The sequence below is a fragment of the Simochromis diagramma genome, unplaced genomic scaffold (assembly GCF_900408965.1).
Source record: "Simochromis diagramma unplaced genomic scaffold, fSimDia1.1 OVJJ01000107.1, whole genome shotgun sequence".
Lineage (NCBI taxonomy): Eukaryota > Metazoa > Chordata > Actinopteri > Cichliformes > Cichlidae > Simochromis > Simochromis diagramma.
This window is the reverse complement of record NW_024387209.1, coordinates 7,418,390-7,562,568: the sequence shown is the minus strand read 5'-3', so window position 1 is coordinate 7,562,568 and position 144,179 is coordinate 7,418,390. Positions and strand designations below refer to the sequence as shown.

At 42.1% G+C, this 144,179-nt stretch overlaps 1 protein-coding gene and 1 long non-coding RNA gene across 7 annotated transcripts; one reads left to right on the top strand and one right to left on the bottom strand.

Moving 5' to 3' along the window:
- Positions 1–35,440: 35,440 nt before the first annotated feature.
- Positions 35,441–38,081, bottom strand: LOC120746221. The gene is made up of 3 exons (XR_005698801.1): positions 37,962–38,081; positions 37,492–37,735; positions 35,441–36,041 (listed from the first exon to the last, which is right to left on the bottom strand). It is a non-coding gene; the product is annotated as an uncharacterized LOC120746221 (long non-coding RNA).
- A 134-nt stretch (positions 38,082–38,215) lies between these two features.
- On the top strand, positions 38,216–135,943 carry zeb2b (zinc finger E-box binding homeobox 2b). 6 transcript variants are annotated; one of them, XM_040051571.1, is made up of 10 exons: positions 38,216–38,330; positions 39,517–39,657; positions 110,589–110,843; positions 117,329–117,397; positions 120,545–120,733; positions 122,131–122,345; positions 126,147–126,255; positions 127,301–129,303; positions 132,019–132,199; positions 133,744–134,318. In XM_040051571.1, the coding sequence occupies exons 2-10, from the start codon at positions 39,585–39,587 to the stop codon at positions 134,316–134,318; spliced, it is 3,669 nt and encodes a 1,222-aa protein (XP_039907505.1). In that variant the 5' UTR covers positions 38,216–38,330; positions 39,517–39,584. The 6 variants fall into 6 exon arrangements, with proteins under 6 accessions (XP_039907505.1, XP_039907506.1, XP_039907508.1 ...); XM_040051572.1 differs by lacking the exon at positions 38,216–38,330 and adding an exon at positions 38,468–38,574; XM_040051574.1 differs by lacking the exon at positions 38,216–38,330 and having other exon boundaries at positions 39,536–39,657; positions 110,592–110,843.
- The last annotated feature ends 8,236 nt before the right edge of the window (positions 135,944–144,179 follow it).

Here is a 144,179-nt window from a genome sequence, read left to right as displayed (position 1 = left end):
CAGGTGAGCGACTGAAGCTATGATCAATGAGGATAACGAATATCGCTGATTGACGTATGACCTAGTAGTAAAGAAATTAGAAGGTTACCTAGGCAACCAAAGCCTAGCATGTCCACGAGCAACCGGCTTCAAATTCCAGTGTGGATGCAGCTTTATATTGTCTACAGGTGGATCCCTACTGGATATTTAAAGCTATAGTTGCCTAGGTAACCCTCATATTTATTTACCACATCATTACCACATTATTAACATTCATCGGTCCCTGATCACCATGCTAGTTGCTTCCTCTGTCGATGCCTCTTTTACTCTTAATCCAAATAACAATTAAGATCCAACTATGTATTAATAAAGCTTCCACATGAATTTGTTAACCTAATAAAAGACAGTCACATATTCTGAATCTCGCTATAGCATAAAAAAAGTCCTGAACCCAAATATAGACATATGTAAAAATACCTCACATTATCTATTTTTATGTGTTTACTGAAAACATCAGATAAATAGTTTTCTGTTAATCAAGCTGCCACTGAGATAACATTTCACTTGTGTGTTAAAAAACAAAGGACTATAGCTTCAGTATTGAATGCAGTTTATTTTTTATAGTGTACCCATAACTTGCACATTCACACAAAAACACAACAAATCCCAGGCAGGAAAGAACCGGACAACCTCAGTCCTTTTGGCTGGATATCTGGGGGCCTCTGTGACAACTCACGCCCCCTCCATCGCCTATACTGCCTATCAACCTCCGACAGGTCAGGTCCTCATGCACACGTTCGCCGAAGGTCCCCAACACACGACCTCTCCCCTGTCACAACTGTCACTTGACTTTAGCAAGCAGAAACCCCTTTTATCAGAAAACCTGAAGCTCGGCCCTGACAAAGCCGGGGAACTGCCAGAGACTGACCCTAGTGTATATTTAGCAGCAGCTTGGCAGTCGCCCATCCCAACTGTCGAGGCTGTCAGAGCCTCACATGCAGAGCAGCCTGCCCTCTTCCCCCACCTCACTTTGATTATGTTGAGAGGGAGTCACACAGAGTGGGCTCATTGTTCATTCAGTGGCACATAATCAGGTAAAGGCACATTTGTGGCATAATTATCCTGTTTAGCCCTGTTGAGACTCTTTGAAGTGTTGATATCTGAAAGTATGACGCAGGCTTCTCAAGGTTTGCTGGCAGTTTCAACATCTTGCAAAATTTGGTGTCCAACAAAGAGGTTTTGGGCTTCCTCCAGAGGAAAATCACTTGCTTAATCAGCTTTCTTTAAGTTCTGATTAATTTATTCAAGCATAAAATACATTTTATATCAGACAGCTAGAAAATTGACAGACTTCTGTTAAGTAGGGTCACACTGATGCTTTGCCTACACTATATGCATACCAATTGTACTTAGGTTGGCTGACACCCCCCCCCCCCAAAAAAAAAAGAAAAGGCATATTGTTGCCCAGGGAAACCCCTGTTTCAATCCTTGTTAACAAAGATTCCCAGATGTGACAAAGTTTGAAAGGCCCAGCTCAGTTTTCAATCCAGGCAACGATTTTGAAATCTTGCATCACTCGTTTAAAGATTTATCTGCTTTTAAATTTAAACTAAATGTTAATGCTAGATGAGTAAAACTCCTTCTCATGTACATTTGCAGATTCTCACTAACTTACAGACTCAACCTGTATTCAAGATTACAGTCATCACATTGGGTTTCTGTTAGTATTCACTCCTACCTACAGATGTTCACCATTCACTTGCCAGATCATCTTGTTTCCTTGTTATTCAAGTCAAGTCAAGTCTTTACGGCTTTCATGAACTTTTGGACTAGTTTTTGTTTTGCTGTCTATAATTTATTGCCTTTATTTTATTTCTCTTTTATGAGCTCTGCCTGATTCAGATTAAAGACCAGATTTTAATTCCCTTTTGCTCTAGTAGGAAGCTCAGACCAGAATTTTTTTTAGGATATTCCTAAATGCGGCCTCTATAACTCTCGAGATATTTCACTTTAGATCTGAGTACCAGAACCAGCCACCAGACCAACATGTATGATATTTTGCTAGCTATAACTAATGGCATCTGATCAAAAGTGATGATGTTTGGTCTAAAATGGCTTTAAAAGTCATGAGCTGACTGATTCATTTGATATATAAGGTCAACTGCCATCAGAGCTATCTCTTTGTGCACGTCTGGATGACTTGCAGCTTGGTGGATATTTTTAGCTCGGCTCCTGGAAGTGCTGTGTAACCATACTTACCTATGCATTTGTAGTGGATCTCCCTTCTTGTGTCAAAATGACAAACATTCAACTTGAATTTCATTTTGGGGGAAGAGGACAAAGTCAACTATGGCGAACAGAGCAGGTGTAAGGATTGTGTCGGTCTAGCCAAAAAAACTTCAGTGTGAGCAGATGGACAATGTTTCCTCTGAGGTATCAGGATATTCACAGAACTTGAGCACAGTCCTGTGAATGTCCAAAAACAGCACTTCCCATTCACGCCCTTGACGTGTTGCACCGTCTTCGGACCGGGACACTGTGGGTTCTTCCACTGAAAATTGCTTTTTTTTCCCTCTGGTTTTGGGAAGAAGAACACGCTCTAATCCGCAGTTTTGCTCCTAAATGTGAAGGTTAGGTCAGTATGAAACAGAACTAGACGTCTGCTCTCTGTCCAAGTTTGAGGTCCATGGGGAAATCACAGAACACGAACGTGGAAGCACAAGACCTCCAGGGAGTGATCTAAAAATAAAATAGTGCTGGAAAAAGTCCAGACTTGCACAACAAGTATAAAAGCACCCGAGTTTTAATCTGGAAAGTTTGTTTGCTTATCTGTATTTGTTTATTAGTTTTTTCCTGCTGTAAAAGTGTTTATAGAGAGATTTAAAGAGATTATTAATGACTGAGAGATACATAAAGTGGAAGATACACAATATAGTATTTGGCCACACCTCTTAAAGTTTGAAGTGTTTTTACTGTCATGGATATATAAAATCAAGCACCTAGCTATTCTTTTCTTCCTCCTAGATATTCCACCATCAACTTAATTGATTTATTGCAAAGTGGAAGTGCTAGCAAGCTTCTAAATTTGCTCAACCTCTAAAGTAGGGATGTTTTATAAAAGCACGGCACGTCTTTTATAACCGAAATCTGAGGGTTATAAAAGATGAAACCGTCAGATTTCTGACGGTTTCATCTTTTATAACCCTCAAAACCCCATAACCCTGCAGTCTTCTGATGAAGTGGGCCAAAGGAAGTTATCTAAATTAGACATTCAGCATCAATGCAAAATGAAGCAGGGCCCCATCACCTTTCGAAGCTTTGAGTGACTTGCAAAAAACAAAGTGTGCTATCACATGAAGTTTGCTACCACTTAGGGATTACCATGGGTGGGTTGTACTTTTTTTTTCATGCTTCATAATGTACTTTATAACATCATAATGATATGCCCTTGTTATGCCCTGCTAATACCTTTGCTTCCCTTAAACCCCAAGTCAGCTCAGCTTCAGCGTGATCTCCCCAGCATTCAGGACTGTGTCATCTGCAGCTTGTTTTCTACAGTAAGAGTGAAAAAGGTTCCAGTGTTATTAACATACAGGCTTACCTTTGTTCCCATGCATGCTTGCATTATTCCGTGTCAAATCGATGCAATGTGATGTGTGGTTATTGTGGCGAGAGGAAACGCATGAGGTCTCCTTTGCTTACCTTCATCTCTGTAGCTGTAATACAATGAGCAGCAGTGCAGTGGTGCAAACTTTGAGCTTTAGATGATGTTCGTAGACACACATCTTTTAGCAAGAGGGGACGGTGTGAATTATTCAGCAGCGCAAGATGTCGTCTCTTCTTCCACTTTGCTTTTTTCTCTTCTTCCTCTGCTGTGCATTCTTTCCTATTTTTCCTCCTGATCTTTTTTCTTTCATGTCTGAGGTCTCCCTAAACTTCAAATAAACTGATTAATTTAATCTAGAAATATATTTGTTATAATTCTTCTAACAATAAAATCTTAATTTGTGTCGTAAAGTTGGACGTCAGGCATTAAATTGGCACTAAATAATATAGCTATTTCCAAAACAAATGCTGCTTTTAAGGTGCATTAGATAAGCTGCATGTAGTAATAAACTAGAGGAAGTAATCTTTTATGAAGTGGAAGGTAGAAGCACTGCCTTCGTCTTTTTCGGTGTGTTCACAGTCTTCCCGTTGAGTTACCTTGCAGGCCTCAGGGAAGTTAACACACACTGACTTTCACTGTATCCGAGCGCTCGCTCTGGCTGAGCGCCACACATTGCTTAGCGAGAATCTCAAATTGAACCTAATCGGTTCTCCAGTCACCGTGTTTAAATGGTCTTTCTGCCAGGTTAATGGGATTTCTGCTGAAAGGTCTGCGCTCGACGTCTAAAGTGGTCCAGACAATCGCAATGAGCTCCGAGTCAAGTGTGATTAACCCGCTGACCCGCCTGTAGCCATCGCGCCTCTGCTCCCTCTCAGCTCCACTGGAACTGTGTTCGAGTCAAGTCCGATTTACTTATTAGGATGTAAACAAGGACGCAATGAAACAAAGAGCAATGAGTAGAGCGGACAGGAGAACTTTATCCCAAGCTACGGGGCCTGCAATTTTTCTTTTTTTTTTTTCTCTCCCCTAACACCTTCAGTTCAGAAAAACAAATTCTGAATCCAAGTCTTGACACTCAACAGCCATCTTGGCAATGCCTAGTTATTCTGAAGCCCCTACAGTATCTCAGTGATTGTGGACAGATGGTTAACTTTAATTTAAAAGGTCTTAAAATCAGATCTGAAATCTGTGATGAAAATTTAAAGTTTTCTAGCATTTGCCTAAAATAAGGCCAAAAATGGATAAGGCTTTAACTATTTCATGAGTTCCTCCTCAAAACACTTTGGCTGGCAATTAATTATCAGTTATTATTGCTTCTTCAGCAGATCATCTACCTCCATCTCACCCTCCCACGCCTCACTTTCTGCCCAGCAGCTCCATCATCACCTTCTTTGTCCAGTATAGCTACTATCCCTCCTCTGCACATGTCCAAACCACCTCATTCTTGCCTCTCTAAACTTTGTCTCCAATCTGCTTGACCTGAGCTGTCCGTCTGATGTACTCACTTCTGATCCTGTCCATCACTCACAGTGAAAATCATAACATCTTCAGTTTGGCCTCCTGTCTTTTTGTCAGAGCCATCATCTCCAAACTGTACACCATAACAGGCCTCACTACCATCTGGTAAACCTTCCCTTTCACTCATACTTCTTGCCTTCTGTCACACATCCACCTGTTTTTGTTTCTGCTGACATTCATTCCTCTTCTCTGCAGAACATACTCCACCTCTTCAGGCCATTTTCTACCAACTCTCTACACTCACTACATCTCATTCTTGATGATCTGCATGCTTGATTAGGCAAAGATTTTATATTAGATACCCTTAGTAACGCAACCCTCCCAGTTTGTCCAGGCATGTTCACTGCCTTGTGGTGCCAGTGGATGTGTTACCAGTTATTATTGCTTACTGTTCTTAAAATAGTTAAAGCAGACAAACCTCTAGCTTCAACCAGATTGCCTTCAGTTTTTAAAAATTTGCGTGTGCCAGGCTAATAAAAAGGTAGGTTCTGTCAAGTATTGGCCAATGAAATCAAATGTTTAAACACTCTCAAGTGCACAATTTGGCTCAGGTAAAATTCTGTCCCTGTAAATAAAAATCCAAGATATTCTTGTGTTACTGGTGTCTTTACACCTTCTACCTGTGGTTTTGCTAATAGTACCTGGAGATATAAATGCACTAATTAGTAACTAGTCTTACTATCAAGGTTGTGCAACTGACTTCCTGTCCAGTGGAAGACAGAGTTACAGAGACAAGCTACATGAGGCAAGCACTATAAAGATAAAGCCCATTTAAAATGAGTTTTCCATCTCTTCCAGTGGTGCATGTTGATATCACTATGAGATTATGTACAAGTAATTCCTGCGAGCCAAAGGCTCTCTTGGATCAGGTCAAAGAGAGGAAATGCCCTTTATATGATCACCTCAGGTAGGTGGAGTCCCTCCCACCTCCTGTTTGTGAGGGACAGCCAGTCAGAGGAATCAGAAAATGGCTTCTTGTGAATCATGCAAAGCTACTGGAAAAGAGCTAATAAGGCCCCATTTAAACAAATGTGCTGTACTTTCGTAAGCTAATGATTAATTTGAGTGGTATAATGGGAATTATCAACAACTTTGCAGGTGCTTTTAGGTTTTGGTGGTTGCAGTGGTATAGCCAGCGCTCACCTCACCAATGTCAGTTTTGTGGTCAGTACCACAAACACAACTTTAACTTGTGATAAACTTGAAAAATGGAAATTTTCAGGGAGGCAGAAATGAACAGTGTTATCATCACCTCTGACGGCATCCCCTGAACTTGAGTTGTCCTCTAAAAGTCTCATTCAGAGGACATATGGGACCATTTCCAATTCCCTTTTGCTTTTATGTTCCGGTATTTTATCATCTTATTTCTGGTAAACTTTTGTTGCTTAACGTATCGTCTAGTCTGTTGTCTAGCTATCCAGCCCTGATAATGGAGATTTTTCCGCATTGATCCACACAGAGCTTTTATGGCGGTAATCAACCGTTTGTGTGGGTCAGTGTCTGTAATGATTTCTCTCGTCTTCTGCCCCCTGACCTTCATGTAGTATAAATCTTAGTGTGTGAGTGTGTGTGGTGTATTATTGCTCAGAATTAGCCAGTGAACCGTCGTCGTACATGTCAGGGAGGCAGAAATGAACAGTGTTATCACCTCCGACGGCATCCCCTGAATGAGTATTCACTTCTTTCTGATTCAGTATGTGAATCAGTGAAGCATTGCTGCTCCTGCATGTGTGTGAGCACATGTTTATTTTACCTTTATTTAACAAGTGAAGTCTGACTAAATGTGACAGCTTTGTTTTCTGTTTTCTACCAAGAGAAGCCATCAATATCAGTCTTGACGCAGGCTACATAAATGTCTGACATTTGAGCTCTACCTTAGGCAATTTCAGTGCCTTTATTAAGTCCTGCAACTGTATTTCATGTTAAAGATTAGCTGAAGATTAGTCAGGGTGTTCCCGAGTAGCACAGTGGTTAACACTGTAGTATCACAGCAGGAAGGTCCTGGGTTTAAATCCACCATCTGGCTGGCTTCCTCCCTCTGTCCAAAGACATGCAGTTAGTGGGGTTAGGTTAACTGGTGATTGTAAATTATCTGTATATGTTAATATGAGTTTGAATGGTTATCTCTCTGTTTTAGCTGTGTGATAGACTGGCGACCTGTCCAGGGTGTACACTACCTCTTATTCTATGACAGCTGGATAGGCTCCAGCCCCTCTGCAACGCTGAATTACATAAGTACAAGAAAACAGATGAAAGGCTGGATAGTCCGTGTAGCAGGTGCGAAGTCAAAGTCAAAATGGAACTTGTTTGATAACTTTACTGCTGCACTTTAAAATAAATTTCCGTTCCAGGATTTTGCTTTTGTCAGCAATATAAGAATTTTTTTTTTATGGAGCCACATGATCCATAGTAGTAACTCCTAAAGAGAGCAGGCGGAAGAAGAAGGTCCATTGGGCCGTTTTGTGTAGATTTCGCAGCTGGCCAGGCCTGGGACTAAACCTAAGCAACGAGAAGAAATTATTGAATTAATTAAAAATTATTTATTAACAGCTCAAATTAAGCTACATGATAGAGTAGAGTGCCAACAATGGTAAGAAGTAAGAGAGGATCCTTGGAGTGTAGATGCTGGTGGCGGTGGCTTGTCACGTGACCAGGATGAGGTGGGTCACATTAATGAGGGTCTGAAAGGCAGAATGACAAAGATCACTGAAAGTGGGATTATGGTGTCTACGTCAGTGTGTCCGCTATGGTCCAGTCGGGTCTGAGTGATGTCAATCTTGTCATCAGATGATGACAGTGAGGATCCGTGATGATGTTCACATACCTGCTTGTTTTTTGTGACCATACACCTAAATTGTTTTCCATGAAAGTAAGACTCTGTTGTCCATGGAGAACTAACATGACAATGGACCAACTCCACTCTGGTAGCACAAGTCTACTGTACTACAGCAATAACCGCAACCAGTCATGTCAAAACTGTCCAAAAATACAAAAAATACTAAGGAGGTTATGGGATTGGCCATGTTTTGTTGGTTTGCTTGTTTATTAGTAGCAATAAACTTTTTAAGCTGATCTAGACCTGAATCCATTAATTAAAGGAAGGATTCTTTTTCAAATTAACAAAACTGAGAGAAATCATGTTAATAATCTCTAGTAAATATGACAGACTAATGGACTAATGACGATCCAGTTATCTTGGGCTTCTGAATTGCACATTAACAACACTACCTGGACCAAAGAGTAGAAAAGCTTCTTTTCCATCCATAACTGCAGAGGTTCAGGCCCTGACAGCTGACGGTGGAGTCCTTCCCATTTGAGGCTCTAATTGGGAGCTTTAATAATGAGATTTTTTCAGCATTAACCTGCCTAATATCTATTCCACCAAGAGTTAAAGAGATCAGGTAATATCCCAGCTCAAAGCCTATAAACCACTTTGTCAACCGGAAAGCTAAGACACACCTACTGTCCATGGAAAATTGCCATCATTTGTTTTAATTGAGCACTTTTTGATGTCGCAGTCACTTGTCAGTGGATATCTCGTTTGGGAGGAAATCTTCACATGTTCACTTCAAACGCTCCAGGCAAAGGATTTCCCCTCCCTTTTTGTCAAAAGGAGCTTGCTTTCAGAAATTGGGGTTGATTCTGTGACAGCTACAGTACATGTGTGAGAACTAGGTCACACAGTATTTAGAATACTTACTTATCAGCACTTAAAGAGGTTACTCGTGCCCACCTAGTGTGATTGGAAAGTGTTATTCCATCAACTTCTGTAAGTGAAGGGCTTATTTCAAATATTTTTGACCAGCTTAATAAGATGGTGAAAAAAATTAAACATGACGATAATTTTTTCTCGAAGTTCTTGGTGATGATAATAGGTGACATAAAATTGTATTCCTTCCTTAATCAAAGAATGCTCACTTCCACACACATATTTTAATCTTGGACTCTTCTAAAGTACCAAGCTTTGGTGCAGCCCCTCAATTCATCCACTCTCTTAAACAACCAGTTTTAACCCCTCCTTGACTTGATCCATGACTATGTTTGGAATCCCTGCTGTCTCTGACATGCATGCAGAGGCAAGAAAAAAACAAACAGTCAAAAAAGCAATCTGATACGTGGGCTTTTGGCTATCAGGGATTATTTGAACATATAAAGTCATCTTTTGAAATCTGAAACCATCACCTTGAGGGTGCAAGCAATAAGACAAAAGTTAGCCAAGTAGTTGGCTAGCAAAAAGTTTGGCTAGCATTTTTGCTAGCCAAGTAGTTGGCGCTTTGCATGTTTTTAAATTATGGCATATTTAAATGAATAACTTTCGCATTTAAGAAAATCTGTGACGTGTATGACTTGAACTTGGATCCACAGCTGACCCATTCAACCTCCAAATCTGTTGGAAGTGAGGTCTTTTTGCATTTTAAAAAAAAAGTGTAAAATATTACTTTAGTGTGCACAGACATGACTCCTGTGTTCGTGAGAACACACAGATCAAAATTTGTGTTCAGTAAATGAATCAGGAACACAATAAATGGCAGTTTATGACTAGTTAATGAACTGCTGTGTTGGTGAAACACTCATAAACTGCTGTGATGCTGCATTGTGTAGTAAACCAGACAGGAAACAAATAATATTGACAACTATTAACAAAAAGTTCCATTAATATTAAATTGAAACAAATATTTCAGAGCCTGAAATTGTGACAATACATACTCGGTAGACATTCTTGCTTTAAACATACAAGTTGATGTGTTGGAAAAAGCATAGGCCTGATTTATTTGTGCATATCCTTTCTAAACCCAGCTCCAGGATTCCCCATTTAAAGCATTAGGATGTTTCTGCTCCGCTGTAGTCCTGGACTGAAGCTGTTTTAATTCTCCACAGCTGAACTCCGCAGCTTCAGTATTAAAAGGGATTTCAAATAAAACTCACGAGCCAAGTCTGCTGTATTCACTTACTAATGTTAACGGTCGTGCCTCGGGAGTGGCTGACATAATATTTGACGTGAGATGCCAAGTGTGAGAAAGTGTGTTTTGTTCTCCTCAGGGTGTGGAGGTATTAAACCAACTGGCTGGATTGGACTGGAGAACCTGTTGACTGACGGGCCAGAACAGATGCACAGGTACACACACACACACACACACACACACACATTATGTACAGTGCATGATGATACTGTGTTTGCCTTTCATGCCTCATTTTTAGATTGGCAAACCAACAACCATACACAATGTGGATTTTTTTTTAAATATTCTTCCTGTGTAGGAATATTAGAGGCTTAAGCAATAAAAATTTTTATTAATGAGTTTTGCTCAATATTACCTTCCTTACATCATATTTGACCACAGCCACATTCTTCCTATACACCCCATGAGGCATGAAGCAATCATTTTTAAGTGAATTGTAAATGAAATGTAGAAAATCAGTGGTTGTTTGAACATCAATCAGTAAATAATCATAATTAAGGTACAAACATTCGGTGCAAACTCAATGTATACCAGTCAAGTAAATTTCATTAAACCAGATCCCATTCAATTTAACATTTCACACAGAGAGTGAAAAAATGTGAGTGAACGCTCAGTGCATCATGGGAAACACTCATCATAGGGATATTGCCTTACCAAAAAGGAAAGTTTTAAGTCTAACCAAAAAAGTAGAGAGGGTGGGATATGTGACTGACCAGGTTGGAACATGAATATTTTTCCCTGGTGACCAAAAGTTTTGTTAACATCCTCTAGGCCTGTGTGACTGGGCCTAAATTAGCTATAGAGAACAAACCAGTTTTTGTACCAGCTTACTTACTTATTTTTGTTTATTTCTGCTGTACAGCATATTTTAGCACAGGTGTCTATGTACATCTACAACTGTGGCTGAAATACTATATCCATGAATATCTAAATTGCTCGCTTCAGCCCTGAAGTTTTATCCTGAACTAAGAATGAGCCAAAATGTCATCACTAACTGCGATTACCCGTAAAATTCCTGTGCACAAAACCGACACGCACAGACAGACACGCTATTTCCCAACAGGTGCAGAAGAAGATCAAGTTGCAGCACTTTTTCTTCCTCCCTCCTCCTCTTGTCCTTCCCGCCTCTCTCTTTCTCAAATTAATGCCAGCGAGAGCGGCTTTAGAAACATTTCTGACGTGCTTGTGTATGTGTGCGAGGGGGTGAGGAGGAAGGAGGGGGGGTTGCTAATAACCAGGCAAGGTACACTAATCTCCGATGGCAACATTTGGTTTACCTTAAGCTGGAGGGACAGCTGTATTAAAAGCAGGAATTATCCTAATCAGTTCAAACTCCATCCTCCTCCCTCCCCACCTCCCTGCTTCACCTCTTTGCATATAAAACTTCCACATTAGGCTTAAGAGTACAACGGCTTAGCTGCTGTTCGCCCTACATCTGTCTTCCCTCTGTGACGACCAATCAGAAAGGTGGATAGAGGGATGAAGGGAGGGAGGAGAGACGGGGGGAGGGAGAAGGTGGATCAAAAAAAATGAAAGATGGAGAAGAGTGGAGGGGAAGACAGTATAGGAAACAGGAGAAGTAAAGGGGGAAGAGGGAAGGAAGGGAAAACTGAGAGTCGAGGATACAAACGTGGAGAGCTTAGTGGTAGTTTTGAATATCTAGTTGTATCTTCTACTCGTTTTATAGTTTGTGTGTTGAGTTGTTGCAAATAAAGGCATGTAAAGCCATGATATTTTCTAAAGAGAACCGGACAGTCTCGGTCGTTGTGTCTTTGGGCAAGACACTTCACCCGTTGCCTACTGGTAGTGGTCAGAGGGCCCGGTGGCGCCAGTGTCCTACAGTTGTGTTACATTGTGCTTTATTTACCTCTGCGTCAAACAATGAATACTGCACCCATGGCACTAATAATGCATTGTGTTGATGGATTAATCAGACACGTGTGAAATTTAAGTGTTTCGCTCATCTCACTCAATTCTCTAAAGAGGAACAGAAATATAATATGGCAAATAAATCACCACATGCAAGAATCACATGCCTGAAAAATGCAGAAATTGAATGCATGAAACAAATATAAAGACCATATTTCCTGTACTGTGCTTGCCACTATTTTAGGTTGGGCTGTTGCTCTTTTAATTGCACAAGCTCTTCCTTTGCAATGCTTTAAAGGCACATGACTCAGAGTAGCACAATAACTTGTCCTAATATGCTGGATTATAACAGGAATAAATGCAAAAGCACATTAGTTTGTATTTTATTTAGCAGACTGTCTGAAAAGAATGCCGTGCATTTGAATTGAAACTCATGCATATTTTACAACTATTAATGGGTCAATTTTTTTCTTTACTACAGCATCCTTTGGTGGTTGAATTGACGCCCTGGCATTGGCGTAGGCACTGAAAAAGGAGCATTTTGCTTGTGCTTCTCAACTCTACATTAATGGAGAACACTGGTGCATAATTACATCATTAAAGTGACATGTACTCATACCATGACTCTTAAAATATGAAAGTATTGAAATAATCCATTTAAAATTCTAAGGAATTTATAAATCTTTACCTTCAATACTTTTGTATTTTATCTTCTATTCTGACCTACCTTTAGGTTCAAATGTTCACAAATGGTTTTAGGTGTAATTAATTTATATACGTATTAAAAACTTCCCATTTTAGTAATTTTTTTTGGGGGGGGGAGTGGGCACTGTGATTAGTTCAGGTGCAGTAGGAAGCAAGATAAACTCGGCCCTTAAACTGTTTTTCTGCGTATGAGGTATGTGTATTTCAGACCTGCTCTGCAAACAGCTTCTATCTGGCTTTTTTTTTTTTTTTTGCCTCTCTCCGAGGCCCTCGGCACCATAAATCCGACTGATTACTCCGCACCCCTTTTGCTTGACTGAACCTTCACAATCAGCCGTGGCCGCCAACAATGAGGCCCTGATGAATCAAACATCCATGGCATTAGTTTCACCTTGCTGCCCCTTTCCCATGCGCCACCGCCTCTTTGTCAGGCCCCGGTTTGATGAGAAGGACTACTGACACTGGCTGCACCTATTGATAGACAATTCTGTAAAGACAGACCTCAACAGCCCTACCAATCCGCAAATGCTCCTCCCTCTTCTGCACACACCACAATTCTTTTACCCCCCAAAATAGGCAACAAAACTTGACTGGTACACCAAAACCCCTGATGTCTGTTTTGCAGGAGGCCTTGTGTTAAGGTTTGAGCTTTTGGGGTGCTTGATTGCACTGTCCGAGTATTTGCCAGACTTTTATGAACTGCCCCTACAGTGCACACAGGCAGCATTAAACACATTAAAACTTAATAGATAATGATAATGGACTCAGAAAATTAGTTTGGCAGTGAGGCATTGCTTTATATAAAGGCTAAACAATTCAGCCATTAATAAGTCTTAAACCCAGATTTCTTTTCCAACTCTAAGAAAACCAACCTGTACTTGCCCTAAAAAATAAAGCAAAGTAAAAGATCAAATCTTACTCCATTAAAAGAAAATGCAACATTCAAAATTGTACCACAAACCATAGATGTACACTCACATCTTTATCCTTTATAAAGTTCAACAGTTTCTTAGTGTAAATATCAGCCAATCACATGGCAACAACTCACTGTGTTTAGGCATGGGGACATGGGTGAGCACGAAGTTCAAAGTGAGCATCAGAGTGGGAAAGAAAGGATTGTTAACAAACTGACTTTAAATGACTGAATGTAGCATGGTTGTTGGTGCCAGGTGGGCTAGTGTGAGTTAGTGGCACTTCTAAAAAATAGCAGTAAATGCCTTGGTGACGCCAGAAGTAAATTCATACAGGCTCACCTGAAATGGACAAGAGAAGATTGAAAAAATATTGTCTGGTCTAATGAGTCTTGATTTCTACTGCAACATTGAGATGGTAGGGCCGAAATTTGGTGTAAACAGCATGAAAACATGGATTCATTCTGCCTTGTATCAAAAGTTCAGGTTGCTGCTTGCTAGATTTACACCAAATTTTGTTATATGTTATAATTTCAGTACCGTACATGGACATGCAGTGTCAGAACCAGTTTATGCCTTTATCCCATTATCCCCTAATGGTGCCCATATTCCAACACTTTAACTGTTTCTGGCTATGGTTATGCTGGGGTAAAACCAAAAGTGCAAAGGTTAAGCTGGGAGCTTCTCTCAGTTCATGGACCTCTTTTGTTTGAACCTCCAGCCCCATTTCCCTCTGATAAAAAGCAGAACTTTGAATGTGAATATAACGTATATTTAATACTTGTGTGGTTTTAGTCAAATTTGGCACCGAGCTTCCTCAATGAGCTTCTTAGGTTACACGCTCCTGTCCAGAGATGGGCAGTAACGCGTTGCAAGTAATTGGATTACAGTAACGCGTTACTTGTAACGCGTTACTGTAATCCAATTACTTTTTTCCAAGTAACGAGTGAAGTAAGGGATTACTATTGTAAAAAAGGTAATTTGATTACTGTTACTTTCCCGTAAGCACGCTGCGTTACTGCGTTACTAAAACCGTGATTTTTTTGCGAGAGTGTCTCATGCCAATGATGTAAGCGAGTGCGACGTTCGTGGCAACAGCTGTGTGCAGATCAACAATGGATAATATAACGAGTGCGGAGAGAGTATGAGCGTGCAGCGTTTAAGCGTGGAAGTACTGACCTTACTTTGAGTTTGATTCTGTAAAAAGTGACAAAAACATTAGCGTCTGCTGTTCACTGCGTGGGAAGAAAACTTATTTTTACAGCGAAAAAAACCCCTAAACTTCCGAGCAAGCACTGACAGTACGCTGTCAGTGAAACTCCCGGATCCTTCCACTGACCGCTACGACACACCTGCACCAGGGCAAACCTCCGCCTGCCCCACTCCTGCTGTACAGGTGAAAATAGAGCAACAGGACCGCTGAGTCTTTGATTTTATTTATTTTCTGCTGTGTTTCACTTGCATTTATTTGAAAGACTGAGTGTAAACACAAAAAACTATTTTATTTCATATGCTGGAATGTGCAGAAAATAGGTTTAAATGTTAAACAAATTTATTCCAGTCAGAGAATGTTGCATGTAATTTAATGCTTGCTTGATGCATGAAGTTAAAAGATTAAAACTAATAAAACAAGTTTTAAAATGAGACTTTTTCATTTGATTACGTTTTATATGATGGATTATGCAGAAAAAATAGAATTGGGCTGAAAGATCTATTGTTTTATTACCTATTCAGGTTGTAAATCTTTTTTTTTTAAAGTAACTAAGTACTTTTGAAATTAAGTAATCAATAAAGTAACGGGATTACTTTTTGGGGGAAGTAATTAGTAATTAGTTAGTGATTACTTTTTTCAAGTAACTTGACCAACACTGCTCCTGTCAGAGCACTTAGATCTGCTACCCAACTTCTTCTGGAGCAACCTCGTTCTTGGCTGAAGCCTCGGGGCGACCGTGCATTTGCTGTAGCTGCCTCAGTCTTATGGAACAATCTTCCTGCTGCTATCCGGGCGTCTGACTCTATGCCATTGTTTAAATCACAGTTAAAGACTTATTTATTTAATCTTGCTTTTCCATCTAGCTAATATTTGGTGTGCGTTGATACATTTTTATCCGTTATGCTTTGTTAAGTACTTTTATGTATTATGATTGTCATGGTTTTATAATTGCTACGTGCTAGCTCCTTTCTCTTTTCCCTCCCATCTCCTTTTTCCTATCTTATTTTGTCAAGCACCTTGGTTTTTAGTGTGCTTTATAAATAAAGTTTATTAAACACCTACAATAAGTAGCAACACTGATGGGTTGATAGATAGAGCTAAGTACTGCAACAGTTACAACCTTGGCTAAATTTTTTACTGCTATTTTTTTTTTTTTTTTAACTTATTTCATACTTCCTGTTCATAATCGTTTTCTCCTTAGACTAATTTCAGCTAATGTTGTCTTTAGTTTGGTGAACTTTGTCACCACTCAGTTTATACTGCCTGACAAATTTAAATATTTATCACCCGCATTTTCTTAACCATTTCATTTGGTTATTCATATTATTAGCTATCAGTTTCAGGTGGTAGCCTGTAGTTCTAGAGAGCTATTTTCACAATTTGTTTATTTTTTGACTGTTTTTTAATCAGTTTGAAAGTATTCCTTTTGCCTGTATATTTCCACAGCTTTTCTGTTATGTGTAGCTTTCTCAAAAGCTTTTATGTCTGCTCAAGTCCAGTTAAATATGTTGTCTATAACACAGGTGTTTTTTCTACCTGGGTTTCCTCCTCAGGGAAAATGAAGTCTTCGCTTGGTGAAAACCTGATTTCAAACAGCAAGTCCTTATTATCCTCTGCAGCCGGCACAGAGGTGAGTTTCTATACGGGTTTAAGTGGTCCTCTGCCTGTTTCTATGGATTGCCTATACCCTGTGCAGCAGGCAGCTTGGCCATGCTGCGCCATCGTATCACTAGCAGAAGATCAAACTCTAAATGTACTGTGAAACTGTTTGGGGCCACTAACAGCTAGCACACAGCCTGGTGGAAATGTGTGTGTGCGGGGAAGCGACGAGAGCGAGAGAGAGGGAGTTGCTATAATGCTCAAGGCTGGTTCTAATGAGAGAGAAAGAGAAATGGCGTTCACTGTGAGCAGCGAAAGCTCATCCAACGTGCTACCCACAATGTTTTATTCATTGAGATATATTTGATTATATTTGAATTTAATTGACATTTGGAGATAAATGAAGAGTTTCGTTCCAAAACGAGACATCCACTATTTAACAAAATTAACACCTCTTCTTAGAAAGTGATGACTGGCATGGAAGTGAAATCATATTTAAAGCCTATTGTTAATTGTATTTATTACCTGAGGATACATTTTCTGAATAACAGTGAATATCGCGATTGTTGAGAATTGGTTAGTCTTTTTAAAATCTGTTATAGAAAGCAGCAGTATATTTAAAATAAATTCATCCAACTTTGCTAACAGATACAGCAATACAAAGAGCCATTCTGCATACTCTTTTTTACTACTTTTGGTAGCTGTAATGTACACCTATGTACCTACTCAAAGATCTTTAAAATGTACTCACAGCCAGTGAGCTATTATTTCAGTCTTTTAAGAAATACATGAAACATTTTTACGTAACATGACTTTTCCATATGTTATTACTCCCCGTACTGAAAGTAGTAGCGCTGATGATATAATAGGTTGTTGATCAAATTGTGCCTAAACCCAAGTTTATGGTTAATAAATTGCAGGAAAGAAAGACGCTGTATATGGGACATTCAACATAACTGTGAAAGTTAGTTTGGTATTGAAATAAAACACAATTTATCCAAGAGAATGATAAACTGAACTGACTAATTAAAGTTGGTGCCTTAATCTAACACATAGTTGAGTTTTGGCCCCTACACCTAGCTCCCAAAGAAGTAGAGTTGTTGGTGCTTAAACCTCATTGATTGGTTCAGATTAAATGTCTAAACCTAACTAAGTGTTTTAGTTTTGGTGCTTCAACCTCATCGAGTAGTTTGGTTTTTGTCGCTAAAATTAACCGACTAGTGTGGCTTTTGGTTCATAAACATAACCTAGCAGTTTTGGTGCATAAACCTCAGTGATTGGTTTGGTTTTAGTGTCTAAACCTCACTGAGTAGTTTTGTTTTTGTGCCTAAAGTGAACTAGTTTAGCTTTGGTTCATAAAGATAACCTAGTACTTCCTGGCTAGGTTTGAAAACCAGTTTTGGTGACTAATCTATCCGAGTGGTCTAGTTTAGATGCTTAAGATGTGGCTCTTGATGCTTTGTAGTGTGGTCCAGTTTGGTTTTGTGGTAGACGAGCTGGTTCAGGATATCTACATCACAAAGTTCTGCTTAACAAGTCCTCTAAAGCTTCAGAGGTCTAAAATTATTGTATAAGTAGTAAAACAACTAGTATACGAGATACTCGCACTATTTTGACCCATAGTTTGTCCCTTGCAACATGATACTTGGAAAAGCTTCAGGGTATTTTCTCTTTAGAGAGAACTAGGCTTGCTTTTTGCACCTATTTCCAGATTTTATGCTAAGCTAGGCTGAACAAGTCTTGGCTCCAGCTATGAACAGATATATTGAGCTTTAAATATTAACAAAGTAATTTGTTAGAAATATTGAGGTTTGACCCTTTTAGTCAGAGGTTCAGTCATATTTCTTATGACAAATTGTATCTGGCATCTTATGTGAAAGAAAGGTCAGCAGGTACATTCATGGGAGGCTAAACTAGACAGATATTTCAGGACATCTAAAGCCACCTTTGTGCTATTATAAAATGATGCCCAGTCTACATTTTTTATATATTTTCCAGTGTTCCATAATGTATTCGGCAATTCATCCACTATTTTCTGTGCTGCAGTTTGAAGGTTTCAGAAACAGCACAGGAAACATTTAACAATGTTGCTTTCATTTGATTTCATTTTTTTTCCAACCATAGAAATGCTGTCTCTTCCTCTTTCTTTACTGCACCTCTCTAATTTCTGTATGTGTGGGATAAATCAGTCATGTTTCTCTCTTTCTCTCTCTGTCTGTCTCTCAGTAATTTCTGTTTCCTTTCCTCCTGTGGAGGCGCTCAGCAGGTCGCTTCACATCTCCACCGTTCCAGATGGAAAGGAGATAAAACACAGGTAAATATGCAGGGACGTGTTCAGTTAACCAGGCGGTGTGTGCTTGGGGGTCGGCAACTAGCTAGGAGGTAATCTAAGTGTGTGTGCATGTAGACTGGACTTTGCCGAGTTTGTGCACAGCAGTCTGTGCTTTTTTCTCCATCTACAGTATAAAGAAGAGTTAAGCTTTGTTAGTAAAACTACTACTAAAATCAGAAATAATGCTAGTGTAATGCAATATATTTGTTTTTAGTGTTCTTGTAGTCCAAGTTTTACCTGTTTATCGACTCTTTCAGCTGAACCAACAGAGGAAAAGAGTGGTACCTAAGACACCAAAGATGATTTAGGTTAGAAACGTGTTAAATAGTCATAAAAATGTAATCTATTCTTGTACAATGACAGAAATTGTCTATTTTTTCCATTACATTCAGCATGACCTTCAAAGTATTTCTACTGGAGGAATGTGATGTAAAACACATTGTTTCCATTGTGCTTTTCTGCTCTTACTGATTATTAAAGACTGATAACAGTAGGGATGTCTAATTGAGCGGGCTTAGTATCTAAACGCAAGCAAATGGTTGTGGTGTTTTTACCTAACTTCCATACCTAAACCTAACCAAGTAGTTTAGTTTGGTGGATAAACCTTAACCTGTAGTTTTGGTGTATAAAGCTAATGTATTAGTTTACTTCAAGATATTAAACCTAACCAATGTTTTCTACTCAAACATCTACACCTAAGTGATTGGTTTCTGTTAATAAAGTTAACAACGCACTTTGGTTTTGGTGCCTAAACCAAATGCATTTGTTTTCTGTTGGTGAGTAAACCTAACACAGTAGCTTTGGTGAAAAAACATAACCAAGTGTTTTGGCTTTGGTACCCAAACCTAATTAATAACTTCACTAGTCCCTAAACCTGACCGAGTGGTTTTGTTGAATAAACCCTGTGTGAGCAACAAAATGACTTCCTCTTCCACCAACCGCTCCAGCATCCAAATTTGGACTTTTTGACCCTGAAAGCATAAAAAAATCACTTCCTGTTAAGATACACAAATCATATAAGACTTGGCAAAAAATGATAGTTATGAAAAAAAGAGGCAAATACCTATGCAGGAACATGAACCTGTTAAACTTTTTCATAGAATTCATAGAAAGTGTTAGAAGTAGTAGTAGTAGTGGTTAAAAGCTGCACCATTATCAGAAGCTGAAGAAACGTTTAAAGCGCCCGTGTAGCCCATCAGAACTTCATGTTTAATTATTGTTTTGCCACTGTAAACTTTTGACAGTGGTAAGTTCAGTGTGTCACCTTTGAGCATGGTGCCATGAATGAAGACTGCAGTTCAAACAATAGCCATTGAAAAACAATGTGACCGGGCTCCTTTATGGAGAGCCTTTCATGTGTTTAAACACCATAAAGGTCCTGTGTGGAACCCTGTGAAATGGTACTTGGCAGCAGCAAATGGATTGTTGAGGCTTACATTCGGAGCGCTGTTTTGAACAGTTTCTGTTGCACGTACGCAGACATTTGGAGTTTATCCATGGAATGAAAAAAAAAAAATCCCTCTTTGTTCGGGATGATGGCTTCCCTTCAGTCTCAACATGTGTCCAGCCCAGTGAGGTTTAAATCTGCCCACCTGTCCACACACTAATCCTCCCAGCCTTATTACAAAACTGTGCAATTAATTAAAGGCTCAATCGCCAGGATTAGTAACCTACATTCAACCTGATACTCATATCAGTATCTACAGAAATGATGTTTGCAGGGATTTAGGGAGGGAGAAAACGCTGAATTCAAATGTCTCGAATAACATAAAATCCACAAAATGAGTGAACAAAAACAAACCAGAGGTGGGTTTCATGCAGCAGCACTGCTGTTCTCGTTTACAGTGGCATTACAGAGATTAAGATTATCTGTGCTGTATGTTTACAGCATAATGAAGCAGGTCTGATATAATGACCATCAAATCTGGATTAGGTCATTCACAGCAGAGGAGGGAATTTATTCCGGTGATTATTGTGAGCGGGCTGAGCTCCACGACAATCCCAGGCCAGGCTGACGTATGCCTGAACACCACACACACACACACACACACACACACACACACCTTTGGATACACTTATTGACTTTGTAACTAGATTGTTAGATTTTCTCAGGAGTGATGAAGAAGATTCCCACCTTGGATTTCTTCCTGTTTAACTCGTTCACATGTAGAAAATCACACACACACATTCACACGGAAGAGGTGAAGCGTGCGTGTATGTGTGTGTCTGTGTGTGTGTGTGTGTGTGTGTGTGCAGTGCCGTTACAAAAGCAGGTTATGGCGGCACAGAAATGACACGGTGCAACAGATGATGGGCATTATCCCATCAACCTGCTGTTTCTGTACACTCTCTGTCCCCTCTGTGTTCTCTTTGAAAGGACAGCAGGAGTGTGTGTTTGTGCATGTGTGTGTGTGTGTGTGTGTGTGTGTGTGTGTGTGTGTGTGTGTGTGTGTGTGTGTGTGTGTGTGTGTGTGTGTGAGAGAGAGAGACATGGATGAAGGGAGGGAGTCCTTTCACACACACATTTTCATGCACACACACACACACAGACAGACACACACTCTGCACCTGTCACAAACAGCCTGTCAGAGGAGAAGAAAAGAAAGTTCAACCATGAGGAAGAACTGAGGGAAAAGGGGTGTTTGTTTGAGCCGATCTGGGGTTTATAAGGCCATAACTGACTGCATGTGTTGCTAAAATTAAAAAGGTTTTTGAATTCATAATTCAGTAGGTGTGGGCAATCAATCAGATGTGATTTTCAGTTAAAGAAACATTTCATTGTCTTCCAGGAATGATCAAAACAGGATAATCGACATAAAAAAAAAGGATAATTCTGTGTTATTAATCCAGCACATCCCTTTTCAGTACAGTGGTGACTTTGTTCCCTTAATGTGTATTTATTCATTTATTTTTAGTTGACATCATCCAAGTGTGAATTTTTAAAAATCTAAACGGCATATCTCATATAGGACGTGCTGTTGAAGCTACTTCAGCCTGCCTGCAGTTGTGACACGTCTGCTGCTTTGCCATTCATGCCAGCTCTTGCTTTTATTACAAAGCGTAAACTACATTTGTTGTATGGAAATTGGAATTTTCTCTTGAATGTAGGGTCTTGATTGAGTTACCGAGTTGTTTTTCCAACTAGTTATAAATAAAGGCTTGAATTGTTTTGGCAACAAAAAATTTCAACTAGTATTGTTCAGATATAGTAATGTGTTCTAGCGTCATGATGGATCCTTTGGCGTTGCTGCCTTAAAGTGGTCGCTGTTGCATTGTTGAACAACCACAGATAACAGTGCTCTTTTAAAGAGTTGCAAAGATTTGTTGAGTAGAGTAACTCAGTAGGAACCAGTACGGAAACAGCAATTTGCTTCCTGTTTGGGAGATTTTTGTTTGTGCTCATTTTCCATTGCCTGATTTATACTTGACCTACTATACTTTCCTTTTCTTTCCGTTTAGCTTGCTGGTTACAATCAAAGGCAGAGTTCAAAATTAGTCTTTGGCTTGGTAAATTTGTACTACCTTACTTGACAGAAATCTGTGCTACTTCCAGTCTCTTAATCTTGGGTAAATAATACTCTAGTTAACAAAACTGGATAAGTAGTGGGGTGGCTGTGGCTCAGATGGTAGTGTAGATTGTCTACTAATTAGAAGGTGGGTGGTTTGATCCTACCCATGGTTCTTCCTTCCCTTAGAAAAAAGGGGGTTGCTTTGAAATGGCAACCCCGGCTGGTGTCCATAGACTTTGTCTCAATCTTTTAAACAACCATTTTAAAAAGAATGAGATTGCAATTTTATTCCACACAATCACAATAATTTAAGTCTTGCTGCTTAGATCTTATATCATTGACACTGCCATGTTATTGTCATTACGAAGACGAGAATGTTAAGCTTTTGGCAAAAGATTCTGATTTGGGTTCAAAATTCGCCTCTTCACACCATGTTAAAAAACAAGAATGTGACCCTGGCAATAATCATCAAATTTTACAAGCTGTCCCACTGTTTCCAGGGAGTCCTGAGTGTCACCAACGCCAAGGGACACCTCAAGGGTATCTTAAAGTTGCCAGTGGCTTGGAAAAACGTCAGCATTTGACTCCATGTGAATGGAGATGGAAAGGCATGAGGACAGTTGAATTAAGGATCTCTCACAGCAGGAGGAGCGACGAGGATCCTGACTGATGGACATCCTGGTCTTGATAAAAGAACAGTATCAGCCCAGCATATCAGCAAACACGAGAAGATCTGCATGCATACGAGTATAAATGTACCTCACCAGAAGGTTAAGTTCACTGCCTGTAAATTGCCCCCCCGCTACCCCCTCTGTCACCCCCCCGCCACTACCACCACCACCGGACAATAGGCTCAGCAGTGGCCTGGTGATTGCCTCTTTTCAAATGGAAATGCCGGTTGCCTCTCTTCTGCCTGGTTCCCCTAAGCAGTGTACAAATTACAGTTTACAAGGCATGCAGGAATAAAAAAAAAAGATGGAGTAGATAGACTGAAAAAAGAAGAAGGTGGGAGGGAGGGTGAGCAAAAGCAGAATATCTTTTCTCCCGCTATGTTTTTTTCTTTTTTTAATTCGGCAAAGTGACATGTAAATTAGCCTTTAAGTGCTCCACTTGGGGACTGCGATCGTGCCCTAATTGTCACAGTCAATTGTGGCCAACAGTCTCTTCAATCCAGGCAGCTTTTGACAACAAGCACGCTAGGATCAAAAGACGAATCATCGACTCCCCTCCTAACACATACGCCAACACACGCACACATACAAAGAGAAATAGAAGCGAGAGGTGCGAGTGATGGTTTTACTCGGCGAGGACCAAACGTGGAAGGAAGTGTTGAACACAACAGCAATTTGCTTCCTAAGCCAGTTTATATTCCCCCAAATCCTTTGAGTGTCAAGATAACAAACGCCATGGATGACAATGTTGGAAGGATAGTGCGTCTAAAATGAGCAGTGGAGGTATACAGTGCATCCAGCAGAGCGTGAACTGACTTTCTACGAGTTCCTACAGGGCCATAAACTTTAGCAGAGGATGAAACAGATCTGTTTGTCTGAGGCAGCTCTGAAAAATAATGCAAACATCTGAAAGCCCAAATGAGCAAACTGGGAACTCTGTGAAGTCTTATCGAAGAGGCCAAGGGTTCAAAGCTGACTTCTCTGCAAAGTTACCCCACAGTTGATGGCAAAAAAAAAAAAAAAATCATTTGCTGCAGTCTGGTTTAAAGTTAGTGATCCTTTGGGAAGACACACATAAACACACTCAAACCAGTTGTAGTCATGTGGTCCTAGGCAATAAATTAACTGATAGTGAGTTTGGACAGTTGTAGGTGATATTCTGGGAATCAGTTTGTTTTACTGAATTACTTCTGTGGTATAATGTGCTTGTTTTACGCTTTACTTCATCGATAACACCAACACCCTAAACTCTAACCCTTTGCTATCATAATATGTGGCTTTTAACTAACACACATCAAACATATTTTCCAAATAAAGTAATTTTCCTTCCCTCCAGACCTTTTGGGGTTAAAACTAGGGGTTCAACCATCCAACGCACCAGACTCACTCACCGTGAAACTAGAAAAAGTGCAATGCAAACTGACTGCCTTCAAAGAAAAATTGCACCTCACCACCAAGTTTTACTTACACCAATCAGGCATAATATTATGACGACCTACCTAATATTGTGTTGGTCCACCTTTTGCTCCTAAAACAGCTCTGCCCCATCGAGACATGGACCCTACTAGACCGCTGAAGGTGTGCCTGGGTATCTGTCACAAGGTATTTGGAGTCCAAGTCAACACCCAAACTTGGTGTTGTGCTACTCAAACCGTTTCTAAACCACGTTTGCTTTGTGGCAGAACATTATCCTCCTGAAAGAGGCTACAGCCATCAGGGAATACATTTTCCATGAAATGGTGTACATGGTCTGCAGCGATGATTAGGTAGGTGGTACGTGATAAGGTAACATCAGACCAGGCCACATTCTTCCATTGCTCCATGGTCCAGTTTTGATGCTCATGTGCCCATTGTTGGTGCTTTCGGCAGTGGACAGAGGTCAGCATAGGAACCCTGACCGCCTGTCACTGGTTTACCACTGATCTTTCCTTGAACCCCTTTTGATTGATACTGACTACTGCAGGCTGGGGACACCCACAAGAGCAGTAGTTTCGGAGAGGCTCTGATGCAGTCTCATAGTTTAGCCCTTGTCAAACTCACTAAATTCCTTACACTTGCCCATTTTCCTGGCTTCTAACACATCAACCTTGATGACAAAATGTTCGCTTGCTCTCTAATATATCCCACCCACCAACAGGTGCCATAATGAAGAGATTATCAGTGTTAGTCAAATGGTGTCCATTTCTGGTTTGCATCACACATGTTGCAGTTTCACCACCACTTTGGCGAGCAGTTTGTGACTCCCTTGCGTCTTCTATGCAAACTACAGGTGACTGTGGCTACGTCCACACTAATGCGTTTCCGTCCACACTGAGATGGCGTTTTCGCTGATGGAAAACGCATTTTGAAAACGCTCTCAAAAGCGCATATATTTGGAAACTGTGCTTTCGTGTTGCAGTGTGGACAGCAAAAACGCAGACTTTCTAAAACGATGACGCATGTTAGTCATATGATGCAGTCATGTGACCTATTAAACTAAGGCTACGTCCACACGTACCCGGATATTTTTGAAAACGCAAATTTTTCTATGCGTTTGCACCTTTCGTCCACACGTAAACGGCATTTTCGGTCACTGAAAACGGAGATTTTTAAAAACGCCTGCCAGGATGGATATTTTCAAAAACTCAGCGTTTTCATTTACGTGTGGACGAGAAAAACTGAGAAAATGCAGCGTCAAAGGTGTGCGCCTTTTTTGACGTCACACTGTGCGCCACGTTATTGTTTCGGTGAAATGAATTTTTACAATACTGTTACTGTTAATTGTACTCTCTGCAGTGTTTAAATGCTTACATATACACACACAGTTTCTGTCCCTCCACACATACGACTCGGTTCTGCTTCTATGCCCCAGCTTTGTTTACTTTTTCCCACCGAGGCTTCTAGACTTCTGATTGGCCAACATTTCTGCACGGTTAGGAATATATCGCCACCTGTTGCTTTGGCATGTTCCTAGCAGCGTTTTCCTTCATTTCTGCGTTTACGTGTGGACGGGATTATTTTTTAAAACGAAAACGGAAAATCTCTGTTTTCAAAAATACCCGTGTACGTGTGGACGTAGCCTAAGAATAGCGGAGGGCATTATACAGCAGTTGTTTTGTTTGCTCTCAATTTTGACAGCCCTATTAAAGATTAATATCAGTCGGTACATGCTCCAGATAGCTTTTCTTCAAATTCTTTAACTCTCACTCGCTTTTGCGACTTTGTACTTTTGTGTTACTCGCAGCAACAACTCCACCTCATTGTTAGTCCATTTAAAAAAAACTCTGTGCTTTTCCTCGACCTTTTGGTGCGACGTTTCAAAGAGTTTCAATGAGGCAGGTCGAATTTGCGTTTCACGTATGCGCAGTACTGGAACGTAAGCGTTTTTGGCCGTTTCAATGTGGACGCACAACTCTGTAAAAACGACTGAAAACGCTAGTGTGGACGCGGAGCGTTTTCAGACAAAAAAGCCGTTTTCAAATCTATTTGGGCTAGTGTGGACGTAGCCTGTGTCAGACTGCCAATGTCTAAAGCAATCCACAGGAGGTTTTTGGTCCAGTGCAATCTACCTCATTTTAATAAGTTTCCCCTAGCAACCGTTTGGGGAATATAGAGGGCCTGAGTCTCTTTCCCTCTGAGTCTTTTTCTTTTTCTGTGAGTTGGCTAAATCACAAATTTCCATTCCTGGAGGCAACACCAGTTCTTAAAAAGTGGCCAGCATCCAACCCTGGTTGAGAGGATGGTTAGCTACTGTGCCAATCTGAAGAGAGTACAACGGCCCTCCAAACAGTTAGTGACAGAGCAAACTGGTTAAAAAGAACTCATGTCTATGTATTTATAATCTGTCAACTTGGCCTATTTAATGGAAGCTAAAATGTTATAGCACCTAAAAGTAAGACTTTAAAGAGAATAAAAACTGAATGTTGCTCTAAAAGCAAGTAAATGCCCCATAGACCATTGAAAATAATAAAACAGAGCATGTTATTTATTGCTAAAAATGTTTGCCCCCAAAACCCACCCAGTGTTTGGTTCGAAATTGATTGGTTTGATTTCAGCCAAATGTGTTTACTTTTTAAGATATCTTGCTAACAAGCAGACAGGGGAAAAGCTTTAAAGGCTGATATTATTCCACCCAAGACTCATCCACTTCATACCCAACAAACTTTTAATACAGCTAATCATTTCAGCCTTTTTAATCAGTCCACATATATTTTACCTATTCTTGAAAAAGAAACGATACTAAGGAAAATTTTTAGCTGCAGTTGCATGTATTTGCATTCCTAGGTGTTGCAATATTACGTGGGATTGCAGGTCTTATTTCTCGCCTTTATCCATATGTTTAGAAACTCTTTTCCTCTCTGAGCAGTGCTTCTTTCCTCTCTGAGTGAGAACTCGTCGAGAGCCGGACAAGGTTTCTGCAGATGTAAGTTAGATCTTTTAATTCTATCCGTGCGTCCTGAGAGGATGTAAACTCATATACGGAGGCAGATATTAAGAGCACACCGATATGCAAATGTCTGTCGAGATTAGAGCTACAACAATTATTCAAATGTTTGATTAATTATTCATCGGAGACGCCGTCAATTATTCATTTTGGTGAGCGATAAGTCGTCTCTCTTTTTCTCCCCCTTCATCTTGGAGTGAAAAGTTTTCTTGAGGGATCTATCAGAATCCCAATCAAAACCATTTTATTTGCGAAGTGCAATAAACGTGCAGGATTTGTTTTGGTGGCAGCAGACAGACGCTACACTTTAAATACTGTCTCTTTGTGCTCGTTCAAACATGCTCAGAGCGTTTCTGATAATGGTTTTTACAAGAAATAACTGATTTCTCTATATCTCTGTTCTCTATATCTATATTCCTTAGATCTCCATATTTCTATTTTCTCTGTGATCTGCATCTTTCTGTCTATTCTTTATTTTTCCATCTCTGCTTTCTATATCATTATCTCTATGTGTCTATTCTCTGTATTTATATTCTCCATATCTCTCTATATTCTTTCTATGTAGTTATCACTCCATTTCCTGTATCTCCTTTAAGGTCTGCCTCAACATAGCTGTTCTCTATTGAAATCAATCTGTTTTCTAATGCTACACTGCGGTTCAATTATCTTAAGCCACCCCTCCTTTCTTTACATTTTGCTAGGATAATGGAAAACAGATGGGCTGGTTTATTGACATGTGCAAATATACGTGTAAATGCAGCATATAAGGGAAAATCCAGAGTTTGTACAATTCTAACAAGCTTGAAATTCAATATTTGTTGTGACCACCTTTATTCTTCAGCACAGTCTGAACTCTCTTTGGCAGCTTTCTTGTCATTTCTTTAAGTCGTCTTCAGGAATAGTTCTCCAGGCTTCTTGAAGGACATTCAAAGCTCTTCTTTGGATGTTTCTGCCTTTTGTTCTGTTCTCTGTTCAAGATGACCCAACATTGCTTCAATAATGTTGAGGTCCGGGCTCAGGTGAGGCCGATCCATGACTGATAGTGCTCCACTGTGTGTTTTTCTGTCCAGGTATGATTTTACTGCATTGGCAGTGTGTTTGTGATCATTGACATGATAAAAAATAATGCTGTTGACAAGATTGACCAGATTGTATTGCATGGCGAATCAAACCTGATGGTACTTTCTGTGTTCATAATTAATTAATTTTGACAAGATCGCCAACACCACAGACCCAAATGTAGCTCAAACCATGACAGAGCCTCCATTGCGTTTTACAGATGGCTGTAGCCACACACTGTTGTTCCTTCCTGCTCATCTTTGTACATACTGATGATGATTTGAACCCCAAAATGTCAAATTTGGATTCATCACTCCATCAAACCTACTTCCACTGATTTTCAGTTTAGTGCAATCTGCAGTCTTGTAATTTGGCATACCTCAGCCTTTTCTCCGTGTCAAGAATGGCTTCTTGACAACCATCCTTCCACAGAGACCATTTCTGATGAGGCTTCAGTACAGATGAATCAGTTGAGGGTTCAGATGGATCTCTTAGGTCCTGTGTCAGGCCTTTGCTGGATTTGTTCCTGTTTCTTAAGGTCATGACTTTCAGATACAGTTCACCTGCTGTAAATAGTAGTTTTAGTAGATAGTAGTTACTGTAGTTTTTTTTCTTCTTTTGTCTTCCACATTTCCAGTTTCCTCAATTTTTTAAGGACACACTGCACACCATGAGAAGTTTTATATGACAAGTTATGACAAGTTTTCAGCCAATAGCTCTTTGGTAATCACAAAAATTGTATTTTAAATTTGTCAAACTGTGTTATCTTTGACATTTTTCATAGATTTAACTGAAAAATGATCTGCTTTTGAGACAGGCTGCTAGTAACAAAATGTCAAATAATTCATAGGTCACTGCTTAACAAACTAGAATTCCTCTGAAAATGGTGAATACAAGAACTGATCCAAAGAAAAACTTTGAAATACCTCGAGGAAGCCTGGAGAACTATTGCTCAAGACCACATTAAAAAAATGACAATGAGGGGTGGCTCAAGACTTTTGCATAGTACTATACATCTACTCTAAATGTCAGTTACGTCCAAGAAAATAATACATACATACATACAGTTATGTACTTGTACACTGAATATGACATATTTAAAAAGCTCACGTTTGACTTTCCTAAATTACAGTTTAACAAAAATTAAATAGTCCCGATCTGCTGGGGTTTCTTTACGCTGTTGCTGGTTAACCTTTGTGTCACGTGAATATGACAAAAGATGTCAACGTGTGTCTGGCTAAAATAAAAGTTTTCATTCAGTTTTCTTTCCGACATGGTTGCTTTTCCCCCTCTTTTTTGAAGACTGTCCACAGGAGAAAAGGGCACACGATGTGTTTGTCTTTCTTTTTTTTAAAGTGGCTCAGTCGTGGTCATTTGTAGAAGACTCTGCTCGGGTTTTCAGCTAACAAGAACAACATGAAAAATCAATACTTTTTTTTAGTGCGAGCATTTGTTTCTGCACCAATCAGCTATGCAGCGATCTTGTTCTCTCTGCGAGCTTTCTTGTCCAACTGAGAGAGATCAGAAATGCTCAGAAAAAGAGCAGTTTTTCCTCCTCTCGCCCTTTTTCTTCCTCACGGCCAATGTAAACTAAATTCATTTTGCATGTTTGAAGAGTCCTCGCAGATCACACGCTCCAGCCTTCGCCTCTCGCTCTTTAATTGTCCGTCAATCTCTGGAGTTGTTGTGGTGCCGGGGCTCTTGCGGTGGCTATCACAGAGCCAAACCCCGTCGAGAGATTTCCAGTTTGATGTTGCAGAGCTGGAAGAGCCACAAACGAGTGCAGAGAGGAGCCAGAAAAGGAGATGTGATCTGGGATACTTCTGTCGTGCATTCAAACCCTCTGAACGCCAACAACAACCGTTATTTTAATTGAAAAGAGGCGAAGCTCGCTTTCGGGGCTAAAGCACAAACTGTATGCTGAGGCTTTAACACTCGAGGGGCTGAGCTGCAGCCACTTGACAGCTGTTTTGAATTGTAGAAGTGCATTTTCAAAAATGTCCCTCCTCTTTTTTTTCTAGACCCACTTTCTGGTCAAACCAGCTTTGTTTGATTTTCTACATGAAGTGGTTATAATTGTATTTACACCAGCTCCCTCCACTGCAGGCATGTTGTTCAAACTCTGTCCATCCTCATAACTTTGTCTAACCTCTGTCTTTCTCCATATCTCCATAAAACAGGAGTAGAGCAGATTTGAAGTTTCTAGCAGTTTAACTCGACACCTAGATTTCCACCCTGTGGGCAAATCTGAATCATTGTGATGATCGCCCAAAGATAATAAAAAAAATCCCCTCTTACTTAATGTCTAAGAGATGTCATATGCCCTTGACACATGAGCAAAGCGACACCACCCATCACATGAGGTGGAGCTGGTGTATATTACTGTCAGACTTTGTGGTTATATCACAACTGAACATTGAGCAGTTGTTGATTGAAACTCTGCAAGTGCCCCTTAAAGTCTCCATGCTCATAAAGGAGGGTAGTTTTTAAGAACAAATGCTGCTTAATGCTACAATCACACAGGCAGCGGCACGACCACAATTATGGCGGCCGAGTGCAATGAACTTGTGATCCTGACAAGTCCTGCAATGACTTGTGGTCAGTTGACGTCCTCAGAGCAACCCTGGTACATCAACTCAGTCGTAAAATACGATGGAGTCAGCGTGCTGTCAGTTTGTGATTGAATCTGATCAAATTGGTATTTAAATGTAATTGTCACACACACACACACACACACATATTCTTTGAGTCGCTCTTTTTCATGATTCACACCACTCAGTGCCTAGTTGCCAAGAAGTCAGTATTTTCTATGCAAACAATGTTCAACAGAAAAAATCTGCTGTCATCAAAGCAGTCACGTGAGGTTTTTGGTGCGACATCCTCCTTGCAACTGATTCGATTCCCAGGAACTGCTTACCAACTAGTTGAGGAATGGGCGGTTTTCCCTAGTGACCAGAGATAAATGGTAAGTGGACTGGTGGATGGATGCAGCTGACATTTGACATCCAATTAGAGGATGACCTGCACAATCACCTGAGCTACAGCCACCCCAGGGGTTGCAAAGAGGCCCTGGTATGTAGTTGCACATATTATACATAAAGCACGTATTCTCACACATGGTTAGAAAGTAGGATTAGGGTTAGTCCTAACCCTACCCTCTGGTTTACCCGAGTTCTAGATTGATCAGCAGCCTGGCTCACTCTACTATCATTCATCGATCATTGATCAGTGCTTCAAATGTATCTTATTGGCGAAGAATTCGCGAAGAATTCGTGGCAAAGCCAGGTGTAGCTATGGCCTCGCAATCATTAACAAGGAACAGCAAAGCCGACCCTAACAGCACTTTCGGATTAGGTAGGATTATGATGGAAACCATGTTTATCAAATGTACAATGATTCTGTGTAGTTAGACAACTGTTTTATGGCACGTTTTAAAATTCAGATTTTTTGCATAGCCGGTATAAAAAAGGTGGCGATCACCTCTTCGTTTGAAGAGTGAAACCAGTGCACAAATGTGCAAAAAGCAGGAGGGTGACTCCTCTGGTTGTAGAGAAGCCTGAAAAAAACAGGCTTACTTCTCACTTACTTACTTTCCTAATTAGTTTTTAGGGTAATTTGCTACTTTCTAGTCTAATTGACTACAACATTATAATAATTTTTATAAATTATGGTTTAAAAAAATAAATAAAAAAAGAATGTTTTAGGTCAAAAGTTGCAAATGTGTGTGATGTGTTTGCAAACCAATATGGTGATAGAGAAAAAACTAAATAGTCTGTAAACCAATGAGAAACGTTACAGTTGCCATTCTTTATATACAGTCTATAATTTTTTAGTTATGTGTATTGTCACTCGTTTTCAAAACGGTAGTTTTTATAGGAGTGGGGGATTTTCTGTACAGAACTGAACAGTAGTTATGTTACTGGGACATTTGTACTAATGCTACTTCCCGATTACCCTGAATTTCATCTGAATCTCTCATTTCTCCCTGGGGAGTTTCGGCCTCCCATGTCGGACAGAATTCTTTGTAAGGCTATTTTCTGCTTTGATGTCATGAACCAAACTGAGAGGGAAACGCTGAATCATTGTTTTGCTTGGAAAAGTGTCAGATTTGTTTTTGCCAATAATTAAACTATTAACTGTTGGCACGAAACAGCAGTTTCAGCAGCTTCAAGCCAAATGCATCAGCGTCGGGATCGTCCTCCGTCTTGACCTTTGACCTCCATCATGTCAGTTGTGCATAACTGCAGATAGCGTTGAAAGTTTCGCCCAAATCTGGGCATTGGCGTCGACTGACAGCGTTTTCTCGGCATCAGCTCCACTCCTTAATGGATGGATGTCGGGTGTGTCGTGACACTTGCAATTCCCCGACTGAGGCGTTGGTGCCAAAACGTGCTCAGCTTTGGCCCGAATGTGTCTGCTGTCTGGCATCTTTAACCTGATCTGTAGTCACATAAAACCTTTCCTCTCTCTTCCTCTCTCTTTGATGTGTCATCAGCAGTGAAACTCCTCTCGGCGACCCAAAATGAGGTGTATCACCCCCTCACCGTCATCCTCCACGAGGCTGATTCTACAGCTCTCGCGGTGCAGATCTGAGTGGCACAGGTCAGTTTTAGATAACAGACACACCCGAATGCATCACTGTCATGCAACACTCTTTTATTTCTCCCTGAAATTAAACCATAAGAGAACAGCACGCACAAACGACCACAATGAGTATTCCCCTCATATTGTAACAGGTTTGGTCGAGCTGCTTCTGCTACTGATGATGCTGCTGCTGCCGGACTGGGCATAGATTCATCACCGCTGCGTCACGTGACGCTCACAGATCTAAATTAGGCCAATAATCAGGGACGCCTGGCGGCTGAGTTGTTGAATGCACAGCATGTACATGCAACAGTCCCGAGGCGTGTTCTGCAATGGCATCCTTCTCTCTCGCTCCCTTCTTGCCTTATTTCAGCGTGCAGCAAAAACTAGAGACGCACACAGACACGTTGATCCCTGCAAATATATCCCTAGCACATTGTGGGCCTCGTTAATAACCACACGCACACACCGGCGGTGTCAGATGGCCAGTGATGTCGGCCACGGAGAGGGGAGAGCGGGCACGGCTGTAACACAAGTGACCGCACCAATCAGGGAGGAGACGGGAGTTGTTTGGTCATTTAAGGTTGGAAACAGGTCGACGTAGATCCTGGAGGGTTTTTCTTAGTTATTTACACTATTCCAGATTAATTGATGTGATTTACACCAGAGCAAAGCGTGCAATTTGCAGGCAAAAGCGGGGATGGAGCGGGTTGTAGCACACCTGTAAACCTCAATGTGTGACCCTAATCCCAACCATGTCTGAGACAAATGGCAGCTGATTTTTTTTTTTAGGGGGTGTAAATGTAAAAATAATATAAATAATAATTTGTTTTAGTTCCCTGATTGCAAAGACTGAGAAGAATAATTTTCAAAAGCCCCCTCCCCCCAAAAATCACCTTTTTTGTGAGGGTTAGGGTTTGTATTTTATTCAGTTAGTGCAGATTATAATATTATATTTTTATTATATTTGGCACATTAAGACTTTATTTTTTGCTTCCTCCTTGTCCGTTTAGCGTGAGTGCACACCGTTACACTGAGAGACCGGAGAACACCACCCGACACGAAATCAGGAAGCTTCCAGGACGAAGATCTAGCCGTCTTCTAATCAAGAGGTCGGAGCGTCCCCGGGCATAAATACTGAACCTCAGACTGCTGCTGACAGATCCCTCATCGTGTGTGTGGGGTGTGTGAGCTCCGAGTAGAAATTAATATAAGTACAAACACATTTACACTGACAGAGGTATGCAAATTAATATTTTCAAAGGACAAAATCACATGCAAATTTTTACAAACCTAAAAAAAAAACCTTGATTGATTGAACAATTGGAAGCCAGAGGAGAAGTAAATATTAGCACATATATATATGTGTGTGTGTGTGTGTGTGTGTGTGTGTGTATAGTCTCTGTTTTCTTTCAGAGAGATTGCAGATTAAATTTTCACAAGGTAAAAAAAGAGAAAAAGATTCCATGTTTGTAAAAGCTTTTGAGAATAAGGGTGGGGTTTAAAAGTAAGCTGTAAGAGGATCACTTCTCAAAGGATACCTGCACGGACAGAAGTTAAGCCGCAAGTGCACGAACGTGTCTAACAGGTCAGATTGTTACAGACGGACTCCCTGCACGCTTCTTCTAGAGCAGGAAGTTCGCAGCATCGGGTGAAAGTAACACCGAACAGCGTCTATCACAGATTCTTCTCTAAGAATCTTCTTCTCTCCAGCAAAGCGCTTTTTTTAAATTATTATTTTATTTATTTAGAATTTTTTTGCTTGAAGCACAGCACGCATCTCTGCCTCTGATTCGGCTTCTTATTGCTGATTTTTTCTCCTGCCCCATTAGCGGTAAATACGCCGCCTTTTGTAGGTTTGATTTGTGGTCGTTTACGTGAAATCTTCTGAGGACTCAGTCGCTGTGGGCAAAAACGATCTGCAGAAAACCCACTAAAAGTCAGCTGCTTTGACCTCTGACCTCTCCCGTTCGCCGCCTGTGATCTCAAAGTTGCATCCTATGAGTGACGTTTGTTATTATTAACACGGAGGGTTTTTTCTCTCTCTTTTTTTTTGTAACAGCAGCTGACAGCGAGCGTAACCCGACTGCTCAGCAGTCGCACAAACAGAAGCCGTAATTAGACCGACAGATCCTCCAAATACTGTGAGACGTTCCTGCAGAAGCCTCTGCGCTGCTGTCTTTGTGTGTTTACACCGTCGAAAAAAACTATAAGTGGGCCTCCTCTCTCTCCCCCACACACACACACACACACACACTCTCACTCACACACACACTAAGGCTGGGAGAGAAAATTAGGATTATAATCTCGGTAATCAGCAGTCACGCCTGAGGCGGGCAGCTGCAGAACTGCAGAGCTCCAATTTAGGCGTCGGACATTAAAAACCATTAAAACCCAAGTGAATTTCCCACTTATTGATTTTTCTGGGGCAACAATTCAACTTCAGGAAGGAGGAACAACAGAAAAAAGAAAGAAAGCCAAAAGAAAAAGCAACAGCGGGTAATGTGCTGCGAAATGTTCTGGTTTTTATTTCCAGAAAAGAAAAAAAAAGCCATAAAAAACACACGTTTTGATCATTTTCACTTCAAACCTGCACAGTTATCTCACACTTTTTATTCTGCAGGTAATGCGCACACACACAAAATGATGAATCATGCATGTGTTGTTTTGGGTACACCCCCCCCCCCCCTTCCCCTCCCCTCCCTTCATTGAAACCAATATATTCATTAAGCACAAGGTCCCCCTATAGGTCACACACCGACTGTAATCCGTTTTCACGGTGAATATGTGGTGGCCCCACGGACGATGGAGGGGTGGGGGTGTGGGAGAGGTGCCACTCAGTGGGGGCAGAGTTGGAGCTGTGGTTCAAGTGTGTGTGTGTGTGTAAGAGAGAGAGTGAAAGAGGAGGAAAAAGGGGGTGGGGTGGGGGGGATTATGGCGTGACTGCTTGGTTTACACCGTGGTAGCAAATTACACGTGACAACAATTCACCCGGAACCAGAACCACTCTGGACCCCAAGCAGCAACAGCAACGGGGGGTGAAGCAGCTTCGCTGGTCCTCGTCATGCTCAGGTTCCTTGTCTTCCTCCTACGACATCATCCTCATCAGGGTTTAAGGAAGGAGACGAGAAGAAACGATGGAAGTGATTAAAAAAATACAGAAAAACAAAAATAATGAGAGAGAGAGGACACTTCCTCTCCTTGCAGACAACAACAACAACAATAATAATAACAATAACACAGAGGAGGGGTTTCTATGCAAAAGTTTCTTTTGCAACATCTGATGTTTTTGTTTTGTTTTTTTGGTGTGAGTGTTGGGGGGGCGCATAGGGGTGGAGGTGATGGGGAGGTTGAGGTGAGGTGGGGGTGAATCAACCAGTTCAGCCCCTTGATTGATGATTTAATTAGCCATACAGTGGCGAACTGCAGGGAGGACAGGACGCAAAATAATGCTTTATTTACATAACCAATCAGAGCACTGCAAAGGTGGAGCTTCCTCCCTCTCTCCCTCCCTCTCTCTCTTTCTCTCTCTCTCTCTCTCTCTCTCTGTGTGTGTGAGTGGTGCAGAGATGGTTGACTTCTGTAATAAATGCGGGATTCATCCTGTTAAGTGGCGTCCAGAAACACACACACAGACAGAGAGGGAAAAATCACTCGAACCATCCCGGAATATTCCTCTGATATTCCTGCGCGGGCTCGTGCGGCTGTGGCGGTGTGACATCACATTCACTTTATTCCAGTTGGGGTCTTTTTTTTTTTTTAAATAAAAACAAACAAACAGAAAAAATGTAATGATTTTCCCCCTCCCTTCACACACGCGCCGAGGCTGCGCGGCAAGCATCGAGGGAACAAACGGCGAGGACTCCCGCAAACCGGCAAACATGGGACTATTTTTTTTTTCGTGTTTTATTTTCAGTTTTTTAAGTTGGATAATGCGCCGAGTTTGCGCGCAGGTGCATTGATTTAAACACACCTCCAGAAACGAACCGCAAAAAAAAAAAAAGAACAAAACTTGTTCCAAAAGCATCAAAAAATAAATACGAGGGGAAAAATATAAAAGAATTAAGACGAGCCGAAAACAAGAAAATGATCATTTCTAACATTTTTAACTAAAGAACGAAAACATTTTTTTCAGAACCCAAAAACTAATAAAATTGAGGAAAAGCTGCGTTTTCACCAAATTTACATATTTTTACAGCGTAAATAAAAACCGAACATCCGCCAATCTTTTGCAGCTAATTACAAAATAATAATAATAATAATAATAATAATAATAATAAAATAAAGAACACATGTAACTGCCCCCCCCCCCCCCCGAGCTCCAGCATCCCTCTCCTGTTTCTGCGACTTAAACCACATTACTCCTAACAACAGGCACACATTTGCACGAGCGAACACATATAAAAATGAATCATCCTTATGAGGTTTTTTTTCTTTTGCCCCCCCCCCCCCCCCCCCCCCAACCACCACCACCTCACCTCCTCCACCTATCTTCTCTCTCTGCAACGCAAACACTCAGAAGACAGGGGTTAAAAAAAGAAGCACACTCACTGTCGCCTGGTTCTTACTCCGTGTCGAAGCCCGACATAGTTGGTTTCACGCTCCAAAAAAATAAGAAGAAGAAAAAAGGGAAAAAAAGAAGACGAAGAAGAAGAGAGAGAGGGAGGGAGGGGAGAGAGAGAGAGAGGAGGGGGGGGGGAAACTTGAGCCCAGAAAGATGCTCACGTTTGGCTCTCCTCAATTATCCCCTCCCGTGAAGATAGGTGGCGTGCGTTTCAGGGGGCTTCTCCTCTCTCTGTGTGTTTGCACGGCAAAGAAAAGGAGGTGGAAAGGGAAAAAAAAATGTCATTAGAAGAGGCGTAACACGTCAGTCCCTACCCAGGTTTGTTTCCTGGAGTGGGTGTAAGACATCAGTTGTAAACCTGCCCTAGCAGGAATAGCGGTCCCTCCCTCCTCCCAACTATTTCTAAGGCTTTTATTTCTAAGGCTTTATCATCACCGGTGGAACAGGACCCGCTCACCGCCGCCAAGCTCCCGCTATCAGCCCGTCCTCGCAGCTCCTCTTCCCCGCAAAAAGAAGCCTCTGGACCCTCCTTTTAAAAAAAAAAAAAGCAAAAAAAAAAAGAACAAAACAACAAAAAGAAAAACCCAAAAGAGAAAAAACAGAGCCGAGCAGGTATGTGCATCCTTACTTTTCTATCATTTCCACTCTTTTTTTTCTTTTATATTCCTCCTCTCTCGCGCTCTCTCTCCTTCTCTCTCTCTCTGTCGCTCTCGCGCTGTCGCTCGCTGTCTCGCGGACAAATTGTGTCGGATATTACAACTTCCACGCGCTCGCGCCAGAGTTTGGGAGCTCCGAAACTTCGACTTACCTGCGCAGGTGGAGAAAGGTGCGCTTGGGTTTAAAAAAAAATATTTATTTTATTTTCTTTAAAGGAAAAAAATCCATCCGCTTTTTACATTTTTCCCACACACACACGCAGACACACGCCTCCCTGCGCTCTGCTCGCCGTCTCCCTCCGCGGTGTCCTGTAGAGGCGTCCTGCGGGGTTGTGACAGTCGGGGAGAAGCTGCTTTTGTCGGGCGTCTGTCGCCGCACAGCCCCGGAGACCCGGAGAAAAAAAAGGCGATTCCGTACGGGTGTCTTTGTTTTTTTATTCATTTATTTATTTCCTCTCGTTCTGGATCTTATTTGAACCATTTCTCCCACTCGCTCGCTCACTCAGCTCTCCACTCCAATACCCACTTCTCCCAGTAACGGCGATTTGCGCTGATAGATTCGCAGGCGAAACGCGCAATTTGGCTCTAATCGCTTCTTCTACTTTTATGTTTATGCGCCATTTGTGCCTTAAAGCTTTCTTTCCTCTCTCCTTCTTCTTCTTCTTCTTCTTTTGGCACATTTGAACAATTATCCCCCCCCCCCCCCCGTCCATCTGTTATTTATTAGCAGAGTTTGGATTCACTTTATTAAACCTGAAAGAGCAATTTTTGCTCAAGTGTTTATCGGGAGTTGCGTGACTTTTAAATCCCAGGGAAAGCCCTCCGTTTTTAAAAGAACAGAGTGACTGAAATGTGAGTTTGTTCTCCCTAAAAAAAGCGCAAAAAACTAGAAAATGATTGTTTTGAAGTTTAATTAAAATAAGTGGATTTTTTTCAATATTTTGCTTACATCGGAGAGGAGGAGGTAGAGAGCGGGCTGTGAAACTTTCCTGATTTTAAATAAGAAGAATTCCGCTTCTCGTCCTCAGCCCTGATCTCTGAGCCGATCAGCTGAAAATCTAAATTAAACGGACACGGATCTCCCCCCCACCCTCCACCTCACCGCTCCTCTCCTCTCCTTCCTTTTCCCTATTTCTCCCATTTTTTCTTTCCTCCTCTCTCTCTTTGAAACGATCTGTCCCTCCGATCCAACACGCATTTTCAGCTTCTCGTCCGGGGCGCAAGTGGATGTCGATCACTCTCACACCCCTCCTCCTCCCCCTTCTACTACTTCACCACCACCACCACTACCTCCTCCTTCCCTTCACCCCAACTCACATTGTTGGTGCTGGTGTGTGTGTCTGTGTGTGTTTTCAGATCTCAAGCTGAAATCAAGGAATCGAGTCCATGCGAGCTGCCATCTGATCCCACACACACACTTATCAATGAAGCAGGAGATCATGGCGGATGGCCCCAGGTGTAAGAGGCGAAAACAAGCCAACCCGAGACGGAAAAACGGTAAGAGAAAAGATGACGGGAAGCAAAGCTGCTGCTGTTGTTGTTGTGGTGTTAGTGATGGTTGTGTGTGTGTAGTGTAGAGGTGGTGGTATCTTTGGATGTAAGCCCGCTTTCAAGGCTTCTCGCTGCGGTTCAGGGGTGTGTGTGTGTGTGTGTGTGTGAGAGAGAGAGAGAGTCCGCGTTCATTCGGGCTTAAAAAAATAAATTATTATGACTATTTAGTTTATTTAGTTTTTACGCGTGGATGTAAAGAGAGCGTTACCCCGGGAGAGAAAGTGTGCGTAAATGCGTCCTAGGATTCAGTTTCTCTGTCCTTCTTTTTTTTCTTTTTTTTTTCTTTAGTTATTTATAATTTGAAATAATAGCGGCTTTTAATTGTGGTGAAGCGAGGGGGAGGGTGGAGGGGTTGAAGATTGTCAGGAGGCTTGTGTTGAAAAAAACAAAACAAAACAAAAGTCCAAAAATGTTAAATAGTGAGAATAAACTTGTGGATGTTGGAAAGTTTGGCGGTTGCCGGCTGCTTTCTCTTTGGGGAAAAAAAGAGAAAAGACAAGAAAAATCCGCCATGGGGGAGGACTGAGTGTCTGCCTGAGTGTAGCGGTCACTGGCTGTGGAGGAAAAAAAGTCCAGTCTTGTGACTTTGAGTTTTTAATCCACGCGCTGGCACTCTGTGACCACCACACACAAAAACACACACACACTTTCCCCCCTCTATTTCTATAATAAATCCACGCTAATGGGCCTTTATATTCTTTCTTTTTCATTGGTATTTTTCAAAGTCTTTGAACGCCTCACTGTCGCTGCTTTTCCGGGACATATCTCACAGGAGGTGGCACTTGGCTTCTCTGGTTCACTTTTTTCCTTTTTTGAATTTTTTTAAACGATTAAAAAAAAACAAACAACTTTATTTTCCCATCAGTAAGTGAAGGCAGCACGAGAGGCTTGTATAAATAGAGTGACATGTCCGATAAATGCTGGACATTAATTGGGTCTGGACTGGGGAGCGCTGGAGGTGGAGATTTGTTGCTTTTCTTCCTCCATTTGACTGCACCACACTTTTCCCCACAAGAGGCAAATCTGCAGTGACATTTCCTGGCCCCCGTTATTCCTGATTATTCCATACAGGCTCAGAGAGAGAGTGTGTGTGTGTGTGGAAGTGTGTGTGATTCAGCAGGTTTTTATTTGCAGTTTTTAATTTTAAAAGAAAGGAAAGACAGAGAGAGAGAGAGAAAACTGTGCCCCCACAGGTTATTTATCTAGATCAGATTTCACTTATTGATCCCGTGCAATCGATGGCAGACAAGCATTTTGTTCCACGCTTAAAGAGCCTCACAACAGTGCAGGAGATCTCTCACGTTCTGGATCTGCGGCAAGATGGAATAACAAGGACGGAAGAGATGTGATGGTGTGTGTGTGTGTGTGTGTGTGCATTTTAGCCTTGGCCACCTGTTTTGGTTAAAAAGGAAATAAAAATAATAATTATAATAATAGGAGCACAAATATCATTTTCACACCCTTAAACCTGACGGAGCTCTGGCACGGCTGCAGGGAGATTATTTTTATCCGTTGTAGGGAAAGCATGCAGCGTATTCCTGTCTTCTTCTTCTTCTTTCCTCATTTTAAAAGAAAGTACATTTATTTTAAAAGAAAAGTCAAACAAGCTCTCTCTGATGACACCCCCCCACTATTCCCTTCTTCCTCCTCACTCCTCAACCCCCCCCCAACCCCCCTCCTCTGGGAATTCAGAGGCTTATTGAGGCTTGGCCACTCTCTCCTCTCTGTCCTCTTCCTGCCCGGGCTCGGGTCGCTCGGAGGGGATGGCGGTTTGTTTACGGCCCGGCTGCCACACTTAAAAACAAAACACAGATTTAAAAATGAAGAAGAAGAAGAAGAAGAAGAAGAAGGAGGAATGCTAAATATTCCAGCAGATGGATGTCGAGTTAGGCGCACTAACTGGCAAATCAGATGAATGTACACAAATGCGATATACATTGAATTAGAGCTGGTGTCTCTGAGGCGGCGGTGTGCTAATTCTAATTTGTGTGCCACCTGTTTTGTTATGGTTTTTTTTTTACTATTTTTTTAAAAATAGAAATAACACACACACACACACACCCCTTCCTCCTCCTCCTCCTCCTCCTCCTCTTCGGTGGAGCGCTTTCTTGGAGCCCCTCTTTGACATTCTCCTCCAGATGACTGTTGGCCTTCAGGGTTGGAGTTGCTGCGCTCGCTCTCACGTCATGTGGTATTTAACAGCGCAGTTCGCCACTTATCCCTCTCCCAAAAAAACCCCCACCTCTCTTGCAGATTTCCGAGGAAAATATTTTTTATGAAAAAGCGCAGAAATGACATTTTTTTATTCTCACACGACTGTTAGAACCACCGCAGAGAGAGGGAGAAGAGAGAGAGAGGGTCTCTTCTTCCTGCTGTGAAACTCGATCTCAGCAGCGTGAAGCGTTTGAGAGTTTGGCCTTCGCCAGGTGTTGCTTGTCACATCCAGCTGTGACAGCACACACACTCACACACACACACACACACACACACATGGACACACACACACACACAGACATACACACACCTGTCCTTATTTTCTTATTACTCAACAAGCATCAAAAACAAAAAAGAAACCACGAAAAGCTCGGCTCTGTTTTTGCAGTTTGGACTCCCTGCACGAGCAGAGGAGGAAGGAGGAAACACACATGTTGCAGATGTTGCAGGTGCTTTTCCCGTCCTGCTTTCTTTTTTCCTTTTCTTTTTTTCTTTTTCCGTGATTCTTCGCCCTCCAAAATACTCCTATTACATAATCCGAAGCAGTCCGAATCCTGCTCTCTATCTATTGCTGACTCTTTCTCCTCAGTTGTGCGAATGTTGTCACATATTTATGAGTAAAATGGAGGAAGAAACCATCTTTTTATTCTTCTTATATTCTGCTTGTTTTTTTAAAGTTGTGTTTGGAGCATCTGCAGTCAAAAATTTAGGGGGGTGAGGGCGACTAAGCAAAAAGAGAAGGAAGAGGTTGGGGGTGAGGAGGAGGAGGTTTCACGGGGCGCTCGCGGACAATTGATTGTCAGCGGTAATGTGTTTCATTTACATGTTTATACCGTCAATAGTGGCGAACGAGGGGGGGGGGGCTGGGGGTGTCCACGGCACGCCATTCACTGCTGCCATTCCCATACGGGCTGGCGATTGTTGTGCACCAGCAGACAGAGCAGGAGAAGAAAGAAAGAAAGGACAGAGAGAAAGAGTTCAGCTGTGCGTTATTTTCTTTAAGTGAAATGATGACATCAGGCAGGGACGACTCCTCCGAGCCTCCTGCCTGTCACTGCTTCGGCATCGAGAGGCCCGATATTCCTCCTGCACGGAGCTAAATATATCTGTGAATGAGATTTCTGTGGAGAGAGGAAAAGCAAAAACATAAAGAAAAATATATTCAAAGGAAAATAGAAAAGGAGGGACTTTTTATTCCTTATAAAATTCCTGTGATTGGGATTTATTTCGGAGATGCGGTGTGATGTCTGTTCCTCTTAGCGTGTGCTTTCCACCAGGAATTAAATCAGGAATGTTGCTCGGGCTGCAGCACATGCACGTTTTTTTTCTTCGACTTCTTCCTCTTTTTTTTCATGCTTTGATAAGGCAGATAAAAGCAAATAGCATGGCTTGTGGCTGTACCCCCCCCCCCCCCACACACACACACACACACATATTTTAAAAAAAGGAGGAGAGGTAGAAGCTAATGATCATCTCACCTTCATCCTAAACGCAGGACAGCAAACTTTCATCAATTCCCTCCTCCACCTTCTTTTAATTTTTATTATTATATTCCCCCCCCCACACACACACACACACATACACCACACACACACCACACACCCCAGGGAAAGAAGGCATTTTTTTTACACTTCTTTTCTTAAAAAAAAACAAAAAACCTCCTTCCTCCTCTTCTTCCTCCTTCCTCCTCGACCGCGCTGCCTACTTGTGTGAAGATATTTTTTCCGCCTGGCGGCCAGAGAACACACACTCACAGAGGCACGGCGAGCCCGGACCCCCTGACACCGCGGGTCTTTGGAATGCCTTAGGTACGATTTCACTTTCGCTCACATCAATGCTGACCTGAATGCCTTTCATATCTGATCCGCCGCGTCTCTCCTGGTAAACATCCCCCCGGGGGGAGGAGGGAGGGAGGGAGGGAGAGGAGAGTAGAGAGGGGTGGGGGGGAACAAAGAAAAGGAGCTCCTCTTCTCCTTCTTCTTCTTCTCCTTCTTCTTCTCCTCCTTCTTCTCCCTCTTAATCACAATTCAGCCCCTTTCGCCGCCAGCAGCAGGGCTCGCACATTTGCATTCAGCATCAGGAAGAAAAAAAAAGGGCCTGAGATGAAAAGGGGGGCGAGAGAGAGAGAGAGAGAGAGGAGAGAAAAAAGGGAGAAGAGGAAAGGGGGGAAAACTAGAGGTGGGTGGGTGGTGGGAGAGAAATAACTAGGGTGTTTGTGGTTGTTTGTTGGTTGTCCCCTGGTTACAAGCCTTTTATAGCCTCCCTTACTCCATTGCAAGGGTCCCCGGGCCCCTCCTGACAGACAGATAGTGTTACGAGATGCCCACACTATTCGTGGCCACTCACACTTAAGAAGAAGGAGGAGAAGAAGAGAGAGGTATAAAAAAAAGAAAAAGATCCTGGCTGCGACCGATTGGATTGTGCACAAAGAAGGAGATAAGAGTCGGGAGCAGGTGTCTGCACGATGCGCTTTTTTTCCCTCTGCTTCTTCTTCCTCTGTTTGGCACCAACTTCTCGGCAACTTTGCACGTGAATTCAAATAAATAAATAAAATAGTAGCCGCAGTCTTTAATTATTTATCTGTTATCGTCGGATTGCCAGAGCTGTAAAGTGTTGGATGGATGGATGGATGGACGGAGAGGTGGGGGTATCATGTGATCTGGATTTCAGTTTTCCTTTCATCCCTTCCTCACCCACAACTTTCCTCTCTTTATTTTTTTTCTTTCCTCTTTCTTTTCGGTTAAGAAGAAGGATTATCGGTACACCTTCCCTCCCTCCCTACTGGCCCAAGCTGCGCAGGATTTAGGCAGATTTACTTCAGCAAACACCTTTGGACACTGGGGCTTGTTGGTGGTGGTGGTGGATGGGGGGGGGTGAGAGAGAGAGAGAGGAATACGAGTCTGTTTGCAAAAGGGGCCTTTTGTTCGGAGAGGTTCTGGATAATGCCTTACCAGGCAGCCACGATATTAACCCGTGCTTTGGAGAAAACAGGGGTGGAGGGGTTAACGCTTTGCATGAGAGCACTGTGACCATCCCTGCCGCCTCCTCCTCCTCTCTTGTTTTCTGGGTTTAGTTAAATAAAATTCCCATAATTTTGAAAAAATTCGACTCACATATATATATTTTTTTTCATGCAGAATGTATTTGGGCTGATGCACACTCACACAAACACGAAGCAACTGCCAAGAACGATGAAAGCGAGAGCGGTGGCCGGGATCCGTTGCCTGACTAACACCGAGGCATGAATCAGCCAATAGTGAGCCAACTCTGCCCCTCTCTGACTTGCCTTTATGCTTTTAAACCCGCTTGCAATGACACGTCAGACCAAAGAAAAGCAACTCTTTAAAAAAAACAACTTTTTACTGTATCTGTTCCCTGAACCGCCGGTAAGGGTCGAGCTCGGTTTGCTCGGACTCTGGCAGTTTGTGGTGGTGTAAAGGCGGCGGCAGCAGCAGTAAAGATGGAGCAAAGGTGACAGACTTCAAGGTGTTTGTGGCAGCCGGCTTGTCCCCTCCTTCCTTATTATTTTTTTTTATTCCACCACCACCATCCCTGAATTTGACAGCTCCTATCAACTCCCCCTCCACCCTCCCCCTCCTCCTCGCTCTAAAAGTTGCACTCAGATGTCTTTCTCCTGCTTCCCTGACTTTATTTCATGCCTCCATGCATGTTTTCTTCCACCTCTTGTTTTTTCTCTCTCATTTTTTGGGGGGGACATAAAAAAAAAAAAGCAAACACAGAAATTGAAACTTCACTGGTCCGGCAAATAATTGCATGCATTTGGACTTTTCATTTACACTCTTTACCCTAAGCCCAGGCATGTTTTATGCATCGCGTAGGAAAGATGGTAGGAGGAGGGAGGGAAAAAACATGCATTTTCTCATTTTTTTCCCTTAAAAAAAATATCATGCCTCATTTGAGTCTTTCTCAAGTGAAAATGCAAAGTCTTTATTTGGCCCATCCGTTCCATCTCGTTCCTGCTGTTTGCACTTATTCAGTCGTTGCATTTTCTACGCCTGTGATTTTTCTGTTTTTTCTTTTTTTAAAAATGCTTTTCGACATTCTTTCCACGACTTTTTTCCCATTTGCGAGGGAGTCTGGGCGCGACAGGCGACAGGTTGCTGAGCAGGTGTAAACTAACGTTCAGATTTCATAATTACACAGGAAGGAGGGGGGGGGGGGGGTGCGAGGAGAGGCAAAAAACAGAAAAAAAAGAAGACGAAGAGAAAGAAAGAAAGGAGAGACAACTTAAAAAACACTGACTTCTTTTTTTCTAACAGCGCCGTCTGCGTGCACGGCAACTCTTCTAAAATGTCCCGTTTCTCTGCACATTCATCACGACTACTGCGGCTCAGAGTCCCCCCCCACACACACACCACAAATATCGATCATAATGGGGGGAGGCGAGGCGTCAGCTCCGATTATGAAGCGCTTTTAACAAACAAGATTGAGTCTTAATAGAGCAACAAAGAATCAAATATAGATTTAATCAAAAGAGCAAACACCTCACAGCTGCTTTGAGCTCGTGTGCTAGCACGCGTGCGTGACTTATCGCTGCTGCTGTCTAGTGTAAAGCAGGGCACAGCTTCATGAAATAATCTATTAAAATAATTTTTTCCCCATTTCTTCTTCTTCTCTCCCCGTTTTTTTTATTTGGCGGCAGCTGCTTCAGAGATGACACCTTTGTGCAAACAAGTGTTGAAAGGAGCCTCCAGTTTTTCTGCTCTGATGTCGGCGCTGCTGATCTGCAAGCGCCTGCTCGCTGCCACATGTACACACACTCTCTCACACACACACACATTTAGTAGGAAACACACACACTCTTTGATGTATGTTTGATTGTCGGGTGGAAGAGCTCTTCTGGCAAGGTCACGGCCGCGTGGAACAATCAATAACAGATCGGCAGATTAAGGCACGGTGACATCTGGAAATCTAGGTCCCTTTTTCCGCGCTCGCCTTCATGCTTCCATCCCACCTTTAATTCTGGATAATAGAACATGCTATTTGATCAGGGGGCTCGCTTTCTTACCGTAGTTTATTATTCAGAAGGTGTCCCGCTTCTCTGCCACCTAAGTGCGCCCCTCTTGTTACCTTTTCCTCTTTTTTCTTTCCTTCTAACGAGGACTTGCTGTCCGCTTCTCTTTGTGCTCCGGTCTCCCCCCTCCCAGCTCCAATCCCGTCTTGCGTGGAAGTAAATTCAGATGTGTTATCTCAATTTAATTGCACCAGATTGCCAAGTGAGATTAGGACAAAATTAGGTCATTTTGCGGTTGCACAAATTTCACTCACTTTCATCTCGCTGTTGATCAAGCACCTTCTTAACCGGAGGTTGCAGCGCAAAGAGGGAGATGGTCAGAAATTGCCCCGACCTCCTTGTTATTCAGACGTTCATTTAACCTTTTGGCACGAAGGAGAGCTGGAACACGGACAGGGAGCGCACCCCCCCACCCCTTTTAAATGTCATCTGTGGTGCAGGCAGTGGACTCTGAGAGGTGAATCCACGTGTTAATGGGTTCTGACTGGAGAGGGAGCCCCCTCCCCTGAACGCCTCATGTCCCGTCGCTGTCAAACACGAATGTCAAACAAACACCTCCTCAGGTAGAGGGGGGATAATCACACCGACAGGCCTGTCCTCAGCCTTTCTGACACGCAGGAAGAACAGGATGGGGGGGTCTACAACAGAGAAAAGCTTTTTCTGGCAAGAGCGCAGGTCAAGGTTTTTCGGCAAGGTGGTCTGGCAAAGAGTTCGTGGGTTTGAGTGTAAAATACATGACGGTAAATTAAGGATTTTTGGAGCTGGAGGCTTAGGTTTGACAGGGTCGAGCTTTTTGTGGTTGTGGTTGCAGTTTTGGTTTTCGGGAGTCAGAGCACGATTCTGGTTTTGGATTGGAAAAAGCTCTGAGGTTGAATTATTATCAACCTTTAGAAGTCATGATGAGGTGATAAACCCAAGGTTTGTGTGGTTGTAGCTGCTGCTTGCTTTTGAGGCCTTGAGAAATCCGATGAGACCTTTTGGCTATGGCATGCTGTTCACGCTGGATTGTTGGGACGAAAGGGTATTTCCTGACCTAGAAACCTTGCGGGAGACAACTTAGATCTGGTCCGATATGAAGACTCGAGTTCATACTTGGCCTTGTGACTCAGTCTAAGACACAGCCTGGTCTTTGGTTGAGTCAACATTTTATCGCTTGATAGCCTGGGGATGTTTTTGTACATCGCTGAGGGTTTATTCTTTGGGGTTTTCAAAAATCTTACGAATTCCGTAGGGGGTAGCTATCAAGTCAAGGGTTCACCTCTTCTCTTCTGTGTTTTTCCTTCTCATTTTTGGTTGGAAAACCTTCAGGTTAGACTTGTGTTGCACTATCAAGTCATTAGTTCGGTGCCTAAACTCTAAACATGAACAACCAGGGGGAATCTAACTCTCCTTTTTGCTCCTCGCTCCCCCTTTGTGTCGCCCAACCAGTCCATTTCCCCTTACCTCTACTTCCATCCATCCCAGTCAGTCATCTAATCAGTCAGCCGTCTCTAATTACTTCTCCCCCACCCAAGGGAAGCTACTTCCTTATCGCCTGGCCGTCTTGCTCCGGCATTCCTGAGATAAATTCTCCACCACTTTGTTATTCTTACTACTTAGGGGTATTGGAATTAGCATGGCCATCAAAGCAGACCTTGTACTCTGCCTTTTTTCTCACACACCCCCTCACGACCTTATCTGTGGTCATACATTACAGTCGGGCATGGGGGGGAGGCGTGCCCACAGGCCGCAGAGGTGAATAACGGACAGAGGTATCGAGCCGACTTCAAAGACGTGTGGGATGATGAAGCGATGCAAATGTGCAGCTTGTGGCCTTTGTAGCCGTGCAGGTACTCGAGGGCTGCGTGGTAAAGGATTAGTCAAATTGCACTCGGCGGTCCAGGTATTGCATGTGTCCTTTCATATTTCCATGTTTGTATTTATAGAAAACGGCACACTAAAGGGCTTCCTGCGCTGCCAGAAAGCTGTCATTTACGCACCGAGCCAGTTTCACAACCTCACCAGCTCCTTCATACCTGTTAAAACCTCCACTTGGCAATCTCAAGCATCCTGGGGTAAATAATCAGTGCTCCATTCATCCCCACAAACCCCACTTTCTTTTTTTTTTGCTTCCGCTTTTTTTTTTTTTTTGCAGATGTACGGGTTCGCCCTCGCTTCCTTCCTTCCTTCCGCTCCTCGCCGTATGTTACCCAACATGGTTTATACCTCAACAGCAAGCAGACGCCGCCTTATAAACTGGCAATCACAGTATCCCTAATGTTATTACTTTTCATAATTAGTTACAGCAACACTCATTCCACGACTGGCGGAAAGGAGTATTCCTTAGTAATTAAGGTAATGAAATATTCATTTATGCTACCTTTTCAGCGGTCTCACAAATGAGCCAGCCATGCTTAATGTCCGCCCTGCCTCTGATTTTATTATGATGGCAGACTGGCACATCTGCAATTAGTACTCGCGCTGACAGTTAGCGTTTCAGTTAGCGGCACTAAGCAGAGGGAGGCGAGGTGAGGTAGCGAAGGGTGGGTTGGGTGCACCCCGGTGCGATTACACGCCCCTCTGCCACCCTACCTACCCCCCCTCCACAGCTTGCAGCCTTTACTCCACTTGTCTTTTTTTCTTTTGCCCCCCTTTTCTGCTTTTTTCCTGTTACCTTTTTCTCCTCCCCGACGGAGAGGTTACCTTTTCCCAACGGTGCAAAATTGACTTGACATAACTGTTCATCAGTTTCAGTCCTCCCCGCTGCTGCCACCACCACCACCCTCTCTCTCCCCTAGCTCACCCCAAGGTAGTTTGCATCAAATCAGGCCCAGTCAAGCTTCAAGTGGAAATTGGCAGGCCAGAACCTGACAGTGGAGGAGAAAACGAAGGAAGGGAGGGAGGAAAGAAGCAGGCAAATCACGGCACACAAGGAGAGACCTGAACTACATCCAAGATGGTGATCGGGAGGTCAAGCTTTGGGGTTAAGTGCTAATAAGTCAGCTCGGAATCAAATCTTATTAGCGAGAATATAGCTAAGAGTTTGGATATTTACTGGGCCAGATTGCCACATTTCTTCTTGCTTGGAACCACTGACATGAGCAGTTTTCCCACCGGCTCGGAGCCACGACGTAGCGAAAAACATAAATTTTAAGGAAAGTATGAATATTAATTACCAGCTGGGAGAAAAAGGAAGTCAGAGGAGTTTTTATTTTGCATATTTTTAAAGGGGTGGTGGCCATCTTCTTAAAGAGGGGCCACAAACATGCATCCATATTTGCATATTTTTGGACACATGTATTTATACGCCACCCATCTGTGCATGCTCACTGGCACGCAGGTGCACATGTTTTCCTCTCCTCCTGATCCTCGCTGTGGCCCGCAGTGGGACATTTAGTGATGAAACTTTTAGTGACTCTTCGCATTTGCTCCAGTTCTGTCGCAGCCACGTCACACGAAGCTCAAACCCTCCTCGCCTCCCTGCTCACAGCTGCTATATATTCTTATTAAGCGAGAGAGGTGAGTGCTCTTTTTCTCTTTTCTTGTTGTTTTTTTCTTGCCCCTTTAATGGCCTCTGAGGATTTTTGACGCTCCTTCTTCACTCTTGCGTCGCCCCATCACACCTTCTCCCTCTTTATCTTCATCTACTTGCGTCATCTTTGCTCCTTCCTCGCCACTTTCTCCTTTTCTCCCACCTTCTATCTTAATCTCCCCCCCGCCTCCCTAGCCTACCCCTCATATTTTCGCCCTTTCTCTCATCCCCATTCCCTGCCTCCCTGTCCTCGGCTTTGCATGTGCCTCCGATGGGCTGATGGGCTGTTGCGACAGGGCAGCATTGAGGTAAAACGGTGTGACGGCAGAGTTTTGTTAAGCCGAGAACAAAGGCCTCGGAGATGCCGGGGCCAAGCCATTGTCGTCGTCCCCCTTACCCCCCCCCCCCCGTCCCCATATTGGCCTTGCCACAGTTTTGCAAGATTTAATGCTCTGTTTACCTCCAGCCAATCACCACTAATATTCAAAGAGGAGCTTCTTCCTTTAAGATAGATCCCTCGAAAAAGAGAAAGAACTGCGGGTTTGCTCGTAGAGGAGTGTAACGCAGGGTATTCATCAAAAATCATAAAAGGAAGTTGTATTCAAATCAAACTGTCAACCTCGGGCCTGTAGTTGTACGGAAGCAGTGGCATGCTCCTTATATACATCTCAAACTTCCTGCGAATCCCATAAATCTTTAAAATAACACCAAATGCTTTTTGCAAACAGCGAGACTGACGGTGACTGTGAGAGAGATAGGGAACAAGTGTATGTGTGTGTGTCACACAGAGGGAACGAGTGTGTGTGTGTGTGTCTGGTCCGTTGGAGTTACCCTGCATGGTCTTTGGGCAAACTGAAAGCAGTGCTCAGTGGGATTAGAGAATGAGTGTTGCTGGGGGTGGCGGAGGGTGGGTGGAAGGGGGGCAGAACACAAGAGGATTCTGGGAGGTTTTTTTCCCCCTGTGCTATAGCAGCAATCTGCTAAAGAGAGAAAACAACTGCTTCCTAAAGGGCGCGTACAAAAAAAATCCTAGATTCTGATTGCTCCTGATAGCAAATCATTTCCCAAAAATGTAACCTGGCAAGCTGGGAGTTTTAAAGAAAGGTGCTTAATTTGCATGGAGTGCATAAATAAACAAATCTACAAGTTAAAATACAAAAATATATATATAAATTTATCACATTTTTCCTCTAGCAGGTCTCTGTCTTCTGTCTACATTCGCCACCTGCATCACTCTACAGGAAAAAGTGTTTATCTACCTTTGATGAGAGGGCGTACTCATTAATGGCTTCCCTCTCAATTTGGCTGGCGGATGTAGATAGCAGACAGAAAATAGTTCCTGTATGCTAAAAGCTACTGCTCACACAATGTTTGTGGATTTTTTGAATAACCTGGTCACGAAAAGCTACTTTCAGCTGCTTCCTCCTCTTTGATCCGGCTTCTGACACAACCCTGAAAGGATTAGTGTCTCCTGCTGGAATCAAACCAGTGACCTTTTCCTTGCAAAGGTCCTTCATGAGGTCCTTTTAGCGCCATTTTACTCAAATTAATCACTCCAAAACTGTGCAACTCACACCAGAAACACCTGCAACACCTAAATTTGACTTTTGTGGCTCAGAGTAAAAAAGTCGCACCTCCAAGCTTACACAAGCATTTTAAGGATTTCCTCCGCAACATGGCGCGTTTGCTTTATTTATTTATTTTCGCTTCAAGTGACTCGGACATTAAAATCAAAGTTTCCGAGAACAAGGGGCAGTAAACGCAGTCGAAAGCGCCGTCATCGAACCCAATGATATTTTCACGAGCGCATAAAGATTATGAGTCCATTTCGGTCGCACCCCATCTGTGCTTTCATTTGCGACTATATGCCGAGCAGTTAAAGGGGGGAGGCAGAGTTAAGACGCGCCGGTGACTTTCACTCGGTTAGATAGTTTGTTAAGGTCAAACGAGATGGTTTAATCCACACGCCCTTCCTCCCTCTCCTCGAAAAGCCTTAAAACCTCGGGATGATTGACAAGCAAGGAAGTTGATGGCAGTTGTTCCGAGGTGGTGGTGGTGGGGAAGAAAGTAAATAAGACACTTCCTGCCAAATCCTCCCCATACTGCGGTGGCGATTAACGAGTTAACTAAATGAAACAATTTGTCAACAGACGAGTCTATCCAAACCCCCTTTTTTTTCCACTGCTGGTTTTTGCCTTTTTTTGCCTCCCTCCCCGCCTCCCTCCCCGCAAAACAATTACAAAATTACAGTAGATAAAAACTGAACGTCGCTCCGTATTTATGCAATCAACATAACGAAGAAACAAAACAATTTAATGTGGAAAAATCATCATTCATCTGCATTATAATTGCTTCTCTTTCACATCTACGGGGATGGTTAATTAAAATTGTGATTAAATGCGCCTGCACTGCCTAAGATGTCTTCCCCCTAAACAGGTGCTACAGAATTTAAAAGTAAAGAGAGAAAGCTAATTAGCATTGGAAATTGAGAAATTGCCTGCAAGAATCGGTGTTAATTTCAGTCACTGATGAGGTAATTTATAAAGGGGGAGCACCAAGGAGAGGCTGAGATTGCAACATGGACTCCCCCACCCCACTGCACCTCACCCCAACCCCTCCATCCACATAACTGGTTTCTCAGCGTGCAGGTGAAGCTGTTTGCAAAACATCGAAGCCGCTTGGTATTCTGTCTTAGTTACCGCCGCTTTAGGAGTAAAGGCAAACACATATTTTCTTTCCAAGAGGTTAAAAAAGGGAGTCAGGAGAATCGTTTCCAAGCAGTAAGATAAGAGGGGGGTTGAGGAAGTAGGAAGGAGAGGTTGCATCCTAAATCTGCCTAGAAGTTTTTTGGTTGTAGCAGCGCTCAAATGGTGGTTGTAAATCTTTCAATCCAAGTCAGGGAAAACACGACATCGAAGCTGCGGTGCTGTGGTTTTTTTTTCCCCGCTCGGGCTTTGTTGGCCGACGTCCTTCGTCCCACTCAGAGTTTCCAGAAACTTCACAGATACCGCTGATCTCGAGTTCTCGTTGTACGCTCTCCACCCCTCCCAACACTAGTAATTACCTGTCATTGTCCATCATTATAGTTGGCCTTGGAGAAATGTCAGGCCTGGAACGAGACCGAGCCAAGCTGTTCCAGCGTGTTCTGAACTTGGCCGCAACTGGGTCACATCTCCCGTTTCTGAACTCGCCCCGTTGACCTATCTGTCTCATTTATCTGCTTTATCTGTCTCTCTTGAAAAGTTTGCATACGTTTACATGCTTCTGTCAGTGGCTCTTCTTTGACAAAGACAGGCTTGCTCCCGAATAAAAAAAAATTCTTCTTTGATGCTTGACCTTTTCTGATTTGTCACCAGCAGTGGTTTTTGGAGCAAAAAAAACTTCAGTGGCATCAGCAGCTAAAGTTTTCACAGAAATTGCCGTTTTTGAACCGAGAAAGGGGGTTGGACAGGTGGGAGGAAGGGGGTGAGCTAGCAGGCCGGAGATCATTAGGCTTCCACAGCGGTGGAGCTGAAGCATCAGCCAGCACAAGGTTTAAAGAAAAAAAAACTAGGAAAGCCAATTTGCTGAGACATACTCTGTCGACCTTTCATCATAACTGGGGCCTTTTTCTTTTAGATTAAGTCCAGTGAGCAGAACCCAGCCGCCTGTCAGCCCGTTAAGCCCCCCTCCTCCTCTTCCTCCTCTTCACTTTTTAACAATCGCCTCTCTCACTCAGCCTCAAAGCTCCCCTAACTTTCCACAGCTGCTATGTGACAAATCATCTACTTTATACCCCTCTTACCCCCTGCTTTTGACACCAGAGATGCTTGTTGCAGCATCCACTGGAGTTCTCTCATCCTAAAACATGAGGTGTCTAGTGTTAAAGCCTCACAGTGGTTGTAATTTGTTCAAACATACTGAAAATGTCAGGATGAATTTGTGGGGGAATATTTATGTATATAATTCAGAACAGTGATTCCAAAGCATGGACACCAGTATTCCTCATGGACTCATGGAGTATGTGGACAGATTGGTTTTAATTACAAGAACTGACTGGTCCTGAACAAGTTTAAGCTATAATATAACAGACCTGCAATAGAAACAGACTAAATGCATATGTGATTAAAGTTAAAAATAATGATGATACTTGAAATAGCTCTGTACAAGTATGGCTAACACCTATAATTGTTAGTTAATAGTAATGAAAACTTTTTGCTAGAAATATGGAAAAGCCATTGTAATTGTTATGTAACAGTTTAGATCAGCTAATAAAATTGTAAACTACAGATACTCAATAAACTATTAGTTAAAATGGTATATAAAATATTGGATTTACTGGCTAAAAGTGGAAATGGATTGCTAAAACTTCAGATTAACACACTGAAATCGGTCAAACTAGCTATCAGTATTGCTATTGTTAGCTAACAATGTAAATAAACAAACAAAATTGTTAGCTAAAATGATAGCAGGTGAATAGTTAGCAAAACCTTTTACTTTAAACTAACTTGGGCCTAAACTGATAACAGCTAAAAATATATGGATGAACAAGATTGCTCCTAAGTTGAAATACCTCAAACTAAAATGAAATGTTGGTAATTATTAGTTAAAAATTTAGCTAACAGTTGAAGTTAGCTAAAGCTACAGATTAGCATTTTTTAGTTAGGTAGAAATATAGCTAAAGGAACATATCAAAGTATGTATCATGTATTAGAGCTAAAATTGGTCGGTAAATATAATATATAGCAGTTAAATGGATTAGGCTTTGAAGTCAGTAAGCGATTTTCCTAAACATAAGTGCTAAATGATGCTACGTAAAAGTAGTCCAGATAAATTTTCAAATTAGTTTCTGAATATCTGACAGGCCTCTGACGTTACATCTCGTGAAATAAAGTTGGCCACCGCTCATTTAGAAGCCGTTTTGACCTTTTCCACGTGGTGCACTGGGCAAAAAAATTATCCTAGGTTTAATATTTTAAAGTCTTTGAGGCAGCTTTATGGTGAAACAAAGAAAAGGAAAAGCTGGAGTACATGTCTTACAAGTATATTCCAAAACAGGAATAAGAACGTGAAGGAATTTGCTGAAACTGTTCCATGGACATCACCCATAGCAGAGCTCCTTCATGATTATTTTATGACCCCCGCCCCCGCCCCAACCTCTCCTTCCTCTACATCCTTGTCCATCTTCTTCCTCGTCTTCCTTTTTCCCCCCTCTCTGAGTCACTTCGCTGAACAGGTCAGGCAGTAAGTGACAAGGTATTTCGTCGTTTTGTGAACCTTTGCCAGACTGATTGTTCAGTGCAAGTGTAGTGTAACTGAGCCGCTTGTAGCTTGCTGGAGTGTGGAAAATAAGATCGAGGACTGATTTTTTTTCTTTCTCCCACTACCTCCCTCCTTTCTCCCTCCCTCTCTGTCTCCGTCTTGGTTTTACAACAATGTAAGATAGTAAAATAGATATCCAGTGGCTCAGTGAGCGCTCGCTCCCGTGCTCCGACGTTGCTGTCGCTCTTCATACATTTCCGTTCCACCTGACAGCCCACTGTATTGCTCCAACATTTACACTTGCACCGGTTTGACCCGTGACCACTTGTAGTTGCCTATTATGCTATTACCGGCCAGGCGGTAGCCATACTGACTCCTCTGTTTTCACCGGGGTTAGGCATGAGAGCCGTCCCTGTAGTGTCAGAACGGGTCAGAAACTGTTGTCAACATGTTTCTGCACCAATGAGAAGAGGCCAAATTCCACTTGTGTTTCTTGTTCCCTGAAACCAGTTTGTTTTATGGACTACATGAGGAAATCCCTGTAGATACACTTGTAAGATTGAAAAAAATCCACTTTCATTGAGTATTATTTAATAAGGATCTTTGATTTAAGGGATATTCTTTAACTTTGTGAGGTCTTTTCCATGGTTTCAATCCATCTAGCCTCTTTGTGAAAAAATACTTGTATAATCTTACAGCTTCCAAGTTTATGCATCATTTGTTTCAAGATAACCTGTGCTATCAGAATATATGTACTATAGCAATGTCACGTGAATGTATAGAAAGTTTTGTGTCTATAAAGGAAAAAGAAAAAAAAATTGATTTCTACAAGTCCCTAGCTCATGGCGCTAGGTTAAAGGGGTTGATTTCTCGAGGAAAGATCCTTAAATATTCTCATTATACTGGTGCACTTTTGCTTTTTCATCCTCTCATGTGCTAAAACATGGTTTGCAAGGCTCACTTTTGCTGCTGCTACTCTTATAGGTGACCATCTCGAGTAATAAATCCCCAATCCTTGGCTGAGTTAGTGTCTCGCCTTCATAACCAGCTACTCAGTGCCACAAAAGAGTATTTATCTTACAGGCGATGGGGTAAACCTCCTGTGTGTAGTACTGCAAACTCTCTGTTTATTGCTCGAGGCGCAGTTGAAAGAAGAAGGTGTATTTATCAAAGAAAATCATCCTGTAGCTTGTAACTGTCTTCCTTTGTGATTAACGTTTTAAAGAAGATCTGAAGCGGCCATTTTTTCCCTCCCTTCAGCTGAAAATGAAATTTATGCTTTTATATGGCTTTTAACGGAGGATAGGATGGGATGTTAGTGTTGATGTAGTGGTGGCAGAATTGCAGTTTATAAAAGGGGTGAAAGGGATTTTCTACAACTTCAAAAACAAGCCAGAGGAGGAACAAGAGGAAAAGCCTCCCTAAAACCCCTCCGGGAGAGACTCACACAACGACACCAGGGGGGAGAAAACAATCGCTAATATTAGGAGGAGAGGTGGCAGGGTGGGAAGGAGGTGAAGACACTCTCTCACACACACACACACACACACACACACAAAAAGAAAACCTAGAGTTTGTTTATGTGCACATAATGCGAGTCTGTGCGCCCGGTGAAGCGCCGCAAATGGGAGAAGTATGCGTGGGTTTCTCAGGTAACAGGATTACGTGGGCACATAATTGATCCATTTGGGGGAAAAATGACAGGGCTCTAAAGAGGCCTCGGCTTTGGAAATGGAGTTTATGAAACAGGCATTCGTAAATTCAAAGGAATCAATATGTCAATTTTATTACATCTCCGGGCCAGATGGGCATTAAAGGCACAGCTCATCCCTCTGCTTCTCAACCTCTCTCTCTCTGTTCTGTCATCTCATTCGCGGGGTCTCTTTATCTCTGTCTTTCTTTCTCTTTTTTTTCATTTTCTGCTGCTTCTTTCGCTCTCCGGTTCCTCCTGTTGTTTTCTTTTTTTTCTTACTATCTGCAAATGTTTGACAAAGGTTTATTGCCTCCCTCCTCTCCCCTCAGCGTTTTACTGTTTCTTTGTCAGCCTCACTGTGTTAGTTGGACTAAGCCGACCAATTCTGAACACATTTACAAAAGGAAGGCAGCCACCCTAATGTTTTCAGGTCATTCATGGGAAGCCCTTCTTACAAACAGGAAAACAGCCATTTTCCCCTTTATTATCACATTTATTGTTGGCAAAACTATAGATTGAATAGTGGTTGTGCTTTACTCAAAATAGCAGAAAAAATTGGATTAATCTACCGCCAGGTTGAGAGCTAACAAATTTGGGGTAATATTTAGGTTTGGTTGCATTTTAACCACATGCTAAACAAGCCTTGTTTCACAAACTAGAATATGTTACCTCTCAGATTAACATCTGGCCTTGCAAGTTTCCGTCTGGGTAGGTCAACCGGGTGCAGATTCCATATAAAGAGATCTTTTAGAGATGGCATAATTAAACTGGTGATTTTTATTGTTTGTTGCAAATAAAGGGTTTTGAGCTTTGTTGTGTTCGAGCCAAAGGTTTCTTTAAGGTGTTCTGTAAGCTAGTCTTTTCATTCAGTGAGGGCTGTCGTCAATTGGCCTTGATTCTGAAATGATCAATAAAAGTATATTTACAGCTTAAAACTGTCCAGCAACTAAGAGCTGTTACATTTAGAGGTTTGATTGACCTAACAAGTGTTTTTGGGGTTATTTCTGGGGTATTTTGGTGACTGGATAAATCTGCTGAAGTTACAGGGCTGGCTAATTTTACCACTTTAACGCGCAGGCTAAGCTAGACTCCTGTACTGGAGTTCTAGGGTAAAAAACAATGCAAATCTAACCGCATCTCTAACATGCTGCCAACAACCTGGTGGAGGTTAAAGATACCTGCTAATTAGCTGACGATGCTTTCTGGCTTATGTCATGGATGCAAAAAGAGGGCAGGCAGTCTCCACAACACATTTTATAAGTTTTTTTTTTCCATTTCCATTTGGGTATGTCAAAGATATCATACAAGATATAAACATTACTTGGACAAGGAAAAAGATTATGGTCAGGGTTAGGGTTAAAGTTCATCGTTTCACGTTACAAAGGAAAAGACAAAAAATGGTTTAGTTAAATGTAACTGTTCATGACAATACAAAAAGCTATTGTGTAGGCAGGTTCCAACCCCTTTAATATCCACTTGGTTCGTGATGAACTACTTAGAGGTAGGGTTATGTTGTTGCCTTCCAAATGAAGTCTCTTCATTTGGAAGATAAAAAGCAAGGTAATGACGTGTTACTCATACGTCATTTCATGATACCAGACTGATGTGCAGGCAAGTTTTTAAAAGTTTACAGGTTCCAAACTCATTATTGGTTTTGCTCATCCTTCGAATGTATGACACAAGTCTCCCGCCCCCTCTCGCTGTCTTCTTATCGCCTCACTTCTGTCGGTCGTCCCTCTTGTTATCTTTCTGTCTCTTCCTCCCTAATTCTTTAACTCTCTCTCTCGTGATCTTTTGCTACATTATCAAGGTCTCCCTCTCTCGCCGATTCTCTTTCTGTGAGTCGAAGGTCCTCAGTGCCCATTTTGTGGGCCAGATTTTGTATGCCTCCATACATGCGTGTGGAAGAGGAAGCTGAATGCAAGCATGTGGGTCTCCGAGGTATCAAATAACCCTGCCCAGGCAAATGCATCAGCTGAAATATGCTCATCAATGCAGCTGTTGACTCAACACTATTATTCTCAGGAAAAAAATCTGCGAGAACAATAAACAGTTTTAAAGCTTGGCCAATAGTCGAGCTCTTAAAAGGCAAAAAAGAAAAGGATAGAGAGTGGGTGGGTGGGTTGGGGAGGGGGCAGATTAAGCATTCTGCATTTCCCCCGCTAAAATATTCACATTTCATTTAAATACAACAGCATACCAGGCAAGATTTAATTACCATCCAGCGCTATAATGCAAATGAATAATGCAGCAAAGACTGATGCAAACGGATAGAAATATAAGACTCCTGCGCTCAATAGGGGAATGTGAGCGAGAGACAGAGAGAGAAGGAAAAAGTGGGGGGAAAGGAAAGGGAAAAGGTTAAAAAATGCCTCTTGATGCTCACTACTTAGCTGGATTTGAAAGGGAGAAGGAGATTGACAGGAAGGAGGAGAGGAGAAGAGGAGGAAGAGGAGTTAGGGAGGCAGCAGCAGCAGCAGCAGCACAATTACAAGGCCCAGCTTCCCTGGCGTTTGCCAGGATTTTCCTTCTCCCATTCCAGTAGTTCATTTTTGGAGTAAGTAAATAATAAGAAGTTGGTGATGCTTGCATTTTTAATTCCACCCCCTCCCCTCCCTGCACTTTTTTTTTTTTTTTGTTCAGTTCACTGACTGACATCTGCTATCAATGCTAAGCAGGTGTTCCCGTGCAAACAGACGTGCCCCTGTTTGTGTTTCGCCATCCCCGCCACCGTGCACCCAAATGAGCAACGTGATTAAGAATCCTGTAAATTTTTGAAAGGAAACGGATGGCTGCCCGGCTAGAACGTAATTACACCGCCGCCGACATCCGCAGCTCACCGCTGCAGCAGCCAGAGCCAAAGCAACAGCAGAGAATTAATAATATATAATGGCATCTTTCCTTGTAATTCATAAATGAAATAAAATGAAGGAGGAGTAACTGCTGATAAGTTTTTTTTTTCCTCTTTTCTTTTTCCTCTACTCTGTCTCTCTCTCTCTCTCTCTCGTGGGGTGGGGAGTGAGTGGGGGTGTAGCAGCAGTGGCAATTTTCAGAAATTGAGTCGAGACGATCATCTTCTGCGATGCGTTAACTCAGCTCAGGCTGTGTGTAAGGCGAGCTTCCTTTTCCCCCTTTAGCTCATTTATTTACTAAATGACACCTTCACATATGTCCCCTCACTTCTTTTCTTCCTTTCTCTGTTTTGTCATTATCCCCCTCTTTTTTTTTCTTCTCCTCCTTCTTCTTCACTTTGCTCTATGATCTTGTATGCAATGGACAATTAGCTATGACATCTCAAGTGGCGTGTAACTTCCTTTTCCTTGAACTTCAAAGGCAGTCGGCACATTAAGTTTGCACTCTTCTTTGAGACTTTCAGCCTGCAAAAAGGTAGCGCCTTAAATAAAAAGACAATTATAGAAAAAATATTAAAACAAGGGGGGCGCAGAATGAAAGATGAAGCTGAAATGTGCAGCAAAAGGCAGGGAGAGGAGGGGAGCGGGTACAGATGGTAACCTCTGGGGATGCGAAATGAGGTGAAGGGAGTGAAGCAGGAAGAGGGAAGAGGAGTGTAGCGAGACATACAGGCCGACTAAAAAACACTAAACAAAATACACAAACCCAGAATCCTTTCATTTACTTCTTGTTTTATGTGCTCGATCATCGCTTGCAGGTGCAACATAATCGAGATTTACAAAGTATGGCACGGTGATTTATAATAGAAACCTGCTGCAAGTGCAAAGGGACATTTGTACAACATTTTCTGCTACGCCGCTACACTCCGCCTCCACGCGGGGATTTGTGGGGTTACCAGAGCCTTGTAATGCACTTTTCACCCAATTTATATCCATTTCTCAGTCTGTATTGCAGTCCAGGCACCTTGGCTACTGTTTCCTCCCACGGCAGCTATTGATAGTGGCTGACAGACATTGTTTGGACAGTGAAAGGTGCACCTCCCCGTAAACGGTGGCTTGTAAAAGGGAGGCGACACTCCTCTCCTGTCCCCTTTAATCAGAGCCAGAGATGGTTGCATCCTCCCATTCGGATACACGATAATTACCCTTCTCTGTGAACGCTGGGACTTCACTCTGAGACGGGGAGGGACAGACGCTGACAATTATATTAGGCATGTGTGTGTTTGTTTCTCTGTATGTGTAAATCCCTGTATGCTGCCTTGTAGCTACCTTTCCCCAAACCACAGCTGAGAGAGTTCGGAGCTCATGATGATATGAAATAATAAGGTGTAGTTATGTGTGCGGCTCCCGGCTGTAGCAGGACAAACATTGTTTTTGTCTGTTTGCTATCTCTATAAAGCGCTGCTGTGGCTGGGATCAGTGGGCTGACTGTATGTGTTGCTCAGTGGGAAGAACAAGGCACTAACACAGCTGGGGTGAAAGGGTTCGGGTCTATTTGGGACAGCAACACGAAATATGGGGACATTTTTACATAATTTCTTACAGTTCATTTAATATAGAGTCTTATATGGTGTCCTCGAACTACATCAAAGTTGCTGTAGATCACACAAAGTAATGCACATAACTGTTATTGGTATATTTTTAAAGTGGGGGATGTTTGTTGTTGACGTGTTTTTGTAGTTAACTGTTGTTGCAACTTATAGTATTGTAAGAAAAAAACTCTTACTGTCATTTTTTAAAATTAAGAATCAGTTTTTGTAGATTATAGTCCACACAATGTAAAACAACACTCTTGTACTGTTATATTTGTTAAAGTAGGACGCTTTTGTTACAGATTACACAGACAGTGTAAAACAATGTGTTTTACAGTAAAATGTCTTAAATATAAAGCTGTTGTTAGATTAAAGTGCTGTAAAACAACAGCGTCTTGCTATTACCGTTATGTTTTCTAAGTGGGAAACTGTTGTTGTCCACACAGTGTAAAGCAACTGTTATATTTTATAAGGTTGTTAACCGTTGTAGATTACAGTGGAGACCATTTAAAACACCTGTTATTGCTATATTTTTAAATGTCCCCATAATATAAGAAAAATGTTTTTACTTCAAATTTCTAACAGTAGGAAACATTTGTTGTGGATTGCATTAAAGACTGTAAAAGAAACATTGTATTACTATTTATGTTGTTAGCTTATTGTCTCTATACTAACAGTAAAATTAAAAAAAATGAGAATATTGCATTTTAGCTCTTAAAATCTATACAGCATGTTACAGTAGAGTGAAGTAGGGGCACTGTAAAATAACGGCTTCCTATAGAAAAGTTTCACAGTGAGGATCTGTTGTAAATTACAGTGCAGACCCTGTAAACCACTTTTTTGTTTACAGTACGACACTATTATTGTTGATCACAGTCTGCTCAATGTAAAACAACAGTATCGCACCGTTACTGTTGGCAAGTCTGTTGCATGTATTATAATATAGCGTCATTGTGTGTTTAATGTTGAATAGTACATCTGATATGGGAATTTGAAATTGTGTAGGATAAGTGCACATGTTACTGGACAGGGTCCTTTTATAGGGAGCGTGCTGGAGCCTTGTGTATGGTAATGTGTGGCTAAATGATGTAGCAGGTTTTATCATCAAGTTTACTAATCTGCAGAGACTAAGTGTGGTAAGAATCTTCTGTTTCCACCTTAAAGCGTGTGTTGTAGTAACCATTAGAGCAGTATATTACTGTGCTGTAGCCTTTAGTGTTAATATGTAACAGTTGACTGGTGAATCTAGTTAACATGTGTGACAGCTGCGTTAATGAATGAATAGGACAACACTGCTGCTCCTCTGCTGGGATGATACAGTAGCACACAGGGGGCTGTTGTAACCTATAGAAAGCCTTTTTAATAGCAGTGACAGCCTAAGCAGTGTCCGAGCTGTGTTAGCTGAGCAGAAAGACAGCGCAAGTCTGTCTCAGCTATCTCTGTTTGGGCTCGTAATCGTGTGCAGACAAGGTTTTCCTCCTCCAGCTGCTGGGAGATGATTCGGGTCACTGCGGGCTGCTTGTTTCGGGGGGGTTGGGGGGCAAGCTGACTGAATCAAGGGGGCAATTGTGTCTGGTGCCAGTCAGTCGTAATTAAGAGCAGGATCAGGGGGTGGGCGCACACATACAGATAGACCTAGGGACATAAAATGGCAAAGATACACACATGCACGTAGACGTTCACACACGTACTTAAGCCGGGCCGCCTATACAGAGCAGCTCACCTGAAAATAATCGCTACGAGGGGCAGCAGGGGATGCAAATGAGGCCGGAGGTTAGCGTGGGAAAAGTGGAGTGGGGTAGCCTGGGACTAGGTGATCCTCCGGGCAGGGGGCTGGCCTCAGGAGGGGCCTTTGTTTCCAGCCTCCGTTTAAAAATACCCACTGCTGCCTCCTCCTTCTCCTCCCCCCTACTCCTCCATCACCTCCCAGTCCAGGCCAAACAGGGAGAGAAAAGAAGAGATATATGGTTTGTTTAACAAAGAGAGAGGTGTGTGTGTGCATCCTTTCAGTGCTTTTTTTAAAAAAAAAATTGGAATCACGGTGACAGATTTTTGGACACTTTGGATTTGAACGGATGATATTGTGTGCCAATAATAAATATTTGTGTTTCACCAGAGTCAGAAGCTGACAATTATTCAGTGATTTATCAGGATTTTAAAAAATCTGAACATCATATTGTTCACTGAAAGTTGATGTTGGTTCAGTTGGGCAGCCTTTGACAAGCTGCTAGGAGGTTGTGAGACAAATTCCAGGACTCAAAAGATGACTGAAAGCTTTAAAGTGGTCATTTATTAATCAATTTCCTCTTTGTCTTTCTCTTTTTTGTACTCCTGGTCCATGGACTCCTTCCACCTGTGCCTCTTCACTCCAAAGCAGGTAAGCATTTCATCTCCTCACGCATGCTACATTATGTAAACTGCACCTGCATTACCCCTTTTGTTTCACATAATGCACACAGACCTGGCTATCTAGGCCCAATAGATTCCCAAGCTATAACTAAGAGGGAAATACTGCTCTGTGCACAACACAATCTCATAAATATTCAGCACAAGCCAAGCTGTAAAAACGTGTGTATGAGGAGGGGAAAAGTCTCCAAACAAGATGCTCAGCATAAATGTAAGAGTGCGGCTGCAACCTGTTTGACTGCACAACAGCGGATACTCTTCTTCCCGTCCTCTAGACACCCTGCCGCTGTAATACCTCTCTCTTAATTATTATTTATTGGCACTACCTCTGTCCCTTTCCCTCTAAATAATTTCTACAAATGAGGAGGTTTTCTCTACTACAAGCACGCACGCCTGTCCACCCTAACCCGCCTGCATGCTCTCAGCTTTCACTCATCAAAGTTTAATCGGAGCCCGCGTTTTAGTTTTTTCGAATAAAGCACACTTAAAAAATTTAGATGCAAATTATTTTGCATTATTCATGCCTTCTCCCAGTCCTTGTAGATTTAAACATTTCCGAGGCCACCTTGATTCAAGTAATTACCTAGGCCTCAGCCAGCTCCGTCATGAATAAGGTATTTCCTACAAGCCGAGTATGTGCTTGATGAGCTTTTAAAGTGGCTGTACACCCAACTTATGTATTGCTTCTCCCGCATGAGTGACTAGAACATGCATCGGAATCGCTCTCAGGTGGGGTGGTTCAGAGAGCTGGAAGGGTGAGGACTGCTGGCAGGGGTTCCCAAGAGTGACAGCACTCTCACTTTCATACACTGGAGGCTTTGATGTCCCTATCTGTGGTCTGCTTTGTCTATGCTCAGTCCCTTTGCCTTTCCTTGTGTCACTGCTCTGATGGTGTCAGGTTGCATTCACATATTGGAAAAAAGAGCCATCTCAGCAAGTCCTGCCAACCCAGTTTTAACCCATTTCCAACATAAATGTCCTCAAGAGAGGAAAATTAAACTCAGGGTACAGTCTGTGTTAACCTGCAGGTAACAGAGACTTTTCACTGAACTTCTTTATCTGCCTCCAAGCGAGCTTTCATCTTACCACTGGAAGGTTTTCATTATGGACCCCCTAAGCACTTTCAAATTAAGTCAAATCTCTGTGTTAATGATGTCAAATGTGTTTATTTGAACTCACTTTAAAGTTGATCTGGGCCATATTATTATTCCTCTTTTAGTAGTGTAATTAACAGTTTTTCTTTGTCTTGCTGCGTCTTTCTTTATTTGTGTTGTTAGCTTATAATTTCAGCTGTTAATCAATACTTTCAGCTTAAAGTTTAACAGTTACATTTTGACATTAACTAATGATTTGACTCCAAGATCATATAGCTTTTAATTTTACTAGACTATATTTAATGTTTTTGTTTTCATTGTGTTTAGCTAATAACCTTAATCCAAACTTTTAGCTACTAGTTTTAGTTTTAGCTAACTATATTTTTTGCTAACAGGATTCATTCTTATGCCTTATTTACATTTTTAACCACAAGATTTACTTTTAGCTAACAATTTAGAGTGCTAGCTATACAGTTTGAACATAATTTTACATTATGTTTGTTACACTGAGAGCTAATAATTTATCTGCTATTTGTACTTTTAGTTAACAGTTTATGTTAACTGCTAGCTTTAGTTTTAGCTAAAATTAAACTGCAAGTTGTTAAATGTTATTTTTTCCCAACTTTATATTCCTAATTTTAGCTAGCTTGGGGATATTTTAGCCGACTAAAACCTCAAATTATGCCCCTGTCATATAAGCTTACACAGAAACTGATAAAAACTAAACTAAAAATAAAACATTTAAAACTATTAGAAGCTAAAATAATTTAAAAGGCTACACTCAAAATGAAATCACAATAAAAAATTAACTAAACAAGCATGGAGGTATAGTAAATATACACCACAGGTATGGTTGGGAATCACTGACGTAGCACATAGCCCACATTATATGGTCTAGTGCTCCTTCCAGACAAGTTAGAAATATCAGTTAAACCCTCAGCTGCAGTGTGAATGCAGCCTCTCCTTTTCTAGGTCTGCCTTTGCCTCCCTCTCCATCCTTCTCTCTTCCACCCCCTTCTCCTCCCTTCCCACCTCCCCCCTGCCCTCAGCTCTTTGTATCTTTATCCATTTCAGTCTGAAGGATCCCAAAGTATTTCAGATGTGAGCAAGTTAATACCCACCTTTAAGCTGTCAGCTTTGAAATCTCTTTCTGACTAACAAGGGAACTTAGCTTCCCTCCACTTTACCTGAGTGGCGGTGGAGATCCTTCTAAATCACACCTGGCTTTGTTGGGCAAACACTTTCCCCTCCTTTCTTCTCGGTAACACCCTGTAAGCACTTCTTAACGTCTGAGGGGTTTCATTTCGAAATGAAGCGAGCTGCTGCTGCGTGGAAGTTATCAGCAATCTGGAGTCATTTGCACAAGAAATATTAATATTTTACTGAATGATATCTGTAGAAGTGAGGCTGTGGAAATGAGCATCAGGTGATAATTACTTTTTGAAATTTATTCATAGTGTTTTTGGACTGAAACCACTTCATGTCCACTCTGTGAGATGACAGTCACCTTGACAAAAAAAAGAAGAAGCACTTTTTAGCCAGCATAAGCTGCCGTTTGTGACTGCGTCTCAAAAGGAGTCTTTTACATCAAGTGCATGTTGTTGTAGCACTTGAAATGTGACCTCACCTTCGGTCAAGACAAGAAGTATTGATTTTCAGATCAAAGTTGCTCAGATGACACATTAAACCCTCCGGATCCTTTCAGTATTATCACGTGCGGTACAACGTTCTGCTTAAACATCAAAAATTAACATGTTGAGCTGTGAAAGGAATCTGCAGAGTGACCCTGGGTGCAAAGAGGAAAGTGTATTTTTCTGCAGGAACAGGGAACAAAGCGAGGTTAGATGGGAAAAAAAAATAATGCAGCTGTGGCCTACAAGCGGGGGGAGGAAAAACAAAGTAGTTGACTCCGCGACTCCATCATCTTTACTACCCAGCAGAAGAATTAATATTTAAACATTCTAATAATGTAGCTCGCCTTGCATGCACTTTTAAGCAAAGCAACAATATTTTTCACCTGGGGTAACACAATGATTTTTCTTCCCGCTGTGCACAATTTCCCTTTCTGATGATCTCCTCCAAGCTTCCCACCTCCACGCTGCAGCCAGGCGCGCATCCCCCAAACCCGTTTTGTGATTTCCACGTTATTTTTCACCTCACAAAGAAAAAAAAAGGATGAAAAAAAACGAAAAATATTCATGGAGATAAATATTGAAATGAATTTTCCCAGTTATATGAGCAGAGACGGCCGGAGCCGTGGCTTTAGGAATGCACAATGTGTTCCCTTGAGGAGCAAGCAGTGATTCATAAAATCGAACCTGTTTGAAGGAGGAACTCGGTGTGGAGAGAAAAGAGAAACAGCAGAATAACAGGACAGCCTTGTGGTTTTCAAATGTTTTGTTTATTTTTTACATCTGCTGTTGAGCTGCTGAGGCTTTTGCCCTTTCATACTAGGAACTTTTTTTCTTACTACAGGCAGCAGATAATTCAAGCGCTGGTATTTATCTGCTAAAAATGTTTAATATTTCCTCTGGATTTTTCATCCTACCCATCACTGGGCGCCCAACATCACTAAAACCTAGATACATGAATCTCTCTGTGTTAGAAGCTTTTCAATAACAGTTAATTTATTTGATAGTCAATTATATAATGGTCCAAGAAGCTTTAAGACTATGAATTAATCTAAAAATCATCAACAGCTCAAAGGTGGATGACACTGACTAGATATTTCGAAACAAGCTACTGTCAATCCAACAAATGGTAATTTCTCACATTACATCATTTGGTTCTCAATTTGAGTACCAGATGAAACAAGAAAAGGTCAAAGTTAGGCACAAAGATGAAAGATCAGGATTAGGTGAGGCCTAACTCTTAAGCAATGAGAAATAAAATGGAAAGTCACGCCACAAATCTTCTTTAAAGGACCAACCTGTGATGGATTTGGTAAATTGCTGATAACCGATAGAGTTGCCCAGTCGCACAGTGTTTGAGAAACAAAGTGGTCAAAGTCAGGTCCAAAGGTCAAAGGTCCGGATTAAGAAAAATTCTCCAGCAGGCAAAAATCAAACAACCAAAAGCAAAAATCACCTCTGAAAGACCAACATGTGATGGGCTTGGCCTATTGCTGATAGCCGACAGAGATCCCCATTCACCCAATGCTTTAATCTAAAGAGATGTCAGTGTGGCCGTAACATATCAACTTCAAACAGAAAAGGTCAAAGTTACGTCCAAAGGTTAAAGGTTGGGATTTGGTAAAGCCAAATTTCTGAGATAGACAGACCACTCAATTAGCCAGATAAAGGGCCAACCTAGAAATTCCCTTGAGACTAAACAATGGTGAGCCCATGCAGAATATGGTAAGACATCAATATAAGCTTAATTATATCATCTTGAGTGGCACATCAACAACAACAGGTCATAGTTGGGTCCAAGTTTTTTATTTTTGCCATTTTTATACATCCTAATTGGCGGTAATGTTGATAATCAGGCACGTAAAGTAGTTAATAACCATTTTACCCACTGCGAGATTCTTATATCTTCTTTGTCCCTGAGCTGAAACTGGCCATTATTTGCTCTTTGGCTCAAGTCAGATATCCAGAATCAACCCTGTTCTTTGTATCTTTGCGGTACAAATTACCACTTTGCTGCTTGTTTCTCATCTCGTTTCATACAAGCTCAGTCAGCTGCAGACACACCTCACACGAGTGTGCAAGTTCAACACAACACAAAGCCTGCTATTAGCATCAAAGGTGTAGGTAACTGTTGACTCCCGGGGGATAAATATAAACAAATACTCAATGAAAAGAGAGGAAAATTAGCCAATTCAGCCTATTCTCATGGGCGCTGGAGTTGAATATTTTACAGCTGTGTGTTTGAGCGAGCATCTGTGAACGCGCCCTGTCAAGCCAAATGCATTACAGATGCCTTAAGGTTTTGTAATTGATCATGAAAATGAATTGCCAAGCGACCGGGGCTAAATTGAATGACATAAATAAGAGTTATGCATTAAGCCAGACTCCCTGGATTTGTTTATGTGTAGCTGAGCGCTGAAGGCTTGTGATCGGGAGCTGAGGAGGATGTATATCTTTCAGAGACCACAATGGTATTTACTCTACCCCTGCACATCTCACCTTGTCTGAAACCTGCACACAAGAGCAAGCTTTCTTAAAAGATCATGTCGTAAGCTGATTTCGACATCTTATGCAAGGTGCCTCGCTGAGGAAAGAATAGTTCGTCTGGTGCCTCGGGGTGGAGATTAAAGTCACTGCTAAGGTGTAGAGGCACCTTTGTGTTGGTAAAGACTCCTTCCCTTTGATACATGGTGTAACCGAGTGAAATCCAACAAGCTCACTGCTAAACGGTGCAGAATGAGGCTAAAACCCTTCCTACCCTTTCCCACAGGTTTGAAAGTTTTGGTGGCGAGTGATAGCGGTATCAGATGTGAGCTATATTGAAAACAGAAACAGAGGGCTACTTGGAAAAAGGCTAGTGGTTTTAAATGGAGGGTGACAGGGTGACCCAAAGTTCATTAGGAAAATAGTCGTTTTAGCACCAGCAAAAGCCTGAGCCATATCAACTCAGCTGTTTTCAGTTTTCTACTTGAGTGATCTCTGCATTCAAATTGGGCCCATGACTTCTGCTAGAGCCACTTTGTGTTCAAAAGTGTCACAAGTTTAGAATCGCGCAGGAAAGTCGTCGTCATATTTTTAGGCACCATGTTTTCCTCACGTTTGGCAGTCTGCACTAGAGCTCGCTTGATGTCTCCAGGCCTTCTGTCTAGAGGAGATTTTTTATTTTTTTGTCTAGACTGCCAAACGTGGATTGGTGACCTGTCCACAATGTAGCCTGAAGACTAATTTAGATACCTCTCTCTCCATCCCAACACCCACATACAAACATTTTCTTAGCTGCTTATCCAACTTAAGGTCACAGGGAGGGTGAAGCCTATCCGAGCTGTCAAGAAAACTCTGTTGAGGGATGAAAGATGTAAAGAAGTTAAACTTTCAGCATGTTCCTAGGGTCCAAGAGTCAATCAACACTAAAACAACCGTGTAAACTTGCAGATCAGGCGAAACGGCTCTGCCAAATTCACAGTTATGTGCTTTGCTTACGACAATGGTGCCATTGAGGTGTGTGATTATGTGTGTGTGTGGTTTCTATTTTACCCCCATGGGACTACCCTTCCATTCTTTTCCTCCTGCCAGCCTCCTCCTTTCCCCTTCATTCCCTCCCAGGAATAAAGCCAGACACTGCGTCCAGGAATCACCTTTTTAAACCTTAATTGATTTCCTTAAAAAAGAGGCCTTTGCTGCCACCCTGCATTAAAGCCCCGGAGACGGGCTTCATGTCAGATTGGCCTGCCTCTCTGCATTTGTCCCTCTGCTGCTGCTGCTGCAGCCGGCGGCGGCCTGGGACATTAGTGCCGTCAAGAATTCAGTCTAGACTGCAGAGCAGAGGGGGGATTTAGCAGGGTGAAGGTTGAAGCAGATGACTTTCACCAATTAGGCTAAATCCCCAGCTAATTTAAGGTACCTCTCTGGCCATTGCAACTCCCACAGTGTTAAGCAATGTGTTATTTTGGTGCGCACGCTCATTGGTTGGAACAATAGCGACGAGCACGATTATAGGTGTTAATTTACCTCTGAAAAGTAGAATCATGCCGGAGTGCTTGGAAACCGCAGATTTGAGGCTTGTTTGTTTAGTCATGTACTGTAGCTGGCATGGCTCTGCTCAGGTGATTAATAACCCAATGTGGGTGTGGAAAGAAAGGTTGTTGATTTTAAACCTCCTCCTGTAATATCTGTTGATCTAAGCGTCTCACTTCTTGTCCAACTCTGATAAGCAATCGGTGTGGATATTAAAAAGCTGGATTTAAGGTTGCCCCCCCTCCCATCCGTCCCTATGGGGAGCAACTTGTAGATCTTCTGCCATGAAGTGCACAATGTGTTCCCGTGGAATGCAGCAAGTCGGCGTAGGAGCTGTTTTCGGTCGTGGCTTTTTGCAACGTGTTGGGACGCCCATCTGGTCTGAATCAATCAGGACCTCGTCCCCACGCTAGCATCTCCTCTGGGTCTCCCAGCTGTAATAATATGCCCCGGCTTCACCAAGAGCCCACGGGTCAGATGACCCAGCACCTGAATAGAAGGACACTGAAGAGTCCTAAAGAGTCTTTTTTCCCCTTCTAAACTAAACTTTCTACTCATGATGGAAAGTTCAAACCAAATATAGTCTGCTCTTATCTGTGTGTGATTTGAGAGCGAAATGAGAGCATTCAGTCTCACCCAGTTTACCAACAAGCTAAAAATAAAACCTGTTTGATGTTGAAACTAGATCAATGCATCAGCTGGCCTCACCGGCCTTAAGGAGCTGCTGCAAACTTCCACTCCAGAGCTCTCGTGCGCCGTGATAGCGAGGCCTGAGCTCTGTGGCTTTCTCCCCTAAGAATAAAACAAGCAGGAATCTTTGGATTTTTTTTGGCACCGTAAGCGCCCACATTACATGCACCAAAATATCAGCACAAACTACCACCTTTGCAGTTTTTTAAAAACATCTGGCTTCACCTCTGTGTCACTCCACGCCACCACTGGGCTGCAGAGACGTGACCAGAGAGTTGGCCTGATCGCTGGCCGACATGGCCGCCTCCAAGTTCCAGCGGCAGCGACTCTGGGGCAACGACGCGGTTGCTCTTTTTTTCTTTTTCTTTTTTCGAGGCAAAGAAGAGCAGGTTTTCTCTGTGAGAGAAGAAGGAGGAGGAGGTGGAGGATGGAGGAGGAGGCGGAGGGAGGGAACATTCTGCATGACAATACCTACATCTGTCTGCCGTTTTGTTCTTTGTCATATCGGGGGCTGTCTTTGTGGCAGAGCGCTGTCGTGGTAACAGGAGGTTAGAGGTACGGGGTGGCGGGCGGGCGGGGGGGAGAGGTGGGTGGCGAAGGAGGGGTTTGTCGAAGGGAGACTTGTGACTCAAACGCCCCTGTGACACAGCTTTTGTTGTGCTTCGATATTTGATCCTCTTAGCAGTTTGCCATGCCTCCGCCCCCTTAGTACCCTCCACCACTATTACTACGACTATTAACACACACATACACACTTTCATTTGCTCTTTCTCTCGTTTTCTCTTGTCACCTCTTAGAAAATAACCTCAGCGTGTTTGTTTTGAGCGCTGTTACCTCCCAGCAAGGTGGGAAACACTTTTCTGTGATTGTTTAAAACCGAGGTGTCAAACTTATTTTAGTTTGTGGGTCTTAAGTAGGCCAGACCAGGGGATATATTGCCTAATAACCTACAAAAAAGCACATGCAAATGAGTTCTCATGGTGGAAAAAAAGTTTATTCAGACATTTAATAAATCATTGATTTAAAAAATTGATGATAAAAACACCCTGAGAATTCGAGAATCTGAGGTTTAAGGCATTATAGGTGATAATCCTAATACTGCTCTAACCTTGTATTTTGAAGATGCAAAAAGTGACTTTCTTGGAAATATGTCTCTAGTTTTTAAGGATGTTTTGATAGAATAATTATTTTCTTTGTTCCCTGAACGGAGAGACTGGAAACAACCCTGATTGTCTAGGGTTGGGGGTTACGGTTGTATGACCAACGATATCGTTGACCTCAAAGGGTTAACTTGATGCTACAACTAGATATCTGCCATTTAACAAAGTAGAAGCCAGTCTTGGATGCCAAGCGGTGGCATTTATATGGCTTTGTGTGATTTCTCGGGTGCGTTGAATTAAAGATTTTAACACATTGAGGTCTAAGTTGAGTTCAAATGATGACTTCAACCCTAACCCAGAACCTTGTACTTTGGAGACCAGAAAAAATGACTTGTAATTCAGAGTATGTCCTTTTCTTTTTTTACTGTGGACCGAACTGAAAAGATAAATAAGTAAGAAATCAGGAACTTTTTGCTCATTTAATGGTTTACCTTTTACTTTGGTGTAGCATGCCAGGCATTCAGTCAAAAGTCTAAAACTTTCACATTTTCCATATCCATCCAGTGGGCTGGTTTTGACACCCCTGGTCTAGACTTAAAAGCTTTGCTATCGCTATCATGTATCTTCTAGGTGGCACCGATGGGCACGGTCGGTTAAAGAGCAAGAAAAGTTTATAACCCGGCCCTTTTTCTTTCTTTTTTTTCTCTCCCTGCCTTCTCACACTTTCAGGAGAAACAAAGTTGAGGCAGCAGGCCTCATGAGAGACCATTACAGGCCCTTTATTGTTTCAAAGCTGAGGTCATCCTTCTGCTCAGCGTAGTCGAAACAAAGGCCAAGGGTTTATTGCATGCCCGACTGTGTGAAAGGAAACACACTCCAACATTGTTTGATTCTCGGAGATAGTCGGCAGCCATCCCTGCTGCTTCCTCTGAATGCTTGTACGGCCGTATTATCGCTATCAAGCAGGTCGGTTTACATCTGAACCGAGAGATGTGGGTTTTGTTTTGATGTGGGGTTTTATTTTTATTTTTTTTTCTGTGTGGATTTTTTCAGTCACGCCCGCGAGCGCCCCAGCCAAAGTGTCGAGCGTGACAGTTCACTCGTGTTGGGATGTCATCCCCGTTTTCCCTGACACGTTGACGGGCGTCAGGGAGGAAAAAAGAAAAGAGAAGAGGGAGGGTGAAGGGCAGTAGAAGTCAAAATCAGGAGGAGATATCTGTGTGTGAACTGTTTTTTTTTTTTGCCTTTTCACCTCAAATGAAACAAGAATTTTGAGCTTTTTTTTTAGTTTTTTGGAAATTGACCTATATACAAAAGATAAAACACTCGAGCCTTTATCTGTATTTATCGCCATCACATATAACAGCACCACCCCCCACCCCCCTTCTCTATGATCAGGATTCATAATAAAGGCTCATCAGACTCTATTGCTCCGGTCACAATGTCAGCCCCCTTTTGTTTTTGATGCAGTGACCTTGATAATTGTGATGGTAATTACAATAAGTGGCCATTATATTTCAAGGTGCGGCGACCTTCATTATCCAAATCAATTTGAGTCACTATCAATTTGATAATACCCTAAATGCGTGGCCGCATGGAAGATGCACACTCGGCACGGCTGTCGTCTGCCATATAATGGAATGCTGTTATTGAGATTGAGCCGCCCCCTACTCTCGTCCGCGGCGGCAATCAATATTAACAGCTTGCAAAGAGTTCGGCAAAGGATTAGCCTCCCCCCAACAAATGGAAAGAGATACTTAAACAAAGTGTAGCAGATCAGATAGAAACTCAAGCGTTTGTCTCGCTGAAAAGGAGGTGGTTAGTGAGGCAGCAGGTGGATATTTCTGAAAATGATATTCACCAGTCGATTGGGAAGACTTGACTCATCCAATTCATGCTTATTCCCATTGGCCTGTGGAGCTGTTTTGGGGAGATGGCTTCAATATAATAGATGTAGTCTTCTGAAGGACTCCAGGAATCAAAAAGTACTAATACATCTTCATACAGGAACTACTTTTTTCCCACAGCCTACATCCGCCAACCAAAAAAAGTATCCATTTGCTTACATTTCATTAAAACCAGCGTCTTTTGTTTCAGTTGATGTGTATTGGAGAAAAATGTTTAAGACGGAGGCTTTAGAAGGGACATTGTGGACATTTAAAGGGACAGTTCACTCAAAAAAAACCCAAACCCCAATGCTTCTTTGGTAGAAAGAAACCAGTTCCTACATGAAACTGCTCACAGTAAGGTTTGTGGAGTAACTAGGTCATGGTTTCTGCTGGGGTTTTAATTTTTGGTTTCTTTTTGGCAGATTTAAGCGCTACAAGGTGAGCAGTATTTAGTTCCTTCATATCCAATAGTAGGTGGACATTTCTGCAGCTTCCAAACCACAGGAGAAATATGTAAATTTGGTTTTGGAGGTGAACTGTCCCTCAAAAAACTTGGAGTTTTTACTGCGTATGCAACAGAAGTATCTTTTTATCAATATATTAATGAGACTCAAAGTTCAACTGGATCAGAAATTATATATTTAAGCATTTATAATTTGAATATAAACAAAAATAACTTCACAGAAACATAAACCACTGATATATAAGTTAAAAAAGAAAACATCGGTTAAAAAAAAACAAGCCAAAAAATCCCTGCTTTTGATTTTTTTTTCTTGATGCTCCTGCTTTATTACCCACTCTAGGTCATTTCTAGAAAACTATTTTTTTTAAAACGAGTCTCCTAGGAGTCAATTTTAGTCAGAAGTGACTCGCTGAGATGGAGTTTGTTCACACTAGCTCCACTGTGGAGGATTGCCAGGCCCTGCAGGCTCAGGGAGATCTGTATTCATGTCTTTAACTGTGTTAGGGGAATAAATGTGGGGGGACTTGGCTCGCGAACACGATCCACCTGGATTTTTTGTGACCTCGGCTTGAAAAGGAGCAGGCGTCCTGGCGAAGGCCTATCTCCCTCCTCAATAGAGCCGAGCCACAACGCAGCCTGACAGATTAGGACGTTTTACAAGCCTCTTTATGCTGCAGGAAAATCCACACCACTGAGCTGCACCTGTATTGTGTTGCAGGAGGGGGAAAAAAAAAAAAAGTGCAAGCCAGGCACTTCTCCTGGCCTTGTCCAGCAGCAATATTCGAAGCTTATTAATAAAAAACAGACAATTGTTTGGCAGTTCTTTTGATGTATGTGCCTATTCGCTGCGTAATCCCCCCACCACCACCACCATGTCTGACAATGCAGGAGGGAGATTGTTTTCTTCAAACAGACCTCCCCCGCCATCTCCCAGCTGAAGCAACTTAGCCGGCCACAGGCATGATTTGTGAGGTACCTGACATCATTTACTGTCCGGGCGACTCATATTTCAAAAGATGAGGACAAACGGTATTGAATGAACCGCCAATATAATTAATGGCGATCATGATCGTGCGGAAATTGTTCGCCCACTTACCCCATTCATGCATTTAGCAGATGTAAAATAGTGATCGGGCTTTGTGTTCAGGGTTACAAAGCAAAAACAGGGCAAAGGGCAGAATCCGTCAGACTGAATATAAAAGATGGATGTAGCCCCTGAGACCCCACCCTCTGGTTTTGAAGCCTGAGCTCTAGATTTATGGCTATGACCATCCTGTGGTTTTTAATTTTGTATTTAAAAAAAAATACGATCAAACTTGAACTTATTTGGAGGCAAGGGTGCTAACTGATTGGCTAATGCTTCGATAAGTTGGTTGGCAAGCTGTATCCACAGATGCACACCAGGTAATTGCACTAAACGAGCTCCAGAAGGCTTCAAAATCGCAGGGCAGAGAGGTCATCTTCAGTAATTTGAATTGGCTGAAGTGAGCCTAGCATGAAGCTATGGCCTGTGCCTAACTCTAAGCCCTAATGTACTTAAAATGGGGGGTGATTCACCACCCTTAAAGCTCTCACAAGGGTGTAAATTAGCTTTATAAAGCAAATCTGTTTGTCGTGGCAGGTGACAAATGTGTTTATTTCTGTTATAAAGGTAGGCTTTTTAACATGGTATTCTATGGGGATTGACTTACTTTCCGAGCGAGCCTCTAGTGGCCATTTGAGGAACTGCGTTTCTTAAAAACATCAGCGTACATTAGGAGTTACCTTAAAATAATTCTTCACGGGCTCAGTTTGATAGTCAAACGAGTTATCTGTCATAAAATCTGTCCAGAAATCCCTGCAACAGGTAAAAACACTGGTTCTTCTTTTTCTTTGTTCTTTTGTCTTTTAATCACTTAATTTGTAGGCACTACACTTTTTCTGGAGCCCAGCAGCGGAGCAGGATTTGTACGCCTGTCGTTGTTACTTACATTACGCTGTGCAGTTATAAAAAACAACATAAAAAAACAGCAATTATTTCAGTGACCTCATTGTCATCCACTGGAAAAATGTGTAATTAGCGCATGTTTACAAGTCTGGCACACCTGCAGCTCATCTTTCGCTGTAATGTTTGCCTTCAAGAAGCCGGGCGGCTGCCAGCCACTGTCACTGGCTGTCACCGGGACGAGCAGGAAAAAAATAAAACGAGAGAGAGAGAGAGAGAAAGAAGCGAGGCAGAGAGAAAAGAAAAAAGAGAGAGAGAGGGGTGAAGTAGAAAAGAGAGCGCCACTGTGTGTGCCATTCTTCCAGAAATCTCTGACTGGCTTAATGCCGTCGTTGCTGTGCATGTGAAGAAATGGGCATTTACATGGGTATACAATAGAGACTACATTACTTACACAGTAGCCTCATTATATCCCCGACGCCTACCTTCTGCCCTGCACTGGTTTACTCACTCCTAGCTCTTATTGTTGGGGTATAATGGCGCTTGGGCATTTCTGAAATTCCCTCATTATTCAGCTTATTAAGGCTGCACCAACTCGATAATCGTGCCGCATTTCGTGTCAAAGGGGGCGACTGTGCTGATTTGCCACATTTGAAGGCTAGACAAGGCTCCGAGCTCAATCCTCCACGCATTGCAGGCGGGATGAAATTGCTCTGTAAATACAGGCGCCGTGTAATGCTGCTTTTTTTTCTCTGTCTTTCCGTGACACAATGCACGCTCCTCCCCATAGTCGAACCCGAGGCAAAGTGCACCTGACAGATAACCCCGCCGATTTGGATGTCATTACAACGGTGGGCCGCAGCAATCCGTCAGCACAGACACACATATTTAAACAAGAAAAAACAGAAAAGAAAACACAACAAGCAGCATCTGATGAGCGAGGAAGCATGTTAAAGTAAGGAGGAGGCCATTTGCGTCCTTCCTCTGACTTCAAATGCTCCATAGTTTCTGGGCGCAAAAACCTGAGGGGTTTCGCGGCAGGCTGACAGAAAACGCTGAGAGATTTGAGCGGACGTGTGTCGAGCTGTCACTGAAATGTTGCTTTTTTCCCCTTCCTCCTCCTCTTTCTTCCTCTTTTTTCCTTCTTTTTTTTTTTTTTTTTTTACAGTAGATTCACTCTTTTGCGATCAGAGACGATTGTCCCACATTTACTTTGAGACAAAATAGGTGTGTCACTCGTGCTAATGGCACTGACAGCGACTGTGAAGCAGCAAACAGGCATGTCAGTGGGAAATATACAGATTTTTTTAAAGAAGGAGAAAATGCCACCATGACGAGTCACCCTGTATGTTTAAATAACAAAAAAAAAGAAAGAAAGAAGAGGGGTGAACGTGCGCTCTCTCTAAAGCTTTGTGGCCTCCGAAACGGAAAATGGGTCACAAAGAAACAATCCGCCGCACAAAGAGCGTTTTTCTCTTTCTGTCTTCACATGCATTGAGTTTAATTATTGTGTGAGGCGCTTAAGCTCTCTCCCTGTTTCTCTTTTTTCTCTATTTTTTTTTGAAGAATATTCACAGGCTGCTTGGGATGCCAAGAATATGTGGCCGCCTTGGGCTGGTCGAGGACTGCATTTTGCTATGTGACATGTTGTCATATGCGGAGAGGAGGAGGAGGTGGATGGGGGGGGGGGAGAAAAATCAATTGGCAATTAAATGATACACCTTGTGAAGATGACAAGAGGCATTTGGTTGCACAGGAAGAAGTGGGTAGTGAGGGGCTTTGTAATGAAGGCCCTAATGACTATTCATAAGCGATTTTCAGACCGCTGATCCACTCAACTGGGAAGCTCTGCCCTGGAGAGTCGGTGCTGTCACTTTCCCTCACCTCAAAAAGGCGCCGCAATCGACGGTGTAGGATGTGAGCGAGAAATTACCCAGAATTCAGCCCCGGGCCTGTCTCAGGTCACATGCAGGAGGACGGGAGTTGGAGTGGAAGTGGGGAGGGAGGATCGGCAGAAGGGGTTGGGGGGGAGTAACGCACATCTGGCACACTATAGGTGCCACCGGGGGACAAAAAACTCCAAATCAGGAGGCTGCGAATGCACGGGATTGACAGCGGCGGATACCTTTTCACACAAGAGCGAGTTCGTAGCTTTTTGTTCTTCTTCTCTGCCTGGATCCCGTTCGTATTATGGAGCTGACAGAGCTCCATCTGTAGAGGCAGCAGCGGGGATTTATGACTTTGCCATGAACTGCGGTCAATAGGTGATAAATCTGACAGGGGCTCTTTGCAGTACTTTAAATGTGAGCTCTCCAGGGGTAAGGAGGCAGCAGGCCAGCTGAAGTAAAATAAAAAGGCTTCAACGGTGACCTTTCACCTCCAGCGCCAGAGCATTAGGCCACTTACAGCCTACTGACCCTTTCCCTGATTCTGAAGGATTTTGTGGTTTTTTTTTTTTTTTTAAAAAGATTTCAATCAGATTTTCTGTGATTGTTGACTGTTCAGGGGCATTTCTAGGATTTCTTTGAATGGGGGGACCACAACCCAGCTGGGTGGGGGGAGGGCGAAATTAGAAAATTATCAGTAATCAGTGATAAATACCAAACTAGCCCACTTGAGAATTGAAAAATCAGTGAGCTATAATAATTTTAATTGTCAGCAGACCACCTGCCTCCATAAATGCACATTAGGAGATACGGCAGCCCCGCACTGAAGCACAAAATTCAACCAGGGAGGTAATGGAGCCAACAGAATGCAGTGTGTTTACAAGACTGATTATGTTTGACTCTGCTGAGAGGAAGAAGTACAGATCAGTGTCTCACATTTCTTTTGATTTAAGTTAGGAGGAGTTAGGGAATAGTAGCTAGTGGAAAAAACCATGCTGCGATTGGGGAGGCGGCGCTTTGTAAGATCTATTATATTAACCACTGATTCATAGCTGGACTTTAATTTCATCAGGCTTTAACTTCACAAGTATATAATGATATTTAAACAATTTCTATAACAAATTTAAAAAATAATGCCAGTACTAATCTAAATTAACAAATGCACCAATGTGTGATCAAAAAATTGGCAAAGAACAAAACTGGGGGGGAACTAGTCTAGTTATTACAATTTTTTTATACTTTAAATTAAATATAATCTTGAAAATCATACAAAAACAACAATTCCACTGTGTGTATTATTGACACAACAAAGATTTCTATTTTTACAGCTATATTTGCAATGACTTCAACATTATTATCCCTGAAATATTAAACTCTTAAACTGATATGACAACTCCATTTGTTGTGGTAGGGCTCACTGCGGGGTGGCAGTTAAATAATAGCCCCCCTCTTCACCCCCCTTTAGCCACTCCCTGTCTCCCCTTTGATCCAGGTGTATCACATTCCTCTTCAACCTGCTCACCAAATACCAAACGATCCGCTGCGTGTATACGTCCGCTATCCAAACACAGCATTATCTGTCTGTTATCACCTCGGGTGGCTCACCTTATCTAAGGTAAATACAATAATGTGCTCATTAGGATCTGCTTCATGGCTACTTGGCAGGCGTGTTTGCTCAGTAATAAGAGCCTGTCAGAAGCAGGCCAGGGCAGCGGAGAGAGAAGGGGAGCGTGTACACTTCCAGCACTGCTCTGCAGAACAGTAATTGAATAAGTACCTGAGCAAGCCTGCAGCCCACGTGGCTTTTAAACCCTGATTCAAGCCAAGGGTCTACAGCTTCTTTTCTTTCTTTTTTTTCTTTTTTTTTTTTTTACCTCTGCTGCAAGTGGCACTCCGCCAAAACGACTATTACATAATTAATCTGCATTGATCATCTGGTTAGCACATGAATCAAATGCCGGGAATAATTGAGTCATGAAGTTTTCAGGTGCCCCCCTTCCTTCCCACCCAACCCGCCCCACTCCACGCTCGCTCTGTGCGTCTCTCTCGATGGTCCGTGGCAGCACGGGTTGGCCAGACAATGCTTTAACATTTTGAACTCGAGGTGACGAGTCAGTCTCGGGTCTTAATGAAGGTTACAAGTTGAGCTTTTAAATTAGGGGAAGCTCAGAAGAATCAGCTCCCCGGAGGAGCGTCGTAAAAAACTTTTCTGCATCTATTTTCTTATTATAAACCGCTTCAAGAATCCAAACTGGGTCAGGTTTCCTCTCTTTATTTGGATTGTTTGGAGCTTTCAGCATGAGCAATAAAAGCCGCACTTGCGAGTTTTAAAAATGGCCACCTTTTATCGTTCTTTTATTAGAATAATTTACTGGTCAGGAGTGGGAAACTTCCTCTTTGTGAGGCCTGGACAGCAAGTGCGGCACGTGAAGCGCAAACTGACCTCATCAGCAGAAAAAAAAAAAGTCAAGTCGCGTTCACTGCTGCAGGATTTAGCAGGAAATGTACAAATATGTGCAGGGGGAGTAACGGCGTCCCTTTACAGGCACGGATGGTGGGAGAAGGTAGTCGGCTGCAGTGAAGGGGAGAGAGGAGGGATGAAAGTGAGACGTGTAAATCAATGCCTGCTCTATCTCATCCAGATACGAGCTGTGTGTGTGTGTATGTGTGTCTTTTTTCTTAAATCAAGTGAAAATCCTTTTCATATATACCTCTTTCTAACACAATACAAGAATTTAACATCTAACTTTTAACTTCTTTTGCCATTTTGCCTCATTTTGACCTATTTCTAGATACTCAAGCTGTTTTGGAAACAATAATATTAGCTCTGAAAACATTTTGAAAGAAGACAGGATGAGGCTGAGAAGCTCTACGTAGACTTGAAAGTTACAGAAAGGCTAGAGCTGCCTTGAAAATAGAATAACAATGCACTATACATTTTCTTGCTAACACCAAATTTCACTTTCGGATTTTAGCTATCAGTAATAAGTCAGCGTTATTGTCCCATTATGGCTTTCTTCCATCATTAATTAGCAGCTTTTGCTGTGCGTTAGTCTTCTTTACGTTTGTTTTGTCAGCCACTTTGAAAGCGCTTCATTTATTTCAAAAGTTTTCTTCAAGTCAAGCTTGAATGATGTGACACAGAAGGAAATTCTCTCTTCTAAGTAAATTTAGACTATTTTTAACACTTGAAAAGAAAGTTTTATTGACACACGATTAGTATTTACATAAAGGCGATTTAACTTTTTTCGATGCTGTTAATGCATTACAGGGATTTTTTGGGATGCTGATTGTAGCAAAACTCCCGCACTTTATGCTGTGTTATTATCTTTTAAGTTGGTGTAACAACTGTATTCTCCCATGTCTCTCGTAGCGTACTAGGTAGGTATTTAGAAGACAACCAAAAGATAAAAAGGGAAAGATTGGCTAGTTTTGCCTGTTTTGAATGCTAAAATTCATATTATCAGTTTTTCCAGTCCAAGGTTTTACAGCTTTGCAGCTGATACTGACTAAACTTGGGAAAACATATTTGGGAAAGTTAAGTTGGCAACAGCTGGGACTCACACCATTAAGAGACTTATGGCATTTAAATCCATACAGGGAGCCCAGGGCTTTTCAGTTAAAAATGTCGGAAAACAAGGGGTTAAACCAAACTTTTGGATCTTACTGCCAAGCAAAAACAACTGAGTGTAAGATAGAAATCCTCCATCCAATCGGCTGCTTTAGTCTGCGTTTGAGCCCTAAAATATCGGTTTTATCAAAACAAAATCAGTGTTCACAGTAAATTACTTCCAGAACTTTATTTTTACTGCAGATGTTTGCCCTGAACATGCTGTCAGATCCTGACCTGCACTTGATTTTAGCAAACTAGTGCAACTTTAATCCCTGTGATTATCTCTAAAGTAGGTATAATAACGCTAGAACAGCGCCAAATGACCCTTCATCCCAAACTGTTCTGGAAACCAGTCGATCTCTATTGAAAATATTCTCACTTGGTTTAAGAGAATTAGGCTCCACAATAGACTCCAAATGACCTGATGATAAAAGGAGGATTTTTTCCTGTGAACGAGGGAGACTGAGGACTAGCTTACCTCTCCACTCTCATGGGCTCAGTCGGGGTCAGCTGTAGTAGCTAAGTAGTTTTAATTGAAGCAGCAGTGCCATCATTAACATTGCTATCATTATTACAAAGCGAGCAGTTCGGATCATACTTGTTTCCCCAGCTGCCGCCGCCGCCATTGCCGCCGCCGCCGCCTTTTACCAGTCCACCCCCAGACACCAGCACATCATTATGCAGTGGCATCTATCAGATACTAGCTTAATTAGGGCCTGTACAGCACATTAAGCAAGGGGAGTAGCCAAGCTCAAATATTTATAAGGTTGAGTATATTTATGATCTGTGTCATAATCCCTTATTGGAAGATTTCAGCAGAGGTTTCAGAAAGCAGACCCTCGCTCTCGCCGTCACCCTCCTATACATTACCTCTCCTGCATTTAATATAAAGCACCAATGTCCACCAAAATGCACTTTCAGCAAAGTTTCTTCAGGTAAAAATATATTTGTTGCGTTGCTATGTCTGTTGTCGCTACTGTACATGCACAGACAATTTGAGTGCCCCTGAAAACAAGATTAGCTAATCTAAGGAGACAGAGAGTCTGAACTTTTACCTGTTGAACTATGATTGTTATTTTTGCCTGATACGCCCTATCTGCAGGCACACTGTGGTCTTATAAACAGCTCAAATGCTTAGATTATACTCTTGAATGATGAAAATACTCTTGCAATATAGGATTCCTTGTCTTTATTTCTCCTGTCCTGAGTGCAATGAGGTTAACTTTGTGCTATTTTTAGAGAGTGCAGGTCTGAGTGGCTCTGAATGGCACTTCTGCCTCCCCTCTCTGATAACTCTCCTCGTCTCTTTTTGTCCAGGCGAAGGTATCATTGTTGTTGTTGTTGTTGAGAGCCCTTCTCTTTCTCTCTCTTTTTTTTAAATGCCTCGCCTTGGGAGAAACCACAAGGGTCATGTTTATTTAAAATACAAAAACATGTTGCCTGTCCTTGTCCTTAAAACCCACTCGCACTCTCTCTCTTTTCTATGTGAAAGGGGGGAGGCAGGTAAGAGTTGTGGAGGAGTGCAACCAGGATTTTAAGCTGGGCTATTTCCTCTATTCAGTGGGAGACAGAAAACGTTGGAGTTGAATGAGAGTGAGAGCAATTTAAATGTTGTAAGTGCAATGTTTTCCAGTCAGGGATATAAGTAGTCTACTCCAGGGGTGTAGTTCAGTAAACCTGAACAAAGTTAACAGTGAGCCTAAAAGTATGGATGAGCAGAAGAAATATATGAAAGTAATGGTCAAAAACCAAATATAAATGTTTGAATAGCTAGAATTGTTGTCAATAGATGAAACTGATAGCTAATACTAAGCTAATAATGAATTAAAAGATTCTTAGCTAGCAGTATTGCTACCAGTTGATGCTATTAGCTACAAATGGCTGGCTAAACATAAAGGATAATACATGACATCGCTAGCTAAAATTACTTATTGATAACAGATTAACTGTTGAATTAACTAAAAACTAAAGTAAAAGTAAAATTTGGAATAAAAAAACTGGACTTACTAACCGGACTAACTATTTAAACTTGTAGATAAACATAATGGATTGTTGGCAGAAATAGTTAGCCAAAATTGAGTCGTTAATGGACAGAAACATACTTATAAGTATGATTATAGATATAAACAGTAGAAATTGTTGGCTAACAGTGTGAATTAATAACAGTAATTATTGGCTGACAATGTAAGTGGGAGAACTGGTAACTAAACATACACAAAAAACCTGTTAAATTGAGTAACTTCTAAGATATGATATACACAAATGGTTGAAATTGCAGTTTCTCTGTAATAATAAGCCAGCTTTTCTTTTAAAGTATTTTTTTTAATTCCTGGGGAAATAATGGCTAAAAACAAACTACCAAACAATCAGACCGCCAGAAAAGTTTCAGTTCTCCAGCGTAACCTCCACCTACATCGCTCAGCTCGACGGCTGAGGGCAGTAGCTGTGACCCTTATAGCAGCTGGCCGTGATGCGGTCTCGGCGTGGGCAGGCCTCTGCTGTAACATCCCAGCATCCAGGGGATTGCTGGCATCCAGAGCCAAAACCTTTGGAAGAAAAAAAATGAAGGAAAATTCTCCTGGTCACTAAAATCCTTCCTTTAAGACGCTCTAATACAGATTGCAGTGAAGGAATGAGGAACCGTAAGAGGCCGTTTCTGCTGACCTCAACCACAATACTCTCTCCTCTCGCCGGGTGAGTGGAGAAAAGCACCGCTCTTAAGAGTTCAGCTGGTTGTTGCTCGCCAATCACTCAGGTGGGGAAGTAAAATGGTGCTCACCTCTAGGTGTAATTGAGATTAAGTCGCACTCTCATATTGTGTGGGAGGAAACAAGTACTCTCTTTACAGGGTGCAGCAGCATTTTAGGGCGAGTCACAGTTGGAGTGCATTAGGGGTTTTATGTTGTTTTGCCATATGTTGCCAGAACAGTGTGTCAGAGTGGAAGAGAGAGAGTGAGAGGGAAGGAGGGAGGGAGTGTTGAGTCATATTTTGATTTTAGCCATTCAACTGTTATCCAGAGGAGCTCATGCATGATGTCAGAGGGAAATACTCTGAAACAGCCAGCGAGGAAGGGTTTCTGACTGAAACTGAAGTAACTGGATTTGGCACAAGCCAGTGAAGAAATTAAAAGCTGTAAAAGAGCCAGAGGTTGAAAAGTACAGCAAAAAGGGAAAGTGGAAAAACCTCAAAGTCTTTGTATAAGACTTGTTTATATTAAAGTCACCTCAAAGCAATAAGACATTAATGTCTCTGTAAGGGTTGGACAACAGTACGAATCTATTGATTATTGATCAGCAACTCTTTGGTATTATCTCTCACTTCATCTAGCAATTTAGACTTCTGCCTTAAGGTTGGGATATGAGATGGATGGATACCTCGCTGAGATTCCACTTCAGTAAATAACTGCTTTTAAAGTAACTGCTTTGGATTCAGATAGACATCAATAGATATATTGGCAGTTGCTGGTTGTTGAACACATTTTTAACTGTAGCTTTAGTGCTTTGTTGGTTTGGACAGACTGGTGGAGCTGGTCTTAACTTAACAACCTTGTGGATGCTAACCTGAACTAGCAAACCAATAATAGTTAGCGTTGGTTTTTAGACCTTTTATAAACAAGGCTCGTTTCAGAAACTAGAAGATGTTACCTTACAACTGGAGCCTTTCTAGAAAAAAACGTGGCCTTCCAGTTCCCATGTGAGTATGTCAGAGGAATAGATCTGAATCCTACCCTTAGCCCCAACAGGTTGTTCTCAAACCACTTAGGGTTTGCTTGCACTGGAGTCAGAGGCTAAACAAGCCTAGTTTCAAAAGCTAAAAGATGTTACCAAACTGCTCAATTCCACTTAATCAAAGGTTTATAACCCTAAACCTTACTTTGGGTCACTGGCAACCTGGTGGATGTTAATAGGTTAGAAATCCACAGCCAAAACGAATAATTAAAAAAACAAACAAACACTGAATAATCTCGAGAAAACTACCATCGAGGCAAGCCAAGGAAAGCTGATAAGATTTCTTGATAGTTGCCAAACAACATCTGACCTCAAAGTAAAAACAAAAGACCTGATGTAAGCAAAGAAACTTTCCAAATAAAGATCCTTTGGACTTGGGACAAATGCAGTAACTTCTCAGACAGGTCGATTTGTTTTATTGAATGTTTTTTGCTGTATGTACAACTAAAACACAATTTTTTTTCTTGCTGGGCCTCTAAAAACTTTCTTATAGAAATGCTTAAGATATTTGGTTTTGATATTTAAGTAAACCCTCCCAAACTCTGGTTTGCTTCACCCACCTTTCATTTGCAGAATGTAGTTCACACAGTACCACCCACACTATTAGACTGCCAAGTGATCTCAGCTCAAAATACCTCAACAAAGACCACTTAGCACCAGAGATGGAAACAACAAGGATTTTGACTTTACAACCATCGCTTTAAATACCTTGAATCTGACTGTAGGTAGTAGTGCTGATGGTAATAGTATCCAAATGATCTGTGGCCTTCTGCCCCGACTCGAGAGCAGTGCAGACAGCCCATGGGCAACACTGTGGGAGGAGCCCAGCAGCTCCTCAGGCCTCCTGTGAGGCTCCCCGTGGTCTCCTCTTCTCAGCTCCTCCATGCTGTAGCTAGCGTAGGAAGGAAAAACCTAGGAGGGAAAGGAGCAGGGCTTGTAACAACGTGTATGAACACAGCGAGCCTTTGGCCAGGTGGTTGGTGGTGGGGTCTTGCTTTTATTGATTTTCGTTACTTTTCTAACAAACATCCTCCTCTTTGTTTGGCCACTGAGGGCAACGAGCGGCGCGAGCAGCGTGGGGCGTTTGGAGTTTGAGAGCGAAAGCCGAGAAACCGACTGTGCTGCCTGGCCCGGGAAACCTTTGCCTCCTTATCCTCGTCTTCTCTGCGTTTTCTGTGCTCCCAGAGGAGCGCTAACACATTATTATGCATTTTACTTTATTTTACTGCATTGATTCAAAGTAATTTGAAGGTTCTGCAGGGACTGGTACCTGAGTTTTCTCGCAGAGAGCTCAGTGTGAGCTTGTGTGTTAAAACAGCGGGGCCTCTGCTGGATACCGGCCCTGTTTATCCCAGAGGGAAATTTTAAGTGTCAGCAAGAAGGTGGGACACAATAAATACATTATATCGTTGAAATACTGAGAATCCAAGCTGTTGGAGTGTTACTTACTCTCCCTAACGGTTAGGCAGAAAGGACATCCTGCTATGTTCCCAATATATATCATATATTCCCTCTTTCATATCTGCTCGAGAGCCGCCACTTCAGGAAACCCACCAAGGTGTCCAGTCGTTCACAGTTCCAGCCCTTCAACCTGTCAGACACACTTTTGTGATGCCAAATCCCTCTATTCATTTTTCTCCTCTTCGGCACAAATATATTTTCCCTTTTTTTCACCTCTTTTCTCTCTTTTATCAAGGGCAAACCTGAACTCCATGGAAAACACACACACACACACATCCAGGGCAGGGAGATCTCCAGGGCCTGTCATTTTACATTTACATTTGAGCCGTTTAGCTGACGCTCTCATCCAGGGTGACTTACAGAGACAGTGCAACGGCAGGGCTGAACGCGAATGGTCAGATGTAGGTGAAAGCAGGAGAGCCGAAGGAGGAGACGTCAGGTTTATATGTATTTATTACAATTTGGGGAGCTGGTTTGGTGACCTTCTGATCCCTGAAATCCATCTTTCAAAAATTTAAATTTCAGATGGGTGTGATAAATTCAGGACAACCCACGCTTTTGTTTGTGCAACACCACCTCCTTTGCTTACATCTATGTTAAATGTGCTGTGGAAATCAAGCCCTTTTACTCAGCGGAGTTTATTCTGAGAGTCTGCACCTGGCCACTTGAATTATTTAAAGGTGCAAGGAAGCGCCTCTCTCGCAGGTTGTAAAGACCAAAATTGCTTCATCACGCCCGTCAAATGAAAGTATGCATACATTATTCAGTTGAACCCGAGGAAGATCAGATGTTTCCCCTTCTTCCCTTTTTCCAAATGCTAGCATCAAATTGAAAATTAAAAAAAAAAACAAAAAACCTCAAAACGATCCACGTTTCTTCTTTAAAGAAGAAATTATAAAACACGCACACCTTAAATTGCTCCATCTGTACTCTGTCCCTGGACTTTTCTTCCTCTAATTGTTTCTCCTTTCTATCGACTGCCTTATTCATCCACTGTTCCACATAATGAGAGATAAGTCGCTTCATGCCATCAAGCACCTTTCTCATTTGTCTTGCACGCTAACACACATGCACTCATATATATCTGTGTACAAACACACATCCCCCCCCCCAAACACACACACATGAGACATCCGTACGCACACAGCATTGGGCCTAAGGCCTACTGTATGGCACTCTTATCTGCAATGCACAGACTTAGCATTATGCCATCAACAAGCTGGTGTCTCCCAGACGCCACCGCCGCACTGATCTCCTCTCAGGTTGGACTTCTTCTCCCCTTTTCTAAATTGACGTTAATTTAGCATTGCTAATCAAATGGGATGGTGTCTTTTTTTAAAATAAATCGCCAAATTCGCTCAGTGTCAGAGGTCCTTTTCCACACTGGCAATATTGTCTCTTTTTTCCTTTTAATTTGCTGCTCATGTATGCTATGAATATCCCCACGCCGTGCATAATGTAATTAAGTATGACCAATGCTGCGCGGGCAGCCGTCCCAGAGCCAGTCAGTTGACTAACTCAAAATATAAAAACCTTATGAACTGCCACCGCTTTGCTGTTCTGTCGCTGAGCTCTTGTGGCAGTGACACCAGCTGCGTTTATCTGAAAAGCTGTGTTGTAGTTCCGATTTACGACGTTATTTGTCTGAACTTGATATGTATTTTCTATAAATGTGACAGTTAAAAGCATCTATTAGATAAATACGTATTGTGTGGCATTGTGTGATGCATTTCAACCTAATCTGGGCTACTTTTGGCTCAGCTACGGCACTGACAAACACAGTGTGGGCCAGACATGGGCCCAAAAATCACCAGCCAGATTTGACACAGGTTGTGTTGGCACAAGTTTGCTCAGTTTTCACACACATTTCGATCTAATCAGTGCTATTTTGAGCATTTACAACCTTGACAAATGTAGTACAAGCCAGACATAGGCCAATGTGTTATGGAAAGCATTGTGCGGATCAGAGGTGGCACAAAAGTCCCGGTACACCTCACATCTGGCCCATTAAAGGTGGACTTGGAGCTACGACTCACCCAAATGTGGGCCACGCTCTGTCTGTAGCAACATTTCAAACACAACATAAGTTTGGCGCACAAAGTTCAACTTTTCTTGATGATAAAACAGCTCCCGTTGCTCAAGAAAATAATTTCAAAATGGAAAGCTAAAGTTCACCGGAAAGCTGTGGGAAACACGAAGCTGCTGCCTGCTGTAAAAGAGAAGGGACGGGCGGATATATGTGATCCTGGTGATATCTGGCAGGTTATTGTTTAGACTTTTTTCCTAAACAGCTTGGAAGTCATGTTTGCAGATTAGTGTAGGTTTGCGTTCTTGAACATTTTGACGATCTTGCAAAATTTGAAACTTGGACACTGTTTCATGTGAGGGAGAAAGCGGAGCAAGTGTCACAGTGTAACAGCTCAAGAATCCCAAAAGGAAACAGCTGCATGGACAGGCTGAAGTGTTTCTGTGTGTGTGTGGTTGTGTGTGTGTTTGATACGGGCCTGCATATTGCCAGCATGTGTTTTCCCATAGTTTCCCAAAGCCCCTGTGTGATTACGTGTTCGGGGCAATGTGTTTGCATAAGAACGGCAAAGATTGCACCAGATATTTTGCAAGGTTTAGGGTAAAGCCTGGAAGTGCAGTTGTTTTTAAGGAATATCCTGCCAGGTGTAGTCTTCGGAGTTGGAAAGACAGTGTCTTCCAGTCTTCTCAGCTGTTGTTCTGTCATTCCAAACGGGACTCGGGAGAGATTTTGGGGGGGGGGGGACTTAAGGGAAAGCTTGGCTGAATGTAATTTCTTGCCATCCTGACAGCACCACGGAATAAAGTGGCGCTCTCCTCCTGGGTGATTTGGGGGGAATTGCTTCTCAGGGTGACAAATGATTAGCCGTTATCTTGGACAGGATTTGATTCCTACAAGCAGGAAGGCAAGTCAGCTGACAGTCAGTTGCCCGCCAGACAGACTGCGCTGAGTCAGGTAACTTCACGGGAGGATACAAGGGTGTACTCACAGGAAATGAAGTTGTCGGCCATGGCTAACCCCCGCCTCCTTCTCCTTCCTCCCTCTATGAGGGTCCCTCCAGGACAAAACCTAATCTGCTCTGTCAGGGGCAGATTATGACTGTTTAATTGGAGATGGGCTTCGCAAACAATCGTACCTGTTGTCGCTCAGTTGTGCAGGTGTTTTACCGGTGCTTTTCATCACCATTGAGCATCCTAGAGTTGTGGAATAGGTCCCCAAATTACAAGGTTTTAGGCAGGCTGATATCTATGACTCCCCCTCGAAGGATCAGATAAATGCTCGAGCTTTTGACAGCCTTGAGATCCATTGAAATCATGATAAATACTGAGGTAAACTGGTATTTATCATCATTGTACATCCAGTAATGACTCTTAGATTCCTAGAAAATACCTCACTGAATTACTAGGTTTCGAGAGACTTATATCTGTAACCCTGAGTGGAAGGATCAGGTAAATGCTGAAGCTCTTGAAAACCTTCAAATCATTTGAAATGATAGTAAATGCTGAGGTGAACTGACATTGCCTCTCTTTCCTTTATAGCGAGACCTAATAAAGAGAGCTCATTGCAGTGTAAGGATTTCTGACGCATTAATCGCCGGGTAGACTTCAAGCCTTTGTCCGTCTAATGGCTCTTTGGCACCTTGGATTCCTGTTGGAAGCCAATTTGTTGCACTGACATTGAAGCGGTGTAGCGGCTCAGCAGCGGCGGCCACATTCGGTGAGAAGAGTCAAGGTGTTAAAGCTTGATTGGTTCCTCTCTGTGGTGCAACGGGCGGCTGATTGTCACCCCATGAACACATGTTTCTCAAATGGGAAAATGTGTAGACATTGTCCTCCTTTGCACCTCGCCGTGCCCTGCACAGATAAGAGAATTTGAGAGTTGTAGTCACATTAGAGGAAGAGCTTGAGAGGAGGGAGAAAAATGTCTGAGCTGAAATATTCCTGTGTCGCAAGAGTAAATAAGTTCTCCCCATGCCAGCGAAGCCCCATGGGATCAATTAGCTGCCCATTACCATAGATACAGAGAGTTTCTTACGCAACAGCTTGCTTCAAAATTTGAGTGGAGGACGGGTGAGGAGGAGAAGAGGGGGGAAAATGTTTAAGGATCTTGTCAAACCTCACCTCTGGCTTGAACAAGCGTGGCGGGAGGCTCTGGCACGTTGTCCAGGTCACGAAAACAACATGAAAACGTCTCTGTCAGCCACTCTGTTTTCATTACCTGAAACAACAAACAGTGTAGAAAAAAAAATAGGAGACGAGGAAGGAAAGAGTGAGTGCTCCCTTGGGGCGCCATTTACTTCCTGTGTAGATGAGGAGATAGGTGAAAAAAGACTACTTGGCTCCTGAGATTGGGTTAAGATTCTCACTCTTCTCTGTTCTTTTTTTCCACTTGCTCTTTGTCATCTTTTATGGATCCAAGCTTTTTCATCCAAAAATCCTCATAGTCCTGGCAGATGGACTGAAGAACAACTTAATTCAAATATCTTTATCTAAACTCATCTTTAAACTAGATCTGAATTAATTTCAGCTTAGCATTTGCTCTGAGTATTACATTCAGTTTACCATTTATCACTTTAGCATAGCTAACGCTTTATAGTTTCAATAACGCATTCACAGACTACTTTTTCTACTTTATTGACTAAGCATTTTATTTAGTCACACATTTTAACTACTTATTCGTCAGGTTTTGCTTGTTTATCCATACAATTAGCTAACAGTTTAGTTTACACCGTTATTTCATTCTTGAGGTAAAAACACAAACTGATAGCAATGGAAAAAGTTTAACCACTGATCGGTACTTACGATGATGACTTCAGCTGGTGTTTGTAAAAAAATATATATAAATCTGTATTTTTTGGGATTCAATATGAACTGCTAGCTAGAAAAAAATAATTGGTAGTTGTAATTATAAGCGGTCATTTTGAACTTTTAAATCTTTCTTTTATCTGTTTCAACCAGTTATCCACATTTAGCTAAGTATTGTATTTTTCTCTTTTTTTGTTAGCTAACAACAATTCAGCAATTTGTTCGCTAATATTAGCTTGCTATTTTAAAATTTTATTCACTTTTTACCATGTTTTTACTAATCCAGCTGTTTTAGCTAACAATTTTAACAGCCTTTAGCTGGCAATTATAACTACTAGCCATACAGTTAGCTCAGAAAGTTTTGAGCTTTTTTCATACTGTTGGCTTTTACTGCAAGCAAGAATTTTAACTTGCTATTTCAGTGTTCCTTTTTACTTTTTAACCACTACTTTATTGTAACATCTGTTACCTACAGTTTTGACCTTTTAATTAATTCATGTCCGTATAAATGATTTTTTGAAAAATATGTTGCAAGTGTTTGGTGTGTGATTCTGCACTGGGTTCTCCAGGGTTAAAGGTTCAGCCCTCCTGGAGCAACAATGTCAGACTACCAGTCTAACTCCGGCTGGTGTCGCCCATGCTAAAATTGTACGCAGCAAAAATGCTTTGGATAAAAATGTCCACCAACTGGCTCAGGCTATGTTAACTGCTCTTGAGGGAATTGTCCCGCAATAACAACCACCCACTGGAGGTTCTGCATGTATCCTCCTCTCCAACCACAGGGAAGAGGGCATTGTTTGGCAGCCCCCACCCTCACTGGGCTGAGGTTGCTGATATTTTAACTAAGGTGATGATAGCCTTAGTTGTTTTCCTCTGAGGGGCGTTCCCAATCCCAAAACCCCTCTCTTTTCTCCTATCTCGCTCCCTTCATGGGAGCTCAACTTTTCCAACTTCTTCTCCGTGATTTATGACCTCTCCATCAGATCCGTCCCATGGGCCCTCCCCCAATGTGCACACAGCCCTGCCACAGCGACTCCTGACTAAAATGGATTAGGTACAGTTATCCACAAATGGATTCTTGACTACCTCCATCCTGTTAGCCAAGATGTTGCCTGGTTTGATTGCAAAGGTGGAGTGGGCCTGAGCAGCTTGCTCTGATCCGTGGCGTCTCTGTTTGCCCGCCGTAATTACCTGTTTTGAATGAGTTAATAGCCATAGGAAACCCGTTTGCCGGGGATAAAAGGGACAGTATCTGGCGTTCAAAGCACTGAGAGGTTTTTAGCCGCACTGGGGTGTGCGTATATGTGTGTGGGAGGGGGATACTTTCCTTTATGCACTCTCGAATGGGAAGAAAAAAGTTTCCTTATCAGGTATGTACTTAAAAGGATCCCACTGCTGGAAGCACACTGTCTTGGGGGGAAAGCAGAGAGAAAGATGAAAGGCTTTTGTTAAAAGTGACGCTTGGCCCAGGTTTCCTGTGCCTTGCCTAGACTCCCCTGTCCCTCCCCGCCTGAGTGCTCGGCTCTCTTCCTCCTTCCACTTTTGCCTTCTCTGTCTCGCAAAGCTGTCTTTGAGGGGGGAAAAGTAAACCCTTCTTGCCGCCTGCCGGTGTTAGATTAAATACCGAGATGGCGACAGGAAAAAGGCAGGGAGGAAAAACAAAAAAAAAGAAAAAAAAAAAAAAGAAAGTGGCTGCCTGTTTAGCTGGCTGGCTGAGCTGCGGTGAGGGATGTTGGAGGAGAGTTATCAGGTTGGCGATGGAAACTGCCAGTTAGTCAGCAAGACTCCCAATCCGGTGTAGTCCAAACATGCCGCCGCGGGTTTTCGATGACACGGTAATCTGTCCCAGGGAGTTCAGGGTTGATCTAAAGAAGAGGGCTCATCTCTTTTCCTCCTTATCACACCGACATAGCAAACTGGAGGTGCCTAAGGCCAGCGACACAATAACAAGAGAATAAAATGATCTTCTTGAGGAAGGTTGTATTGAGTTCATTTTTCATGGCTGAACTATGTGTGTGTTTGTGTATGTGGTGCTTTTTGGGGGGTGGTGAGGTGGGCTTTAATTCACTGGTAAATACAGACTTAACAGGAGCATTTGAACACATTTCCTCTCATTTGAAATAATTTGCCTCTTACACAGGAAAAATAAAAATGATATGACTTCCGGGAGCTGTGGAGATCAGACTACGGCGAGCTGATTGAGGGGCCTTCTCGGGCTTGGTTTGTGAGGGGAAATATCAGGAAACAATAAGACTCAGATCTAAGATGTCTCTGTTTTTCTGCCTGAATAATCAGGACTGCTGAGAAAAATGCTTGGTGACAGTGCCCTGGCAGGTTTGTAAGCATCTCACGAGGGGGAAAAAAAAAGAAAAGAAAAAGCAGCCGGGGCTATGCATCCTAGAAATGAGCCTCGGCGAGCGCTATAATGTGTTTAACTTGTAAACCAGTGCGGGTGACAGATTACGGGCGGTCCAGGGAGTGTGGCGAGGAGCCGCCGTCTCAGCCCGCTCACCTTTTGCCTCTACATCTGTCCTGCTAATGGGCTTCGCTTCCACACTTCCCCGCCGTTAAGAGAGCGGGCTCCTAAAATCCTCAGGCGAAGCGCTCATTCCATTTCCCAATTAGACGCGAGGGCATGATTAGTTTATTAGCAGTAGCAAAAGCTCCGGCGAATGTGTTTGCGGATTCTTAGCCGTTAATGAGCAAATTCAAACCCTATTGAACGGACGCGGGGGGAGGAGGGTTGTACGCGTGCACAGTTGGCTAATAATAGCATCCCAAAGACAAAAGATGGAGGAAATAGCATTATAGGAAGAGAAGGTGGAAGAGGAGGGGGTAGAACAATGGAGGCCTACCGGCGCTCTTAATGGCATGCTCTTTCATTTTGAAAATTGTTTCCCTTTTGGAATTATGTATGCTCGCCATCCTCTCCTTCAGGGTTTGGCAAAGCGTATATACACATTCCCCTCTTCCACTAACACCAGGGACCAGAGTCAGGTCTGGAAGCACAGGAGACAGTAGTTCCACCTGTGGGAAATGAACTCTGGTGCAACCCCTCCTTTGTTTTCCCTCTGCCTTGGCAGGCTTAACCACCTCCTTTACAAGCCAGGTAAATTGTTCATTAGGGCCGAGGTAAAAGGAGATGGTGGTGGGGTAGGTGGGTGGTTGGGGGGGACTTTCTTTCTTTTTTTTCCTGCTTTTTCCTTGCACGGCGACCGAGAAGTGCGAAGAACAAACAAGTCGGAGCATTTGTTCAACGGTGTAATCTACACATCAATTATCCTGCCGAGCTAATTAGCACCTCTGCATACCCCAGGTACCTGAGCACTCACACATGCTCGCCTCTTTCAAGCCACTGATCAAAAAAAAAAAAAAAGCAGAGGATTGACAGAAACACGGGGAGGCAGAACCCAAGGGTAGGTGGGGGGAAAAGCCTTAGATCAAAATTTCCTTTTTACTTACAGTATACCACAAGTGTGCGAGTGAGTGTGTGTGTGCCCGTGTTTCAGCCATTCACATCATGCCAATGGAGCTGCTCAATTATGTAAGCCCTATATACATATACATTCATACACACATGGGGGTGAGTGTATGCAATCATAGCCTATGGTAGGAAATTCTCATTTTTGCCTAGACTGTGACCTTTGTTTGTATTTCTCTCCACGAGAAACCTTACCAGTACCTGAAATTTGATTGGAGGTATTATGTTGCATCTGTGATGGAAAATATCATGTTTGGAGGTGACTTTAAGAAGCACCTACATTCACCAGCCACTTTATTAGGTTGACCTTGCTAGTACCGAGTTGGACCATCTTTTGCCCTGCCATCTAAATGTTGCAGCAGAAATTGAGACTCATCAGAGTCCAATTCTAATCTTCTGTTGTCCATCTTCATGAATTGTAGTCACAATTTCTTGTTCTTAGCTGACAGTGTGGTCTGCTGCTGCTGTTGAGATGCTCTTCTGCATACCTTGGCTGACCGAGTAGTCTGGCCATTCTCTTCTGACTTCTTCAACAAGACATTTTCTCCTTGAGAAAACTGCTGCTCGATGGGTAGTTTCTCTTTTTTGGCCAGTTTTCTGTAAACCCCAGAGATGGGTGACGCAGAAATATTCTCATCACGTCAGATTCAAAGCCACCTTTCATCTCCATTCTGATGCTAAGTTTGAACTTCAGCATGTCACCATGCCCTAAATGCACTGAGTGGCCGGCACATAATTGGATAATCAGATTTCTGCCTTAAAATGCAGCTGAACAGGTATACCTAATGAAGTGACCACACAACTTATGTAGTTACAGTAAGAAATGCACCACAAGAATTAACCGTTGCACTTTTTTCTGCATCGAGTAAAGCGAAAGCACAAGTCTTTACTTCATTGCTTGTATTTTTTGATCTAGGGATTAATGGTAGGGTTAGAAGTACAGCCTAATACCTAAAATATAACTAGAAATATTATAACTTTCTTAGATGTTGTCTTTCTTGGGTTTTTAGCCAATTATCTTGCAGGGGTTTTTTTTGCGCATCTGTGTCCACAAAATATAGTTTGGTGTTGCTTTGAGGAGTCAGAAAAGGTGTTAATTTTGCTGTTAACTGCTAAGCTAATCAAATAAATGGCTTTCACCTGTGCACATCGAGGCTGTTGCTGTTTTGAACTTTGCCGTTAACGTCTGAGCTCCCTTATTAAGGTGTTTTGAAAAGAGCCCAAGGTATTCACACACACACACACACACACACACACCTCCCTCCTTCCCTCCATCCCTCCACTGCTACCGCCTGCTTCCACCCTCTACTCCCACCATGTAATTAAAAGTGTAGCTTTCGCCCTCCTGCAGCTAGATAAGAAAGACAGGTACAACATGAAAAAAAAGCATCTGGCAAGAGGGAAGAAAGGAAACAAAATGCCTCGATCTGCTCCTGTTTACACCCACCCACGTCATGTGTAAGTCATGGGCTCTGGGGCCCTCCGACTTCAGCGCTGCCTGTTTGCGCCGTTTACCGAGATCGAGAGAGAGGTTAAGTTGTGTCATCTAGCTACTGTCTTACACCTGGCGTACCTTGCCGCTGGCACCATCTAACACACACACACACACACAGATCTGCGCATATGAAGGTGTGCAAAATCTCATTCAACTGGAAATCAAAATAAGAGCTAAAATCAATTGAGGAAGGCTGTAAATATATATTTATAAGCATTTTTTTCACCTCAAGTTCAAGCTTTGTGGTGTTTTTTTTGTTTTTTTTATTCCTGGGCTATTAGCATGCTTTGCATGATTTACAAATCAAAACAAGCCTTTATGGCTCCTCCCCTCAGAAGGCAACTTTCTGGCTGCCGCTCAGAAGCAGGTGGATGGGGCTTCTGTCAGATGACCATACTAGGGTTATATGATTTTTCTGATGTCATAAAGTTCCAAGAGGAGAGAAAACTGTCAGAAACAGCATATTTAGAGCACTTTTATGTGTTTATTTAGCCTGGAAGTAAGACCGGTAACCTGGCATGATCTCAGCAGTGTGAGAAACCAGATAAGAAAAAGCACAATAGGTCCCATTTAACCAGCTTTTATCATTCCTAATTATGATTTTGTAGGTCTTTGTCACGCTTAAGGGCAGCTTATTATATCATAAGGTGCTAGCAGACAAGCTGTAGGGGATCATCACATGACCTTTGGGTTACAGGGGCACCTCTAATGCTACCGAGCCAGATATTTGGCACCGAGATTTAACTGAAATCACCTCACAAAAGAGCCCCTAGGAGATGGTTGTGGACGCTCAGGTAGTTGCTGTGACAATAAGCTGTGCCCCCTGTCAGCCCAAACCCTAACACCCCCCCTCCTCCTCCTCATCCACCTCCTCTTTTCTCTCCTCCCTGTGGCTGGCTAGTAGCTAATTGGGAAGTTGGTAACAGTGTCAGAGAGAGTTGCCTTTCTCCAGAGGGCTTTCCCTCTCTGCAAGGGTCCAGGCCACCTCTTCTATGTGTGTGTGTGTGTGTGTGGGGTGAGCCCAGTTTGCCCGCTGGGAACGTTACACACACACACGCACACAAGTACACACATGTACACACATGTACACACACACACTTCCCCATTTCCTGGTCCTTATTTGATACCTGGTGGGGATGCTATTCAGGTGACAAAGAGCTTCAGTGTGTGTGTGTGTGTGTGTGTGTGTGTGTGTGTGTGTGTGTGTGTGTGTGTGTGTGTGTGTGTGTGTGAGGGGGTAACAGATGTGATTTTACACTCTCATTACCATGTGAATGAGGCCCCAGGCCCCCAGATTGGCTTCAACCACAGAAGAAGAAGCAGATTCAAACCTCCTCCTCCCTTTAACGTGGTGGCCCCTCACCTGGACCCCCCACCCTCCCGGTTCATCCTGTCTGATCTCTTTAGTCCATCTGAGCTCCCTGTTCATTCCACACACACACTCATACACACAGACACACACACAGATCGACCTTTAAACAGCTGCTGATTGGCAGAGTTTTATGGCTGCGCAAGGTCCCACTCTGCTCAAAGAAATATTTCACAGGAGCGTTTTCTCTCTCTTTCTGCCGCTGCTGCCGCTTTTGAGGACTGAGAAGTGCTCGCTTTCGCTCTCAGGTGCTGTTTTGCTGAGATAAACGCGGCCATGGCCCCATCGCTGTGGACAAGAATGCAAAACAACCTTGGCCAGATCAAACCGGTTGTTGTGTTAGTGTGTGTGTGTTGTGCTTTTTTTTCCCTTGCTGCTATCTGGCCAGTGCGACAGTTTTGTCGTCTGAGGAGAAAGGTGAAAGGAGTAACCACGGTGATGTGTCTCTAGCAGCAGCGAGGTGGCTGGTTGTCAAAGGGTTGGAGGGGGTGGAGAGATTACTTCAGACACTTTTATGCAAGCAGAATGAACCAGACTGATGTTTTACTGCTTTTTTTGCAACATTTTTTTTCTTTTTCAAACCCCCAAAGTGTTGCCCAACTAGGTCTGCAACCGCTAACCTTTGCAACAATTGCTCAACTCGCAGACCAAACGACTTCTTCCACAAAGTCCTCCAGCTTTCCAACTTTTGGAATTTTTAGCAATATTAAAAGATGAACTTCAAGCCTCGTGATTAATTCCTCCAAAATAGACGCCTTCATTTTTGTTTCCTTTCACCGCATCCCCATTCTCCTTCCTCACGGTGAATGAAATCAGCATCAAAAAGCTCCCGTTAGCCGGTAATTACAGCTCAGGTTCTGCTTAACTATTATTAACAAAAAAGTACAGTAATCTGGCCTGGCAGTGCAATATGTTACCGTCGCTTTCTAATTAATCTTACAGGGAGCGTAATAAATTTACAATATCAGATTGGCGCAATACTGTATATAGATTTATTAAAGCTTTTAATCAGTTCTGGCAAAATTAATTTTGCAATGATTGCTTACATTTGAATTTGCATATACTTAGTGCGAGTAATTTATTTTTATAGATTCTTTTTTATTAAACTGAGGCACGTGGGAGCCGTCAGAGATGAGGAATTGCTGGGGTTTTTTTTTTGGCTTTCCGTGCTGCGAGGGAAAGGGTTTCCTCTTAGGTGTGAGGAAAGGTGTCACAGCACCTGTCCTGACAGGAGGCGACGGGTCACGTGGTGGCAGCCCGGGGTGTTGTGAGGAGGCTGTTTCATCCCTGTTTCCTGTTGTTTGTAATGTCTCTGCCTGCACTGAAGGTCACTGCGTATTAGAGCCATGGAGGAGTGTTTTTAACACCGCTGTTTTAGGGTTTACAGATTTTTATTAAGGCTTGAGATACGAGCCTATTTGTATATGAACATAGAGCTTCAGAAAAGCTGCAAAGCAAGTTTCCTGTTTCTTTACATTCTGACCTGTAAATAGTTGTTTCCAGAGAAAAATGGCCATTTTCTTTCAAAGTGTATTCATTTTAAGTTTATTACTGGGGGATTTCTTCCTTTCATTCTTAAAAATGTATTTCTACATACATAATGGAGACCAAATTCACCCTATTGCAGCACCAGTTTGTCATAGAAATACTCTTCAAACTTGGAAATGACTGACTTGAGTATGTAATGTGCGATTAAGTTTTAGCGTTTTCAGATTATTTACCAATTTCTTGGAAAAAAAACTTTCACTTTAATGGGCGGAATGTTCCATTACCAGTCTAAATTGCTTGCCTGTGACCATAGCAACATTCTAGAATACTTCCTTCGGTCTGTTTTGACATTCTAGAATCTTCGTACCGTACTGAATGCTACCCTTTGCCGCCCTTTTGGCCTGTATTATCATAAAAATGCAAATATGGCCTGTAACGGATTCAGGTGTGTTTGCTACTTGATAAAACGCCACCTTCCTCCTCGTCTCGCTGTTTTCCTCCCGTGTAAATGCTCACAATAACACGAGCCTACAAAGAAACACACACTTGGGTACACAGGAACGCAAATGTACACACATACACAAGCACACGCACACACACACTTGCAGGGCAGATAAGAGTGATTCATAAACAGATGAACCCAAAGCAGATGTGTTATCATGGTGGCACTGTGCACAAAGTACTGCAAGGCCACACCAGCTCTCCTGGGGCTCACACACACACTCACACATTTGATGAAGTCAGGTTTAAACAGGGAGACCTGATAACAGAAGGCTGCCTCTATCAATTTGTTACCCCCACCTCCAACTTGATCCAAGGCTCCGTCAGCAGATTCCTCCACCTGAGTGTGTGCTAACATGTTTGTCTATATTTAAAAACGCTATTTTTATAAATGCATGTTGCGGCTGTGCAAAGGTGTGTGTGTGTGTGTGTGTACATGTGTGTTTTTTGTGGGGCGTGGACTCATGGCATTGAGCCACAGTGTCCCTTTGAGACTGGGCAGGAGGAGGAGGAGTGGAGACTGAGAGAGAGAGAGAGAGAGAGAGAGAGAAAGAGGAACGATTTAGATAACAGTCTCAGCTTGTGGCATGCACACACATACACACACGGACACACACACACACGCACACACACACACACACAGCTGCTATCAGAAACACATTATTATTGGAGAGAGCTGACCACAGGAGAACCCTGGCAAGCACCCCGAGATAGGCTCTTATATTCTTCCTCCTTCCCCAGGGAAGAATTCATGAATTAAATCTTTCTATTAAAGGTAACTCTCTCCTCCTCCCACAAGAATACAAACAAGGGGAAGAGAGAGAGGGAGACGTATTCAGTCTGGACCTGCAACTGGTGATTATTTTCATTACCAAACAATCTCCTGATTATTGTTTTGGTAAGCTGATCAATAAGTTGTTTTAAAAAAGACCCAGCCACTCTACTGTCAGCCGTCGGAGCTCAATTAAAGTCAGCACAGAATTCAGAGCTGTTCAAATTGAAACAGCATGTTTTTACACTGTTAACATGTAGGAATAGATGGCACTTTTCTTCAAGTTCTGATTAGCAAGTTAAGTTATGTAAGAAGTGTGCAGATATTTGTGTCAAAAAAATGGAAAAAATCCAGCATTATATTCAGTGCAAGTGTTTCATATTAAGAAGCACGGCATAGTTCCTGTTAATAATTTTAAAAAACGTGTAGGGAGAATTTAGTTATTTTATTTTTCATTTTAATGAGAATAAAGTTCAAGAAATAGATTGAAATATTAATTATAACTACCTATAATTTTTTGATTAAAGTTGAGAGGTGTCAAGAATAAAGTTGAAAAGTAGGAGAAATAAATAAAATCAGAAGTAAAGTGGAAACAAAATGTAGAGAAATCAGTTGGAATTGAAGTTAATGTTTAGAATACAGTTAAATTATTAAGAGTAAATTTAAAATGTTTCCTAATAAAACCAACAATTTTGCAAAACTGACTTGTTGACAAAGTTTAACAAATAAAGATTCAAAATCTTAATATTGGGAGTAAAGTTAAAATTTTGAGAATAAATTCTGAATGCTTACAGAGAATGACGACAATGTGAGTACGGGTGTAATATCAAGAACAAAGTCAGAAAGAAAATGACACCGTTATATAGTATAATTAAGCCTAAATAAAGTTGAAATACTGAAAAAAATTACCGTAATTTTCAAGATTCTAGTTGAAATATCAACAATAAAATCACAAATGAAAATTAAATCAAAACTTCAGAAGAAAGATAAAAGAAGAAGTTGGAAAGTAGATTAAAATCAAAATGTTAAAAAATACAGTTAAATTTTTAAGAACAAAGTTAAAATAAGTTTGAGGATAAAGTCAAAAAGTTGAGCAGAGGGTAAAATCAACATCTTAAAAAAATGAAGTATAAGTTAAAATATCAAGACTGAAGCTTGACTGTACAATAAAGTCAAAATGTTGGAAGATGTAGTTAAAACTTTTAAAATAAAGGAGAAATGCTGAGAACAAAGATGAAAAGTAGAAGATGTGATGAGCGTGTCGAGAAAACGTGAAAAAGTAAATAAAAGTTTTAATAACGAGACTACAAATGATGGAGAGAAAACAGCAGAAATGTAGAGTAAATAAAAAACGATGGAAGGTTCGAAGAATAAAGATGAAAAGAGGAGGACATGATCAACTCATCCACAAAATGTTTTTGAAAAGTACGTAAAATAATGATGGACTAAAAGTTCAAATGTGGGAAAAACATCACATCTTCTGATTTGTTTCCTTTTTGTTTCTAACAAACAGTAACACCGAAAGTCCTCCTTCCCTAGCGTGGCCCTGGTACTTGTCCATACTCTGGTTTGAATCCACGTGCGATCATTGTGTTTCGGCTCAGCTGTAGACACGCGTGTAAACATGTCCGTCTCTTTATTATGCTCGCAGCGGCTCCACACATCTGTTTTATTAGCTGTGTTTCCTTCTTCATATTAACCCGCAGGTGCTCTTGTCGCTGCCTGCACTGATGCTTCTTCTTCTTCTTCTTCTTCTTCTTCTTTACAATTCACATTAATACCCGCACGCACAGAAAAAGCCCCGCAAATTTCAAATAGTTTAAAGCACTTGCTGCATTCATTCAGCTCCGAGCATTAAAAAGGGCCTTTATAGTGGAGGGGAAATTAGCGATGGTCTCCCTTTATGTGTGTAAGAAGCCCTGCTTTGCCTGTGACGACTCCAAAACTGGAAGCAGTTCACCCAGCAAACGTTTTCTTTTTTCCCCCTTCTGTGTGTGTGTGTGTGTGTGTGTGTGTTTGGTTAGTTACAGTAATTACGGCCCAATAACTGACAGCCAAAACCAGGCAGGAGAAAGTAGAAGGGGGCTGTTTTTCCTCAGCCGTGCGCAGCCTCGCTGCTGAACATCTGCTGAGAGATTTGCATATTAATTAACCCATATTAACTCTAATTATTCTGGGAAATTATCAAATAAATTAAATTTTCTAATTTTAACCGTTTTTTCCCCCTTCTTCCCGTTGCTTGACGAGTGTCAGGGTAACGTGAGGAGACGAAGGGGAAGCTCACCTGTGCCGAGAAAACATTTTATATATGTATGAATATATATATATTCCATCACCACCTCCCCCTTCTCCTCATCCTTCCCCTTTGCCTCCCAACCTTTCCCTCCTCTGTTCTTCTTCTCTGAATCCTCCCTCCCACTCTCCTGGCCTGGGAGTCCTGAGGGCAGCCAGGGGAAGCTTTTGTGTGTCTTTTTTATTCTTCTTCTTTGGCTTGTGTGACGAAGAGGAGGCAGGCGGTGGGGGGAAGGACGGGAGGTTTACTTCTTCGAACATTTGTTGGAGGCAGGAACATGTGTGAACTGGGGGAGGAGGAGGAGGAGGAGGAGGAAGGGGCGGGGTGGGCACAGATGGTGAATCCATGCAGGACCCGGCAAAGGTGGGACCTCTGAGCTGTTGAGCAAACCTTGAAGCTTTCTGTGCCTCCCTCGCCCTCCCCAGCCTGTTGCTCGGGCCTCCTCTGCAAATAAATGGCGCTTTAATTGAATTAGAGTCAGGGCTGCGCGAGGGGCTCCTCGTGGACACAACCCAGCGGCAATTCGACGCAGTCCAATGGGTCGGAAGACGCCACAAATATCGATGCTGCGAGTTTTTTCTTTGGTAGTCTCTAACAGAGGAAGAAAATCTGCCATTTGGTGGCCTCTTTACCCCCTTATGTGTCTCCGTGTAAAAATCCTTCTGTAATCTCAGCTTAATTATGCACAATCGAGTTATGGGCGTCGTTTATTTTCGGGGCAACCTACGCTATCGTGCTACAGTGCTGTCGTATTAAAGTTAAATGACTGCAAACACGAAAGAAAAAAGGGCTACGATTGCCTCATTTGAACCCCGCAATCGGTCCTTTTTGCAATGCTTTAGTGTCATCTGGTCAACAAGACTTATCAGACACATTAGTCGGAGCAAATTTCCTGAAAAACGCTCATGCTGGGAGGCTTTTCTTGGCATGAAAACAGTGCAGTATTTCTTACGTTTCACTCTCTTGCAAGCAGAATGATTTAAATTCCGTCAAAACTCTCATCACGTCGCAGTTTTTGGAGTTTATTTTGTTTGCCTCACTCTGGATGTCCACAGTTAGACTTTCTTTAACTTACTAAGCTTCGACAGTGACTTCTTTTACTGCTATTTGCTCATAAATCTGACTCAAAATTAGCTCTTAAACACCTAAAGGTGTCGTCCCCAGCAACTTATATCCGTCACTTACTTCACTTTGCAGCAGCACACCTCCCCCTCTCTATAGACGCACACATGCAGTGCCCAGACAGACGCACACACACAAACACTCCCAGGTTGCGTTTACACTTCACTGAGTTTTCACCATTCATCGTCTCTCCCTCCCCTCTCTCCGGCCCTCACCCCTCACTCTCCCTCTCTGTCTCCTTTCAGAGCTTTTGTTTGCCCTCTGCCACCGTCCTTTCACCGACTTGGCCCTGATTTGCCCCTTGTGCTCGATCACACCATTATACTGAGACAAGATAGCACAAAATATCCAAACATGTCTGCTATCCTTTTGTCTGGCCTGATTTGGGTTGGGGTGGCTCTGGTTTAGCGACTGAAGGAGGGTGTATTCTTGTTTTGAACACAAAGGTGAAATAATCTATAAAATAGTTCCTCTTTAAGGAGCGCTGTTAGCCCAGTTTGAGTTTTATTTCAGAAAAAATGCCATAAAGTCTGTCTAAGGATATGTATAAAATAAGATTTAACCGTCTTCGCTGTAGGTGTGAGCTTTCCATCAGACAGGAGTAAGACTTACCCGAGGAAGTGCTTAAACTGTTGCAGACAGGAACAATGGCAGACAAAAGGTCATTGCGAGAATCCACTACCGCTGGCCGTAGCCACAAGGCAGCGACCTCGCTTCCACCTTAATGCCCTCCCACACACACACAAACACGGACACACTCTGACTAACAGAGCGCCCCTGCTTCCCCATCTCCCTCCCAGCCATCCAGGTGATCCGCTTGGCTCACATTCATGAGACAGGGAGCGAGCGCGAGCAGTTATCATCCAATAGGGAGAATGTCCTGGCTCATTATCGGCGTAGGAGGCCGAGCGTGTCACCTGGAGCTAAGCCTCGACACTTGACTAAAAAGTCAGCCGGGGTTAGCGTGAGAGCGCGAACGTGGGTGTTAGTCATTCTCCCCGCAGCGATCACCTCCACCGTTGGCCTGCCGAACAGTAAGAGCTCTTTTTCCTCTCTGGCTCGGAGACTCCAGCAGGAAGGGCTTTTAGCGCAGCCTCCTCTGGGCACCTGATGACTACTTTGGGATTGTTAAATAAATGTGATTATACCTGTTAGCATTGTGAAGTGGTTTTTCTTGGCAGAACGCAAGTGGAACACCTCTGAACTCAGGCATTAGAGCATAGGAGGGTGGATTTTATGGCATAGAGTAACCTAGTGTACTTGGGCATTGAAGAGAAATGTTCTTGATTTGTTGTAACCCAGCTTCATTTAACTTGATGCTACAATCAGATATCTGATATTTAAGGAAGCAGAAACAAGTTTTGATGCTTAAAATGAGGCACAGATATGGGTTTGCATGATTTTAAGAGTTAGATTTAAGGACTAATGACCCAAAATACAGCTCTGAACCTATTTGCAACCTTGTAGACAATCATATCTCATTTTTTGCTTTTATTAAATTAGAAAATAATTTAATGATTTAAAAGAAAATAATCATTCCATCTGACATACAATAAAAGTTGTTCACCTTTTACCAAAAAAGTCAATTTCCAGCCCAAAGTCTAAGTCATCAAAGAGTTAATGTGTCGCTACAACCTGATTTCTATTATTTAAGGAGCCAAAACCACTTTTCTATGTTAAAAATAGGCCAAATGTAGGATTTGGGTGATTTTAGGGGTTAGGTTTAAGTACTTAGACACTAATGTATTTTTTGTGATGAAGTCACAATTAAATGATGAGCCCAATCCCTAATGATGAGTTTAGGAGACAAGGAAAAAAAGTCTTTTTGATGCATATCAGTTAGAATGATCCTTTTTGTTTTGGTATCCTGATTGCCAGAAAAATAGCAACAAAAAAAAGATATTCTAATTGCCTAGATTTAGGGTTGTGGTCATAACCAGTGATTACTTAGACCTCACAGAGTTTAATCAGGTTTCGTTAGATGTTTTAAAAGCAAACTTTGGTATCAAAGGCCCAACGGATCTGAACGTAAGCTCCTTTTTTGACTTTTTATTCTGTGTCAAGCACGCTCGGCTTGTACAGACTTATCATATATGCAAAAGTTTTCCGACAAACAGATGCGCGCGGTCAACATCAAAGACGCAAGTTGGTAGCTGCCTATTCCTCCAAGTGACTTTGGGCATCTTTGAACGCAGCATGTGGCCTGACAACTGTTATCTTTGGTGGGGTTTTTCTTTCTTTTTTGTGTGCAGGAGTCGATTGTGATTCCAACATTAAAAGCGTGTTTTGATCACTGGAGCTACTCCTTCCCTGTCAAACCTGAAGCTTTGTAAATACAATCATGTTAGAGTTGGACTAAATTAATTCCACTGGCTTCTCTGTGTCTGCAGAGTGCAACTGTCACAGCTGAAGAATTGCCTGCGCCATTGTTTTTTTTTTCTTCCTCCCTGACTTTATCAAAGAAATGATGAGATTTTAATAAGACTTTGTCCCTTTGCACTCTTGATTTTTTTCTCAGGCTGTCATTGCTGATGCTTCCAGCCGTACTAATCAATATTAGTCCTCACTCTGTACTTTTTTTGTGAGTGACAGAATAATGCTGGGACTGTGAAAGGGTTATGTCAGATAGCTTAAAACCTGATATTAAACAAGAATTGCGCTGCTACACATGTCACTTTAATTATCAACAAAAACGCAAGTCAAAGAACCCCCCCCCCCCCCCCAATTTACCTTAAGAGGAGTAGAAGAAAGCAAACAGGTAGCGGCAACAGTTTGCGAAACGTCGTTCATAATTGCTTTTGTCAAGGATGACACTTAAGGTAAGAAAAGGAGAGAAGAGGAGAGGCACTGGAGAAGTAAACACTATCTTTTCTTTGTCTTTCGCTCTCCTCGGCAACACAAAAGACTGATTAAGAGTGAGGTTCGGGGAGGGGGATGAAATAACTGCCTGCGAAATATTAGTAGGTTAGAATTACTTTGTTGCTTGACACAATACCAATAGATGCTTCATGCTCGGAGAGGGAGAGGCTCTTGTCAGCAGTGGCACCTAAACAATGGCAGCTTTCTTGACGTTAATACTGCGCGTTTGACTTGACGAGCACCCCACTGTCATTTTGCCTTCTTGGAGGTATACGTTGAATGCGGAGGAGACAGCTGACGTTCGGGGAAGATTGCATCCACGGAGACAGTTCAACGCCCCCGTGTTTAAATTTGTTCAGAAACTTGAGGACAAGACGTCACGAGAGATAAGAAAAAGCAGCAGGAGACATAAACTGGTGTCAAAAATAAAAAGAAAGCTCCTCTCTCTTTTTTTTTTTCGTTTTTTTTTTTTGCTTTACTTTGAGGTCCGGTGTTCTCAGTCCTGCCCTGAAAAGTTTGCTCCGCTCCCTCATTCCTTATGTGGGAAGTCAGAACGGTGTGCATTGCTGTGGTGGATGTGTTGCTAAACAAAAAGAAGCTCCCTAGCTCCTTTTATTAGGGAAGAATAGGCCCTTTAAAACCTGTCCAGCCTTAGATAATTTCATTCAGCCGGCCCCTGCCCGGCCGTCATTGAATCTGCATCCAGAGATCAGGTTCACAGCAACGGGTTGATAGCTTCCCAAGCCTCTTGGCCTTTTGTTCTACCAATCCTGTGCTGCTGCCCCCTCCTCGGCAAGCTGGGGAGGAGGGGGATACAGAGCTGATGGGACATTGCTGAGGAAAGTTCAAAACTTCAGGGGTAAAGGGGCGCAGAGAGGTGAATTCCAACAATTTTTAAGTTAAGAGATTTCTAAGTCTGGCAAACTTTCATCTCATTCAGACGTCTAGACGTTTGACAGGTAGAGACGGCTCTCTTTCAATCCAACCTCAAATAAAAGCACAATATCAATTGTACCAAGGTGGATGTGGACCACCCAGGAACTCCTAACGTCTCTCTCCACTCGTGGGTCTCCTGCCTCGGTTGCCTTTTTTGTCGTCCCCAAGGAGCATTACTGAGTCTGAACTTGCCTAAACCCTTGTGATCACACCTCTTGAAAAGGTTTTGTTTCCTCCGTCGATTGGTATTCGAGGCAGGTCACCGCACTCCCACCCTCCTCCTCCTCATCTCCTCCCCCACTTTCTGCCTGCCTGCCACCCCTGCCCACCACCCCCAACTGCCTCCCCTCCCACGTTTGAAAGCCCTGTTTTCATTTTAATTTGCACCTGTTGTGCAGTTGTTCGCTGAAGGCAAGTGCAGACCAGTCAATCGCACAGAGACGTGTCAGAAGGAGATGTGGGGAGGCTTATCTTTTGATATGTATAACGTTTTCAGAAATGCCGTGCATGAACTTCATCTGGTTGGCACTCCTGATTCTCAGAGAGTTCAAGAGGCAGGGACACTTGTAGCTATAACTTTGGCATAAAAACCGCCTTAATTAAGCTTGTTGATTCCTCACAGGGTCACAATGTGAGGAGTTCTGCATATTTTCCACAAACAAGATATAAATCTATTGATTTTCACCGAAGCTCTGCTGACTTGTGGGCTCGCTAAGGCTTTTTTTATGACTCGGAAACATAAATTCAACGAAAGCCTCCACCTCTTCACTTCGGTGGCTCAGACTCTGGGCCCTCCCATGATTGGCTCTCACCACAGAACATTTTTGCACAAGCTGCCAATGAGGTGTGTCCCCATGTGATGCCATCCATCTGCACCGCTCCAATAAGTCCTCTGACGTCCCTTTTCTGCAGTGATTTACGCCGTGGCGCGTACTCGCTGAGAACCAGCCGATGGTGGTGACTAATTTGCACGAGAGCCACCTTTGATTGAGTTCACAGCCCTTATTTACAGGCCGTCTATTTTAAGAAATGCAGGCATATGTCTGGGACCTGGGTGTTGTGGAACTGGGCGAGCCCTGCTGTTGGAGTTTTGAATGTGTGTGTGTGTGTGTGCCTAAAGGCGCTGCCATGCTTTTATATTTTAATATGTTAGGAAACATTTATATTAATGTTCATGGTTCACTGGCAATGCAAATGTGAAGACATCCGAGGGCTACATGCAGTGAATAATCTAAATCACTATAGGTTAAGCCTTTTGTATGCATAGCAACAACAGTTGTAATATTGTACGTGCTATGTGGAGCATCTCAAATGTGAGCGGTATGCTCCGGAGCAGAGCCATCCTGAAAGGTGCAGCTCGTTGGCATCCAAGGCATGTGAGCACGGCTGAAAATTAGTGGCTATTTTGGCTCGTATCTCCTCGACAGCTGTCTGCCCACCGCTGTGGTTTAGTCACAAATTCCAGCCGTGGATGCTGTAATTGGGGTGTAACCCACCAAAAGAAAAAGGGGCCTACGCCTTGCATTGAGCAGTAATGTGGGGTTATCCTTTTAATCTGCGGATAGACCTCAGTTTTCCAAAACTGGTCTAAATCCCTCGTCAGATTCATCTATCCACAAGAAGTTGTAGAGAACTGCATTATTTCTCCGCCGTGCTTTCCTGTACTGACCAAATTTGTTCTTCCTTTGTGTCACAGCTCTCAACTACGAGAATGTGGTGGAGACCGGATCAGAGACGGAGGAGGAAGACAAGCTGCCAGTGTCTGAGGAAGACCCTCTGATCAACGGAACCGGCAGCCCGGCCAGCCTCACCAACCCTGAGGTCTCGCCACGTATCGAGGGACACGGCCTGCTGAACAAGGACGACGATGACGACGAGATGAGGGACAGCGGCGTGGAGCACATTTGGCCCGACAATGACATGCTGAGTGCCTCCGTGGACGGTACTGGTGAGTGTAGAACAAGTAAATTCAGTCATGTCAACTGTAGGAGTTTGGTAATAGTTGGGTTGCAAAGCAGCTTGCACAGGCAACCTTAATGGGACACTTTAAAATGAGCCTTGGCAGTTGTCAGATGTGTAGAATGGCATCAGCTTGATGTCGTGATCGCGGATAAGCTCTGTGACTTCCCAAAGTAACTCTGTGCTGGATTTTTCTTGAGCTTGTAAAGCTGGCAAAAAGGCAAATTGATGATTTCCTAATTAAATTCTGCTTGGCTTTCAGTCTAGGTTTTGTTGACTAGAACAGTTGTGGATCTGCCCACTGAGGTTCCTAAACAGGCAGCAATCTGTTGCCTGAAATGACAAAGAAAACATATGGGGGTGTTTATTCCAAACTCGGATATCCACTATTTGAGAAACGTGACCTGCACTATTAGAAATATCAGAAGATGATAGAAGAATATATTTTAAATCATACAAACATCCATATTTTTTTAACCCTTTGCGGTTATTTTCTTATAAGCGGTAACACTAACACCTACCCTACCCTCAGCCTATGTTTTGGGCTTTTTTTTAGAAGAAATGTTAAGTTTGGTTGATTTTGGTCAATTAGGATGGTTATTTTCTTTGTACCCTGATTGCCAAGACTTAATAAAGCAAAAATTAGATTTTAGATTTTTTTAGGTTTCGAGTTAGGGTTGGGGTTGGGAAGATTTAGAACCATAAGAACTCTTGGCTTTTCTTACCAGATGTGTGGGGTTCAGGTGAGCTGTCAGTCAGAAAAACTACCACTAAGCTCACTCTTGGATACTCTATAGTGAATGTGTGCTCATCCTGCCACTTGTGGTATCATCTTATGCTGTAAACCCCACCCATCTGGTGCCCGAGCAGACTTAAACAAATGCCACGGAGCGTTTTGCAAACAATGCTTGAGCCAGGTCTGACGGTGAAGCCCCGATGACGCTCCCTCAGCAGACAGACATGATAAACAGTTTCTCTGTGAGCGGCAGAGACCATTTGGTTCACGCTTAGAGAAAAGCCAAACAACAAAAAAATATTTACAGTAATGTATAAGGAGGAGGTGGGGTGGGGAAGAAGCCTGTGAGCTGCAGGAAATGAAATCTTAGCGTGTTTTTATGGTGTTTCAGCAACGTCCAGCAGTGACTGATGCTGCTTAATTCGTCTCGCCCCTAACAAGCTGCCTAATCCCAGGCAGGTGATACCTACCCCAACTTGACTGACTTATTGTCTTTTGTTTGAGCAACTCCTTCTGCAGGGGCCCCAGTCACAGATGCTTGAAAGATAAATACTTTTAATTAGGGGGCAGGGTATAATCATTAAAGGAAGCCAGACTGCTGCAAAAAGTCATTAACAATCTTAAATGAAATTTTTATTTTTATGATAGCCATTTACATGTATAATAAGAGTCAATGATTCTTGGAAGCATGTGACAGGAACAGAGTATGGCGAGAAGTCATGTAAGACAGCCCATTTAAATGAGCTGGGCTTTGCTATTCATTTCTGCTAATGAACTAGCTGTGCACAGTGCCGAAAAACGGGGGAACATTCAGCAGTCTTAAATTTTAATATGGGGGAAAATTGCACATTTATTAGGGATAAGGGGGGGGAAAAACTTAGCGGGTATCAACTTTCACTTCTCCTAAATAACCGTTCATATTGCCTCCTTAAGGGGTGGAAGAAAGAAAAGACAGTTTGGTAAATAAATCAAGATAAAGGATAAACAAGCTGTCATTGCACACGGTAATTGTTTATTTGATAAAGACCTGCGGTGCCATAATGTCTGTAATTCAACTATGTTGCAATTCCCAGATAATATGCTTCTTGTGTGATAAAGCGTCTGACATATTTCGGAGAGCAAGTCAAGTTCATTAGAGCGTTTGGGAGTCTCTTTCCCAATCTTGCGGGTGCTGTGTTTCCCAGCCTGCCTTTTTCTTTTTTTTTTTTTTTTTTTTTAACATCCGCGGTGCCTAAGTGTCTACAGTGATACCTCAGCACATAACTCAGGCCTGAGATAAGTTAGCACCCTCCCTCCTTCCTACTCGGACTGATTTGGTCGTCACTCCCCTATCGAGAGTTTTTGCACAGGTCTTGGAAGCGTGATTGAATGAAGGTCCTGGGAAGGGTTGGGAATATTCGAGCCAAATAGAAACTGTACGGGGCAAAAACAGCCGAGGTGACTCTCCCAGACACAACTACAGCATGTAAGAAAGAAAAAGTTTATCGCAGAGCCTCGTCTGATTCCACCGCACAATCAGAGTCTTGTGTCTGGCATTGTCCTTGACATTCCTTAATCCCACAGTGAGGCTGGACACGATGTGCTGGAAAGCATGACATCATTATCACTGACAGGCGTTTTCAAATAAATCACCTGTCTTCCCCCCGTTGCCCTTTTTAAACCCCTTCTCCCAGCCGTCGGTGGGGGGGCAGGGGGATTTCTGACAGCAGCGCTGTTTGCTTCATGTTTGTGTTGTTTGCAAACAAAACAAAACGAAAAAATATTTTTTTTTTAGCCAAATTTGGCCTTCTGTTTTCGATCAAACAGTGGTTCTTGTTTTCTTTGCACATCTATCGAGTTGTGCAGTTATTAATTTGTCATTTAAACACCTACTGCAGTCCAGGACTTTCCCATAGCGTTTTAGATGCCTATCCATCCTGCCAAGAATAAAATTCAGAGGAAAACACTGTGTTCTTTGGCTGCTAAATGCTCAATTTTGAAGCGATGGAACATAGTATCTGCCATTGACAAGTCTAAAAATATCCCATTTTGCATTAGCCTTCTAAAACCTTTAATCCTGCCACTTTTGTTTTGTTTCCGAGATTCAGAACTATTAGGCGCTTGACTCAAACATGACAGATTCAGGATAAATGAGGCTAAATGCACAAAGGCAGAACTTTAAAGCGCCTGTGACTGCGGTGACCGGCCATAAAAACAGGAATGTTTTCAAAATAAACAGCATCTGAGCTGCTATGAAAATAGGTGGAATTACAGTCGGGCCAAAGGTAGTCTGGACTCCTCCTGAGTCCAGAGTCGGCTCTCAAACCTCAACATCACTCTTCAAGGAGGTGTGTACCTTACCGCCTCAGGTCTTCAGTGATTTACTGCTAACAAAACACACTTTTCCACCATTTAGCGGACACTTTCATCCAAGACGCTTTCCATGACCAAGAATAGGCACATATTTGTGGTATAAGTGGATCCAGCAGAAATCAGATGCCTCTCTTCTTTTGCTTTTCTGACATTACTTGCAGTTTTTGTTTTCATAATGTAACATTTTTAAGCTCCCTTTCAAGGATAAACTCACTTTTCTAAGAATTCTTCTCTAAACAGAAGCTAATAACACTAATGTTAGACATTTTTATTAGTTTAAGGCAGCAATTCCCAGCCAATGACACTAATCATAATTCCCATCCATTGCCAAGGGCGTGTTTCTATATTCTGTGCCCAGCCCGGCTAATATGAAAAACGAGAAAATACAGTTTATTTTACAAACTAAATATAATTGAACTGGCTAGCTTATTAGCTTTGCTAATAATATAGCTAACACTTAGCTTAAATTGTGGACAACAGTTGAAATAGGTAGCTAAAATTAAGAATTTACAGACAGTGTTTTTTTTTTAGTAAAAGTATAAATAACAATTGAAATAAAGACTTAAAATTATGAATAGAGAAATAAAGATTTTAAAGCTGCCAGGGTATTAGAAATATATATAACTGTTTGAAATAGCTAAGAGACTTAAAGATATTTTCATGGTTTTAGTCCAGTTTGGCCCATAGTTTCTTTGGATATACACTTAAAACAGTGAACTAAAATTGCAAATTTTGGTTGGAAATAAAATTGGAAATTCTTTATTTAACAGTATGGCTAGCAGTCACTTTGAATTGCAAGCTAAAAATGTGGATTAACAAATGAAATAGCTAGACAACAACATGGAGTAACAGTTATTACTGATCCCTGTCATGTCGGGGGGGAAAAGCACAACTTAACATAATGATTAAATTGGTATAAATACATCGCTAAATAGAATAAAAAGGCATTACATTGAGTGTAATGCCTTTTTATTCTATTTAGTACCAGTTTTAAAACAAGGAAACTAATTTGAGTCTCTCTGAGAGAGGGTTGTGCGATATGTAAACAGAAAAAGTTAAAAAGAGCAATGAGCCACTGTCACTCACTGCAATGGCACTTTGTCCCATTTGAATGTAGCTCAGCACTGGCATGGATCTATGTATTTAAGTGTCCCAGAGGCCATAGCAGAGAGGTGTATGTGGTGTTAGTCTACCTCCTACTGGAAGCAGCCATCCCTCCCTTCAGACCACAGATAACAAAAGTTCTCCAAGGTAAATAGGGGAGAGTGAAGGGCCAGTAAATCCCACTGGTCATCCCCTTGCGTCAGACTAAAAGTATGCAGTCAAATTTGATTACCCAACGCAAACACGGTGCCTACGAGGACACAGAAATGTGAGGGAGTTTTAAGCACAAAAGGGTGGACGGGGTGGGGGGGGAGGCTTTTCTACATTCTGATATCTGATACTTGTGGGTATATTTTAATCTGTGGTGGAAGTATTTTTTTTAATCTGTTTTGTTTTGTCATAGCTTTAATTTATGTTCTTTAAAACCCATTTATTTTCCCATAGTGCGACTGTGGTTTTGATGCTGTTTGGCAGACGTGCAATCAAATGTACAGCATGGGGAAAGTTAAACTAGGACATACCCCTGCAGAAGAGTCTGTCATTATTCTCTGAAGCCATTGACAGGGGTATTTATCATTTCACCGCAGAAGCCAAATCTCTAATTTCAAGCAAACCCGAATTGCGAGCCTTAGAAAGCATTCCACAACGATCAAGCCCATTGTTTCCAACTCCAAATAAAAACTCTTTTTGCTTCTGGCTTTTGTGCAAAGCAATGTAAGCAGGATAACATTATTATCAACAACACACCCACCACCTTTCCTGTATTATCTCAGCCAGGTTGCTCTTATGTAGGCGCTCATCCTGGTTTAATAGCCAAGGGATAGTCCGATACATCGGATCCTGCTGTCATCTGGGGAAAAAAATAAAAAATGCTCACAATGCAACGCTTGTAACCTCCTTGCAGGAGCAGCAGAGCAAGAACAGATGCGTGAAAAGAAGACAATGCAGGTTTTTTGTTCTTGTTTTTTATTTTAAGACAAAGGCCTCATGTTCTCGGAAGCACCTTGATTTAATTTTTACTGACGAGGCAGGAAGGAGGGACCAGGGACTTCTTAAGCTGATTGTCAAGTCTGTGTCCTCCTGTCGACCGTGAGGTGGAGGTGGAAAAGAGGGTTTGTTTATGAGCTTGTCAATCCACCCTTTATTTACTGTCGCCTCACCTGTGCCAGGGCAATATCTCCCCGTCTGCACAGACCGGGAGCCATTATCCTGATTGGCAGTAAGAACTTGTCCTGCTTAAACCAACATTTCTCCGAGGAAGGGTTTCTTTGAGATGAAGGAATAATCTGAATAGCTGAGGTCAGGCTTGAGTAGGTGGAGCCAAAAAAAGAAAGCCACAGATTCTTAGAGCCTAAAATCTAGCCAGAGACTGAGGAATATTGCTTGATAACTTTCAAATAAAAGGCTATTATGAAAGGCTTTCAATCCAGATAGGTTGCTGCAGAAGAAGGAATATTCAAAGGCCTGTAAGGCCTGGAAAAGTGGTAAATAGGGCAGATCAAATGTGTGTCTTTTTTTTTTTGGTTAAAAATGCACTTTCCCCTTCGGTATCGTGTGTGCAAGGCTTTGAAATAATAGTTTCCGCCTGTTTTACATGTTTTTCTGTATTGTCGGGCTTCATACCTCACCAGAAAACATTAATTTATTTATTTTCTGACTCCACCCACCTGAGGTTTACCCCAACCAATGAGGTTATTTCTGCCCCGGAGAAATGTTTGTGCAACTAAAACTCTTAATTTGTGGTTAAGGGTTGTATTCCTTTTAGTTTCGGAGCAAGGCACTACTAAGTCTCTGCCAGGGCTTGTGGTGAATCACAAAAATGTGCGCGCTCACAATACTCCAAGCTGCTTTGGATAAAAGCATCCACCAAAATGACATATGATAAAAAACAAGCGTGATCCTGCATGCAGCGGATTGCAGCGGCGTCACAGCCGGGGAGTAATAAGCTCAGCCTGCGTGTTGGCTGGAGCTCTATGATTGCTCAGGTGGATGTGTTCCGTGTTGTATTTAATCGCTCTGTTTGGCGATTGAAGCTTTCTTCGCCTCCCCCGCCGCTTGTTGTCACGTTAAAGGTAAATAAGTCTCTGTCTGGCTCAGATGATAGCATTCATTAAGCATGCTGAATAAAGCCGTGGTGCGCTGCGATGCACAGCGGTGCCTTTATTGGTTTCACCATACCTTCTTCTTAAAGGCCTCATTGTCAGCATTTGTCAGCGTGCATGGTACATCGAGGTACTCACCCTCCCTTCTCTGCTTTTTCTTCTTCTTCTGTTTTTGTGCAGATGAAATAAAAGATGATTTTGACACTCTGGGGCCTGATACCACTTTGCAGACAGTTGGAAACGGTACAGGTGAGTTCAGATATTTGCTGTATGTGTGTCAAACCTTTCATATTAAGCCATTCTTGTCTGGTGCCTTACGTGCATGTTTCTTTGTCAGTCTGCATGTCTTTAAGGTCTGACAGCCCTATCGTTGATGATTAGTACTCTAACCTATTGGAACAAATGAACATAATAATGGAAGTCCTTTGTTTTTAACTCCGAAATATAGGGTAAGGGTTCTCTACCGTCAAGGATTGGATATTTTAGTTTTCTTTCTCTTACTGTTTTTTACCGTCTTTACATCTAGCAGGTCATGTTAAGAGGTTAAAAACTTACTTCCAGCAGCTCAACTGCAACTTGTAGGACCTCGTAGATGTTAAGAGCTTCTCAAACTGAAAGTGAACTGTTCAACATGAGCATTTCACGCCCAACACTGGGTTCAGATTCAGCTAAAGTTGTACGTTTTAAAGACCCCAAACTACCGACTACTGATCAGGGTTAGGCTAAGCATATGTTTGTAGTTTCTAGTTTATGAAAAATTGACTATTTAGTAAGTGACTGAAACTAAACAAATCCCTCCTTCTTAGCTAGATGTGTTGCTGGTGACCTGGTGGATGTTAAGAGGTTAGAAAGTCTTTGATGTGCCATCAGGTTGAATGTGGCTTGTTTCAGTCGGGTTGGATTTCAGCTAATATCCAGCCCTTTGATGGCACTTCTGCCTGTTTTGGATACTCAGTTGGATAATCTCAAAAAAGAAGAACTGTAATGCCAAAATGTATGTAAGACATTTGATTAATTTGAAGGGTCACTAGTTTGTAATTCTAACCTTAACGGTTTATTGATAACCTGCTAAAGACTGATGGGGTCAAAATGACTAATTCCAAGTCAAAACTGGGTTTAAAACTAGACTAAATTTGGCTGTAACATAAAAGGTTGTAATAGTTATAACCACTAAACCACAGAACCTGAATCTCTTAAGATCTACCAGGTCACTGCCAACTGATCTAGAGCTAGAGTTATGGGTTTCCAATTTGTGAAAATTTGCCTAATTAACTTGTGGATAAAAGAAAAATCAAACCTAAATGGGTTGCTGGTGGCCTGGTGAATGTTAATAAGTTAATACAGGCCTTTTTAGCTTTTTGCAGTCCCTGGAGGAGTTCCTGAACAGAACAAAGCAAACATATCCACAAACTGCGCGCTGTAATTAAAAGGAAATCTTCCTCTGCTGACTCAGTGATCACTGAGGCAATCCCGTGTATGTTTATAGGCAGCTGAAGTGATTTTGATTTTAATAACCATTGATTACACATGCTACTTTCAGCTTTCCCAGTTAGCTAAGTGTTTCTTCTGGTGGAGTCGAACACGATCTGCCATTTTTCATTAAGCCACCAAAGCTGATTTGTCGCCACATACCCTCCCTTCCATGATATCATCCTGGCCACCCTGACAATTGGCCTCGGACGCCGTTATGGTAAACCGAACTCGCCCCGCAGAACGCCATGCAGCCCTGAATCAAAATCCTCCCTTCAGCTTTAATTACCGTTACTTTCTGCTGGTGTTTTCCTCTTCGCTTTCTTTTCTCCTCTCCCCTTCTTCATGTTCTGGAAATTCAAGCCCAGCAAATGTTTTCCATTTAAAGGACTTTTGGAAACAATACTGTGGCACCGCTGTGGAAGCTCCCCGCCACTAGATCACATGTGATTTCATTTAAAGACATGAGCAGTTTGATCACGTCCCCCGATGCCAAAGCACACTTTGATCCAGGTGATTTCCTCGTCCGTTGGAAAGAAAGCTGGTCGTTTTCTCCTTAAAGAAACACTTTGCATGTATGTTTTTTCATCTAGAATATGTCCTCATTTTATTATTCCTGATGATAGAAGCTTGGTCACTTGCATCAGCTGAATGTTAAAGTAAACCATGTTTCATTACCCTGAAGCTTTTCAGCTTTAAGTCCAGGAACTGCTTGCACTGAGCCGCACCCAGTCAATCATCAGTCAATCATCACAATTAGCTTAGCACTTCCTCCAAAGCCACAAAGAATCATCTAATGAGAAGACTGAGAATTATGCCATCACGGTTATCAAAAGCGATCCATTGGCACCGATGACATTTCGGTGCCATTTTTGACATCCAAATATCTACTACCTTGACCTTTCGCAAATTGGCCTGCAAAGTCATCACGGTCTAACAAATCGCTCTTTAAACCTCACCTTGGCTCGCAGTCTAAAAGCCTAATTAACGGGGGTGAAGTCTGATGAGACATCACTTGGTTGTTTTTGTTTTGTGAGGATTTTTAAAAAAAAAAATAATAATTTTGGTCGCCAAACATCCTCCAGGATCTCTCCAGGTTGTAAACAGTATGTGTGCGTGTCTGTGCGCGCGTACGTGTGATGTTTTGAAAGTCGGCCATCCCCTTGACTAATGAAGGCTGCTGATTTTCTTTTTGCTCCGGTTTGTTGTTTAGGAGGCAGCTATCTCCACGCTGCAGCTTAAGAGTTTCCCTGAAGAGAAGGGACTGGGAAATAATTTGAGAAAACGCATTGTGTGGCCTCAGCACTTTGGTTGGCTTAAGATTCATTCAGCTCAGCTATGGCAAAGCATGCCCCCCGCCCCCCGCCCCCACACTCTCTCTCCTCTCTCGCTCTTTCTTTCCCTTTTTTTCTTCTCTTTTTGTGGTTTGGCCCTGGTAATCTGTTCAACACAGAATCAACAAAAGCCACAGCCTCTTGATTGACCTTATATGTGAAAGTCGATACTGAGAAACGTGGCTCTGTTGCTGATTAAGCCAGGCTTGTCTGTATGTGTATGTATATGAGGCTCTTTTTTTTAAAAAATTATTTGAGTAAATTAGGTCAGTGAAGTTTTTTTCAAGGCTCATGGTAGCACCTTTATCTCCCGACTTTTGTTCGGATTAAGTTACAGTTCTTGTTTTAGCCGACATAGCGTGACAAGCAAGCCCAGTAATTTAGATGCATTCTCCCCAAAGCACGGCCGTAATGTTTTAGGGTGGCTATCCTCATCACATTTCCACCAAGATGTTCCCAATATCCTCCTGTAAGACATTTCTCTGGGGACGAAGGGAATCCAATTTATTCCTCTCGCCTCCCCCCCACCCTCCTGTCCTCAGTCTCCTCCTTCACAATCTCCATCTCTCTCTCTTCCTCTCTGTCACTTCAGTCAAGAGCGTCGATTGCACTTCAGAGTTGGAGGACTTCTTTGCCAAGCGGAAGCTGGATGACAGCGACAGCCACGTGGTGAGCATCGCCGAGTACCTGCAGCGGGGCGACACCGCCATCATCTACCCGGAAGCCCCCGAGGAGCTGTCCCGCCTGGGCACACCGGAAGCCACTGGACCGGAGGAGAACGGTACGGGTCCTGTCCAAGGGTTTGTAGGAAGGATCTGGGTCGAAAGATTAGGGTGAGAGGAAGGAAACAAGACAAGATGTAACCCAGAACAGCTATGACTCAGAAAATATTGGGAATTGATGCTAATTTTGACCTAATTTTGATAACCTATCTATGGTTCCCTGTGTTAAGGAAGAGTTACAGGTAGGTTTAACCTCTCAGAGTCAGGGTTAGGGTTATTTTTAGTCACGTGTTAAAAGAAAGTGAAGTCTAAGTCATTGGGGTCATTGGCACTGACCCAACCCGAACCCTAACCTATCAGAATTTGTCATTATGATTTTTTAATTGTTCTTCCAAATGTTCACAATCATGGGATACCAAAAAGGATCCTTCTAGATGGCAAGCATCAAATCTATTAAAGTTTTTTTCCTCTAAAATATAAGTAGGTTTAGGGTTAGACCTCACAGGGCTTAACAGGCATATTTTCAGGAAGGAGAATATGATATCTTTCAAATTAAGCCTCATGCATTTGTTCTGGCATCATAGTTTTTCAGTTCAAGGTTGTCTAAGTAGACAAAACCTAACCCAAACCCTGCTCTTAACTCTAGATGTGTTGCCAGCAGCTTGGTGGATGTTTTTTGCAGAAAGACACCCACAATAACCTTTAAACTTGAAGAATGTCTTAAAACGTTCTTTAAACCGATGCATTTAAAAACCTTTCCTATTACTCCAGACCATTTTAAAGGATATCCAGCCTTAAATGTGCCTACTCTTATAGCATAACTGCTGCAGTAACTGAGGGTGCTTGCTCAGCTAATGTCCTGGCAAATGTTTAAAAAAAAAAAAGAAAAGAAAGGGGGAGAAAAAGTCTTCTCGCTGACACGACCGGGCAGCTGTTGGTCCCACAGATTCGCCGGATGCCTGGGTGTTTACCTACAGTCTTAAGCAACAGCTGGGCAGGGGCTTGAAATCAGATAGCACACCTCCGAAGCTCCCCGGAGGGAAAGAATTGGAAGAGGGGGGCTTGAATTTGAGCGGGATTGTGATTCACGCTGCAGACACGATGAATGTGCCAGCGGTGGTGGTTAGGTGTGGGGGGACTAGAAAATGAGGGCTGTTTAAAGAAATTCGGACTATCTGTGGAATAGTGTGTGCGTCCAGTACTGTGTACGTGTTTGTAACTATGTGGAGGAAAGTGAGAACGAGTGGGAGTGCTGTGTGTGAGTCGGGAGGAGGTCGTAGTGCAGCGGATGCCAGCCTGACACTGTGACTCTCATGTGGAGCAGATTGCAGAGATAACTCCCATACCACTCTGGGCAGCCCGCCCGTTAGTTGCCATTGATTCGCTGACCTTTTGGCCCGCTTTCCTTTCCCCTTCCTCCTCCCTCCTTCTCCTCCTCCCGCTGTCTCCTGTGCAGACCTGCCACCTGGAACGCCAGATGCCTTCGCCCAACTGTTGACCTGCCCCTACTGCGACCGGGGCTACAAGCGTTTGACATCGCTAAAGGAGCACATCAAGTACCGCCATGAGAAGAACGAGGAGAACTTCGCCTGCCCCCTGTGCAACTACACGTTTGCTTACCGCACTCAGCTTGAGCGGCATATGGCCACACACAAGCCTGCAAGGGATCAGGTGAGGGGGATATTCTTTCTTTTTTCTCCTTCTTCTTCCTCATCCCATCCCCTTCTTCCTGTTTTTCCCTCCTTCCTTTTCCTCCTCTGTCTGTCCCCTGTTTCATTTCATTTCTAATGTGCCCCGATCCCTCAGAGAAGGGAGATCATTTTTTCTGATTGGCAATCATTATTAATTTTTCATGGCATTTTGAAGATGCAGATCCTTTAATGGTAATAACTTTAATTGAGGCCCTAAATGGTTTTTTGATGGCCCTCCCTGATATGATTTTCCAGTCTCGTGTTCACGATCGAATGATTGTGTTAATTTCCAATTTGGAAATTTTTATCAGCTCCTTAACTTCACTTCACTCCTGGCCTTTAATGTTCTTCTGGTGCAGCCCGCAGTCGTAGCACTCCATCAAACTCCACCCCCCTCCACTTCTAATTTCATGCACTGCATAAACATCTGTGTATACTTTAATTTTTTTCTCCCACGATTTATATCCTGTACGTCTGAAATATAATGTGAATCCGCTGGCAGTTAGCATGAATCACCTTAAAGTTCTGTGAGGTGAAAACGCATCCAGCAGTTACGGGTGTTTAACTCGCTTGTCAGCTTTTAGTTGAAGATGTGCGCTGAGATAGATTGTGGCAAAAAAAAAATTGCACGCTTTCAGAGTTTTTGCACATTTGGGGATAATTATAAGTTCTCAGTAAGCTAAAATCGGAGCAGTAAATTTCAAAGTAGATGAAGTTGGTGTTTTTGCTTCGGAGGATAATTATAATTGAAGAATTTTTGCTTTATTAAAAACTGCGACTTAACCTCTAAATGTAAAGAATCCACTTATGTAGACATGTAAACAGCGCCATGCAATAGTCATGCCAAACTGTATTGTATTATGAGTTAATGACACTTCAGCCAGCAATCCATTGATCCACCTATGAACAATCACTTGATGAAAGTGGGGCCAAGGAACTCCCTTTATCTCAGGACGAGACCTCCAGCAGGCAGCTGTTTGGCCTTTAAAAAAAAAAAACAAAAAAAAACCCAGAAATTTGTTTCACTCAGACACCCTGAAATCATTGGCTAATAATTTGTTAAAATTTGTTAATTTATTATTTTTAATTACATAAATAATACAATTCTGTAATAGTTACATTCTGATTATATAACAAGCTATTAATGATTAATAAATGTTACCATCACTTTCCTCATTTTCTTAGCTCACCTATAAAACCACAGATTCAGTCAACCCTGATCTGAACAGCCTTCCCCAGCCTAATGTGAACCTAGACTACAAACAAAACCAAACAATGAGTAAGACAGGAAATGATGTTTAACCATCTATAAACACAAACTATTAAGTAGCAAATAATATTGTCATTTTGTGGTTTGTTAAAAGTAGAAAAACTGTTGTAAATCTGTGTTGCAATGGTTATTGTAGACATGCCAGTAATCAGATTATGTATGGGTCTCAGTAAGAAACTTAGTTAAACATTTTACTATTAACTAATAGCAGTAATAACTTGGCGGATTGTAATAATAACTAGACTAATGTGGGGGTCCAAAATGAATGTAATGTACTTGTCTGCCAAACTAAGTGAAAAATCAAGAATGAATTGGTCCTGGTGAGATACAAAGGTAACTACCAATTTATCGTTTATTACCAATGTTTATTATAAAATGTTAGACTTTTTTCTTTTACATACAGAAAAACTACAGCTCAAATGGGTCAGCCCCGTTTGGAGAAAAATAATCTGTCACGTCTCGGTGTCCAATTTTCTCTTGGACTTCCTCTGCTAGAAAAACCTTGTAATGCAAGTAGAGTTATAAAAAAAGAACTGAGCCATTCAGCCAATAACAGATGATATCATGTACTCTGATGCTTTGCGGTGTTCAGTCCCAGGTCGTGGGTGTTGTGTTGTGCTCTCTGAAGCGAGGATGACAGGCTCAGACTGTGGCTGATTTGATCAGATGTCAGCAGCCAGCACTTTCACCTGATCTACCAGCTGGGTGTAAACGTGAGCAGATGGGCCGGCCGACTGAGCCGCTGTCCCAATCCTCATATTACAATGCTGTTGCTGCTCCCCTCCGGAGTCCAGTCAATGGCCAAAGACTCCTATTCAAGCACCGTGGCTCCTTCTACAAAGCCGGTTATCTTGATTTGTAAATGAGCTGGATTGTTTAAGTGCTAATCCTCCAGATGAGATTGAGGTGATGTCTTACTCATTTTGATTCCTTTCCCTAGGTGGCGCTCTTGTTTTTTTAAGCCTGTCCTCTAATTATCGACACTGACAAACTCCACTGTTTGCTTATATTAGATGTACATTTGGCAATTAACAACAAGCCGAGCCGCAGTCAGATTAACATAAAGAGTAATGTTCTGATAGGTAAACATGTGCTGCTCCGTTCTGTCTGCTATGTTTACAAGCGTTAATACTCCTCCTCCTCTTAAGCAATTAGCTGAAATATGACTAATTAGAGGTTATACATATGCAAACATCCAATCCAATCCAGTCGGGCCCCCGCCCACAAACAGCAGTGGTGGCATTCACACAGACAACAAGCCATGAAGGAGAGACGGAGCGTTTTCGCCAGTGCCATTCACAATTACGAGCGCGGAGCAATTGTGTCTTATTAGCAGTGGTGGCGAGACTAAACTTTACCGGGCAGGGGTCCTCAGGGAGGGGGAAGTAAGAGGAAGGTGGTGGCGGTGGCGATGGAGGTGGGGGCGGAGGTAGCGAAGCAGCTGTTGCTGTTTGTTTATGCAACTCAGCAACATACGAGCGGTGGGGTCCCTCTCCGGCGCTTGGCGGGGCCTCGACTCTCCCTGCTTGATCTTTGAAGGTTGGGGCTGTTTGAACAATTCCTCCCAGTCCTCCCAGTGTCCTGCGCGCCACCATCTGTCTCCCCAGGAATGTGGGTAGAGTCAGCACACACCCCAGCATTTGTCAAGGCTGAACTGGGAGGAGGGAGTCGCTCTGCTTTTCCCCCTAGCAAGCTCAGAGAAAATGTGTCTCTCTCTCTTTTTTTCTTTTATCCATATTTACTAACCATTTAACATCCCTACCTCCCACTTGGAATTAATTGTTTTGTGAGTGACGAGCCAGGTTTACACACCCCGTGTTGTTGTTGCTGAGTATTATTATTTTTTGATTCTTCTTTCCCTTTTTTTAAGAGAGGAAGGCTCTGTTTGAATTGCAAATGTGATGGATTGCAACTGATGTTTACCTTTTTTTTGAACAGCAAAATCAAGGCCGGGCCCATGTGCTGGCTTCTTTATCCCAAGATTATTAAAGAGACATTTTAGGGGTTTTTTTTTTGGGGGGGGGGGACCTAATTACTGCAACACATTTGCAGAGGGGAGGAAAGAAAAAAAAAGTGCAATTCAGATGGTGTGAATACAGGTATGCTGGGCGAGAGAGAGCTCACAGATGATTCTGAATACATTTTGGACTGATTAGACCCCAAATTAATGAAAAGTAGATCACATCGGCACCTCTAATGAAGGAGAAACGCTCTAAAAAAAGACTCTTTTCATTTATTCTATTTTCTGGGCTGCCAAATTCTAAAGGCAGGCCTCCTTTGGCTGTGCAGCCAGGAAATTAAAAGGTATGTGATTCTCTCTGTTATCGCCGCCGCTGCCTGTAGTTGCTCAACGGAGGTGGGAGTAGAAAGCCAAGATGCTTCGTTTGCGACAGGAGCCATTTGGCTTGTAGCGTGAACTGAACTCTTACCCCCTCCATGTTTGTACATTTTTCTTTTTTTTTTTAAATCTCTTTCTCTCTCTCTCACTCTTTTTTTTTTTCTCTCTCACAGCACCAACTGCTCAACCAAGCGGCCGGCAACCGCAAGTTCAAATGCACCGAGTGCGGCAAGGCCTTCAAATACAAGCACCATCTGAAGGAACACCTCCGGATTCATAGCGGTGAGTTGCAGGAAGAACGCTGCCCTGCTCTTTGAATATTCATAACGGTGATTTAAGGATCCACAGATATTCCTTTTGGTTTATTTTGGATACTCGTCGGCTGTTAATGGACACTGAAGTCCTCGGGGTGTGCAATATTTGCTTATGTGTGTGAAGCTTTTAAATTGAATTGAATTTATTTGTTTACTTGTCGCAAACTTTCCTTTTTATCAGCCTTAAACAAAGAGTATTTTGTTGCAGAGGTCAGATGTGTACATTAAACTTACTTCAAAACTTCATGTACTGTGGAGCTGTTATTCTGGTAATACAAGCATGAAACAAATAGTATCCTTACCTAGGAAGCCCTATTGCTCAACTATAATTTATTATTTTATATAATTTAATTAATTTTTAATGCATTTTTTTTCAGATTACATTGACTTTAGGTTCAAAGCAAAACATGAAGAATTAAATAACTTTGACATTTTCTTAACAGTGCCCCAACTCTTAAGGAATTTGTTTTTTCAATTAATTCCTACAGTTTATTGGATGAGAGCCTTTTTTCCTACAAATAAAATCAAATAAAAATAATTTCATGTCCATCACACTTGTTTGAACATGCTTAAAATGTCCAAAACAAAAGTAGTCAGTGAGGTTTCCATGCCTTTGTGTTTAGTGTCTTTGTGTGCTCACTGAGCTGAGCAGAAAACGTTAAAGCTAATAAATGTTAAAGAATGGTTTACTTTCACTCAAAACATGTAAATACAAAAAAAGAGCAAAGATCTCTAAACCAATTCAGTTTGGCAGAAAATAAAGAAAACGCAGACACTATACTGGAAGATTACCGGCTCTAGTGCATATTGCACATCTTGGCACAATTCAGTTAATTTCAATTCTGTTTTATTTACATAGCACCAGTTCACAGCAACAGCCACCTCAAGGCGTTTTATATTGTAAAGTATAGACCGTAAAATAATATGAGAGAAAAAGCAAAATTGCATGACCCCCCTTTGAGCCAATTGGTTGTTTACTGGTCTTGGCTAACCATCTATATTTCTTGTTTCAGGTGAAAAACCTTATGAGTGCCCCAACTGCAAGAAGCGCTTCTCTCACTCGGGCTCCTACAGTTCCCACATCAGCAGCAAAAAGTGTATTGGCTTGATTGCAGTCAATGGCAGGATGCGCAGCAACATGAAGACAGGCTCCTCCCCCACCTCTGCCTCCGCCTCCCCCACTAACACTGCCATCACCCAGCTGCGGCAAAAGCTTGAGAACGGCAAGCCACTCAGCCTCGCCGAGCACAACAACCACCTGAACATCAAGACGGAGCCGCTGGACTTCGACTACAAGCTGATGATGGCTTCTCATGGATTTGCCGCTCCTGGGCCTTTCATGAATGGAGGAGTGGGGGGAAACAGCCCACTTGGGATCCACCACAACTCGGCCCAGAGCCCCTTGCAGCATCTTGGGATGGCCGGACTTGAAGCGCAGCTCCTGAGCTACCCGGGTCCACTGGGGAATAACCTGAGCGAAGTACAGAAGGTTCTCCAGATCGTGGACAACACTGTGTGCAGGCAGAAAATGGACTGCAAGCCAGAAGAGCTCTCCAAGCTCAAAGCCCACATGAAGGAGCTGGGATCCCAGATAGAGGAGCAGAAACAAGCGCTGACAACGGCTCAGGTCGGTCTTCCACTTGTCAATCACAACGGCGCCACCAAAAGCATCATTGACTACACATTAGAAAAAGTGAACGAAGCCAAAGCCTGCCTCCAGAGCTTGACTACAGACTCAAAGAGACAGATTAGCAATATCAAACGAGAGAAACCCAACCACATGCTTGAAGGAGGTGTGGATGAGAAGGTGCAGGAAAACAACATGTTTACACCTTACGCTTGCCAATACTGCAAAGAAACCTTCCCCGGGCCAATACCTTTGCATCAGCACGAACGCTACCTGTGTAAAATGAACGAGGAGATCAAAGCTGTGCTGCAGCCCAGTGAAAATTTGATGCCCAATAAACCAGGGATATTCATGGAGAAGAACACTCACTTACCCTCCTCCGTGTTGTCTGACAAGGTACTCACTGGGCCTCTTAACCCTTACAGGGACCACATGTCTGTGTTGAAGGCATACTCTGCCATGAACATGGAGCCCAACTCGGAGGAGCTGCTCAAGATTTCCATAGCGGTCGGCCTTCCTCAGGAATTTGTCAAGGAGTGGTTTGAGCAGCGAAAGATGTACGAGTACGGCACTAACAGGACCCCACCACTAGAGCACAGGAACAACACGGATATGGTTGTCGGAACAAATAACCACCACACTCCACCAAAAGACTCTTTGGCAGCTAGGTCGCCACTGTCTCTAATCAAGCCTACTGACCGCATCACATCACCCTCCATAGCAGAGCTCCATAACAACGTGAACAACTGTGACAACCCGCTCAGACATTTGAAAAACCACCAGTTCAGCGGCAGCCAAACCAAACCCACAGGTGAAAAGTTGGACCACTCCCGCAGCAACACCCCTTCCCCGCTAAATCTGTCCTCCACTTCTTCCAAAAACTCTCACAGCAGCTCCTACACTCCAAACAGCTTGACTTCAGAAGACCTGCAGGCTGAGCCGCTGGACCTGTCTCTGCCGAGACTCATGAAGGAACCCAAGCATGCACTGACTGTCAAAAGCAGACCTAAAGTCAACAGTATTACCATTGACCATAACAGCATCCCTTCTCCCCGAGAGCACTTCGAAGAGCCTTTGAACTTGGCCTATCTCAAAAAGGATTTCTCAGGCTCTACCAACAATGGAAACTTAGAAAAAAGCACTAGCCCCATCTTCGGCATTAACCCGTTTGCGGCCAAACCCTTGTACACGTCGCTTCCACCTCAGAGCGCTTTCCCACCCGCCACATTCATGCCCCCGATGCAGGCCAGCATACCAGGTCTTAGGCCCTATCCGGGCATGGATCAAATGGGCTTCCTACCACACATGGCCTACACTTATGCAGCAGGGGCAGCTACCCTTGCCGAGATGCAGCAGAGGAGAAAGTACCAGCGGAAACCAGGTTTCCAGGTAAATAAGCCACCTGTGGTTTTGTGAAAGCCCCAGGCTCACTCAGATTCTCTGAAATGATCTGAACTCATTTCTGTACTAATTAAAAAACCACTCAGGAGTTAGGAGAGTGAAACGCTCACCTGAGGTAGACTGAACTGGCATAGGCAATGGAGATAAACAGCTGTGACACAACCCCGGGGTGGAAAAAGTGAGGCGTCATTAGTGGGAGGAAAGGAGGGCCTGTGCAGCCTGTGTTCAGCTGTTTTAGCAGTAATATCATTCAGTGATGAAAAAGAAAAAGCTTTGAGGATTGCTTCTACTTCCTTGACTTCATTTTAACTGGATTATCTCATCCCGTCTTAATGAGCCTCCAGCCCTTCTACCAGAGTTTCATTTGCAGATTTATGAATGTTAGTGGTGTTTTAATTTTTACCCTCAAAAAACACTGGCACAAAATATCAAACAGCATCAGGTTCAAATATATGACAGGACCCATATTGGCCCTAAAGTTTAATCTCGTTAAAGCTCTAATTGTTACCACTCTGCACAGTAAATTTTACCCGCTGGAGTACATTAATGCTCTCGACTCCAGTCCTCCTCCAGAGCTGGCCTGAACTCACATATTTTGTTATTAAATATGGGTGAAAGGCCTTTGTAAAAATGACAAAGGTGAGCCCCGGAGCTGTGCACTTCTCTGAAATTTCCCATTGCAACTTTGCTGCATTTTAAAGAGAGCCAAAGCCAAAATGAGCTTCTACATGTGGATTAATAATGCACAGTCTCCATGTTCATTACCAGTGAATGCTGAAGGCTGTTTAACATAGAGGGAGCCATTTTGATGAAAAAAAGTATTAATAATGTTTCCTATTCTAAGTTATTAAATTAGATTTTAAAAATACAGCTACAGGCGTTTAGTTCAAATTGATTGCAGAGTGATAGTGGTCCCTTCTTAAAACACAGTGCAGTGCTGTCCCCACATTATCACACACATATTCATTAAAGAAAGCTTCGGTGGCTCAATATTGGCCATTAAGGTGCACCTTCTGATTTTAATCATTATATGAGTTTGCAATGTCAAGAATGGCTCACTGTGCCTCCTCTAATGTTGTAATATTGTTCTCCATCAATTCATATTTAAGACTAATCTTCATCATAAAAGAGAATTTTAAAGGAATGTGCAGAATTAACGCTCGTGTACAAAATTAGACCACACTGAATACACCATTATAGCGGTGTTTCATAATGAGGAGACTGTCAGTTATAGATGGGTGATATTACTGCAGAGCTGAAAGTTTTATAAGAAATAAACGCCGGTATGTGCTGGTAATCAAAAATGCATGAGAACATGTAGCGTTGTGTGATTGTTTGGGAGGAACGCTTCAGTGTAATGATCCTATGTGGACAAATGGTGTCTGGCTAGATATTTTTATGATCTTTCACCAGCTATTGTTTAAAGAAAAGAGGATATTCACAACTAAATAACTTCTTTTTTTTTTGCATTGATCTTCTGGACTTTCCTTTAAAATTAACAGTTAGTTTAGAAATTAGCATGCTATCAGTAACTTTATATTAATGTAATATGAAGCAGTTATGACCTAAACTCACAAAATTCAGCTAATAATGTAAATCAATGTAATTTAAAATAATATAAGTATCAAGTATGAGCTTTTCCACCAACGTAGATTGAGCTACAAAGTGTTTGTAGTTTTGCTAAATGACACTCTCAAAGCATACTAATTAGCTAACAAACACTTAGCTGTTAATATAGCAATTAGCATGACACCTAATTGCTAACTTTTCGTCAAACTTCATACAATTTTTCAAGATATATCATAGCAAACCTAAATATAAGAAATTGCAACTAAAATTATAAACATTAGCTTTCTCTCAAATTAGTATTAGGAGTTAATAAACCAGCACATGAACACAGGCACCTTATTTTTCCTTAATTTAGTTATAATTAACTGTCACCTTAAAAGATTATATAGCTTGAAAATGTAACTACTAGTACAAGGTTGTTTTTCTAGCAAGACAAAGTTAGCAAGAAAAATAAACTTTAGCTCTAACATACATATTCTAAAAAAATAAACAACTAATAAACTTTTTTTCACATTTAAAAAAGTATACACTGCTTATAAAGAGCTTATAGGTTTTATAGCTTTATAGATAAAATAAACTCCACTTTTCATTAAAACCAGATAGTGGGTTAACAAATATTAGCTTTCTTGCTACAGCGGCTTAAGGTAAATACCCTTCTAAAGGGGTTAAAAACTCCCAGCAGCTCAGAAAATATTTATTGTGTTTGCTAAAAAAAAATTTGTCACACCTTTTGAGATTTTAACACGAACGCTCTTTGAGCAATGTGTAGCATTTTGATATTTACTCTTAATTTATAGTTAGCTTAGCAATTTACACTTCAGAAAAGGGTGTCTTCTGGTTAAACATAACTATAAATAAATTAATTTTTGTTTGAGTCACATTAAGAACATAAACTCATAATTTAAGTAAAAATTTAAAGGGATTACATGTGGAATAATGTCAGCAACAGATATTAGCAACATTTACATGAAGCTAGCTTAAGCTAGAGTCATGTTATTTGCCACACACACACAGTGACCACCTCACTGTTTTCTCACTTTTAAAAGAATATACAACAGCTCATCATCACACTAAATTCATTATTGTGTTATCCTTTCTCCCTTTTTTTTGTTTGTGATTTTTTTTTCTTTTTAGGGGGACCTGCTCGACGGTACACCAGATTACATGTCAGGGCTGGACGACATGACAGACCCCGACTCCTGTCTGTCGCGGAAGAAGATTAAGAAGACCGAAAGTGGTATGTACGCGTGTGACTTGTGCGACAAAACATTCCAGAAGAGCAGTTCCCTTCTAAGACACAAATATGAACACACAGGTATATACTGTTCTAGACCCTTATTTTAAACCCCATGCTTTTTTTATGTTTTAAATGTTTGTGTTGCCAAATCCTATCAGTATGAATATATTTTAATATATAAATATTTTTTTATGTTATCCCCCTTTTCCCTCCTTCTTTCCTTCTCTGTTTAACCCTTAAGTTGTATATATGTAAACCCACACCTAACTTGCTTCTTCATTGACAGGGTTGAAATCCAGCGAATGAGTAAAGGCTTTGTGTGTTCTTTTTCTGTAATTTTGCAGGTATAGGCAGGATTGTACCATTTATTTCCCAATCATGTCTTCCTGTATGAACCACTTTGCTATCTTTAAAGACACATCAATTCACCTAGATATGTAAAGCCAGCAAAAGGCTCCCTAATGCCTTTATCGGCCCTATTATTGACGATAGATCACATCAGCAGAGTAGTGCTTAGAAGCTTCAGAGCACCGATAACAAGTCTTTCATTATAGTTATTATACAGAGATCCTCTTTCACCAAGTTGCATCATTTATTTTATCCACTATCTGTAGAGAAGCGCTCTGTGCTTTACGCAGCCTTCGTGTTATCTGGTTGGACATAAAAGGGAGGGAGGCTCCACCGTCAGATCTCCTCTTTATTTAAAAGAGAAAAAATGGGGTGGGGCGCGGGGATGCGTTATCTCCACTCCTGATGCATCGTTGTGTGTTTTTAACAATATCGTGCCAGATGTTGGACCTGGAGTGCAGTTTCGGAGCTGTCAGAGGGGGGAGTCATGTGATTTGTGCGAGGCAGGAAGCCATATTTCCACACGTGGTGAGCAGCAGTTAGGGAAATGCCAAAATTAGAGGCTTCTTTGTAGCTTCTTAAAAAGAATCCAGGTATCTTTTAGGTGAAGGAGTGTGGGGGAAAAGTGCCATTTAGCCAGAGAGTTTATGGCCCCGTGTCATAAAACTATCTCACCCTGCACTCTCGGACAGCTCGGGTTTCTCATTTTGAGCCTTGGCATCTGAGCCGCGCCGTCATATTTGGTAGGGAAGGAGCTCCAGCTCAAAACCTAATATAGGCCCAGGCCTCGCCATGAACTCGAATTGCAATTGGAGATGAGCAGGGTTACCCCTCGGAGCCTTCCCCGCCCCACAGCCCCATCTCGGGTTTGTTTACCCCTTTGTCGCCTTCTCTGTTTGTTTGCTTTTGCAGTAGTTTATTTATGTTGCATTCATCAGTGTGGCACGCAGGGCCTAAAATAAGTAGTTGCGGTTGAGTTTCTTCATGCTTCAACCACAGGAGGGGAATTTCCATAATGTAGGCCTGTGAATGCGAGCACGCTTTTCTCATCGTGCTCCCAATTTGAATAAACAAATAGCCCAAAGTCGTAAGTTGGATTTAATGCTCGGTGATGTCATTTTTACTCCATGCCATCCAGTTCATCAGAGTTTTTCCTCAATATTTTGCTTTGATTCTGACTTGTGTGTGTGTGTGTGTGTGTGTGTTTGATTTGCTGTGGCTGCAGGACGCCTCTCACGTCCCTTTCGTTTTTTCTCTGCTTTGTGTCTCCGCAGGCAAGAGGCCGCACCAGTGCCAGATCTGCAAGAAAGCCTTCAAACACAAACACCATCTCATTGAGCACTCCAGACTGCACTCGGGGGAGAAACCTTACCAATGCGACAAGTGCGGGAAGAGGTTCTCGCACTCGGGCTCATACTCGCAGCACATGAACCACCGCTACTCCTACTGCAAGCGGGAGGCCGAGGAGCGGGAGGCCGCAGAGAGGGAGGCCCGCGAGAAGGGCCACCTGGAGCCCACCGAGCTGCTCATGAGCAGGGCGTACTTGCAGGGCATGACTCCTCAGGGTTACCCAGAGCTGGCGGAGCGAGAGGCTATTCTGAGGCATGACGTGGTGAACGGAGGGATCAGAGATGCAGGGCGAAAGGAAGTGGATGGAACGTACGCAAAGATCGGACGGAGGGACGACGAGTTTGAGGAGGAGGAGGAGGAGAGCAAGAGCATGGACACGGACCCGGACACGTTGAGGGACGAGGAGGAGAACGGAGAGCACTCGATGGACGATAGCTCGCTGGACGGCAAAACGGAAACCAAATCGGATCACGAGGACGCGATGGAGGATGGCGTGTAATCGGCGGCGACACTTCAGAAGCTTCCCATCTTTAGAAGTTTAAAAAAAGAAAAACTAATGAAAAAAAAAAACAAAAGAAAAGAAAAGAAAAAAAGTTTTTAAGTTTCTCTCTTTTCGGTTCAAGTATTCTTACCTGCTCGGTTTAAAACGCCGTGTTTTAAGCTGTACGTGCACGTGCCTGAAGCTTCCGGGAAGCTTGACGGACTCCTCAACGTGGACTCAAATATCAATCCGGAAGAGGAGGAGGAAGAAGGAGGCATTGAAGGGGAAAGGGGGAGGCTTGGGTTTGTGAAATAAGCTGCATTATGCAAACCGAACAATGAATAAATGAATACATTTCAAAAAATGTACAGTACTAAGGCCTAAAAATATGTGTGGTGCTAACCTCCTCAAATAAAACCCCTGTGTTCCATAGTATTTATAGCACAACTAGTGACTTGTACAAATTGCACTCCGCTTCTATAATCATGAACAAAAATAATAAAAAGTATTGCCTATGTATATATTTATACAGTGTTGGAAAAAGAGCAGTAGTATCTGCACTACTACAGTCCTTCAGTATTACCTTTGTTATCACCAACCTACCTACGGTGTCGTCTTTAGTTTTCATCTCCAGCCACACTGTTTTAGGCCTCTTGAATCAAATGAAGGAATTAAAATTCAAAGACTGTGTGAAGGAGCTTTCCCCCCCCCCGTTTATTTTTTTGTTTGTTTCTTTATTATTTTTTTTTAAAAGAGACCTTCATTTTAAGGGAAAATACAGTTTTACGGACAGATGTTGTCTTTTGGGGAGGGTCAAAAAAAAAAATGAAGGACGAAGCCTTTGTAAGGTGTTTTTGATAAGAAAAAAGAAGCCTTATATGCAAACCTTTTAACCTGTGTGTTTTCTGCAAGTGCCACCCTCGTATTGTGTAAAAGGAAGGTTACTTTTTTTCACCAGCTTCAGTATTGATGAAATGGTTCACCGTTGTTCTTTGAAGCACCCGTGTCAGTATTATAGGCAGCAGTTCCTTAGTTTACATTATGTTGTGCAATGTTTTCTCACCTCTTTTCTTTGTCAGTATTACACCAAACCATTTTTTCCTCTTTTTTTTGAAAACAACAAATTGCATTTCATTTATTTGTAGGTTGAAAAGAAAACATTATTTATGTGGCCCATTTTATATTTCCTAATTTTATTTATTTCATACTGTTGTGTACAGTACTATAGTTCTTCAATATATAGATATATTTTAGTAAAAAGGAACATGGTGTCGATCATAGGGGCAAATTTTACGTAAAGAGAGCATTTATTGTGTTTTGAAACATTGTGAAATGCGAAGTTTAATCTTATTTTATTTTATTTTTTTTCCTTTATTTTCCAGCTACTGGAAAATTCCAAATTTGGGAACTTTTATACAATTGTGAAAACACTGTATTTTCGACTGAAAAATTCCACTTTCTTCATCTTTGTTTCTTTTTTTAAGCTAAAAAAATGAAGAGGGACTGTTAAATACTATGTATGATATCATGACTGAAGAAGAATCTTTCCTGAAATGTCTTTGTAAAAGTATTATTGAATTCTTAATTTGTAATTTCTCTTGAAAATGACCCTGCTCGAATAAAAGTAGCCAAATTACAGAGTACCAAACCCTCGGGGCTTCGTGTTTGTTCACAAACGGTGAGGTGTGCTTGGCTTCGTCACAATGAACTCTTTCTTTTCAGATGGATTAAAGTCAACTGAGCCCAGCCCTCCTGCTGATTATCACTATTTTAAGATGAGAAAACAACATAAATGCCACGACCAAAGTTTTAAACAATAAAGCCAAAAATATTCTGTATTCGTTTCTTAGTAAATCACATTAAATGACTAAAACTTTGATTCCAGTCACTGGGAAACTAGATGTGAATCAATCTGCCAATGAAAATAGTCTCATCCTGTTTTTACTGACTTTGCTGAAATGTGCTGTGTCCAGCTGTTCTGGAAGTGTTCTTTTACAGTTTAAAAAATGCTGTACATATAAAACAAATTATTAATTTAGACAAGAAAACACAAAGTGAAGCTTTTTAAAACCTTTAAAAAATATTAAAATCATATTTGGAAGCTTTTCTTTTGAAACAAATGACATTTTAACGCTTTAATTAAAGCATCTTGAGCAAATTGCTGTAAGCAGATAACATACTTATGTAGCTGTCAGCAAGTTTAAGAATCAAAATGATTTGCTTTGTTTCACTGAGTTGCTCCCACTGATTGGAGGACCAAATGTACACCAGAGCAAACCTACGACTACTACTTATTTAAAGGCTGGTTTAAGGCAAGAAAACACAAGGCGAAGACACATTTAAAGGTTTTTAAAGCATATTTGAAGCTTTTATTTTGACGCATGACATTTTTGATAAACTGCTTGTTGTTTCACTGAATTGATCCAACTAACTGAAGGATCTAGCATGCACCGATCCAACTTATCCCTGATAATTCTAAATAAATACACCACCTCTGCTTAATAACTGATTAAAAGCTACTACAAGAAAACTCAAAGACACATTTAAAGGATTTAAAACCCTTAAAGGTTTTATTTAAAACTCATTTTGAAGTATGAGATTGTATGATAGTATTTAATAGTTCATAATAAATCCCCCTCTTCCTCCCGTTATAGTGAAGCAGCTGAGAAGCTACAGTGATGACAGTAATAAAAATGGTGCGTGTATCATTCAGTATCAACACTGATTATTGAAAAAGCACGAATAGTTTAAATAAAAACACATTTGGAAGTTTTTGTTTTAAAGTATTAAAATATGGTGTTTATTGGGCCTTTAACTATATTCTTTATATAGCTTTCAGCTAGAATAGACGTGTGATTTAAAGGCATCTTTTGCTGTTTCTCCACATTTTTGAAGTAAAGGGTAGTTCTATATATTCTATATGTGATTTTCAATTAAAAACCAATATTAAAATAAAAACAAGCAAATGCAACTGCATTCCCTGATTACTTTAAAGGCTTCACAAAACTGTCAAAATCAGTGAAATAACACTAGATAAAAACAGAAGAAGCTTTTAAATGTAAAGAAACTTTTTTGTGATTTTTATTTTGAAGTATGACAACATAACATTAAAGCACCTTCAGCTGATCTGAGTTGCTGAAAGTACATTTAGGGAAGAAAGTATCATCTTTAGGTTGGGTTCAACTATCTTAATTTTCACACTAAACTTAAGAGATTTGGGGTGTTGACACTTGGGAAGAATAATCGAGACATTTAAAGGCTTCACATTGGACTCTGAGATCCTGGGACCTGCGATTTTTATGGTTTTGTGAGGATTATTTCAAATATCAAATGTTAGGAGCTGATGACTAAAATTCTCTGCTGCTTTTGTTCTACCAGCATTAAACAACAAATGTCATTCAGATTTAAAAGTGTCACATTGGACATGAAACATGTGACCTCGATTTTTTATAAAGTTTTACAGTGAAACATCTCTAAAAATTGAACATTTGTATAACAGCTAGTGAAAAAAAAGGAACTTTCTGCCTTTTAATTGTTTATCTATCAATTGTTTTCTTCGGTGTAGTCTGAATGGACATGAAGGAAGTGTTTATAAGAAGATAAAAGTTGTAAAACCTTAGAAAATAGAGTAAAAATTTAAAATTTATCCCATTTTCCAAAGCCTTTGCTGGGCCGACTCTGGCCCCCAGGCCTTATTTTTGACACCTGGGGTTTAAACCCTATCAAACTGATAATATTCAACAGAAAGACCAAAAAACTACTAATAATGAAATTCACTGCCTACAGAATAACATATGTATTAATCTGCTACTGAAAATAGTACTTATAAATAGTCCAAATGCACTACTTCATTTTGATTAAGTGTAAACTACAGTGATCAGCTGTTTTGGTAAATTACTAAACTTTTTCTTTGATGAAACTCTGTGTTTTTACCTGACTTATTCCTTTAATATTTATTTGTATGCACAAGACAGCATTTATTTTTAATGGAGACAATGGACGGGGTTAATCAGAAGCTCTTTTAAAGCTTCTTGAATGTGTGTGAGTATATAAAAGTTGTGAAATTACATAATCTTCTATTAATCATACGTTCTTGATTGTCAAAACTTGAGCAATCCTGCAATCTGCTTGAACAATTAAAGTACAAGTTTGTGAAATCGTGTGTCCAAATCAGAGCTGCCAACAAATTTTAACTGTCTTAATGTGGTTCTTTAGCTGGGGGTTCATTGCAGGGTGGTCTTCCTTGTCACCTAATAAGTGAAAGATCCTGGTTTGATCCAGGAAGAGAGATGCAAATCCCTTTGGGACTGCGTCTGGAAAGATATCTCGTGTTAAAAAAATTACATTTAAAAATCTGCCAAATCAAATGTGTGGAGCTACCATTTTCCAACTAGGTTATTTCGTGTCTAACATAAGAAATGGCTTTACCTTTTCAGGCACATTACAAAGATCTGTAAACAAGGATTGACTCAATTTCTCCTTTCAAAATAAAGCTACCAATTTCAAATTAAAGCATTTGCAAGTATCTATTCAACATTATAATTAAATATAACAAAAACAAACAGTGCAATTATAGTTCAAGGATGCCAAATGTAAGCATTTGTTTCTTTTCTATCATGACATTAAAGATTTCTTGGGTTTGGACTTGTGGCGAGACTGAAGAAGACATCTGAAGGTTTCATGTTGAACCCGTGACCTGCATTTTTTCACCGTTTTCTGACATTTTTTTTTCTCCTCTAATCAAAAATCAGCTCCTTATTTCCTGAATCTCTTTTTTTGAAACTTCCCTCTGCCCTGACAGGTGGACTCCATCGGAGGAGTCCTCTCCAGTGGAGGAGATGCTCGCTTCTATCATCCACTCACGCGGCGTTATGCAGATTAAAAGCAACATCAAAAGGCAGAGATAAAAGCGCCAAAGGTTGAGCGATGCCAAACACCAGAACGCGCTTTGCATATCTCGATTTTCCTATCGATCGGCACGCCATCGGATCATGCGCGGACCTTCTCGCAGATAAAAGAGGGGGTCTTAAATGATTAGCTGATGAATTTGATAATGTGCCGTGAACCGCCTGGACAATTACGCATGCAGAAAAATGAGCGGGTGAGGAGGGAATCCTCTGGAGTATATCACTATCATTAAGGGAGAAATTTTCAACCTTCCTCTACTTCTGCATTTTACATCTATTAGACTTGCATACAAGACTGCGTTCGCCACTCTCTGACTTTACAAGCCACTAATGGGGAAGGTCAAAGGTCGAGATGGGAGTGATGAAACATTCCTGCAACCCTAAAGTAAAGGAGGCAGAGAGTGAATTGGAAACAGAGGAAAGAAACGACAGGATTTCAACTTATTAGACGGTGTAGAGGAAAATAAAACAGGGAAAAGGTGCAAAAGGCAGAAGATGAGTTTTCCACTTCTGTTTACATTAGAATCCGCTGATTTCTGAAGTGTGTCTGCCATCCAGCTCCTGCGCGTTTCTTCCTTCTGTATGAATTCCCGCTGTCACTCTTAAATATTGACTGACACTGATGTTGATCCAGTCTACGCTTACATTTACTGATCAATACTGTCTCATACTATTAGCCGTGGGCCCAGAGGAGGACAGCTTTTAATTGCAATCAAGCTGCATGATGGTGCCCTGAATTGATTTTTTTCTGTCTGTGTGTTTCTGTATGTTTGTGTGTGTGTGTGTTTTCTATAAATATGTTTTGACAGAAAATTGAAATTTGCTCCTTTTAAATTTTTAAGCTGCACATCACACAGAAAAAAATACATAAAACAAATAAATCAAAAATAAGAGAGGAAAATAATTCCAGTAGCTGCAGTCCCTCTAGCAGCCACTAGAGGCTGGCTCCTACAGTGAGTCTCTCCACATAGACTCCCATGTTAAAAGGTCCACCTTTACAGCAGAAATAAACACATTTATATAGGGTTATGAAAACAGTTTTAATCTCTATACCTGAAGCCCAAATTTGTGAAAACTGCACAGGTTTTGAGTTTTTTAATAACTTACCCATTTCAATTGTTTCAGGGCTTAAAATTATGCAGTAGTAGGAGTGTGACCGTGGATGCCAACCACAGACAGTAAAAAGTAGAAGGTGGGAATGAAGATGACTGGACTACAGCAGTGAGTTTGATACCATGAGATGTAAAGTGTAGACAACAGCTAGAAAAGCAGGCAGCCCAGTGAGATCTTCCTTATTGTACCTGCTTGGTTCTTTGCTAATATTTCAGTCATGTGTAGACACAACACTGGTTCATCAGCCTTTCTTTTATGCTTGAATTTTAGGTCAGTGTAAAATAGCTTAACAAACAAAACAAAAACAAAACCATCTACACGAGGATGGTCAGGACTGGACTGAAAATGAGTAAAAAAGCAGAGAAAAACATTGAAAGACCTTCAGAGTTACGCATTATGAAGAGAGCCTAAAAATCCCAAAATAAGTCACTGAAGATGGCCGATTGTTATCAAGGCAAATTTGAAGTCTGCTGCTTTAAATGCAGTTTTATCACCAACAAATATTCATTTTCACATCTTTCAGACTGATCTGTGAAAACCTTGAGCCTGATCGAATGTCTCTCTCTCTCTGGTGTTAAGAAGCTGAAAAAGCAGACCTGTCTGGCCGCTCTTCTCGGGCATCGGGGCAGCGATTTTGATCTGTTCTCATGTAAAACGGTGGTGGGAGCACTACCCGGCTCATAGAACATTTAAAAGGGAGGAAAAACAACAACACAAGCGTGTAGTAGTAATTCATACGAGTGTCATGCAGCCATATGCCTCGGCCAGATTGGTGGTGTATTTTGGACAGCTGAGCTCTGATGATTCAGTGCTGGGCCTTGTATAGACCAAAGCTAAGTGTACATTTTGCCTCGGGCTACTCTGCTGCCTCCACAGATACACTTAGTAGTAAAATCGACTCGTTTTGCATTTAAAAAATGCTCGTCCGTCTTGTATTATTCATCGTCTTCACTCCTTTACCTGCATTTCTCATCCTCAGAGAGACACAAAGGTCATTTGTCAAATACCGTAGGTGATTGTCAATCAACTCTATTTATACACCAGCTTATAAATACAAAACCGGCGCATACATGTGCTTTAAGAAGCCGAGGGGTTACATTATGGAAAAAGGGAGCCGGAGCATGAAACATCAACAGCGAAATGAAGTCGTAAGGGAAAAAAAGATCACGCTTTAATGCACAAAATATGACTGATAGAGCATGACAGAACACGTCGGAGGCCAGTGAATGAAAATAGGTTTGAGGTTTGGTTGCAACAGAGGATTTGAGGGGCATTTTTTCCATTTTGAAGTCAGTCTGGGCTCCACTGGAGAACAGATTAGTCCCTGAAATATTCAGAGTATATGACTCAGTGCTAGCTTTGCATTTGATGAGGAGAAGAGGAGGCTGTACAAGACCAGCCAATCCAATAAGTGAAGCAAAGGATACTGAGAGGTTTAGCATCCATGTAAACAGGTTCAACTTCCTTTCTTGTAGTTTTTCCACCCTCAGTGGAAAAATCTAGAACTGTGTAAGTTACATGTGATCTCCTCCTCTTGTCTTTTTTAATGCTGATCCTAGACCTGTTCTTGAAGCCGGTGGTGTGTCCAGAACAGTTTTAAGTCATTTTATTTATCCAGACTTAAGAAGAGTAGAAATGCACCTGAAATTCAAGCAAAGAAGAACTAGTATGAAAATGTGGCTGTGTAGTCCCCAAAGCTCCAAATTAGGTGCATCCATGTCAGATTAGCTCGTTTAAGTTTGAGCAAACTATGAGCAAACTTTCAGAACACACGCACTAAAAAAATAGCTTTTTATTTTCTGTGGAGCATTGCTGAGGTGTAAAGGTTCAAATCTGGCGAGGCACAGAACATTAAAGAGTCTGAATCATGTTTTATTGGGGTTAAAATCAAGTGAGCCTGACAAGTGAAGAAACAGAGATCGGACGTAATCGGCATGAGGCTGATGACAACTTCCTGTGTAAAGGACATACATCATCAGACGGTGAGTGCGAGGATCCGTGTGGCTGTCTGGGTGCTTGCCTGTTTTTGTGACCACATGGACAGTTGGCGAACTTCAAAGAAGTACAACAATAATGACTACTCGGCCATCGGATCTCCAGCTATCAATGTCCAAAGCGGAGAGTAACCACATCACCCTGAGCACTCCAGATCTCAGACACTAATCAGTGTCAGGTCTGGTTTATACCTGGATGGGAGAGTTTCAGGGAACAACAGGTGCTGTAAAGTAGAGGGTAGCTGTGTCTTGGGAGGTGGGGTGAGGTCATCTATTTACCAGAGGGTTAGTTGTTTGATCCTGAGCTCTTTTAAATGGCATCCTAACTTTTTTGGAATTGGAGTTGTATTTGTCTCTGAATGGAAAAAAGTTAGAAACAACTGAACTCAGAGGTATTTTGAGGTGCATTGAACACTGTTTTCATCTGAAACTTTCCTGGCGGAGGAAGGGGGAGGTCTTGCATTCATGTGCAGCTTTCATTAAGTATCCAGTGAATGCAGATGCATGTTATAGCAGGTGTAAAGGTGGTGTTCCTGACAACCCAGCAAGCACGTTTCATATTTAACCATCGATGCCATGAAAAAGGTTTGAATGAAGGGAAAAAAGAGGAGACTCTCACACTTTTGACCTCATTAAATTATTTACATATCCCCATATGCCACCCGGACCATTCGCAGGGCACATGAAGGACGGGCCTGGGCAAAGACGAGAGAGAGAAAACACTCCTCGGACCTGGCACTCGGCGAGAGAAAGTTCAATGACACGCAGGGAGGAAAAGCGCAAGTGACCAGCAGGGATTAGCCAATCAGAGCTTCAGAAGAGCAGCCAGCTGTTCATTCTGGCTGGAGCGAAAAGAGCTGTAGAGCAGGTGGTGCAGTCCGGTGCCAGCGGTGCTACAGAGGAGGGGAAAAAAGGAGGTGAAGAAGAAGAAGAGGACGATAAAAGAAACCCATCCTTGCCTAATGCAGAGTTGTTAATGCATTACTTTTGGACTTGGTGTCTTCTTTTTTTTTTGGCTGCCTGGTGCTTCCTTTGCCTGCGATTATTATGCATAAATATTCCAGGGACATAAGAATATCTCAGCTATTTATGGGCCATTTTGGGAAATGGGTCCAAAATGCTTCACAAAGCATAAACGAAAACGCAATTAAGTAAAAGACAGCAAAGGTAAAAGTGAGTCAGGAGTCATGCAAAGTCTACAAATGTAAAATAAAAAAGGTCATTACATAAAGCTGATAAAACTGAAACGAGTTTACATTTGATTAAAGAAATTACTAAATTTGAATATATGGAAACTAATGAGTTAACTAAAAGTAAAAGGAATGCTAAAATATATTCATAAATGTTTCAAATTCTACCATCTGAATATTGAAGAAAATGGTTACCAGGTAACCATTTTATCTTATATTGTCCAGTTTTGGTGAGCCCGTGGGAATTAAAGCCTCAGTTTCCTGTTCTTAGCTGACAAGTTTGGTATCCATGTCTAAGTCTTCTGCTGCCACTATAGCCCATCTGCTTCAAAGCTGGACGAGTTTGTGCATTCAGAGATGCTCTGTGAGAAAATCCCAGCAGATCCGCAGCTTCTGAAACACCCAGACAAACAACCAGGCCACATTTAAAGTCATTAAAATCACCTTTTTTCCCAATTCTGATGCTCGGTTTGAACTTCAGCAGGTTGTCTTGAGCATGTCTACATGCCTAATGCACCAATCACATGGCTGGTTAGATAATTACATCAACCAGCAGTTCAACAAGTGAACCAAACAAAGTCACAGGTGAGTGTAGATACGCAGTTGAAATTGTTGGCTAACAGTATTGAATAAACCCAGCTAAAATAACAACATTATTGCTGGAAAGTATAATGT

What these genes read in the sequence shown, in the direction of transcription:
- zeb2b (XM_040051573.1), top strand. Translation starts at nt 39,585, where the DNA reads ATGAAGCAGGAGATCATGGCGGATGGCCCCAGGTGTAAGAGGCGAAAA. An exon ending in TGCCTCCGTGGACGGTACTG is followed by an intron (nt 110,844 to 117,328) that starts GTGAGTGTAGAA and finishes GTTTTTGTGCAG; the next exon opens with ATGAAATAAAAGATGATTTT. An exon ending in CACTGGACCGGAGGAGAACG is followed by an intron (nt 120,734 to 122,130) that starts GTACGGGTCCTG and finishes TCTCCTGTGCAG; the next exon opens with ACCTGCCACCTGGAACGCCA.